The sequence below is a fragment of the Salvelinus alpinus genome, chromosome 15, assembly GCF_045679555.1.
Source record: "Salvelinus alpinus chromosome 15, SLU_Salpinus.1, whole genome shotgun sequence".
NCBI lineage: Eukaryota > Metazoa > Chordata > Actinopteri > Salmoniformes > Salmonidae > Salvelinus > Salvelinus alpinus.
In genome coordinates, this window is record NC_092100.1 from 15,053,898 (window position 1) to 15,169,502 (window position 115,605).

At 44.4% G+C, this 115,605-nt stretch overlaps 4 protein-coding genes, 1 long non-coding RNA gene and 1 pseudogene across 8 annotated transcripts; 4 read left to right on the top strand and 2 right to left on the bottom strand.

Moving 5' to 3' along the window:
• Window positions 1-14,991: 14,991 nt before the first annotated feature.
• Window positions 14,992-17,310, top strand: LOC139539261 (uncharacterized). Its single transcript, XR_011667899.1, has 3 exons — window positions 14,992-15,114; window positions 15,552-15,612; window positions 15,779-17,310. It is a non-coding gene; the product is annotated as an uncharacterized lncRNA (long non-coding RNA).
• Window positions 17,311-36,042: 18,732 nt separating this feature from the next.
• On the top strand, window positions 36,043-59,834 carry LOC139539536 (sterile alpha motif domain-containing protein 9). Its single transcript, XM_071342584.1, has 4 exons — window positions 36,043-36,963; window positions 48,026-48,746; window positions 48,956-49,220; window positions 50,021-59,834. The coding sequence occupies exons 2-4, from the start codon at window positions 48,042-48,044 to the stop codon at window positions 53,644-53,646; spliced, it is 4,596 nt and encodes a 1,531-aa protein (XP_071198685.1). The 5' UTR covers window positions 36,043-36,963; window positions 48,026-48,041; the 3' UTR covers window positions 53,647-59,834.
• Window positions 59,835-60,351: 517 nt separating this feature from the next.
• Window positions 60,352-63,327, bottom strand: LOC139539537 (zinc finger protein 112-like). Its single transcript, XM_071342585.1, has 4 exons — window positions 62,856-63,327; window positions 62,579-62,703; window positions 61,719-61,821; window positions 60,352-61,546 (listed from the first exon to the last, which is right to left on the bottom strand). Exons 1-4 carry the CDS (start codon window positions 63,127-63,129, stop codon window positions 60,573-60,575), a joined length of 1,476 nt encoding a protein of 491 aa, XP_071198686.1. The 5' UTR covers window positions 63,130-63,327; the 3' UTR covers window positions 60,352-60,572.
• Window positions 63,328-65,165: 1,838 nt separating this feature from the next.
• On the top strand, window positions 65,166-83,390 carry axdnd1 (axonemal dynein light chain domain containing 1). The gene is made up of 25 exons (XM_071342586.1): window positions 65,166-66,027; window positions 66,372-66,556; window positions 66,769-66,872; window positions 67,040-67,142; window positions 67,428-67,513; window positions 67,610-67,666; window positions 68,482-68,590; window positions 69,089-69,210; window positions 69,888-70,028; window positions 70,193-70,297; window positions 70,603-70,723; window positions 72,831-72,932; window positions 73,136-73,302; window positions 73,416-73,485; window positions 74,024-74,258; window positions 74,577-74,793; window positions 74,938-75,031; window positions 75,299-75,486; window positions 77,637-77,727; window positions 77,885-78,031; window positions 80,629-80,712; window positions 81,298-81,423; window positions 81,540-81,631; window positions 81,788-81,918; window positions 82,808-83,390. Exons 1-25 carry the CDS (start codon window positions 65,916-65,918, stop codon window positions 82,921-82,923), a joined length of 3,105 nt encoding a protein of 1,034 aa, XP_071198687.1. The 5' UTR covers window positions 65,166-65,915; the 3' UTR covers window positions 82,924-83,390.
• Window positions 83,391-83,503: 113 nt separating this feature from the next.
• Window positions 83,504-87,487, bottom strand: LOC139540532 (podocin-like; annotated as a pseudogene).
• A 768-nt stretch (window positions 87,488-88,255) lies between these two features.
• tdrd5 (tudor domain containing 5) lies at window positions 88,256-114,796 on the top strand. Of its 4 annotated transcripts, XM_071342589.1 has the most exons (18): window positions 88,256-88,329; window positions 88,931-89,010; window positions 89,247-89,484; window positions 90,020-90,502; window positions 90,622-90,830; window positions 91,153-91,236; window positions 91,543-91,599; window positions 91,779-91,953; window positions 92,290-92,459; window positions 92,734-92,954; window positions 93,227-93,436; window positions 95,940-96,006; window positions 96,970-97,170; window positions 97,287-97,460; window positions 106,083-106,187; window positions 106,621-106,776; window positions 110,451-110,619; window positions 114,188-114,796. In XM_071342589.1, exons 3-18 carry the CDS (start codon window positions 89,256-89,258, stop codon window positions 114,322-114,324), a joined length of 2,847 nt encoding a protein of 948 aa, XP_071198690.1. In that variant the 5' UTR covers window positions 88,256-88,329; window positions 88,931-89,010; window positions 89,247-89,255; the 3' UTR covers window positions 114,325-114,796. The 4 variants fall into 4 exon arrangements, with proteins under 4 accessions (XP_071198690.1, XP_071198691.1, XP_071198692.1 ...); XM_071342590.1 differs by lacking the exon at window positions 88,931-89,010 and having other exon boundaries at window positions 88,288-88,329; XM_071342588.1 differs by lacking the exon at window positions 88,256-88,329 and having other exon boundaries at window positions 88,498-89,010.
• The last annotated feature ends 809 nt before the right edge of the window (window positions 114,797-115,605 follow it).

Below are 115,605 nucleotides of genomic sequence, written 5' to 3' on the forward strand. Positions count from 1 at the left end.
GCTCTAGCGGCTCCTGTCTGGCTGACGGCTCTAGCGGCTCCTGTCTGGCTGACGGCTCTGTAGGCTCATGGCAGACGGGCGGCTTTGCAGGCTCATGGCAGACGGGCGGCTTTGCAGGCTCCTGGCAGACGGGCGGCTTTGCAGGCTCCTGGCAGACGGATGGCTCAGACGGCGCTGGGGAGACGGATGGCTCAGATGGCGCTGGGGAGACGGATGGCTCAGATGGCGCTGGGGAGACGGATGGCTCAGATGGCGCTGGGGAGACGGATGGCTCAGATGGCGCTGGTGAGACGGATGGCTCTAGCCGGATACGGCGCACTGTAGACCTGGTGCGTGGTGCCGGAACTGGAGGCACCGTGCTAATGATAAGCACCTCCCTACTAGTGCGGGGAGCAGGGACAGGGCACACTGGACTCTCAAAGCCCACTCTATACCTGGTGCGAGGTACCGGCACTGGTGACACCGGGCTGAGGGCAAGCACATCAGGATTAGTAGGGGGAGAAGAAACAGTGTGTACAGGGCTCTGGAGACGCACTGGTAGCTTAGTGCGTGGGGCCGGAACTGGAGGCACCGGGCTAGATACACGCACTACAGGGAGAGTGCGTGGAGGAGGAACAGGGCTCAGGATACGCACTGGTAGCCTAGTGCGTAGTGTAGACACTGTAGGTACTAGGCTGGGGCGGGGAGGTGGTGCCGGAAATACCGGACCGTGGAGGCGTACTGGCACTCTTGAGCATTGAGCTTGCCCAACCTTACCTGGTTGAATACTCCCGGTTGCCCGACCAGTGCGGGGAGGTGGAATAACCCGCACCGGGCTATGTAGGCGAACCGGGGAAACCATGCGTAAGGCAGGTGCCATGTATGCCGGCCCGAGGAGACGCACTGGAGACCAGACGCGTTGAGCCGGCCTCATGACACCTGGCTCAATACTCAATCTAGCCCTACCAGTGCGGGGAGGTGGAATAACCCGCACTGGGCTATGCACTCGTACAGGAGACACCGTGCGCTCTACTGCGTAACACGGCGCCTGCCCGTACTCCCGCTCTCCACGGTAAGCCTGGGAAGTGGGCGCAGGTCTCCTACCTGCCCTTGGCCCACTATCTCCTAGCCCCCCCCCAAGAAATTTTTGGGAATTACTCACGGGCTTTTTTGGCTTCCGTGCCAGACGCGTTCCCTCATAGCTCCGGTTCCTCTCCCAGGTAGCCTCTGCTCTCCTCAATGCCTCCACCTGTTCCCATGGCTTTTCGGGCTTCCAGCCACGTCTCCTTGCTGCCTCCTCAAACCACCGCTCCTGGGCTTTAGCTGCCTCCCTCTCTTCCTGGGAACGGCGATTTTCTCCTGCCTTAGCCCAGGGACCTTCTCCATTCATTATCTGCTCCCATGTCCAGAAATCCTTGTTTTTCTCCTGTCCCTTACTCCGTTTATTTTTCCCTTGCCGCTTGGTCTTAACGTGTTGGTGGGTGATTCTGTAACGGCGGTCCTCCTCCTCTTCTACCGAAAAGGAGGAGTAGTGAGGGAACCAAGGCGCAGCGGGTTGTGAACACATAATATTTATTAAAGACAAGACGAAAACGAACTATACTTGATAATGATACAAAATAACAAAACGAAAGTAGACAGACCTGAACGACGAACATACATAAACACGAGAACGCACGAACAGGGAAAAATAGCCTACATGAAATGAACAAACCGTAACAGTCCCGTATGGTGCGACAAACACTGACACAGGAGACAATCACCCACAAACAAACAGTGAGAATGCCCTACCTAAATATGACTCTTAATTAGAGGCAAACGCAAACCACCTGCCTCTAATCAAGAGCCATACCAGGCAAACCGAAACCAACATAGAAACAGATAACATAGAATGCCCACCCAACCTCACGTCCTGACCAACTAACACACAAAAACTAACATAAATAGGTCAGGAACGTGACACTAATGGGCTTTTGAATTCTGTACAATCAGTTAAATAAACTACAACGAATCAAATGTTCTTATAGGCAGTTAGCATCGAAATCTTATTAAATTAAGTATTCTAATTCCTAATTATAAACTGGGTGGTTCAAGCCCTGACTGCTGATTGGCTGAAAGCCGTGGTATTTCAGACCGTATACCACGGGTATGACAAAACATATATATTTTATACTTTTTACTCTCTAATTACGTTGGTTTATAATAGCAATAAGGCACCTCGGGGGTTTGTGGTATATGGCCAATATACTGTACCATGGCTAAGGGCTTTATCCAAGCACTCTGCATTATGTCATGTGCAAGAACAGCCCTTAGCCATGGTATATTGGCCATATGCCTTATTGTTTAATTCTATGGCAGCTACACTATATTCATACAATAGCAGAATTAGAACTACAGTGCATTCAGAAAGTATTCAGACCCCTTGACTTTATCCACATTTTGTTACGTTACAGCCTTATTCTAAAATGTATTAAATTGCTTTTTTCCCCCTCATCAACCTTTTCCCCTCATCAGTCTTCTTGGGTATGACGCTACAAGCTTGGCACACCTGTATTTGGGGAGTTTCTCCCATTCTTCTCTGCAGATCTTCTCAAGCTCTGTCAGGTTGGATGGGGAGCTTTGCGGCACAGCTATTTTCAGGTCTCTCCAGAGATGTTTGATTGGGTCAAAGTCCAGGCTGTGGCTGGGCCAATTAAGAACATTCAGAGACTTGTCCAAAAGCCACTCCTGCGTTGTCTTGGCTGTGTGCTGAGGGTCGTGTTCCTGTTAGAAGGTGAACCTTCACCCCAGTCTGAGGTCCTGAGCGCTCTGGAGTAGGTTTTCATCAATGATCTCTCTGTACTTTGCTCCGTTCATCTTTGTCATCATCCTGACAAGTCTCCCAGTCCCTGCCGCTGAAAAACATTCCCACAGCATGATGCTACCGCCACCATGCTTCACCGTAGGGATGGTGCCAGGTTTCCTCCAAACGTGACCCTTGGTATTCAGGCCAAAAAAGTTCAATCTTGGTTTCATCAAACCAGATAATCTTGTGTCTCGTGGTCTGAGAGTCTTTAGGTGCCTTTTGGCAAACTCCAAGCGGGCTGTCATGTGCCTTTTACTGAGGATTAGTTTCCATCTGGCTACTCTACCATAAAGACCTGATTGGTGGAGTGCTGCAGAGATGGTTGTCCTTCTGGAAGGTTCTCCCATCTTCACAGAGGAACTCTGGAGCTCTGTCAGAGTGACCAAGGGCCTTTTCTCTCGATTGCTCAGTTTACCCGGGCGGCCAGTTCTAGGAATAGTCTTGGTGGTTCCAAACTTCTTCCATTTAAGAATGATGGAGGCCACTGTGTTCTTGGGGACCTTTAATGCTGCAGACATGTTTTTGTACCATTCCCCAGATCTGTGCCTCGACACAATCCTGTTTTGGAGCTCTACGGACAATTCCTTCGACCTCATGGATTGGTTTTTGCTCTGACATGCACTGTCAACTGTGGGACCTTATATAGACAGGTGTGTGCCTTTCCAAAGCATGTCCAATCAATTGAATTTACCACAGGTGAACTCTAATCTCAAGGATGATCAATGGAAACAGGATGCACCTGAGCTCAATTTCGAGTCTCATAGTAAAGGGTCTGAATACTTATGTAAGTAAGGTTATTTCATATTTTTTTTTATACATTTGCAAAAATGTATAAAACCTGTTCGCTTTATCATTCTGAGGTATTTTGTGTAGATTGAAGATTTTGTATTGATTTAATCGATTTTAGATTAAGGCTAACATAACAACATTTTGAAAAAGTCAAGGGGTCTGAATATTTTCTGAAGGCACTGTATGGACAGAATCACAATAGAATTAAAATTCTATAGACAGAATCATCAATAGAATTCTAATGCTATGGGCAGAATCATCAATAGAATTCTAATGCTATGGGCAGAATCATCAATAGAATTCTAATGCTATGGGCAGAATCATCAATAGAATTCTAATGCTACGGGCAGAATTATCACTGCTCTTTCAGACTTTTTTCTGATTGTCAATTTCAGACAGAATAAGATAAATGTACAGTCAATGGCGTGAGCAGTTGTGGTGACATGTTAAAACATCCGTTTTAATATTCCCCCACTGATGACACACCTGAAATAATCATGAATTGCTGTTGTTGTCAGAGCACTTCAAATCAAATGTTATTGGTTACATACACATATTTAGCAGATGTTATTGCAGGTGTAGTGAAATGCTTGTGTTCCTAGCTCCAACAGTGTAGTAATATCTAACAATACACACCAATCTAAAAGTAAAATAATGGAATTAAGAAATATATAAATAATAGGACGAGCAATGTCAGAGTGGCATTGACTAAATTACAGTAGAATATAATACAGTATATACATATGATATGAGTAAAGCAGTATGTAAACATTATTAACGTGACCAGTGATTCCATGTCTATGTATATCGACCAGCAGCCTGTAAGGTACAGGGTTGAGTAACTGGGTGGTAGCTGGCTAGTGATGGCTGTTTAACAGTCTGATGGCTTAAGATAGAAGCTGTTTTTCAGTCTCTCAGTCCCAGCTTTGATGCACCTGTACTGACCTCGCCGCCTTTATGATAGTGGGGTGAACAGGCAGTGGCTCGGGTGGTTGATGTCCTTGATGATCTTTTTGGACTTCCTGTGACATCGGGTGCTGTAGGTGTCCTGGAGAGCAGGCAGTGTGCCCCCGGTGATGCGTTGGGCAGACCGCAGCACCCTCTGGAGAGCCCTGCGGGTGCGGGCGGTGAAGTTGCCGTACCAGGCGGTGATACAGCCCAACAGAATGCTCTCAATTGCGCATCTGTAAAAGTTTGTGAGGGTCTTAGGGGCCAAGACAAATTTCTTCAGCCTCCTGAGGTTGAAGAAGCACTGTTGCACCTTCTTCACCACACTGTCTGCGTGGGTTGACCATTTCAGATCGTCAGTGATGTGTACGCCAAGGAACTTGAAGCTTTCCACCTTCTCCACTGCAGTCCTGTTAATGTGGATAGGGGCGTGCTCCCTCTGCTTTTTCCTGAAGTCCACGATCAGCTCCTTCATTTTGATGAAGGAGAGGTTATTTTCCTGGCACCACTCCGCCAGGGCCCTCACCTCCTCCTTGTAGGCTGTCTTGTCATTGTTGGTAATCAGGCCTACTATGGTTGTCATCTGCAAACTTGATGATTAAGTTGGAGGTGTACGTGGCCACACAGTCATGGGTGAACTGGGAGTACAGGAGGGGGCTGAGCACGCATCCTTGTGGGGGCCCTTTGTTTTTAGGATCATTGAAGTGGAGGTGTTGTTTCCTACCTTCACCACCTGGAGGCAGACCGTCAGGAAGAGCAGGACCCAGTTGCACAGGGTGGGTTTCAGACCCAGGGCCCTGAGCTTGATGATGAGCTTGGAGGGTACTATGGTGTTGAAGGCTGAGCTATAGTCAATGAACAGCATTCTTACATAGGTATTCCTCTTGTCCAGATGGGATAGGGCAGTGTGCAGTGCAACAGACGATTGCATCATCTGTGGATCTATTGGGGCGGTAAGCAAATTGAAGTGGGTCTAGGGTGATATGATCCTTAACTAGTCTCTCAAAGCACTTCATAATGACAGAAGTGAGTGCTACGGGGCGATAGTTATTTAGTTCAGTTACCTTAGCTTTCTTGGAACAGGAACAATGATGGCCATCTTGAAGCAGGTGTGGACAGCAGACTGGGATAGGGAGAGATTGAATATGTCTATAAACATGCGCAGACCAGCTGGCTGGAGTGCTCTGAGGACATGGCGAGGGATGCCGTCTGGGCCAGCAGCCTTGCGAGGGTTGACATGTCTTACTCATGTCGGCCACGGAGAAGGAGAGCCCACAGTCCTTGGGAGCAGGCCGCGTCGATGGCACTGTGTTATCCTAATAGTGGGTGAAGGTGTTTTAGGGCCACTCCACACTGCCCTATCCCACCTGGACAAAAGGAACACCTATGTGAAAATTGCTATTCATTGACTACAGGTCAGCATTCAACACCATAGTGCCCTCAAAGCTCATCACTAAGCTAAGGTCCCTGGGACTGAACACCTCCCTTTGCAACTGTATCCTGGACTTCCTGACGGGCCGCCCCCAGGTGGTAAGAGTAGGTAACAACACATCTACTACGCTGATCCTCAACACGGGGTGCCCCTCAGGGGTGTGTGCTCAGTCCCCTCCTGTACCCCCTGTTCACCCATGACTGCATGGCCAAGCACGACTCCAACACCATCATTAAGTTTGCCGACTACGACACAGTGGTAAGCCTGATCACCGACAACGATGAGACAGCCTATAGGGAGGAGGTCAGAGACCTGGCAGTGTGGTGCCAGGATAACAACCTCTCCCTCAACGTGATCAAGACAAAAGGAGATGATTGTGGACTACAGGAAAAGGAGGACCGATCACTCCTCCATTCTCATCGACGGGGCTGTAGTGGAGCAGGTTGAGAGCTTCAAGTTCCTTGGCGTCCACATCACCATCAAACTAACATGGTCCAAACACACCAAGACAGTCGTGAAGAGTTGTAAATATTTGGCATGGGTCCTCAAATCCTCAAAAGTTATTCAGCTGCACCATCAAGAGCATCCTGACTGGTTGCATCACCGCCTGGTATAGCATTTGCATGGCCTCTGATCGCAAGGCACTACAGAGGGTAGTGCGTATAGCCCAGTACATCACTGGGGCCAAACTTCCTGCCATCCAGGACCTCTATACCAGGCGGTGTCAGAGGAAGGCCATAAAAATTACCAAAGACTCCAGCCACGCTACTCGGACTGTTCCCTCTGCTACCGCACGGCAAGCGGTACCGGAGCGCCAAGTCTAGGTCTAAAAGGCTTCTTAACAGCTTCTACCCCCAGCCATAAGACTCCTGAACAACTAATCAAATGGCTACCCGGACTATTTGCATTTCCCCTATTTGCATTGCTCCTGCTTCTCTGTTTATTATCTATTCATAGTCACTTTACCTCTACCTACATGTGCATATTACCTCAATTACCTCGACTAACCGCACATTGACTCTGTACCGGTACCCCCTGTATATAGCCTCGCTACTGTTGTTTTACTGTTGCTCCTTAATTATTTGGTATTTTTCTGTCTTCTTATTTTTAACTTTAATTTATTTTATTTTATTTTTTTACTTCAGTTTATTTTAGTAAATACTTTAACACTTATTTTTCTTAAAACTGCATTGTCGGTTAATGGCTGTAAGGTTGTATTCGGCGCATGTGACAAATACAATTTTATTGTATTTTAGCTTCCCCGGGAGCAAGACGTCGATGTCCGCGACCTGGCTGGTTTTCCCTTTGTAATCAGTGATTGTCTGTAGACTCTGCCACATACGTCTCGTGTCTGAGCCGTTGAATTGCGACTCCACTTTGTCTCTGTACTCATGTTTTGCCTGTTTGATTGCCATATTGAGGGCATACCTCCACTGTTTATAATTCAACCATATTCCCAGACACATTGCGTAGTTAAATGTGGTGGTTTACGCTTTCAGTTTTGCGCGAATGCTGCCATCTATCCACGTTTTTTGGTTTGGGTAAGTATAAAATCTCCTACCTCTGTGTTAACTTCAGACATTATTTGGGGCTTTTTTTGGTTTTTATGATTATAAATTGCTCAGCTCTATTGCCATTGCTCTTAGACATTTTCAAGATCCACCATTTTAAAGTAGTCAAGTAATCAACTGGGTGGGGATTCCTATGGGTTGTAGGCTCAATGTGTCTGCCAATGCTGTCAGTCACAGATGCTATAATGGCACCGATATAAATATAAAGTCCTCTATCTCTATGGATTTTTCCCCAAAAAATGTTTTGTACCGGTCTAACGAGCGTTACCAGAGACAGAACTAGAATACCTATGTAAGAATGCTGTTCATCGACTACAGCTCAGCATTTAACACCATAGTACCCTCCAAACTCGTCATTAAGCTCGAGACCCTGGGTCTCGACCCCGCCCTGTGCAACTGGGTCCTGGACTTCCTGACGAGCCACCCCCAGGGGGTGAGGGTAGGTAACAACATCTCCACCCCGCTGACTTCAATTAATCTACTCAGTCTGCAACCCAGAGTTTGTAAGATTCTGGTTGAATGAAACAGACAAGAGTCCCAGTTTACAATAGTCCAAATGTTTATTCACGAGAGTACTCCAAAGTCCATTATACAAAGACATCCATTTTATACCTTGCTCCTTACTTACGCACATACTTTCACACTAACAGTAGATATCCTACACACGAACAGTAGGTGAGTTGTATCCTTCTCCAGAGTTCTCACCCCTGTGTATCACTACCCAGCCGACAGTTCCATTCCCCCGAGATTAGAGAAACCTTGAGAAGTACTTCCTGTCCTATCATAAGTTTCTCAGAGTTCTAAACACAGTTTAATTGTTCTCTGTATTTTCTTAGGCACACACATACAAGTTCAAATCTTAAGCTACGCCTTGCTCAGACAGTCAGTGTTTTTCTGCAACATGTTTCATAATTTTCTGCAAGCCTAACAGTTTCTCCCCTCCACGGGTGGAGACAGAATGTCCTGTAAGGAACACAGTAGTACAACTCGTCTGTCGATAGCTCCTCTTATCATTTGTTTCCCACTTGCACCCTGCTTACGTACTAAAAGTGAATAAAAGGTCCTTGTTCTAATTCTGACTAAAACTACACACATCATCAGATTACAGTTTTATGACTCTAATAAATTTCATACAATTATATGGTTTCAGGGTGGAATATTTTTTGTCATTATCTTAACATTACCTTAAACATATAAATCATTTAGTCATTATCTTACCATTACCAACTTCTTGTCAATAGGGGGGCGCTGTTTTCACTTTGGAAAAAATCGTGCCCAAATTAAACTGCCTCGTACTCTATTCTAGATCGTACAATATGCATATTATTATTACTATTGGATAGAAAACACTCTCAAGTTTCTAAAACAGTTTGAATTATATCTGTGAGTAAAACAGAACTAATTTTGCAGCAAACTTCCAGACAGGAAGTGAAAAATCTGAAAACGAGGCTCTGTTTCAGGGCCTGCCTATTCAATTGCCTAATATTTATCGATATGCATGCACTTCATACGCCTTCCACTAGATGTCAACAGGCAGTGGAAGGTGGGATGGGGTGTCTAGCTTGATCTGAGGTCGAACAAGAGCTCTTGGAATGACGTGTCCAGAATTTCCTTTCTCTACCTAGGCGCGGGAAGCACCTCCATATTGTCTTATGATAAGCGTTCGGTATACACGGCTAATATCTCCGGCTCTGATTTTATTTGATGCATGTGATAATAACATCGTAAAGCAGGTTTTTTCAACTGAGTTCTATCAGTTTATTCAACGTTTATTTGGACTTTTGGAGTTTTCCGTTCTTTGCGTCGAGAGAAACTGGGAACGTCATCAACATTGGCTAGCATTGTGGCACGAATTCGACAGGAGAAAAGGACATTCTAAAACCAAACAACGATTTATTCTCGACCTAGGACTCCTTGTACAAGATTCTGATGGAAGCTCAACAAAAGTAAGAACAATTTATGATGTTATTTCGTATTTCTGTGGAAAATGTTATTCCTATTCTCTGCCGTTTTGGCGGGCGCTGTCTCGCAATAACGAAAGCTGTTTGTTATGGTAAAGTTATTTTTAAAAATCTAACACGGCGGTTGCATTAAGAACCAGTGTATCTTTCATTTGCCATACAACAAGTATTTTTATGTAAAGTTTATGATGAGTTCTTTGGTCAGATTAGGTGAGTGTCCAAAATAGCTCCGGACATTCTGGTGAATCGATGCTACATATTCACAATGTATAACCACGGTTTGCAGCTCTAAATATGCACATTTTCGAACAAAACATAAGTGTATTGTATAACCTGATGTTGTAAGACTGTCATCTGATGAAGTTGGTCAAGGTTAGTGATTAATTTTATATCTTTTGCTGGTTTTTGCGAATGCTATCTATGCGGTGAATAAATGCGGTTGTGCGTTTGGCTATTGTGGTAAGCTAATATAATGCTATATTGTGATTTCGCTGTAAAACACTTAAAAAATCGGAAATATTGGCTGGATTCACAAGATGTTTATCTTTCATTTGCTGTACACCATGTATTTTTCATAAATGTTTTATGATGAGTATTTAGGTATTTCACGTTGCTCTCTGTAATTATTCTGGCTGCTTTGGTGATATTTTTGATGGTAGCTGCAATGTAAAACTATGATTTATACCTCAAATATGCACATTTTCGAACAAAACATAAATTTATTGTATAACATGTTATAAGACTGTCATCTGATGAAGTTGTTTCTTGGTTAGTGACTAATTATATCTCTATTTGGTCGGTTTTGTGATAGCTACCTATGCGGTAGAAACATGGTGAAAATATGCGGTTGAGTCTTTGGCTATTGTGGTTAGCTAATAGAAATACATATTGTGTTTTCGCTGTAAAACATTTTAAAAATCGGAAATGATGGCTGGATTCACAAGATGTTTATCTTTCATTTGCTGTATTGGACTTGTGATTTCATGATATTTATATGCTATTATTTACTTGTGGCGCTATGCTAGGCTATGCTAGTCAGCTTTTACTGATGAGGATGCTCCCGGATCCGGGATGGGTGTTAAGTAAAGGTTAAACATATAAATCATATGAATTTCTATCATATCGTCCACCCACACAGACAGCGTGGTGAAGAAGGCGCAGCAGCGCCTCTTCAACCTCAGGAGGCTGAAGAAATTCGGCTTGTCAGCAAAAACACTCACAAACTTTTACAGATGCACAATCGAGAGCATCCTGTCGGGCTGTATCACCGCCTGGTATGGCAACTGCTCCGCCCATAACCGTAAGGCTCTCCAGAGGGTAGTGAGGTCTGCACAACGCATCACCGGTTGCAAACTACTTGCCCTCCAGGACACCTACACCACCCGATGTCACAGGAAGGCCAAAAATATCCTCAAGGACAACAACCACCCGAGCCACTGCCTGTTCACCCCGCTATCATCCAGTAGGCGAGGTCAGTACAGGTGCATCAAAGCAGGGACCGAGAGACTGAAAAACAGCTTTTATCTCAAGGCCATCAGACTGTTAAACAGCCATCACTAACATTGAGTGGCTGCTGCCAACATACTGACTCAACTCTAGCCACTTTAATAATGGAAAAATGTATGTAATCAATTTATCACTAGCCACTTTATATAATGCTTACATACCCTACATTACTCATCTCATATGTATATACTGTACGCTATACCATCTACTGCATCTTACCATCTTAGTGTAATTAAATGTAGCACTAGCCACTTTAAACAATGCCACTTTATATAATGTTTTCATACCCTACATTACTCATCTCATATGTATATACTGTACTCTTTACCGTCTACTGCATCTTGCCTATGCCGTTCGGGCATCACTCATTCATATATTTTTATGTACATATTCGTATTCATTCCTTTACACTTGTGTGTATAAGGTAGTTGTTGTGAAATTGTTAGGTTATATTACTTATTACTGCATGGTTGGAACTAGAAGTGTAGTAGAGTTAAAATGGTTATTCCATCAAACTTCTAATTATTGGAATAGTACACAACGCAGAACAGAACAACCAGGTTGAGGGTCAGTGGCCAAAGCCCGCGAACAGGAATATTCCAAGTTCAGACAGAAGGGGGGAGTCAGATCGCTATGATCGCCAGGAACTTTACTTTTGGTGTCTATTTTTAATTGTTGCACTACTGGTGCTGCCTGTTGGTGTTAGGTAGGAAGCTACAGTAGCTGAATGATGTTAACATCTTCGGGTTTTGTTTCATTAAATGTATTTTATTTCATCTGGGTGCTTGTGTCACCTACTAACACCCTGGTACTACCGTAGCTCCCGTTCTCCTCAGTCCGAGAAAACACCGAGAGAGAAAGGTATGTGTTGCAGATTACTCCTTTGTAGATGTCCATAACGTGAAATAAATAAAACATCCCAAGGTTAAGGCTGTAGTTATTGTTATAAGGGAGTGTGAGACTATTGAAACATGTAACTTTCAGAGTTATATTGTTATTAATATAGTTTACAGAGTGCTAAAAGTGCTGCTGTTGCTAGCTAGCATGCCTTTCTGTGATGCAGACGGTTAGCTGAGCTGCCGACTGGTTGTGGCGTTGCATTATTACATTTACATTACATTTAAGTCATTTAGCAGACGCTCTTATCCAGAGCGACTTACAAATTGGTGCATTCACCTTATGATATCCAGTGGAACAACCACTTTACAATAGTGCATCTAACTCTTTTAAGGGGGGGGGGTTAGAAGGATTACTTTATCCTATCCTAGGTATTCCTTAAAGAGGTGGGGTTTCAGGTGTTTCCGGAAGGTGGTGATTGACTCCGCTGACCTGGCGTCGTGAGGGAGTTTGTTCCACCATTGGGGTGCCAGAGCAGCGAACAGTTTTGAGTGGGCTGAGCGGGAACTGTACTTCCTCAGAGGTAGGGAGGCGAGCAGGCCAGAGGTGGATGAACGCAGTGCCCTTGTTTGGGTGTAGGGCCTGATCAGAGCCTGAAGGTACGGAGGTGCCGTTCCCCTCACAGCTCCGTAGGCAAGCACCATGGTCTTGTAGCGGATGCGAGCTTCAACTGGAAGCCAGTGGAGAGAGCGGAGGAGCGGGGTGACGTGAGAGAACTTGGGAAAGTTGAACACCAGACGGGCTGCGGCGTTCTGGATGAGTTGTAGGGGTTTAATGGCACAGGCAGGGAGCCCAGCCAACAGCGAGTTGCAGTAATCCAGACGGGAGATGACAAGTGCCTGGATTAGGACCTGCGCCGCTTCCTGCGTGAGGCAGGGTCGTACTCTGCGAATGTTGTAGAGCATGAACCTACAGGAACGGGTCACCGCCTTGATGTTAGTTGAGAACGACAGGGTGTTGTCCAGGATCACGCCAAGGTTCTTAGCACTCTGGGAGGAGGACACAATGGAGTTGTCAACCGTGATGGCGAGATCATGGAACGGGCAGTCCTTCCCCGGGAGGAAGAGCAGCTCCGTCTTGCCGAGGTTCATTATTATCATTATGGGAGATGTAGTTTGGTCCTCTACGGTCCGAATGGAATAGAGGCGATTTCACGTTGTAACTTGTTTATGTTGCAGTGTTTTTGTACATGAGTTGATGTATTTTGGTACTGTCAACACTGAAAGCACCTAGCAATGTATTGGGGATGTGAGACAGGATATGTGTTTTACCTTTCTTCATGCTCCTGTGTAGAACAACTTGTCAGATGGTGCATTGGAGACTGATGTGTTCCTGTCCTGTCTTTTCACAATACTATTGCAGGTATGGTTCTATTGTCTAAGAATTAAGATTATACATTCTTTGTATTAAGGACTGGTTATTATTTTATAGTATACATTATGGCTTTATGTATGAGTGTGATTGTGTGAGTCTGAGAAAACACTGAGAGGGAAAGAACAACTTGTCAGATGGTGCATTGGAGACTGATGTGTTCCTGTCCTGTCTTTTCACAATACTATTGCAGATCAACATAAAAGCCTAAAAGACAGCCGTGGTGTCGCTCTTCATTTCTTGGTTCTCCTGTGGTACATAAGAAACCCGCTACAGAAGCACAAGCATTTCGCTACACTCGCATTAACATCTGCTAACCATGTTATGAACAGAGAGGACAAAGTTTTGTAGACTTTACCCTTTGTCAATTAAAAAAATAAGTTCTTTAGAAGGAGTGCAAGGGCAAATTGAGTTACTGCACACACGCACTTCACAGAGTAGGAATCTCTAACGAAAATATGCAAATACATGCCTTGAACGCGCCAATAGGATCCCGCTAGCTCGTTCTTGGCTCTGCCCACCACCTTGCTTGTTCTGCCCACTATGATTCTGCACCCATTGGAAACGACAGGCTATGGTCTGTCTAGGGTTAGTTATAAAAAGCTTTGGCGTTAATCTATGTCGTGAAAAAAAATCTGTTTGAGGCAATCTGATTCTCCGTTGTTGCTATGTCCATTGCTCCCAGCGAATTATATCGCGGCTTCCACAAAATTGTCTAGTGTGATAGCTAGGTTGTCGAGACTACAGCTTTCATCATTTAGAAATAAGGTGAGTAGCTAGCAAAATGTACAAATTCTGTACAATAATAGCCAATATTTGATTTGTTTATGGTATTGTTTTACATGTTCGTCACTGAACAGTTTTGTATTCTGAAAGCGACGATTGAATGGCAGGTTGGAATTACTAAACCGTTAATGCTGGCGCCCGCTGCATGCAACTTTGTTCTCTCTACTGTCACAGTTCCCTTCTGATTCTCTAATCAAATGGACCCACCTGCCCCTACCTGTAGATCTGAAAAGATTGGATAGGTGTAGGCAATGTTGCGGAAGTTCAATCCAGCCTCTCATAAGGCAAGGTGATGTAATTACCATATCAGTTAAATCTATCAGATCCTTTCAGATTTCCATGAGTGGGTGTGGTGCAGGAGCTAAGGGTTTATTTGGAATGCTTGCTCAATTTCACACATTCTTGACTCTGTATGCTGTGCTCTCTGAGGGTTTGCTGTGCGAAACCTGTAACCCCCCTGAGAGAATGCCTCAGACGAATAAAGCGAATAGTTCTGCAGCAGGCGGCCCTAGGCAGATGCCAGCACCGGACCATGGTGAACTGCCGCCACCTCAAGCCGAGCCCACGGACCTGGCCGCGGGGGACGGAGGAGAGGAAGACCAGGGAGACCTCCAGACAAGTCACCCAGCGATCCCAAGAAGTACAGGTACGGTGTAAGTTCAACTTAAAATGAAAATTTTATACATTTGAATATATAGCTGCATAAGTCTCACCGAGTAGAGATGGGATCATTCCTAATTTATCTGGAATGGCTAATTTCCTGACACTATTTGTACAATTGGTTGGCCCTAAAATGTTAGGTTGCGCCACAGTAACATATTGGCAGAACAATATCCAATACTAAAGCCTGTACTGCAACTGTAATGCACCAAGGCAACTGTATACTTTGTGTGTGTCCTCTACAGGTGATCTCCTCAGCCCTGGCCCTGCTCACCCCACAGAGGGCCAGACTGCTTCTGCTGTCTCCAGAGCACGAGGGCCACTGTTCCCTGGAGGAGAAGTGGTTCAGCACCAACTACAGCACGGAGGGTAAGAGCAGGGTTGTGTTGGACATTATATTCAGCCACCTTCAGAAGGATGTTGGATAATTTTTTTTAATAGTATCTCATTCTGTAATGACCATTTACCATGTCATTTTCATGGAAATACGTGGTAATGTATATACTTTAAAAGAAAGTGCTGCCCTAGTTTTTTTTGTAAACTTATCCTTGAAGCCCAGTTACAGGGATTGACTGAAATTAGGCCCACAGTCATTGTTATCAATATCTCGTTCCAGAATATGTTAATTCCATAGATCACTCCACATACTCAGTGACATGATCGTGTGTGTGATGTTAATATGGTGTGTTTGGCCTGGACTGTGTCTGTGACTGAGCCCTATGGGCCCTGATCAGAAGCTGTGCACTGGATAGTAAATGGGGTGCTTTGGGATGTAACTCGAGTGTCCTGTTCCTTTGTCCTGGCAGACCTCACTGAGGAGTGGCCTCAACCCTGACCTCCACCTGCCTACTGAAAACAAGTTCATTGGTCAGTACAGATGATGGACATTGTTGTGTACCAATCACATCCACTCTACAACATTCACTTTTTGGTCTATTGATATTGTTATACATGCTTTGCCATATTCATATTGCTATCCCGGTTTTTGTTTCCATAACAATGGATTTCACCCCGAAACCGTCGGACTGTCCAGACACAGATGTCCCGGTGCGGATAGTGAACAACGAGAGAGGCTGTCTCTGGTTCAAGGTGTGGTGGTATGTGTTTTTGTTAACTGGTAATGACTCTTGTTAGCTTGGGCTACTTAGGTAGTGTTTATAACGTCTACTTAGGTAGTGTGTATATAACTCCTACTTAGGTAGTGTGTACATAACTTAAGGGAATAGCAGTGACACCTGGGATTTACTATTTTTCAATATGTTTAAGACAGAAATGTTAGTAGGCTGACACATTTCAAATTATATCCTGTTTAAGTTTATTTAATACTGTCCCTAATTTTCAGAAATCTCCAGAGAAGTTAGTATTTTATCTGAAAACAAACCCCTTACTTAGTGGTTGTGGATGTTGACATTTTTTCTTTCAAAATCACTCTAAATGTGTATGTCTTGGGGCCCTGTAGCCTGGTGCTGTTTGACATCCTTGTAAACATCTTGGCCCACAACCTGGCAGAGCTGGCCTACGAGGCTGACATGGCCCAGCTGGAGTACAAACTGATCGCCGGGGATCATGGCCTGGTTTCAGGGTCAAGGGCTTCAACCACAAGCTGCCTGGTCATCAGGGTCAAGGGTTTTAACGACAAGCTGCCTGGTCATCAGGGTCAAGGGCTTCAACCACAAGCTGCCTGGTCATCAGGGTCAAGGGCTTCAACCACAAGCTACCTGGTCATCAGGGTCAAGGGCTTCAACCATAAGCTGCCTGGTCATCAGGGTCAAGGGTTTTAACGACAAGCTGCCTGGTCATCAGGGTCAAGGGCTTCAACCAGAAGCTGCCTGGTCATCAGGGTCAAGGGCTTCAACCACAAGCTGCCTGGTCATCAGGGTCAAGGGCTTCAACCACAAGCCCCCTGTGAGTCTCACACATGCACAATACGTACAGAGCCACGCAGTATGAACACACATAATGTTAGTGATGGCGGGGGGATCGATAAAGTTACATATTGCAATATTATTTTGGATGATATTGTATTGATACTTTGAGACTAACCTGTACCCCCGCACATTGACTCAGTACAGGTACCGCCAGTATACAGCCTCTGTATTGTTATTTTGTGTTACTTTTTTATTTATTTTTCTAACTTAAATTTTAAAATAAAAAAAATGTTTTTTATTTTCTCTGAGCTACGGATCCCTTTTACGGGATCACTTTCCTAAACAACCGCTAGAATTGCAGGGCGCCAAATGCATAAATATTACTAAAAATATTTATAATCATGCAATCACAAGTGAAATATACCAAAACACAGCTTAGCTTGTTGTTAATCCACCTATCGTGTCAGATTTTGAAAATCAATTTTACAGCGAAAGAAATCCAAGCTTTTGTGAGTGTAGCTTTCAATGCTACAACAGCTAGCCCCAAATTAGCATGGTCACGAAAGTCAGAAAAGCAATAAAATTAATCGCTTACCTTTGATAATCTTCGGATGTTTCCACTCACGAGACTTCCAGTTACACAACAAATGTTATTTTTGTTAGATAAATATTACTTTTATCACAAAAAAAACGCCATTTGGGTTGCGCATTATGTTGAGAAAACAAAAGCCGTGTTCCGTTCGACAAATTCCAAAAAGTATCCGTAATGGTCGTAGAAACATGTCAAATGACTTTTATAATCAATCCTCAGGTTGTTTTTAACAAACATAATCGATAATATTTCAAACGGACCATAACCTATTCTTTAAGAGAGAAACGGAAAATGGGGAGCCCCTCTGTCGCGCGCAGGATATATTCAGAGGACACCTGACTACTTTTGAAAAATGTCGCTCATTTTTCAAAATAAAAGCCTGAACCTATGTCTAAAGCCTGGTCACAGCCTGAGGAAGCCATTGGAAAATAAATCTGGTTGATACCTCTTTAAATGGAGGTTAGACGGGCCAGGGAACACAGATTAAAAAATTATTATAATAATATCACTTCCGGGTTACATTTTCTCAGGTTTTCGCTTGCAGAATAAGTATTGTTATAGTCACAGACAATATTTTGACAGTTTTGGAAACTGGAGTGTTTTCTATCCTAATCTGTAAATTATATGCATATTCTACGATCTGGGCCAGAGAAAATGTCCCTTTACGTTGGGCACGTTATTTAAAATAAATAAATAAATTAAATCTGACCCCTAGCGCTAAGAAGTTAATGCATTGTTGGTTAAGAGCTTGTCAATAAGCATTTTTTATTTTTTATGCATTGTTTGTTAAGGGCTTGTCAATAAGCATTTCACTGTAAGATACAGACTTCAACTGTAGGTGCCGATACGATACAACATCAGTCATGGAGATAAAAGTTCTGGAAACATGTTGGCTCACTATTTAAAAAGATGGAGAACAAGCTATAGGATCAATAATACCAGAGTTTTGGTGGAGGTATAGCCGACTATCGCTAGCGTATGCTTCCTAGCAATATTTTTAACAGATCGATAAATGTTATTTGTCACATGCGCCAAATACAACAGGTATAAAACAGCCACATGTAGTCTCTCAATACACAGACACCCACACTCTCTAGAGAAAGCGATTGATGATTCAATATAGGCAATTAATCAATCAATCGCTCTAGAGAGAGGGCTACTACACTTTTCCCAAATACCTGTTGTATTTGGCGCATGTGACAAATAACATTTATCGATCTGTTAAAAATATTGCTAGGAAGCATAAGCTAGCGCTAGTCGGCTGTACCTCCACCAAAACTCTGGTATTATTGATCCTATAGCTTGTTCTCCATCTTTTAAAATAGTGAGCCAACATGTTTCCAGAATTTTTATCTCCATGACTGATGTTGTATTGGCACCTACAGTTGAAGTCTGAAGTTTACATACACCTTAGCCAAACACATTTAAACTCAGTTTTTCACAATTGCTGACATTTAATCCTAGTAAAAATTCCCTGTTTTAGGTCAGTTAGGATCACCACTTTAATGTGAAATGTCAGAATAATAGTAGAGAGAATGATTTATTTCAGCTTTTATTTCTTTCATCACATTCCCAATGGGTCAGAATTTTACATACACTCAATTAGTATTTGGTAGCATTGCCTTAAAATTGTTTAACTTGGGTCAAACGTTTCGGGTAGCCTTCCACAAGCTTCCCACAATAAGTTGGGTGAATTTTGGTACATTCTTCCTGACAGAGCTGGTGTAACTGAGTCAGGTTTGTAGGCCTCCTTGCTTGCACACGCTTTTTCAGTTCTGCCCACAAATTCTCTATAGGATTGAGGTCAGGGCTTTGTGATGGCCACTCCAATACCTTGACTTTGTTGTTCTTAAGCCATTTTGCCACAACTTTGGAAGTATGCTTGGGGTCATTGTCCATTTGGAAGACCCATTTGCGACCAAGCTTTAACTTCCTGACTGATGTCTTGAAATGTTGCTTCAATATATCCACATAATTTTCCTCCCTCATGAAGCCATCTATTTTGTGTAGTGCACCAGTCCCTCCTGCAGCAAAGCACCCCCACAACATGATGCTGCCACCCCCGTTCTTCACGGTTGGGATGGTGTTCTTCGGCTTGCAAGCCTCCCCCTTTTTCCTCCAAACATAACGATGGTCATTATGGCCAAACAGTTCATTTTTATTTCATCAGACTAGAGGACATTTGTCCTAAAAGTACAATCTTTGTCACCATGTCCAGTTGCAAACCGTAGTCTGGCTTTTTTATGGCGGTTTTGGAGCAGTGGCTTCTTCCTTGCTGAGCGGCCTTTCAGGTTATGTCAATATAGAACTAATTTCACTGTGGATATAGATACTTTTGTACCTGTTTCCTCCAGCATCTTCACAAGGTCCCTGCTGTTGTTCTTGGATTGATTTGCACTTTTCGCCCCAAAGTACATTCATCTCTAGGAAACAGAACGCGTCTGCTTCCTGAGTGGTATGACGGCTGCGTGGTCCAATGGTGTTTATACTTGCGTACTATTGTTTGTACAGATGAACGCGGTACCTTCGGGGGTTTGGAAATGGCTCCCAAGGATGAACCAGACTTGTGGAAGTCTACAATTTTTTTTTCTGAAGTCTTGGCTGATTTTCCCATGATGTCAAGCAAAGAGGCAGTGAGTTTGAAGGTAGGCTTGAAATACATCCACAGGTACACCTCCAATTGACTCAAATTATGTAATTTAGCCTATCCGAAGCTTCTAAAGCCATGACATAATTTTCGGGAATTTTCCAAGCTGTTTAAAGTCAACATAGTGTATGTAAACTTCCGACTTCAACTGTAAGTATCATGATAATATTGTATCGTGACGTCCCTGGCAATTCCCAGCCCTAGTAGACGCACAGTATATATACACACACACAAACACCTCTCCTGCACTCATACTCATTCTGCCCATTCATACAACCCAGTGGAGGCTACTGAGGGGAGGGTGGAATGGAGTGAATGGAATGGTGTCAAGCACGTTTTTTTTTCTCGTGTGTTTGATACCATTCCTTTCACTCCATTCCAGTCATTATTATGAGCCGTCCTCCCCTCAGCAGCCACCACTGATACAACCCCAATCTATAAACCCATTCTATACTCAACAAATGTGCCCTAACTTCAGCCAACCCTAAAGCTGACCTGCCAACTCAACCTCCCTGCCTCTGTCCCTGTTGAACCTGATGGTGAATTACCTGCCAGACTTCACAGCTGAGCCTGGCGTGTTCACCATCCTCATCAAGCCAGAGAGGCTGGGAAAGTGAGTCCCGCCCTATGGGACTCCCAATCACGGCCGGATGTGATTCAGCCTGGATTCGAACCAGGGACTGTGGTGTCGCCTCTGGCACTGAGATGCAGTGCCTTAAACCGCTGCACCACTCGAGAGCCCTCATGATAAGGTAGAACAGAAAACCTCGTAGAGTAAGAGTTGAATACCCCTGCTCTAGTCTACAGTATGTGACTGCTCAACTGGCTGTCTCTTTCTCGCTATCTTTCTCGCTCTGAAATTCTAATTCTGTATGCTTTAATGGCATGAATGACAAAGTCGATGATGTTGCCAAAGCGAAGTGATACATGTAAAAATAATGAAAACAACAGTAAGAATAGTAGCTATAACACTAAAGATACAGGTAACCGCCCAAAAAAAGTTAGCGCCAACGTAAAGTGTCTTGATGGCGTTGGGCCGCCATGAACAGCTTCAATGCGCCTTGGCAGAGATTCTACAAGTGTAGGAGGTGGAGAGGAGCAAAACGGCCAGGCAGGTCAGATCAGCTGCAGCCCCAACCCTTTAGAGGAGGAAGAGAACCAAAGCCAGGCCCCTAAGACCTCCACCTCCTACGGAAAAGTGTCCAAGCTAGCCACAACGCAGTGCAGTGGTGTCTTCAGAAGAGAAACTGATCTCTCTCTGTGTCTCTCTCTGTGTCTCTGTCTCTGTGTGTCTCTCGCTCTGTCTCTCGATGTCTGTCCTGTCTGTCTGTCTCTGTCTGTCTCTCGCGGTCTCTCTCTGTCAATTCAATTAAATTTGCTTTATTGGCATGACGTAACAATGTACATATTGCCAAAGCTTACTTTGGATATTTACAATATGAAAATAATAAGAATCAAAATTGTCAACAGGACAACAATAACCAAGGGTCCAAATAACCATACATTGAAGAATAACAATAAGCATACAGTAGAGGACATGTGCAGGTTGATTGGTCTGTCAGACACTGTTCCTCATCTTATGGCAGGCAGCAATGTAGTGCGCTGACAGCCCACAGCTCTCTGCGTCCTCCCCCAACAGGACGAGTAGCCTACTCTCATCAGAGATGTCTTTGAAACTTTGAATAAGGCTTTCAAATTTGGGGAAATGACACTAATTGTTTTATATTTTTGACATTTTGTCAGGAAATGCAGCTCTGTCTCAGGTTCTGCTGTTGTGCAGTGGTTGCACAGCCTTTCCTATACAGGAAGCCAGGTTTTCCTGTGTCTACCCTTCTCAATGGCAAGGCTGTGCTCACTGAGCCTGTACTTTGTCAAGGTTTTTCTAAGGTTTTGATCAGTAACCATGGTCAAATAGTTAGCCACGGGGTACTGTCGATTTATGGCCAGATAGCACTACATTTTGCTTTGTGCTTGTGTTTCCCAATAATCAATGCAGTTTTGTTTTGACTGTTGTAATTTGGTTTATCCTGATTGATTGGATGTTCTGGTCCTGAAGCTTCAATGTGTTAGTAGAACAGGTTTGTGAACTCAGCCCCAGGACCAGCTGGATAAGGGGACTATTTTCTTTGCTCAGCTCTTTGCATTGCAGGGCTTGGTAGTGATATGAGAGGGGGTCACTGTATTTTAGATGTTTCCAAAACTTAATTGCTCTTTTTTGTTTTTATTATTAGTGGATATTGGCCTAATTCTGCCCTGCATGCATTGTTTGTAGTTTTCCTCTGGACATGTAGGATAATCTTACAGAACTCTGCATGCAGGGTTTCAATGGGGTGTTTGTTCCATTTGATGAAATCTTGTTTTGCAAGTGGACCCCACACCTCGCTGCCATAAAGTGCATTTGGTTCAATGACATATTCAATTAGTTTTAGCCTAATTTTAATAGGTATTTCAATTTTAATTAGTTTTTTAATGGTGTAGAATGCCCTGCGTGCTTTCTCTCTCAGTTCATTCAGTTCTCAATTTGTACCAATTTAGAACTTTGGTCTATTTCCCTGAGATCTGGATCTTCTCTGGAAAATCATTATTTTAGTCTTTTTGGGGTTTACTGCCAGGGCCCATGTCTGGCAGTACTGCTCTAGCAGGTCCAGGCTCTGCTGTAGGCCATGTGCTGTGGGTGACAGCAGGCATAGGTCATCTGCGAAGAGTAGGCATTTCACCTCTGAATTGTGGAGACTAACACCAGGGGCTGAGGATTTTTCTAGAATAGTGGCCAATTCGTTGATGTAAATATTGAAGAGTGCAGGGCTCAGATTGCAACCCTGGCGAAGGCCTCGCCCCTGGTTAAAGAATTCTGTTATTTTCTTGCCAATTTTAATGTTGCACGTATTGCCAGTATACATTGATGTAATTATGTCATATGTTTTACCCCCTACACCACTTTCAATAACTTTGTAGAACAGTCATGTATGCCAAATAGAATCAAATGCTTTTTGGAAGTCGATAAAGCAAGCGTATATTATGGTATTATTTTGGTGGACATGTTTATCTGTCAGGGTGTGTAGGGTATAAATATGATCGGTCGTGCAATGTTTTGGTATAAATCCACTTTGGCTTTTACTCAAAACATTTAGCTTATTAAGGAAGTTTAGAACTCTTACATTTATAATACTACAGAAAACCTTACCCATGTTATTGTTCACACAAATGCTTCTGTAATTGTTAGTCAAATTTGTCACCGTTCTTAAAGATTGGGGTTATGAATCTTTGATTCCAGATGTCAGGGAAACAACCTACACTCAGGATCAAATTAAACAGTTTTAATATAGCCAATTTGACATTTTGCACTAGTGAGTTTGAGCATCTCATTTAGGATGCCATCAGGTCAGCATGCTTTTAAATTTGAGGGCCTGAAGTTTCTTATAGAGCTCCAGGTCAGAAATTGAAGAGTCCAATGGATTTTGATTGTCCTTTATAGCTTTTTCTAATCCTTTCAACTTCTCATGAATTTGGCTTTGTCCTGCGTTTGTGTCAATTTGAACGGTGTTGTAGAGTGTTTTAAAATGGGTTGTCCACATGTCACCATTTTGTATCGCTAATTCCTCTTGTTTTGATTTTTGTAGTTTTTTCCAATTTTGCCAGAAGTTGTTTGTGTTTATGGACTCCTCAATTAGTGTCAGCTGCTTGCGGTTGTACTGTGCTTTTTTAGTTCTGAGTGTACGTTTATAGAGTTTTAGTCTCACAGTAATGAAGGCGTAATTCACCATTATTTGGGTCTCTGTGCTTTTGGTTGGATAGTGTTCTAAGTTTTTTTCTTATTTTACAATCTGCCTCAAACCAGTTGTCATCTGTGATCTTTTTTGTTTTGTTTTTTATCAATTTCAATTGTGCTTCTTATGCCATTTGCCTGAATATATAGTTGATGTTTTGTACTGCTAGATTGATGCCTTCTTTACTGTGAATGAATGTGGTATTCAGAAAGTTATCTAAGAGTGTTAGGATATTTTGGTTACAGGTTGCTTTCTGGTATTCTTCTGTGCTGTTTTGGGCCCATCTGTATGAATTTCTGAAGTTGTACAGCTTACTGGGCTGTGAATGTCTGGTTATTTCCATGTCTGTTCTTTTGAGGAACAACGTAATTTGGCTGTGATCAGACAAGAGGTGTTAGTGGCTTGACAGTGAATGAGCTGAGAGAGAAAGGGTCAATGTCTGTGCTGTGGCCAAGAGGTGAGCAGTAGGTGAATCTCCCCAAAGAGTCCCCCCATAACCTACCATTGACAGAGTACAGAGCCAGGCTTCTACAGAGCTGCAACAGATCCCTTCCGTTTTTGTTGACGGTGCTGTCACTGTTGTTTCTATGGGGGAGATGAAGACAGTTAGAAACAGTATGGCCTGTAATAAAGCTGTCCCCTCATGTGGTCGTTAGATCAGGTAGTGTTCCTATGCGCATTTGTGTCCCCACAGATGAGCACATTTCCCTGGGCCGCACTTCTGAAGAACCTCACCTGCGGTCTGCTACTTGTCTGTCTGTTCTATTAACTGAGTTTGAGCTTTCTGATGTGTGGAGAGTAAGGAATGCAAAAGTTAGGCAGTACACATGGTTAAAAGTTAATGAAGGTGGTGTCAGTACAGCAAGTTTAGACAGGTTGTATGTATCTGAGCAATACTGTAGAAGGGTTGGAAGGTGTGACATTACTTCTGTGGGTTTCTCTGATCACCATAATGTGTCTGTTGATATTCACTTGTCCTGTCCACGAAGGTCATCACCTTATTGGTACTTTAATGTTACATGATGTCATGTTTTGTGAAAAGGTTTTGTTGTTTTGGGGAAAATGGAGGGTCACAAAAGGGAATTTTGAGTCCTTGAGACAATGGTGGGAGGTTGGGAAGGCCCAAATACAATTGTTTTGTCAACAGTATACTGCTCTGTCTCATATTGAAGTTAAAGAGACTATCTGGGCCCTTGAACAGGACATAAAATCTATTGAATTGAAGTTGCTCACTCAGAATGACCCCAGACTAGTCATGAACTTACAGGACAAGAGAAATGAACTGAAGTCATTTCTACATGAGAGTGAAGGGTGCCATGATTAGGTCTCGCTTTGCTACCCTCAAGGATATTGATGCTCCTGGTGCTTTAAAGAAAAACCTAGGGCAGTCTTCATTGCAACGTAAACAGATGGTCTGCCTTCGTCTCCCTAGTGGGAAGGTGACCACGGATGACAGTGAAATGCGCCAACATGCCGTGGATTTCTACTCTGCCCTCTATAAGGCGGAGTATTGTGATTCTCTGTGTACTGAACAGTTGTTACATGGACTTCCTCAATTGGGCCCTGAGCAGAGAGTTGCTTTGAACTCTGACATTACTCTGCATGAGCTGTCCACAGCAGTTATGCAGCTCTCATCAGGCCGAGCCCCTGGCATCGATGGTTTACCATCTGAGTTCTATAAGCAGTTTTGGGGGGATTTTTATGAAGTGGTGTATGAATCTTTTGATGAGGGTTCTCTTCCTGTATCCTGTCAACGTGCTGTGCTTTCATTGTTGCCAAAAAAGGGGAATTTGGCTCTTCTAAAAAAATTGCTGACCTGTTGCATTGCTGTGTGCAGAATATAAAATTGCATCTGAATGTCTTTTAAACAGGGTGAAAGAGTATCTGGGGCTGTTGGTCCACAAGGACCAGTCTTACTGTGTACCTGACCGCTCTATCGTTGATAACTTGTTTCTAATAAGAGATGTTTTAGACATTTGTAAACTGTCTGATGTGAATGTGGGTTTACTTTCTTTGGATCAGGAGAAGCCTTTGACCGTGTGGACCACCAGTACTTGTTCAAAACAATGAAAGCCTTTGGGTTTGGGGGTGTTTTTTGTCTTGGATGAGTTTACTGTATGCTGGGGCCTCATGTATGGTGAAGGTGGGAGGTGGTTTGAGCTTCCCTATCCCCGTCAAAAGGGGTATTAGGCAGGGATGCCCAATTTCAGGACCGTTATATTGTCTGGCAATTGAACCAATGCTTTGTTTTTTAAGAGTGAGGCTTACTGGTTTCTCTGTGCCAGGGGTATTGAAGGGTTCCACGATAGCACTGTCTGCATATGCAGATGATGTGACAGTTTTTATTACAGGGGGTGAGGATGTGATTCTCTTTGCTACCCTCAAGGTTCTCTCAAACGCTCTGAAGGTGTATGAGGTGGCCTCCTCAGCTAAAGTCAATTGTGAAAAGAGTGAATCGCTGTGGGCAGGTCAGCTTCAGAAGGGGTCCGCGCCACGGTTACCAGGGGGTCTTCAGTGGCGGCTCCGATGTCTTTCAGAAAAATAACTGGGAGAGTGCAGTGGAGAAAGTGTGTGCCAGATTGTCAAGGTGGAAATGGGTGATACCCAGCTGTCTTATAGAGGAAGGGTGCTGGTAGCCAATAGTCTACAGTAGCTGCCTCTACCCTGTGGCACAGACTAATGATTTTATAGCCACCGGGGGTCTGATACAAGAGCTTCAGAGGACCCGTGTCAATGTATTCTGGTCTGGACAACATTGGATTAAAGCTGCAGCCTTGTACCTGCCACTGCATGAGGGTGGGCAAGGTCTGGTAGACATTTCTTCCAGGATCATGGCTTTCTGGCTTCAAGCAGCCCAGAGACTGTTGTACAGTGATGGTTCTAGCTGGGTCGACACAGCCTACACATTGATGAGGAGAGCGGGCTGTTTGGGCTTAGACAAGCATCTTTTCCTCTTAAAGCTAGAGGGGGGTGATTTTGTCTGGCTTGACTCCATTTTATGAGAATGTTATGCAGGCTTGGAGAGTTTTTGTCAAGTCCCGTAAGGCCGGCACACCACCAAGGATGTGGCTTTTTGAAGAGCCTCTTTTTTACAACACTGCCATCCAGTCCCGTGCTCTGGGTTCAGCCAGCCTACGTTCATGTTTTTTAGGTGTGGGGTGTACCAAGCTGGGTCATCTGATGCAGAGCAGGAGCAGATCGTTGGAGGAGCTGGGAGAAAGAGCAGGGATCCGATGATCTCGCCTACTGAGGAAGGTCGTAGCTGAGGACTGTAATTCCTTGCCTGTACTTCATCGGCAGTATGTGACTGACACTTCCAATTCTGATCGGTGGACGGAGGGTCTGGATTATGTGTTCCCTGCGCTGAATGTTAGTGCTGCGGCCGGGGCATTCGAGGAGGACGTGGGGATGCTGCTTTCCTTGGATACCTGCTGAGGGAGTTCAAGGCGGTGGAAAAGAAGGCCATGTACAAAATCTGTGGAAAAGTGTCCCGTGCTTCTTCCCTGGAAGGGGTCAAATCGACGAGGTGGGCGGGTGTGTTTGGTCCAGGTGCCTCCCCAAAAGGCTGTTGGGGGTCTTTATACAAACTGCCTATTGAAAAGAGGACAGCTGACCTCCAACGGAGGATAATACATGGAGCCATAGCCACCAATATGCATCTGGTACACCTGGATCCTACTGTTGGGGAAGGGTGTCCATTCTGTGCTGAGTCTGAGACTCTGGCACATCTGTTTTTACAGTGTTCCAGGTTGGTTGGGATGATTGACCTGATCACTAGCTGGTTCTCAGCTCTGGGAGAGGTTTTCTCTTCCCAACAGTTTATATTTGGGCCAAAGTGCAGGTTTAGTCGAAGGGGTGTAGTTCTCTTGCTTAACTTTGTGTCAAGGGGCAGCTACATTAGCAATATGGAAGACATGAAAGAACAGTATTGGGGGACAGGGGTCTGTGGATGTGGTGGGAATGCTAGAGGGATGTTGGCAGCGAGACTGAGTTGAGTTTGCCTATTACATTTAAGTCATTTAGCAGACGCTCTTATCCAGAGCGACTTACAAGTTGGTATTACAAAATGGTTAACAATATTGATCTGTTTATGAGTATTTAGGGTATTCAGAGGCTATTGTGTTTAGTTACTGTGGAGGAAGATTTGATGTTGTGTTTTTAATTGATGTGTAACCATGGTTTTGTATGAGTGTTTATCGTGTTGTGGGTTCCCAGACCCAGTAAAGGTTATTTAAAACTCAAACTCTCTCTCTGTCTCTCTTTGTCTGTCTGTCTGGCTGTCTCTCTCTCTCTCTCTCTGGCTGTCTCCCTCTATCTCAATTCAAGGGGCTTTATTGACATGGGAAACATGTTAACATTGCCAAAGCAAGTGAGGTAGATAATATACAAAAGTGAAATAAACAATACAAATTAACAGTAAACATTTCAAAACAATAAAGACATTACAAATGTCATATTATGTATATTTACAGTGTTGTGTACTTTAACCATTTGTACATTGTTACAAGGGAAAATAAAGCATAAATATGGGTTGTATTTACAATGGTGTTTGTTCTTCACTGGTTGCCCTTTTCTTGTGGCAACAGGTCACAAATCTTGCTGCTGTGATGTCACACTGTGGTATTTCACCCAGTAGATATGGGTGTTTATCAAAATTGGATTTGTTTTGGAATTCTTTGTGGATCTGTGTAATCTGAGGGAAATATGTCTCTCTAATATGGTCATACATTGGGCAGGAGGTTAGGAAGTGCAGCTCAGTTTCCACCTCATTTTGTGGGCAGTGTGCACATAGCCTGTCTTCTCTTGAGAGCCATGTCTGCCTACGGCGGCCTTTCTCAATAGCAAGGCTATGCTCACTGTACATAGTCAAAGCTTTCCTTAAGTTTGGGTCAGTCACAGTGGTCAGGTATTCTGCCACTGTGTACTCTCTGTTTAGGGCCAAATAGCATTCTAGTTTGCTCAGTTTTTTTGTTAATTCTTTCCAATGTGTCAAGTAATTATCTTTTTGTTTTCTCATGATTTGCTTGGGTCTAATTGTGCTGCTGTCCTGGGGCTTTGTGGGGTGTGTTTGTGTTTGTGAACAGAGCCCCAGGACCAGCTTGCTTAGGGGACTCTTCTCCATGTTCATCTCTCTGTAGGTGATGGCTTTGTTATGGAAGGTTTGGGAATCGCTTCCTTTTAGGTGGTTGTAGAATTAACGGCTCATTTCTGGATTTTGATAATTAGTGGGTATTGGCCTAATTCTGCTCTGCATGCATTATTCTGTGTTCTACGTTGTACACGGAGGATATTTTTACAGAATTCTGCATGCAGTCTCAATTTGGTGTTCGTCCCATTTTGTGAAATCTTGGTTGGTGAGCGGACCCCAGACCTCACAACCATAAAGGGCAATGGGTTCTATGACTGATTCAAGTATTTTTAGCCAGATCCTTATTGGTATGTTGAATTTTATGTTCCTTTTGATGGCATAGAATGCCCTTCTTGACTTGTCTCTCAGATCGTTCACAGCTTTGTGGAAGTTACCTGTGGCACTGACGTTTAGGCCAAGGTATGTATAGTTTTTTTTGTGTGCTCTAGGGCAATGGTGTCTAGATGGAATTTGTATTTGTGGTCCTGGCGATTGGACCTTTTTTGGAACACCATTATTTTTGGTCTTACTGAGATTTACTGTCAGGGCCCAGGTCTGGCAGAATCTGTGCAGAATAGTTGCTGCTGTAGGCCCTCCTTGGCTGGTGACAGAAGCACCAGATCATCAGCAAACAGTAGACATTTGACTTCAGATTCTAGTAGGGTGAGGCCGGGTGCTGCAGACTTCTCTAGTGCCCGCGCCAATTCGTTGATATATATGTTGAAGAGAGTGGGACTTAAGCTGCATCCCTGTCTCACCCTGTCTCTCATCAAGGCCCTGTGGGAAGAAATGTGTGTGTTCTTTTGCCTATTTTAACCGCACACTTGTTGTTTGTGTACATGGATTTTATAATGTTGTATGTTTTACCCCCAACACCACTTTCCATCAATTTTGAAATCAACAAAGCATGAGAAGACTTTTCCTTTTTTTGGTTTGTTTGGTTGTCAATTCGGGTGTGCAGGGTGAATATGTTATGCTGGTGAATGAGGACCCAAAAGCGACGTAATAGAAACAGAGTCTTTATTCCAGTATTAAACAAATAATGATTCTCCTGGATATATCGATGGTAAATCCAAAACAGGAAACTGAAATCCTCTCGTCAGTAGAGAGGAACGACTGGAAACGCGACCACAGACTGCAGGTCGCTTCAGGAAGGCACAGGCCGTAGCTGACATAGACACCTGCTCACACGCAGCATCTGAAGAAGGCAAAAACACGACAGGGCGGAACAAGGACAGAACAGCAAACATCAAACGAGAATCCGACAAGGACAGGAGCGGAAAACAGAGGGAGAAATAGGGACTCTAATCAGAGGGCAAAATAGGGGACAGGTGTGAAAGAGTAAATGAGGTCGTAGGGAGAATGAGAAACAGCTGGGAGCAGGAACGGAACGATAGAGAGAGAGAAAGAGAAAGAACCTAATAAGACCAGCAGAGGGAAGCACAGGGACAAGACATGATAATCAATGACAAAACATGACAGTACCCCCCCACTCACCAAGCGCCTCCTGGCGCACTCGAGGAGGAACCCTGGCGGCGACGAAGGAAATCATCAATCAACGAACGGTCCAGCACGTCCCGAGAAGGAACCCAACTCCTCTCCTCAGGACCGTACCCCTCCCAATCCACTAAGTACTGGTGACCACGTCCCTGAGAACGCATGTCCATGATCCTCCGTTCCTTGTAAATAGGAGCGCCCTCGACAAGGACGGGAGGGGGGGAGGGAAGACGAACGGGGGCGCGAAGAAAAGGCTTGACACAAGAGACATGGAAGACAGGGTGGACGCGACGAAGATGTCGCGGAAGAAGCAGTCGCACAGCGACAGGATTAACGACCTGAGAGACACGGAACGGACCAATGAACCGCGGAGTCCACTTGCGAGAAGCTGTCGTAAGGGAAAGGTTACGAGTGGAAAGCCACACTCTCTGACCGCGACAATACCTAGGACTCTTAATCCTACGTTTATTGGCGGCTCTCACAGTCCTCCCCGCAGACGAAGGCAGATCGGTAATAAAGTCTAAGGCGATCTGAGACCATGGTCGAGAAGGAATGGGAAGCGGTCTAAGACGACCGGCAGGAGGAGAGTTACCTGACTTAGTCTGCGCGCAGTCCGAACAAGCAGCCACGAAACGGCGCGTGTCCCGCTCCTGAGTAGGCCACCAAAACCGCTGGCGAATAGAAGCAAGCGTACCCCGAACACCGGGGTGACCAGCTAACTTGGCAGAATGAGCCCACTGAAGAACAGCCAGACGAATAGAGACAGGAGCGAACAGAAGGTTACTAGGACAAGCGCGCGGCGACGCAGTGTGAGTGAGTGCTTGCTTTACCTGTCTCTCAATTTCACAGACAGTCAACCCGACAACACGCCCTTCAGGGAGAATCCCCTCGGGTTCCGATGACGACAATCGATGAGAAAAGTAAGCGCAAGGATGGACCTTATCGTCAGACTGGAAGCGCTGGGACAGAATGGCTCCCACGCCCACCTCTGAAGCGTCAACCTCGACAATGAATTGTTTAGTGACGTCAGGAGTAACAAGGATAGGGGCGGATGTAAAATGCTTCTTGAGGAGATCAAAAGCTCCCTGGGCGGTACCAGACCACTTAAAACAAGACTTGACAGAAGTCAGAGCTGTGAGAGGGGCAGCCACTTGACCGAAATTACGAATGAAACGCCGATAGAAATTAGCGAAACCGAGAAAGCGCTGTAACTCGACACGTGACTTAGGAACAGGCCAATCGCTGACATCCTGGACCTTAGCGGGATCCATCTGAATGCCTTCAGCAGACAGATAATCATCGAGAGCCTTACGTTCGGGAGCCGACAGAGAGAATAATCTACCCCGAAGAGAAGTGGTCCCCGGATGGAGATCAACACAACAATCATACGACCGGTGAGGAGGAAGAGAGTTGGCTCTGGACCGACTGAAGACCGTGCGTAGATCATGATATTCCTCCGGCACTTCTGTCTCATCACCAGGCTCCTCCTGAGTAGAGGGGACAGAAGAAACAGGAGGGATAGCAGACATTAAACACTTCACATGACAAGAAACGTTCCAGGAAAGGATAGAATTACTAGCCCAATTAATAGAAGGATTATGACATACTAGCCAGGGATAACCCAAAACAACAGGTGTAACAGGTGAACAAAAAATCAAAAAAGAAATGGTCTCACTGTGGTTACCAGATACAGTGAGGGTTAAAGGTAGTGTCTCATATCTGATACTGGGGAGAGGACTACCATCTAAGGCGAACATGGGTGTGATCCTCCCTAACTCTCTGAGAGGAATGTCATGTTTCCGAGCCCATGCTTCGTCCATAAAACAACCCTCAGCCCCAGAGTCTATCAAGGCACTGCAGGAAGCAGCCGACCCGGTCCAGCGTAGATGGACCGACAAGGTAGTACAGGATCTTGATGGAGAGACCTGAGTAGTAGCGCTCACCCGTAGCCCTCCGCTTACTGATGAGCTCTGGCCTTTAACTGGACATGACATGACAAAATGTCCAGCAGAACCGCAATAGAAGCAAAGGCGGTTGGTGATTCTCCGTTCCCTCTCCTTAGTCGAGATGTGAACACCTCCCAGCTGCATGGGCTCAGTCTCTGAACCGATGGAAGGAGATGGTCGAGATGCGGAGAAGGGAAACCCCGTTAACGCGAGCTCTCTTCCACGAGCTCGGTGACGAAGATCTACCCGTCGTTCTATGCGGATGGCGAGTGCAATCAAAGAGTCCACGCTGGAAGGAACCTCCCGGGAGAGAATCTCATCCTTAACCTCAGCGTGGAGTCCCTCCAGAAAACGGGCGAGCAACGCCGGCTCGTTCCAGTCACTGGATGCAGCAAGAGTACGAAACTCTATAGAGTAATCCGTTATGGATCGATCACCTTGACATAGGGAAGCCAGACCCCTGGAAGCCTCCTTCCCAAAAACTGAACGATCAAAGACCCGTATCATCTCCTCCTTAAAGTTCTGATAAACGTCAGAACACTCAGCCCTTGCCTCCCAGATAGCTGTGCCCCACTCCCGAGCCCGCCCAGTAAGGAGTGATATGACGTAGGCGATCCGAGCTCTCTCTCCAGAGTATGTGTTGGGCTGGAGAGAGAACACAATATCACACTGGGTGAGAAAGGAGCGACACTCAGTGGGCTGTCCAGAGTAACATGGTGGATTATTAACCCTGGGTTCCGGAGACTCGGAAGACCAGGAAGTAGCTTGTGGTACGAGACGAAGACTCTGAAACTGTCCTGAGAGATCGGAGACCTGAGCGGCCAGGGTCTCAACGGCATGACGAGCAGCAGACAATTCCTGCTCGTGTCTGCCGAGCATTGCTCCCTGGAACTTGACGGTAGTGTTGAGAGAATCCATAGTCGCTGGGTCCATTCTTGGTCGGATTCTTCTGTTATGCTGGTGAATGAGGACCCAAAAGCGACGTAATAGAAACAGAGTCTTTATTCCAGTATTAAACAAATAATGATTCTCCTGGATATATCGATGGTAAATCCAAAACAGGAAACTGAAATCCTCTCGTCAGTAGAGAGGAACGACTGGAAACGCGACCACAGACTGCAGGTCGCTTCAGGAAGGCACAGGCCGTAGCTGACATAGACACCTGCTCACACGCAGCATCTGAAGAAGGCAAAAACACGACAGGGCGGAACAAGGACAGAACAGCAAACATCAAACGAGAATCCGACAAGGACAGGAGCGGAAAACAGAGGGAGAAATAGGGACTCTAATCAGAGGGCAAAATAGGGGACAGGTGTGAAAGAGTAAATGAGGTCGTAGGGAGAATGAGAAACAGCTGGGAGCAGGAACGGAACGATAGAGAGAGAGAAAGAGAAAGAACCTAATAAGACCAGCAGAGGGAAGCACAGGGACAAGACATGATAATCAATGACAAAACATGACAGAATACGTGTGTTGTACGGTAATTTGGTAAAAAGCCAATTTGACATTTGCTCAGTACATTGTTTTCATTGAGGAAATGTACGAGTCTGCTGTTGATGATAATGCAGAGGATTTCCCCAAGGTTGCTGTTGAAGCATATCCCACGGTAGTTATTGGGGTCAAATTTGTCTCCACTTTTGTGGATTAGGGGGATCAGTCCTTGGTTCCAAATATTGGGAAGATGCCAGAGCTAAGGATGATGTTAAAGAGTTTTAGTATAGCCAATTGGAATTTGTTGTCTGTATATTTGATAATTTCATTAAGGATACTATCAACACCAAAGGCCTTTTTCGGTTTTTATTTTTTCCTGTAATTCATTCAAGGTAATTGGAGAATCCAGTGGGTTCTGGTAGTCTTTAACCTCTCTGGGATATGTGGGACGCTAGCGTGGCCAACATCCTGTGAAAATGCAGAGCGCCAAATTCAAATAAATTACTATAAAAATTAAACTTTCATGAAATCACACATGCAAATTAAAGCTACACTTGTTGTGAATCCAGGGAACGTGTCAGATTTCAAAAAGGCTTTACGACGAAAGCACACCAAACGATTATGTTAGGTCAGTACATAGCCACAGAGCCATTTTTCACAAAAAGCACAAAAAGCATAAATAGAGATAAAATTAATCACCAACCTTTGATGATCTTCATCAGATGACACTCATAGGACTTCATGTTACACAATACATGTATGTTTTGTTCGATAAAGTTCATATTTATATCCAAAAATCACAGTTTACATTGACGCGTTACGTTCAGTAATGTTTTGCTTCCAAAACATCCAGTGATTTTGCAGAGCCACATCAATTTACAGATATACTCATTATAAATGTTGATGAAAATATGTGTTATGCAAGGAACTTTAGATAAACTTCTCCTTAATGCAACCGCTGTGTCAGATTTAAAAAAAGCTTTACTGAAAAAGCACACCATGCAATAATCGTAGTACAGCGCTCAGAGCCCAGCAAGCCAAAGAGATATCCGCCATGTTGTGGAGTCAACAAAGTCAGAAATAGCATTATAAATATTCACTTATCTTTGATGATCTTCATCAGAATGCACTCCCAGGAATCCCAGTTCCACAATAAATGTTTGATTTGTTCGATAAAGTTCATCATTTATGTCCAAACACCTCCTTTTGTTTGTGTGTTTAGTACACAATCCAAACTGACGACGCGCTGGCAGGTCCAGGTGAAAGTTCAAACGAAAAGTCATATTACAGTCCGTAGAAACATTTCAAACTAAGTATAGAATCAATCTTTAGGATGTTTTTATCATAAATCTTCAATAATGTTCCAACCGGAGAATTCCTTTGTCTTCAGAAATGCGATGGAACGCAAGCTACCTCTCATGTGAATGCGCGTGACCAGGTCGTGGCACTCTGCCAGACCTCTGACTCAATCCCCTCTCATTCCCCCCTCCTTTATAGTAGAAGCATCAAACGAGGTTATATTGACATCTAGTGGAAGCCTTAGGAAGTGCAACATGACCCCATTTCCACTGTATCTTGGATAGTCAAAGAGTTGAAACACTACAAACCTCAAATTTCCCACTTCCTGGTTGGATTTTTTCTCAGGCTTTTGCCTGCCATATGAGTCTGTTATACTATGAGTTCTGTTATACTCACAGACATCATTCAAACAGTTTTAGAAACTTCAGTGTTTTCTATTCAAATCTACTACTTATATGCATATTCTAGCTTTTAGGACAGAGTAGCAGGCAGTATACTCTGGGCACCTTTTTATCCAAGCTACTCAATACTGCCCCCCTGTCCCAAAGATGTTAATACTTTATTCTAAGATTTGTATTTGATCCTGTATATGATCCTGTATAAAACTCTCTCTCTCTCTGTGCCTGTGTCTCTCTGTCTGCTCTGCCTCTCTGGGTGTGGGTGTGGGTGTGTGTGTGTGTGTGTCAAATATCAATGGCAGTAGCAGGCACTAGTACTAATAATTGCATTCACTCCTAGTCAGCTACACCAAAGCACTGTTAAAGAAACGAAATTGGTCGAGAGCTCATCAATTTGTCCTTTTGTTCTCCCCATTCCCTAATTGATTTAATATTAGGAACCATCTTTGCTGTGAATGGTAGTATTAAAGACTCAGGGTTTGGCTGGCAGGAGGTCGGACAGAGAGGGTGGAAAAGAGGACAGAGATTCAATCATGTCATATCTTCATTATTTTTATTTTGAGTTTTTCATATCACAGACACACCTCATCGCTAACATGGGAAAAGGATTGTGTGTATTTTAACAATGGACATCAGGGTTAACATTTCACATGTTCATACTGTCAGATTTGGTTGATTATAAAAATTAAGTGTTTGTCATAATGGTAAGATGAGGAGCCTGATACATGGTCAGTTTGTTATCATAATGGTAAGATGAGGAGCCTGATATATGGTCAGTATGTTGTCATAATGGTAAGATGAGGAGCCTGATACATGGTCAGTTTGTTGTCATAATGGTAAGATGAGGAGCCTGATACATGGTCAGTATGTTGTCATAATGGTAAGATGAGGAGCTTGATACATGGTCAGTATGTGACAGTTTCTGATTTGTTTCCAAGGTATTGTTTCAACTTTGATTCTGTTGTAGAGAGGCTAAAGGGAAAACTGTAGGCTTAACATTTAATAACTTCCTTTTAAAACTACTGGACGACTGGGATGTTTCCATCTCTAGCCTGTTGTTATCTTAAATGTCATTATTATAATACATTGTTGAAGACCTATTTTAAATACCCATTTACAAAATTTTAATTTTAGCACACACAAAACGTGTGCTAAAACATTGTTGGTAGATGAGGTTAGTTATCCAGGTCAAGAGCTTTGAGATCTTGTGAAAAGAACTACAATTGTAATGCATTATTATTATCAGTTTATTTGGGCCGTTGCACCTTGGGGAGAATGCTTTAAGTAATCACAGCTATTTCAATTATTGCTTAACACATAATGGAAGAATGTATGCTAGGGCATACTTGCCATGTACTGTGCGTGAAATAGGCCTACCTGTAAATCACTAGGATTCATACCAATGTACCACACCCTAGTTTGTGACATGCTTTTCATGTTGTCGATGTTACGAGCTGACTCATCTCAAACGTCTGCCTCCTATGAGGATTATGTATGCCCAAGTATGGGAAGCAATCATTTGATTGGTTCAGTGATCAAACGCTGACCTAGACACAAGAAAACACCTTGTTTTAAAGGAAGTAGCCTACAGACATGAAAAGTAGAGGGGCAATGATGTGACGGAATCTCTATGCAGCTGGAATGGGTAAGTCCTATTCATTGCTGTAGATCAGTGCTGGACTTGGACTAAAATAGGTGCCGTTAGTCATTTTGGGTGCTTGTACTGTTTATATTTAAGTGCAGGAGCTCAAACAGTAGAACATCGGAGGTGCCGGTCTTGTGCCGAAAATCTCCCCCTGCCAGAATTCTCTCCCCCTTCTCACTCATGACTTGCTTGCTAGTTGAGATTTCTGCTCTTCACTCCTCCGTTGTCAGTTTAGCGTACATTTCACTGATCTTAGTAGCAGAAAGATTTCTTTGTGTCCTTCGAGGTAGCTGTCAATGATCACGTTAGGCTGTGTTTTATTTTTTTTATGGTGGTTTGATCGTGGGGAAGGCACTAGTAATGTCTGCAGTTTTCAGTTTGGCTATTTGTTTCAAGTGTATTCGTCTATAAATAAACGTGAAGTTTGTTCTATAGAAAGTATTTGACTCTAGTGACAAAATTAAGGAAATTAGAAGAGGTGAGGATTTCGGCAGGGCCATTTTCTTGCCCCCGAAATTCTCCCCCCCTTCTAATTTCCTTAATTTTGTCACTAGAGTCAAATACTTTCTGTGACACACATCAGAGTCAAATACTTTCTACAGAACAAACTTCACGTCAGGATCGGCTACCATAATGAATAATTAATGTATGTGTGTTATATTAAACAGAAGAGGGAGTAAAATGTAGACAAGCAATAAACATTTCAGAACAACTACTAGTCGAATAAGACATGGGAGAGATTATGAATTTTGTCAAAGATATTTATTTATAGACTAATACACTTGAAACAAATAGCAAAACTGAAAACTGCAGACAGTAGGGGAGAGCGAGGTACGTTGTTGTCAAACAGTTCATACCACCGACACTATCTCAACTATCTCACTAGGCGCTATTGTTACACCCCTGAAAAAGGGTAGAAAGAATCACGATAGTGATACGGAATGTTTACTCATTGAACGTTTAGTGCAATCATTTTACATAAATAACACATTTTACAGAACAACAGATCTACAGGAACGATAGGTTTTGTAGGGTACAAGGCTTATTCAAATCATAACAGTATACACTGTACATCACTGAAACAAATACTGTTTTCAATATAACTGTCAAGCAAAGCTTTAACTCAGTAAACCATAACACAATTCATCAACAGGCAACAAAGTGTTTGAAAAACAACCACACAAATAACGCCGCAAAACATCTTACCAACAGCGCACACGTTCATTCACAATCGACATAAAATGGCAGCTACGTAGCAGTACGAAGCTAGCTGCAACCGAGCACGGCTCACATTACTCTCTGCAAACCCAACCAACTTCCTCAACATGTTACTAAACAAACCTTAAACACTCTTGACATGTTATCAAGTTATTACATTTAAATTACTCTTTTTAATCATCAATAATGTACCTGAAAAAGGGTAGAAAGAATCACGATAGTGATACGGAATGTTTACTCATTGAACGTTTAGTGCAATGAGAAAAAGACCGCGAATTCTCCGTGAACTTGAGTGGAGACCAGAGCAATCGATCTCAGGCTCATAGATTAAGAGCATTTAGTAGATCACAGATTAGCACTTTTATCCACGACAACATAAAGGAATCAACATAACGTTTACACATTCCTCTCACAATTCGTACCCTTTGTATGCTTGACGGATTTTAACAGAATTATATAAATGTTATCAATCTATCAACTAATACTGACTGCATGATCTTCTTAACCTTAGATGTTTTAAGATCCTCACATACTATGAATTTACTAATACTTTTTAATGTATAACAGGCTATTAGTATTTCCTTTAACCTGTCACACTATCTCAAAAATCAAATATCTACTTTGCGTGACTACGTGTTCTATGGTCAACTTGGTCAAGGTCACTCTAATCTGAGGTGAGCACAAGTTTTTTTATTTTTCCCCTTCAAAAAATTGGCACTTTACATTCATGCAATAAAACTTTGTTAGGTGTGAATGTTCAAAATTATAATTTTACACTGATTAGAGGAGACAATGTGTCTTTTGAGACTTTAGCTGCAGTCCTATGTTGAGCTAACCTTGAGATTTAACCAACATTAGCACACATGTCAGTTTGGGGCAAGTCTTCACATGTGACAACTTGCCCCAGTATACATAGACACACAGAACAATAATAGTATTAAATGTTACTGTAAATGTATTATTATATATACGTATAGTTTAGAGTAGCAGACACATCCCTGGACTACACAAGACAGGTTCTGGTGTGTGTGTGTCTACTAACACACTAAATGCCTACTGTATGAGACAGTATATTCACAGACACACTACTTCATACAGTGTCATGAATTTAGTGTGGTGTTATGAATTGCATTGTGGCAACAAGGATAGTAGACAGGTAGGTGGGCGTAATAAGCCTGTAATGAATATGTAATTGCGATGAGTAAATGTGTTGTTGAAGGAGGGAAGGAAAGAAAGATGGTTAGAAATTATAAAAGAAAGACAGAGAATGTCAGTACACCACCTGGCATAATGTTAAAGGCAGCGAGGCAGGTGACGTTGCAGAACAAATCAATCGGGAGTACAGCGAAGGACTTTGACATGAATTACTGTGCTCTGACTCGGTATTGTCAAAAGGTTACCAGAGAAGAAGTTGAGCCAGACAGCCATGCCAACCACAGTGGTTGGCTATACAAAGCCACGGCAGGTTTTTTCACCTGATTTGGAGATGCAGCTTGTTCAGTATATTAATAGGTCAGCTGACATTTATTTACATGCTTCTTAAAGCGGCACCCAACGCTGTCGCTGAGAAAGCCAGAGGCAACTAGCCTTGCCAGGGCAAGTAGCTTCAACAGAGAAAATTTTAATGTTTTCTTCGACAGTGTAGCAGAGGTGCTACAGAGATATCAATTTGGACCAGGAGACACATGTAAAGTCAATGAAACTGGGGTGAACACTGTACATAACCTGACAAGCATTTTGCTACACTCGCATTAACATCTGCTAACCATGTGTATGTGACAAATACAATTTAATTTGATCTGACAAAGTGGTGGGCAGACATGGATTCAAACAAGTATGGTTCGGCCAGCACCATTTCAGCCCTGCCAGGTCTCAGCACCATTCCAGCCCTGCCTAGCACGAGCTCAGACACAGACCTGCCCAGTTCTTATGCTAGCACGAGCTTGCCATTGCTGACAGCGGACTACCACCTCCAGAGGACATCCGGCCATATCCAAAAGCTGGCCCCCGAAAACCAGCTTGCAAAGGAAGAAAACGGTGCAAAACAGCAATTCTAACTGACACACCAGTGAAATGGGCACTAGAAATGGAAAAGAATAAGACACAATCTAGCAAAAGGCTGTTTCTGAAGAAAGGGAAGCAAGGGGGAATCAAAATCTGGATCTGAAAAGAACAAGGCAGCTAAAAAAAGAAAAATCGTAGAATAGTCATCATCAGATGAAAAGTGCTTCTGCCTCGTCTGTGTGGAGCCATTTTCAAACCGCATTCCAAAGGAGACTTGGGTGAAGTGTGTGAGATGCAACAAATGGGCCCATGATGCTTGCACCTCAGGCCAGGTAATTTATGTGTTCCAAAACTGTGACTCTGAAGATGAGTCAGATATGAATGTACGTCATATAGGCTGTTACAAAACTGTTCATTAGCGTGTTTAAACACCACGTCTGTTTTGTTAAGACGTTAAACATTTAAGCAAGTTATCTGCAGCATCCCATTCTGATTCAAACAAATACCGTGGATCTATGTGCACGCCAGAGAACGTTCGATTTCAAAGTAAAGTGGTCGTGCCACTTAATTAAATGTGTGCTTTGCCAGCATTATTGTTTTGATTGAAAGGCATGATTTGCCAGATTCTGTAAGCATGATTGTTTTGATTTGGAGTTCTTTAATGAAGGGCAGGGGGGAGATTTTCGGCACAACACCTGTACTCCGCTCCGTTGAGCTCCTGCTCAAATAAGCACTGCTATGGATTTAATTGTATATTTTCTTATTGTACAATTTGGAGTGGGCACATGAATGCAATAATATTAATAATAATAGTGATATCGTAAATGAGAATGAAAGTTATACATTATTTTATGTGTTAGAATAAACCATGGATATAGAACCGGAATAAACATTCTACCAACACCATAAAATGATTCAACCATCTATTTATTCTACACCCTATGATGAGCTACTTTAATTAGTTATTGTGGGTATGCTCAAGTTGACTAAAGCATCATACTGTCACGCAATCTATGCGTAGTGGGTGCGGAGTCGGGCGTAGGAAGCAGAGGGTAAAGAACAATGTTTTATTGCGGCGCAGGGAAAATGGTCACGCCAAAACACCAGGCGCAAATAACAAGACTGGCCCAAAACCAGGACCCAACCAGTCCGGAGGAAAACAAAGGAACTCGCACAAACATGAACAGAGGAAAAATAAGCCCGTACAAAGAGCAGGCGGGCATACCGGTTCAAATAGCCCAACTAAAACCTAAACAAGAAACAGGTGTAACCAATAAGACAAAACCAACAGAAAAGGGAAAAGGGATCGGTGGCAGCCAGTAGACCGGTGACGACGACCGCCGAGCGCCGCCCGAACAGGAAGATGAGCCACCTTCGGTGGGAGTCGTGACACATACGGCCATCCTGATCTCGTAAGCTTACATTTTGTTTCGTTACATGAATTCAGTGAAACGAAACTTAAGGCAGCAATCAAATAGATGGCCTATAGATAGGATCAGGCTACACATTTAAAAGGTGACATAACAAATAAATTACATTTTGAGACAGTTCTGAATAAGTTAATTATAGCATTCTGAAATGGCTTCGATTAGTAAAAAAAAAAGAAAAAAAACTTAAATAAATGTAAATCCTGAAAATAAAGTAATGTATAGAATGCATTTCCAATGAGCAACTATCGTGAGATAACGCTCGTCCAATTTTTTCAAATTTCAGTGTTCGTTATTTCAACTGATGTACAAAAATGGATGGACATTCTCTTCCTGTTTTTGAAGTACTGTCAGCATATTTTGACAAGCATGTTTTATATACATTTTGGTTGAATCATTTCAATGAGTCACTTCAGCAGTGGCGTGTATTCATGGATGCCAAGGGAAGCCAGGCTTCCCCAAAAAAAGAACCAAGAAAAAAAAAACATAATTTATCTTTCTTCTCTCTTGTGTTTCATAATTTTCCGGCTGAAGTATCTCACCATAAGAAAGCATCCGACAGAGCGAAACAGCGCCCGCTGTCTTTGTATGTATAGGCCATCTATTTGATGCTGTCTGGTCAAAAAGAGTATGACATTGTTGCCGCTGTAGGATTGAATGCAAGGGAAGCCAGTGAGCATTTGGCCTCCCTTGATAAAAAAACAAAGTATTAAATAATAGCCAATCATTGTTGAGCTAAACTGAGTGAACTCAACTGTGAATGGTCCTGGCGTGCCAAAAAAAGTGTCAAGGGAAGGCCGTTTGGATTAGGCTTCACTCCAATCACATCGAGAGCAATACTTCATTGACAGAAACTACTTGAATTGTTGCATCTCGTTGTTGTTGTCGTCCTCCGGTGGCTAGCTAGATAAAATTGTCCCTTTTCTAAATGAGCCATTAATGGAGATAGGGATTTGAACTTGTGGTTTTACTTCATTCTCAATACTGGCCAATGATTATGACAGCGATTTTGATTCAATGATCATTGTGCCCCTGGCCTTCTGTTTTCTTTGCGACTTGCGTAAAATAAGGCAACGGCTTATGGAGCAGACAAAGACTCCAATTGTCAGAGTCCGTCTGAGCCTGGCGCCGTTGTGATGGGCACACAACGGTCAATTCACTCAGATCCCAGACATAACTGAGGGAATTGCTGCAATAAAATAAAGGATTTTGTTGTGTAGCCCTTTACACTCGTACCCAGCAACTTTAGCAAATGTTTTGTTGTACGAATGAGGGAAATGCTGTAAATTTAGGAGGACTGTATTTTGAAAGATGAGACATTAAGGATTAATGTTACCGCTTTGATGTCATACAAACAAGGCAAACACCCATGAGTCCAAATGTGCACATCACATTTCCATATCATAAAACTCATGTCATATACAGTGTCCACATTTATGATCTCTGTGTTAGATGTACAGTTACAAGATGACATGTCGTCATACCCTGGGTTGTTCTGAACAGAATGAGACTGTTCAGCGTGGCACACACCTGAATGCACTCACAATGACTCTATTCGAAGCGCACCAAAATGATCTGTTTTCCTGAATTGCATTGTGAAAGCCTAATATCGTATTTTATAACTTAGCTAGTAATGGTAAAAATAGAATGCGTAAAAACAGTAATTGTGTGATGGCGAGGATGCAGGGTTTCAAAACAACTATACGTGTGCCTAGTCCCGTGTAGCTCAGTTTCAGCACCAGGGTTGTGGGTTCGATTCCCACAGGGGACCAGTATGAAAAAGTATTACAATGTATGCACTCACAACTGTAAATTGCTCTGGATAAGAGCGCCTGCTAAATGACTAAAATGTAAAAAATGTGCTTGCACTAGTTCCTCAACAGCACAGCTAGGAGAGCTCAAAAAAGCTCCTTTATAGTTGAAGACTTTTCTTTGAGTCATAAAAGTGCATTGAAATTACTTAGAAATTGTACACACTTTGGGGAGGTGTGGCCACTTGGAGACACCAGTTAGTCCTCTCACTCAAACCCTTGTAATTTGATGTGGCACCTACCCCATATTTTCCAGGAATATTCTTATGTCACTGACTGTATCCAGAGTATATTCTGATTCCCTTCATATTTCTGCCTCAGCTGTTGTGTCCTCACCTTTTGTAGTTTAATAATTTTCCCATAATCTCCAAACAATTGCAAACATAGTTATGCATATGCTTTTCATATTTCTTCTGTAAGAAACATTTCAATTTAGCCTATCCATATAGGCCAATTCCCAGGAATGTAAAGGGTTAATATACCACGATTTCCTATGTTTTGGAAATGATGTATAGAGAGGGTTGAGGTACGTCAGCAAGTCCAGACCCTCTGACCCGATGCCTTGGAGGGAGCCCTTTGAGTCATACACTCTGATCTGATTGGACACACCATATGGAACCTTATTTCTCAACCCCAAAAATGTACACATTTGTTTCCATCCCAGTTCGTGAACATTTCTCCTTTGCCAAGATAATCCATCCACCTGACAGGTGTGGCATATCAAGAAGCTGATTGAATAGTATGATCATTACACAGGTGCAACTTGTTCTGGGGACAATAAAAGGCCACTCTAAAATGTGCAGTTTTGTCTCAAAACACAATGCCCCATATATTTTATGGAGCGTGCATTTGGCATGCTGACTGCAGAAATATCCACCAGAGCTGTTGCCAGATAATTTAATGTAAATATCTCTACCACAAGCTGCCTTCAACATATTTTTAGAGAATTTGGCAGCACGTCCAACTGGTCTCATAACCGCAGACCACGTGTAACCAAGCCAGCCCAGGTCCTCCACATCCGGCTTCTTCACCTGCGGGATCGTCTGAGACCAGTCACCCGGACAACTGATAAAACTGTGGGTTTGCACAACCGCAGAATTTCTGCACAAACTGTCAGAAACCGTCTCAGGAAAGCTCATCTGTGTGCTCATCGTCCTCACCAGTCTTGACACTATGGGCACATGCTTACCTTCAATGGCCACTGGCACCCTGAAGAAGTGTGCTCTTCACCAATGAATCTCGGGTTTAAACTTTACCGGACAGGTGGCAGTATGGGGTCGTGTGGTTGAGCAGTTTGCTGATGGTTGAGTGTGGTTGAGCAGTGCTCCATGGTGACGGTGGGGTTATGGTACAGGCAGGCATAAGTGACGGACAACGAACACAATTGCATTTTATCGATGGCAATTTGAATGCACAGAGATACCGGGATGAGATCCTGAGGCCCACTGTCGTGCCATTCATTATCCGCCATCCCCTCATGTTTCAGCATAATGCTGAAATGGACAGCCCTATGTCGCAAGGATCTGTACACAATTTCTGGAAGCTGAAAATGTCCCAGTTCTTCCATGGCCTGCATACTCACCAGACATGTCACCCATTGAGCATGTTTTGGATGTTCTGGATCGATGTGTACGACAGCGTGTTCCAGTTCCCAATAATATCCAGCAACTTCAAACAGCCATTGAAGAGGAGTGGAACAACATTCTACAGGCCACAATCAACAGCCTGATCAACTCTATGTGAAGGAGATGCATGAGGCAAATGGGGGTCACACCAGATGCTGACTGGATTTTTGATCCACACCCCTACTTTTTTTTAAAGGTGTCTGACCAACTGATGCATATCTGTATTCCCAGTCATGTGAAATCCATAATTAATTTATTTCAATTGACTGATTTCATTATATAAACTAACTCAGTAAAGTCGTTGAAATTGTTGCATTTTATATTTTTATTGAGTGTAGTTTCTCTACTGAAAAACGATAAAATGTACCTCTTATTATTGTCAGCCATCATTCTCGTCCCCTTTCAGCTCTTTGGTCAAAATTCCAATTCGAGAGCGGTCAAGCCGTGATTGGTCCACAAACCGTCAGTAGACTGGTACAGGCTATGTTAATTTGTTAGAATTTCCCCCGCTATAAAAGTATTGTAAGCATTTGCGAGTGCAAGATGGTCATTGGGGAGCAAACTGGAAACTTGGTGTGAGGGAGAGAAGACATCCCTGTTGGTAGTCGGGACGTGGCGTTTTTGTGAGAGCGCAGTAATTTCTGAGTGTTGACGTATAGTAAGTATTTCTTCAGGCGAACCAAAATCTCAGCTCTCGAATTAATTGACTGCGTGTGGAAATGCATTTCTGCTCGCTCGAAGTCACACTAGCAAGCTCTCAAGTTTAATTTGCGCGCTGGCTCGACCACATCTTCTCTCAAGACTATGGAAGGCCAAGAGTTTCAAGTCGTCTTGATTTGAACGCTTTTTATGGGCATTTTTACACGCGTTTATTACACAACATGTTCAGTGTGCATTTACATGCGATTAGAACGTTTTGAATATTGTACTTTAACATGCTGACCAGCCATGTTATTCAGTTAAAAAGCCATGTTATTCAGTTATTGCACCCACACTGCTCGTGCGCGCCAACGAGCGTCTGCTTCCTATTTCTTACGCAGATCGCGCTGAAAGTCCTGCCTCTCCCATCACCTCGTTGGTTTATAGAAGCAGGTACCCACGTGCCATCTCCTCATTGGTTATACCCACGTGGGTGATTGAAAGACGAACTGTTTTACCGGTAGTCGTGGTAATACTATGAAAGTTTAGATGCGATCACCATATAAATTCAACGACAAAAAAGACTGTAAGGAGGAGAGATGACTAGAAACGATTCGGTTGGCCGTTTTATGTGTGGATTAATTTGTCAGAGTAGAGGACCTTGTGCAGTTCTGTTAAAATAACAACTCAATGTTTATATCCCAGGACAAATTAGCTAGCAACAGCAAGCTAGCTAAATAGGACAAATTAGCTAGGAGGTGCAAGCTAACTAGCTAAATTGCCATACATGTTTAATGCTTTTCGACCTGTCCCCAAATGAATGTCATTGGTTCAGAGTTTGTTTTGATATTTTAACCTGCGTGTTGTGTTTGGTGTAGGGGGACAAAATACATTTATGCACGATAGCGCACGATGGCGCACGCGCGCTGTTGGTTTGGGTTCCGTGTTAAACGCATGAAATTGTGTCACTGCATACGTATTGAACGCCCGGTACATTTCATGCGTCTGAAAGTACCACATTGTAGCCCCTCCCACCTCAATTTCCGTGAGTTTGACTTCTAGCCTGTTGCGATGAATCGCTCAGGGGGGGAGATGTTAATAAATGTGGATCAAATTGTTACAATTAGTCAATTACATTTACAGAATGTTAACGCTACAGCACCCTGGTCTTCCTCCGCTGCCTCAACAGTTTATAAATACCTTTTTAGAAAACATTTTAATTCAGCCTTTGTGGTTTGGAAAGTATAGTGACTATTGCTTTTAATTGATCAAACAAATGGGGTTTTGGAAAAGTAGTAGGTACTTTTCTCTTAACAGTCCCATCTGGTGGATGGAAAGTATTTTATTTTTTATTTTTTCCAAATGGACTTAGAGCTTGATACTTCAGACAATAAAAAAATATGGATAGCTAATTAAAATAAGAAAATACCTTTATGAATTATGAAGCCTTTATGTGCTTTTTTTCAATACATGAATGCTTTAAAAAATTCACAATGTGACGTTAGCTGCCAAAAGTTTTCTGCAATTATCCAAAAACATTGTTATGGTCATTTTTACATGCGTTCATTACACCTGTTCAGCCTATTGGGTAAGGAATTGGCTTTTTGGAGTTGTTTTTGGATAATTGCCGAAAACAACTTATTTGGCAGCTAACATCACATTTTGTCATTTAAAAAAAAGTATATATTGATTTCTTAATTTATGGATAGCCAGGGGCACACTCAGACATAATTTACAAACTAAGCATTTGTGTTTAGTGAGTCTGCCAGATCTGAGGCAGTAGGGATGACCAGGGATATTCTCTTGATAAATGTGTGAATTAGACAATTTAATGTAGTGGAGTAAAACATATAAAAAGTAAAGTACAGATACTCCCCCAAAAACGACTTTAGTAGTTTTAAATAATTTTTTACTTAAGTACTTTACATCACTGAGAGACTTACCCAGAAAGACTCACAGGTGTAATTAAAGCCAAAGGTTATTCTAACATGTATTTATTCAGGTGTGTGAATACTTATGTAAATTAGATTTCTGTATTTTATTGTCAAAACATTTGCAACAATTCCCCCTTTTTTTCTTCCAATTTTCATTTTGGGATATTGTGTGTAGATGGGCGAGAAATAAATGTAATGCATTTTGAATTCAGGCTGTAACACAACAGCATATGTTCAATGGGTATGAATACTTTCTGAAGGCACTATATATTTTAAATATAGGCTACCTTAAATATCAAGGTTTTAATGAATTTGATTATATATTAAAGTATAGGCAAAAAAAATCCAAAGGAAGCTTACAGCTAAAACTCAACAATATGGTTTGTCTCTCTTCTCTATTTCAGTAATATTTGATTCACAATGAGCCATTCAATGGAGTCTGCAACTCAGATCAAAAAGTGGACGAAGGAAGAAGTTCATCAGTGGTTGACGACGCAGGTTAAAATTAACCACATATATGCAGACAAGTTGCTAGAAGAGGAGGTATCAGGTGAAGACCTAGAATACTTCCAAAAGAAGGATCTTCTGGATCTGAACATAAAACATGGTCCGGCTGTGAAAATTGTGTCAATGCTTGAGGAATTGAAGAGTGGATTACAGCATAAATCACAATTTCCTGCATACATCAAGAAATGGACACAAGAACAAGTTTGTCAGTGGTTAAGGGAAGAGGCGAAGGTATACCACCAATATCTAGAGCGGATCGTGGAAGAGGAAGTGTCAGGCAGTTGCCTGTTTTGCTTCAAAAAGAATGATCTTGTGGAACTAGGCATAAAACATGGTCCTGCTGTTAAAATAATTGGCATGCTAGAAAAGTTAAACAATGGACCAGAGCCTATATTACAACCCCCCACACACATCAACGTTGACCAAGAAAATCTACAGAAACCACCTGAGAAGCAAGTAGAACTATGTCAAGCTCTACCAGTTCATACTGTATCCCCGATGAAGAGAGAACCAAACACAGAAGAGCTCAAAATAGTGGAACCATCAGGGAAAACGGTTACACGAAAGAAAGAAGAACCAAAACCACAGGCCATGGGTGCAGAAAAGTTACCGTCCAAGGTAGGGGTTGTGTAGCATCTTGGTTATTTAATGAGGTACGCTTCTCTCTCACACACACACAACATACAGTAAGTCCTTGCTTAGTAAAGCAGGTGATATAAGTCAATTAAACACAACAATACGTGTGTGGTAGTAAATACAATTGCAATTTTGATTGTCTTCTAGGCCTAAATAAAATATTTAAATCTAACCCTATTTAATTCCCACAGATGCCAAGTTCACTTACCTTGCTCCAGAATACCCTCGATGACTTACAGCAGGACGAGTTTAAACGGTTTAAGTCTTGTCTGAAAGACTTCAAACTGAAAGGATGTAGATCGATTGCACGGTGTCACTTGGAAGACAACAAGAGCCGCACAGACGTAGCGGACTCAATGACAAAGCACTATGAGGAAGAGACATTAAATATCACACTTCAGATTCTTGAGAGAATCAGACACAATGAACTTGCTGGCCAACTGAAAAGTGATATGGGTAAGTGAAACAATATTTATTTTATAGATTAACTTTATTTGTCAGGGACAATGTACAACAACTTCAGTCTCAGAATTTGAGAAGTGATGCGTTGCACCATATTTAGCTGACAGCTACCTCTCGGGTGGTGCAGTGGTCTAAGGCACTGCATCACAGTGTTAGCTGTGCCACTAGAGATCCTGGTTTGAGTCCAGGCTCTGTTGCAGCCGGCGTGACCGGGAGACCCATGGGGCTGCGCACAATTGTCCCAACGCTGTCCAGGTTTGGATGGCAGGGATATTCTTGTCCCATCGCACTCCTGTGGCGGGCCGGTTGCACTGCACGCTGACAGTGTAGTGTTTTCTCCGACACATTGGTGCGGCTGGCTTCCGGGTTAAGCGGGCATTGTGTCAAGAAACAGTGCGGCTTGGCTGGGTTGTGTTTCGGAGGACGCACGGCTCTCGACCTTCGCCTCTCCCGAGTCCGTACGGGAGTTGCAGCGATGAGACAAGACTGTAACTACCAATTGGATACCACAAAATTGGGGAGAAAATGGGCTAAAATTTAAAATATGTTAAAGATTTAGCTGACAGCTAATTTACATCTGCTGTACCCGGGCAGGTGAATATACAGTATAAACATGAAAAGATTATATACAAACATTTTGATTTCGGTCACATTATTCTATGAATCTCAAGTCACAACCAATGTAACTGCATTGTTTTTAAAAGTCATAATTATCAAATTGTCACAAACAAGATCACCAGCAATATTTGTTTGGATCACCAGTAATTGATTTAGTTTTGCAATTATTTCTTCAGGTCTACAAATGATGACAGCACAAGACGGCAAAAACTATTTGAGGAGAGAGACCAATCAGGGTAGTAAATTGAAGTACTTGTTAACTTGTGGCGGAAATATGATGGACTACTATGATCGATTCGTTATTGTTATGAACAAGAGTCACACTGAGCAACTAGAATATCTTCCTTTTCTGAGCAAGTTGAAATTGTTCTGTGTCCTGGACTTTGATCCTGACTCTGCAGCTCCTGGTGGCGTATGCAGTTCATACAGAGAATCAAGAGTGGCAAATCTCCATCTCCCAGCCCAATTCCAACCCGACCCAAGTGTTGTGATAAAAAATCTCAACCTGTATAAGCAGACCAGCTGGGTTTTTTGTAATGGGAGGCATGACCTTGAAAGTGAATCTGGTAGACAGCTGGACTACAAAGTCTGGTTCAAGGAGAAACGCAAAGAGATCGAGCATATGGTTTCATTCATTTGCAAACCTGAAGTTCTTCCAAATGGAAGAACTCTTGTCATATTTCTTCTACTGTCACCTGTAACTGATAGAGATCCTGTCTTTGATACTTTCCTGGCATTCTACTCACATGTTGAGGAAAGCATTGTGAGTATTTGTGAATCTAGGAGCACATTTGAGAAATGGAAAGACTTGATACAGGATAAATGTGAGTCTGACATCAGCACGCAATCAATATATGAGTTGACACTCAGTGAAGTCAATGGTACTATAATGTCACTTGGACCACACAATCAGCCATCAGGAAGACTCCTTCCATCTTCTGACTCCAGCACTGTTGTTCTCCAACAAAAGGATGAAGACCGATTGACGGCTCTAGATATTTTGTGTCAGAATGAATGTGAGAAAGTCTATGAAGAAAATAGCACAGAGTTTCAAGACTTCAAAATCAAAGTAGAAAAGGAATTCTACAGAGGGGGTAAAGTCAACTGGTGGAACTTCTATTTTTGTGAGAAACCCAAAGCAAAACCTTTCATTAGAAGAGACAAATATGACAATCTCATGAAAATTGTGAAATGTCAGACAAAAGATCCCAAAACCACATGTGTTTTGCTGAATTTGTTCCACCACCCAGGTTGCGGAGGCACCACCTTAGCCATGCATGTGATGTGGGATTTACGCAGAGAATTCAGATGTGCTGTGTTGAAGGACAATACATTACCAAAAGCTGAAGTGGCTGTTCAAGTCAAAAAGCTGATGAGGCTTGGGAAAAGTGACAAATCTCAGAATACACCAGTTCTGTTGTTAGTAGATGATTCAAAGGAAGCAGAAAACACACAAACTCTGCAGACCTGCATACGCAAAACTGTTGAAGAGGACTACACAGGCAGAACTGTGGAAGATTCATCAAATTCACAAGTCATCATCCTGAGTTGTGTTCGATCCCATAACCCCAAGGTCCAGTACAAACACTGTGCAACAGAAAGTCAGTACATCACAGCTATACTAACGAAAAAGGAACAAGATGATTTTGAGGAAAAACTTCAAGAACTTAAAGAAAGTCATGAAAAACCGGAAAACTTCTACAGCTTCATGATCATGAAGAGCAACTTTGACAAGAAATACATCGCTGATGTTGTCAGCCACACTCTGAAGGACTTAGACATGAGCACACAAAAAGCTCAACTACTTTTCTACTTTGCACTGTTGAACTCATACGTGGCTGAATCAGACATATCTGTGTCTCTCTGTGAGGACTTTTTTGGAATGAAAATGGCTTACTGGGGAGAAGACAATGTACTTGAACGAATGGAACCTTATTCAAATTTGCTGAAAATAGTTCAAGTCGATGAACGTGGAGGATACAAAGCAATTAGCATCCTTCATCGTGATATAGCTTCTGCATGTCTGGAAGAATTGCACAAAAGCCACGGGATTAACGAGAGTGAAATAACCATCAACATGCTACACTGTGATTTGTTTTTCAAAATTGGTGTAGTAAAAGACGCCCTGATGCTATCAATAGAACGCATGCTGATTAAAAGGCAGCGCAGGAAAGATGGAGATGAAAAAGATACTCAGTTCTCTCCCTTGATAGAGAAAATTCACCTTCAAGAGGGGAGACACAAAATCCAAGACATCTTTGTGAAAGCATCATCCCGTTTTTTTACAAGTGCATCCATTCCTCAAGCCCTTGCTAGGTATCTCTACCTCAATCAGCGTGATTTTCCGCAGGCATTGAATTGGGCAGAAAATGCCAAGAGAATCACAGAAAACCCATACACTGTTGATACGATTGGACAAGTTTACAAAAGTTATCTTAAACATAACATCCAGAATGAAAAGAAAAAAACACCACGCAATCCAGGGGATTTGGATACAAACCTAAAGCTAGCAAAAAATGCTATAAAGGCTTTTCAAAGAGCTCAAGAACTGGCCATGAATGAGGATCAACCTGATGAGGAAGCTGATGACAATCTGTCAAAATCATCATACAACATCTTTGGGTATGTGGGGGAAATTGAGACGGTACTGACAGTCTTTGAAATTCTAAGCAAGCTGCCATTCTTTGAAGAAGCTGATCCAGTAACACAGAAGTACATGCAGAGCTTTCTGAATGGAAAAATGCCCATCAACAGCGTACCCAAGAACGATAATGAAATCAACAGAAAATATGTTGACATTATCCAAGAACACAAGTCTTTTCTCCTTAATTTGAAAACCCAAGTCAAAAAAGTTTTTGAATTCTTAAACGATTACTACACTTACATGAAAGGAAACGATGCAGGAGACTTCGAGACAAGAAATCGGACAAAAATATCAGAACACTTCAAGACATATATAACACTTGTTTGCTCTTCACCAGAGGAAATATCGAGAGAACAAACGAGCAAGCCGAAGCTTAGACTAAACATGGACATCGAAAAGTGTAGGAAGTTACTTGAAGAGAAGAACGCAGACACATTTGCAGGGGTACTTCATCATCTCGACAAGACTGCAGAGGAAATGGAGGAAATCATTGAGTGCTACAAATTTTTACGGCAACATTGTGAGCAAATTACAAAAGAAAAAAACAAAGACAAAAACAATTTCATTTTGGCAAATATAATTCTCAGCATACTAAAGCCAAATTCGAAACATGTGAAGAGTCACAAGGAACTCACTGATCTTCTCATGCTAACATTGCAAGATATAGGAGTGCAACATCCCTTCCCAGAGCCATACTATCTGGCTTTGTTGTTGCTTTGGCCAAGTTCAAACGCAGAAGATACAGATATTAGAACATATGTGAACTCACTTCGGAACTCATTCAGACGGAAACTGTCAAAGTTTATGAGGATGAGGAACACCATTGCCCACTTCTACTTGGGCCAGAGAAAAGGATTAGAAAGACTTGTTCCTAAAGCCAAACTTGATGAGTGTTTTGCACACGTGGCACGCACTAATTTGGCCCAACTTTGGCGGAGTGGAGACATTTTTAAGGAAAAGAAAATAATTGACCGTCTCTGTAGGGTCAATGGAACCATAGAGGAAGGAGAACTTTATGCTAATTATGGCAAACTTAAAATCCCAGTACGCCCGGCATATCTTGGTGGAATAAGCAGTGGTTTCAGCACTGAAAAGGTGTCGTTCTTCGTAGGATTTGCCATAGATGGACCACTTGCATACGATATCAAGTATGAATAGGCTATGAGAAGCCCATGTTATAAAGGCCTCGATGAACTGCATGCTTTGGTCCAAGAGTGTGGACAATGGAGGAAGTATGGATTAACCACAACCTGACAATCGAAAACAAGACAACAATCTACAAAGCACATGCTCTTAATGGAGGCATGGATAATCAATGCTATGAAAGGAAACAAACATCTTCAACCTGGTTACCTTTTGACTTGACGTTAAAACAACATTTTAGGAGACAAAACACCCTTACTTGTTGTAGTGAGGTCTGATCTATCTAGAATGTATTAGTTATGCACAGCATCATTAACTGGACATTACTAACTAACAGTAAAAGCTAACATGACAAACCTAGCAATGAGTACTAGCAGAGTTCTGTGGACTGCATGTTAAGGTACCAATCTAATGAGTTATTAAAAATAACTAAACTGGATCACTGCCTGCCTGGTCTCCATCATGACATGGTGTCAGTATTAAAACATTCCCAAAACGGAAGATTGGTGAGGAAAAATGTCCCACCCAAATTCAACCCAGCAGAGCCATTCGATTGGCTGATGGCCATGGCTGATCTGGAGACAATGTTTTGGCATCAAAACTGGACAAGGAGAGCAGTGTGGTGCGGATAAATTCAGTACTTTATGCAATTGGAAGAAATGCAGAGATAATCAACAATGACCTTCACCTTTGACTACAATCAATGATGAGTTCGACTTTGATGTGGTGACTGAAAAGCTGAATGGACATTTTGTGCCACGGCACAATGTGATTCACGATTGAACCATAAACAGATTCAGAAAGGGGGAGAGACAAATTTTAAACTTTGAGGAATCTAGCTGAACACTGAGCACTACAAAGGATGAACAAATACGGGATAGGATTGTAATTATTATTACAACTAGAGCATATCAACAATAATTGGGATAACCACGCTAGCTTTGCACTCATCTGGGTCCTAGCAAACATACTAGGTATCAACAGCTAATCCAGTAGGAGCTGGAAGCTATAGTGAGATTAGATTCGTCAAACATGACATGATATCGCAGAGAATTTGCATAAAGTTCAAGTTTCCCCAACTTGGGTCCCGCCCTGTTCACGCTCCCTCACCCATGCTCGCATTGCCCAACGTCCCGTCCCCCCCACCCACTTCGCTTCTCTTCATTATTTTCAGGGTCAGTTACAAAGCAGTCTAATTCTGATGACGAGTGGCATGTTGAGCTCCCAGTGAATAGCACACATTTAAGATTGACACTGGTGCAGATATCACAGTGATGTCTCAGAGCACTTAGCAGAGCTTGCGACAGTGTCCCCATCTGGTCAAAACTGCAACTATTGTTCGCGTCCCAAGTGGCAGGATTGATTGCATGGGTACATTCCTAGCCACATGTGAGTGAAAAAGGAGAAAAGTACAAATTCTGGACCACATGCAAATGTCCTAGTTAGTAGAACTGTTGCATGCAAGATGGGTTTGGTTCTCAAAGCAGACGAGATTAGTATTGATGTGTTTGGAGAGAGGGCTACTGAACTGTGAACCAGTCAAGATTGAGCTTAAGCCCGACACAGTCCCCTACTCTGGCTACGCCACACAGAATCCCTTTTACACTCCTCCATAAAGCAGAAAAATAACTGATCAGAATGGAAACAGATGACATCGTTGAGGAAGTCATTGAGCGTAATGACTGGTGTGCTCCCATGGTGCTGGTGATGAAGAAAAATGGCAAAGTGCGAACGTGGATCATGGACTTAAAACATCTCAAATGAAGCAGGTTCATCTTGCCCACCTTGGAGGATATAGCGTCACAGCTATCCGGGGCGAGAGTAATTTACACACTCAACTCGTCTAGCGGTTTTTGGCAGATACCGCTTGGCCCCAGCAACAGAACTGACGACTTGTAGGAAGGTAACTTACTCCTGTAGGAAGATTCTGCTTCAAGCACCTACCTTTGGGAATAACAAGCGCGCCAGAGATCTTCCAGAGGGAGATGAGCAAGCTCCTGAGCGGACACGAGGGCACAGTCATTCTGATGGATGACATACTGTTCTACAGTGCAAACAAGAAAGAACATGACAGGAATCTGAGCAAAGTGCTACAAACCTTTTAAAGAGTCGGGAATAAAGCAGAACAAAAACAACTGCCATGTTGGGAAGTCCGAGATCCAGTACTTTGGTCATGTGATTGGAGCCGATGGGATAAACCCAGATAACAGCAAAGTGACAGACGTCCAGTCCAACAAATGCTGGGACTGCTGAACTACTTGGGCAAGTTCTTGCCCAGCCTGTCATTGGTGCTCCACCATATCAGTGATGTAGGGAGACCTCCAGGAGCAGGCCTTCCGCAAGGTCAAGGCTATGTTAGTTTCAACACAGGCATTAGCATACAACAATGGCAGAAAACCAACCGTGGTCAGTGCGGACATGAGCAGCTACGGTCTTGGAGCTACACTCCTACAGGAACAAGAAGGGGGTGCATTTTGTTCACGCACACTATCAAAGAATGGCATTATCTTGGGTATGTGAACAATTTCCCTCTACCTGCACGGCATGGACAGCATTATTCTACAGACAGACCATAAGCCACTCGTTCCAATGATTAACACGTACAACCTGGACAAAGCACCACTCTGGCGTCAGCGACTGCTCATGCACTTCAACGTGAAAGCTGTGGATGTTCCTGGAAAACAGTAAGTGGTGGCTGACACACTGTAGAGAAACCCGCTGAAAGAAAACACATCAGACTCAGAAAAAGAAATCCAAGCATATGGTGGAAAGCAGACCCGTGTCTACAGTCTACACACAGGCTGGATGACATCAGAGAGGTGACATGCAACGACGAGACCTCCAAATGGTTATCAGCCACATCCGAAAAGGCTGTCCTGAGAGAATAGCGCAGCTACCCTACTCGCTACAGGGATACCACACAGCGAGAGCTGGATGGACTAGTGCTGTATCAAGACGGGATCGTCATCCCAGCTTCACAGGAAGAAGATGTTCTACAACCGATACACAAAGGTCACATGGGGCTGACAAAGTGCCTGAGAAAGACGCAAGATATCAATGTGGTTGCCGGGCATCAGCGCCTACAAAGCAAGAAAAGTGACATCATGCAAGTTCTGCACAGAGAAAAAAACAACTCGACTTGTCACAATACCTTTATTTAAAGGGTCTGTGGCAGAAGATCACGGTTGACCTGTGTGAGCTCGAAGGCAATAAATACCTTGTAGCGGTGGACTACTTCTCCAGAGACATAGACCATCTACCAACTACCACAAGCCTCAAAAGCATGGTTGTGTGATGGGGGATTCCAACCAAGCTCGTTAGCAACAACACTACCCAGTTTGTCTGTACTGAGTTAGACGAGTTATATACCACCTCCAGCCTCTATTACCCGCAGGAAAACAATTGCAGAAAAAGTTGTTCAAACAGCTAAACTAATTCTCAAACATCCAAATCCACATATTGCCCTGATGTGCTACTGAGCCACGCCTATCTGTGGAACCGGAGAACTCGCAACTCATGACAAGACGTCAAATCCGGACAGCTGTCCTCACACTGGAAAAACTACAACCAAACACATCAGCCACGATAGTGTGAAACATAAGTACCAGAAAGTCAAACAAGCGTACCAGTTCTTCTACAACAGGAGGCATTCAGTGCGCCCCTTACCTGAACTATACCCTTGACAGAGTCTAAAAGTCAAGCTGGACGGAGAGAAGGGATGGAAAACACAAGCAGTGGTCATCAGCAAATCTCCAGAGCTGAGATCCTACGTTGTTGAAACTGAACATGGCACCGTCGCTCATAGAAACAGGCGAAACCTTCAGGCTGTACCAGAGTCACCTACTCCAGACAGACAGAACCAGAACAACAAAGGAGTCTACCAGTGAGGACATCGCACAGGCCCTGCCTGTGAGCCATCCATCTCCTACACCCTCACTCAGACCACCAACAAGTCAGCCTCACCACAACCGGTGAGAATGACCTCCAAAGGTTGAGAGGTAAAACTACCCCTGAGGTTTAGAGACACTTGAGAAAACAACAATATTGAGACAAAATACTCTTTTGGTTCCGAAAAGAGCAGGAAAATACTTTTGATTAAAAAACTAAAAAGATAAGAGACAGCAGCTGTTGCAGGGCAGAATAATCCCTTTGTGGCTGCGGACAAACGGCTGTCTACCGCAATGACCTAGTGGACACAGTTATGAGAATTGTTCATGTGAAGAACAAAACAAGGGGGAAAAAATGTGCTTCTCTGAAATACAAATTGTTTGTACTGAAACAGTCCACAATCATGAGTATTTGTACTAGGAAAGGAGAATGTTATTGACTTTTGATTTATCTCAGAAACCGTAGTGATGTCTGATCTATCTGGGATTTATTAGTTAGGCACAGCATCATTAACTGGGTGTTACTAACTAACAGTGTATGCTAATATGACAAACCTAGCCATGAGTACTAGCAGGTAGTAGCTCTGGGGACTGCATTTTAAGTTTCCTGCCTTCTGAGTTATTAAACCTAACTAAACTGGATTGCTGCCTGCATGGTCTCCATTAGGACACTTGTAGTATAGGCTACTTTCTTCTGTTAAACAGCCCCCAGACTACCATGAAGGCAGATGTTTTACTCCAATCCTCTGGGTTGTATTTGGTAGACACTGTGATTTAGTAATACTGTTACTCTCTCTTACTCATTGACACAAGAATGAGAATGATGTGTTTTACTAAGTGTGCATAGGCGCCAGCACCAAACAACAAGTTTTCTTACTGGGGAGAGTGACGACTAATGAGGTTACTGCCAGTGTTCGACCTCAGAACTGTATATACTTTGAGTCTCTAGTGTTTGGAGAAACATCCAGTGAGATTGGAAATGCTGATGCAATGAGAAGATTAAATGCTGATGCAATGAGGAGATTAAATAATATATATATATAGTCCTTTCAATCTGGATATTCAAGAATGTAAAATATCTGTGAAGTTTACGTTCTGCCATCCTGGGAGAAACCAGGGAAGTAACTGCTGGAATGACGAAAGACTGTCAAGACAAGACAATCTAAGTGCTCCTGGATGCAATGTCCAGAAATGCAGGAAAATGCATGTGACGTCGAATAAGTAGATTTGAGAATGGAGAATAATGAAGCATTGTGTGTGCATTGATATTTTTGGCATATCAAGCCGAAAAAATGAATATGAAACGTTTTGTATCAAGGTGACACTTATCTTTATGTTGCAGCAGGACTGTGAATACACATATCTATTGTAAATATCTCAATTTCACAGATATTGTACATGTTGTAAAATTGTGGTAATCAATGTAAATAACTGTAGGACCAACTGTACAATTATGTAATGAGCATATTGTATTATGAGAGAAACTCATACGAACAACAAGTACAGTTGTACAGGTATAGATATTCTGCAGATACGAAGGCCTGAAAAATGAAATGTATTATACTGTATGTGTTATTCTTTAATATTGTTGAGTTACTTGTTTATTTTGATGGATTATAACAATTTCAATTTCAGTTATCCAATACATTCTCTAACTTAATGAAATAGGCCTGCTGATATTTCACATGCAGTAAAACCCATAAAAGTCAAATGTTTGTCCCATTGACAATGCTTATTTTTAACTGTGCAAGCTCTGTATAATATTTATAATTACTTAAGTATTGAGTACAATAAATTCAGAGGTATTTACAAATGATATATTGATAGTTCTATCACAGAGTTAGTCTGGCTGACACCAGCTCCGAAGTCCAACTGACTTTTGTGTCCAATAGGAAAAACTACAGCATTTAAGATGATTGGCCACTCTTTAAGGGCTGCAAAATGACCAGCGACACTCCTCTGGGTGTAAACTCTGTGGTTTTGGAAACTAGAATTGCTCCTGAGTAGAATGGACTCCCTTTTGCTGCGACACAACGTACAGGCAATTATGTACTGTGCAATGCATGTTCCAAAATAAAAAATGTAGTGGACATCGTGCAATACAAATGGGCTAAATAACAATGTGTTTAAAATGGGTTTTCTAAAGTTTATAATTATATTATTAATAATATTGTTATTACTATTAAGAGTAGCATTATGTTTTATTGGTATTACTGTTATTACCATAATCACGATCTAGTAATCACTACTTTTAATCCTGTTAACAATATTGTCAGTGCTATAATATGATTTGTGCTATTAAAGGGGCAATCAGCAGTTGTTACATTTATTTTTGGACTTATAAAAAATATGTATTCATTGATTCTTGAAGAATTTAACTTATAAATGCCTCATGAACTTTGTTCAACTGTCGTACCCCATCAGAACCCAAAATATAAGCTTGTTTTACTCCAATGTTTGTAAACATAGAACATGTGACCAATATAGCCTCAAAACATGGTTCAAACTATAATTTTGATATCATGGATGGTCAGTCAACCATAGTTCTGTCTATGAATTTGAGAGTGGTTACATATCATCCCTCAGGTTTTTACTGAATCAAGGAAAGTCCGCTTTGTTATCGTTTCTACTGCTGATGGCCGCTTTTTAAATTTTTTTATATTGTTAAACAAAATTATAAGTCTTACAAATTTCGACCATTTGTAAAAAAAAATATATATTTTTTTTTTATAATTACCGTCTTCATTTGCAGGACTTTTATTTGCAGGGAAATCGCAGAAGTCACGGCCTTATTCTTCAAATTGTTTACTTCACAAAAACATACATTTTCAGGTGCAATTCTGAAAAAAGTTTATTGCACCTTTCATATATTGCTTGCAGCACTTTTGAAATATGAATATTAATGGAGGCACACATTAAAAATATTTTTTTTATAATTCCATTCATTTTGTTACAAAACTAGTCCTCAACTGTAAATGTCAAATAGCCCACTACAGACAAAACGAGTATCAGTCAAAAATGTTAAAATGCTGAATTATTCATGACTAATCGTGTTCATGGTATACTCGGTGACATCACATCTTCAGCACTTGAGCAACCAGAATGGTTTCTCTCTAGGTGAATTCTAAGGTTGTCTTTCGCAGCAAACCTCTCCCCACACTGTATGCAGATGAAGGGTCTTTCTCCTGTGTGAACACTCTTGTGTCTGATAAGATTACTAGAGTCCGCAAACCGCTTTCCACACAGTGGGCAAACAAATGGTTTCTCTCCCGTGTGGACGTTCTGATGTTTCTTCAGATAACCAGCTTGGCCAAACCTCTTCCCACACTGAGAGCAGCTGAAGGGTTTCTCTCCTGTGTGAACCCGCTGGTGAGACTGAAGATACTTTGGACAAGTGAAACTTTTTCTGCAGAAGCCACAAACAAACCGTTTTTCTCGCTTGCCAACCCTGTGCTGAATTGTATGTCCTGCCATGTAGCGTTGGACTATGCCCACCTTTGACCTTGCTGTGTTCTCTCTCATATTTTCTTGACTGTTAGAGAAAATATTTCCAAAGTTTTCACTAGCCTCGGAAGAGATGCTGTTTTGTGGATGCAAATCATTACTGCTATCATTATCATAATAATTATCATTACTGCTAGATTGATATTTTTCTTCATAGGGTCCAGAATCAAGCATTGCAGCCTCTGGTTTCACATTGTGAGATTCAACAGCGAACAAAGTTTCCTCAGCTACGGAATTCTGTCGTTGTTGCTTTGTGTGAGCTGTGACACGAGTGGGGCTCATTTCTGCAGCATAAGAGCAAGCTGGATCCTCAGAATCTGTTTCAGTGCTTCTTGGTGTCCACAAGCCTGAGTATCCCTGCCTCTGTACGTGGTGTGCAACATTCGTATGCTGAAGCTTCTGGAACGTGCTCTCGCTTTCTTGGTCTGCATTGATGTGAGAATCATAGTCCTCAAAGAGACTGTCGATCTGAGTGTGCCCAATCACATCTCTTTTGTCTTCATCAGCACCTGATTCAACACTGCCTATAGAGAGGAAAGAATGTATTAAATATAACTGAACAGTGAATCGTAGTGTATAATTGCCTTTCCTTGACTTTTGGAGAAATCATTCTAAGATGTGGTTGGTATTTTCTAGTTTAGATAATTCCATATGACTGGCATTTTACATTTTATTATAGGCTTCCATTGCACTTACTCTCCCCTTTTATCATTGGGTAATTATGTAGGCTTATGGTGCCCTCCAGTCTTTCCTCTTTGATTTGGATGCACCCAGGCTTACGCATCTCCTTCACCATAGACTGTAAGGGAACCAGATTCATCCTTTCTTAAAAGTTTTCAATAATATGACATCTCAGAGATCATTATGTAAGTATGGTCTGTATTGTTGTATGTATTGAATATGCACTTTTTTATGACCAATGCAGGTAAAAGAAAATGTCAATAACATATCAAGAAGAGCATGTCACTCCAATTATGTAAAGAAAGTAATAATATAATAGTCCATTGAGAAGAACTCCTAGACCCCCCCATACTCAACTGGCGGACTGCGGACCGGATCCGGACCCAGAACGCGGTCAATTCGGATTGCAGGTTCCCGAAAAAATTTAATACAATGTTGGGGCTTTTTTACTCGGTCGGGGCTTCGACCCCTGGTATCATATAAACACACATAAGACATGGGAGAATGCGTAGAATTGCAGGAAATTCGCTTTAAAACAATAACAAAAAAATCTCTGCCCCATGCAAAATGTGTAGAATTGCGTTAAATCTGCTTTAAAAAATGATACATTTTCTCTCAGCAAACATGAGGGTGTGAACAGTTTGGTGTTGCATGGGTTGCGAGGTGTGGGTTTGTTACTACGCCGATAAATTACATTATCCAATCGGATCTTAACCAACTAGGAAATCTGTGTGACCGGACCTTCTCAAATAGTACTTGACTAACCCTGTCCTAGACTATCATACCAGTACTGCATTTTTAACTAGGGTGCCTGAAACCGTAGTTAACATTTTCTAGTAAGAGATATTTTACATTTTATCACATTAGTCATCTACCTTCATAACAGCACAAGACTGTTTTACAGAATCTTCATTTTCTTTGCTTGGATGCTCCTCATCGCTGCAAAGGTGGTTCAACTCTTTCCCCATGGGACTCCCGTTATATCGATTTTCACCAGTCTCTAAATACACAAAAATAAGTTAAATACGGACCTGGCACAACAGAAATTAGGAGAAAACCCACGAAAAGTATATAATTGACTACGGTGGCTAGTAAAATAGTGGTGATATCAAAAACATTGGTTAAATCCCTACAATTGTAAACAAAAGTTACCCAAGTTGAGGACTGGTTTCACTGGGAGGTGATTTCTGATGGAGTGCTCGTGAGCTAGGCCTACTGACTTCTTTCCATGTCCATGCGCATTACGCGTCTCCATTATATGTAATCTCTCCTTCAAAACGTCATTTTCTTTTTGACTTCGAGATATTTCCAAGTGTAAAACGGCGTATCCATCGTCCACAAGTTCGCATATTTCTGACACGGCCGCGTTCATCAAGACCTCCATAATGGAGGTGAGCTGTGTGTGAAAAGGAACGGAAGACGACATTGTGTCCCACAAATGGACTGACAATCTTGTTATAGCAAGGTACCTCAAATTATTTTGTACCCTAATCTACACAGACACACGGCATTTGTCTATGAGTCAGTTGATGTTGTTAGAGGGTTTACAACGTTACAGTTGTAACAGAGACTCCAACCTACTGTAAACGAAGAAGCATTCCGCACTACAAGACTGCGTGAGAGTACTACGCCAATCACGTTTCCAAATTCTTAGCCAATGGAGTTGCTTGTTGGAAATCATTGCACACAATGCGCACGCGCCTGTCCAGCATGGACTACAGACATAAACCAGAGATGAAGGCGGTTATTCGAATCTTTACATAATCCATTTAGAAACCAATTAAAAATATAGTACATTTAGTCCGTACAATTGTCGGATATGTCTGAGTGTCATTAGAAATGTGAGAATAGAGGATATAGAGATATAGATAGAGGACACAGATACGAAGACAATTAACACTGTGTTACAATTATTATTATTTTTTAAGTCAATAGAGAAACATTACAATACTGTTCTATATATAATTATGTGGATGGACCTACACATAAACATAGCATAGGCCTTTGAATCATTTTAACATGTTTTAAAACTCAAAACCAAAGTACCCAATTTTCATATTTGAGTAAAAGTAAAGATACCTTAAAATAAAATGACAAAAGTAAAAGTCACCCAGTAAAATACTACTTGAGTAAAAATCTAAAAGTATTTGGTTTTAAATGTACTTAAGCATAAAAAATAAAAGTATAAATAATTTACAATGTCTTATATTAAGCAAACCAGACAACACGATTTTCTTGTTTTTTAAATTTACGGATAGCCAGGGTCACAGTTCAGCACGCAGACTTCATTTACAAACGAAGCATTTGTGTTTAGTGAGTCGAAGCATTTGTGTTTAGTGAGTCTGCCAGATCAGCGGCAGTAGGGATGACCAGGGATGTTCGCTTGATAAGTGCGCGAATTAGACCATTTTCCTGTCCTGCTAAGCATTCAAAATGTAACGAGTACTTTTGGGTGTCAGGGAAAATGTAAGGAGTAACAAGTACATTATTTTCTTTAGGAATGTAGTGGAGTAAAAGTTGTTAAAAATATAAATAGTAAAGTGAAGTACAGATACCCCAAAAAACTATTTAAGTAGTACTTAAAAGTATTTTTACTTAGGTACTTTACACCACTGCTCAAAACGTTACAAATTTTGCTTAAACCTAAGATCGGTGTGGCTAAATGTGCAAAACAACACTAAAGTGATAACAAGCATTGACACTCCCCAGGAAACATTCCCATGCCTTGCCACCTGATTAACTATTGTCTACTAACATTGATTTACTTGTTATTGTGATTAGTAGCATGTTTTTTTAAATTCATAAATTGTTTGTATTTGATTATACAGCAAATAGTTAGAATAGTCAGCATTAGACAATAACAATTTCATTGTCAGCGCACGTCCAACACATTTGTACATACACTGAGTGTACAAAACATTAGGAACACCTGCTCTTTCCATGACATAGACTGACTAGGTGAATCCAGGTGAAAACTATGATCCCTTATTGATGTCACTTGTTTTAATCCACTTCAATATAACGTGAATGTCTAGCTACCCAAAGGTTGCAGTTCAAATTTTAGCTAATTAGCAACTTTTCAACTACTTACAACTTGTTTAGCTAACCCTTCCCCTAATCCTTTTAGCTAACCCTCTCATCGCCTAACCCTAACATTAACTATTTTAGCTAACCCTTTCCCCAACCTTTTAACTTAACTCCTAAAAGTAACCATAACCATAACCTTAGCCCTAAACCCTATCTTAGCTAACGTTAACCAGCTAGAATTCGTAAGATATCATGTTTTGCAAAATCGTAACATATAGTAGGTTTTGCAAATTCGTAACATATTTTACGTTTTGCAAATTCGTAACATTTAATACGATTTGTAGTTCGTAACATATCATGGTCGCTGATTTACATATAATATAACACGAAATGCTCTGAGACCAATGCATTTAAAAAAAGAATAGTCCGGGTGGCCATTTGATTAATTGTTCAGCAGTCTTATGGCTTGGGGGTAGAAGCTGTTAAGGAGCCTTTTGGTTCTAGACTTGGCGCTCCGGTACCGCTTGCCGTGCGGTAGCAGAGAGAACAGTCTATGACTTAGGTGACTGGAGTCTGTGACATTTTTTGCGGCTGTCATCTGACACCTCCTAGTATATAGGTCCTGGATGGCTGGAAGCCACTGGGCCATACGCACTACCCTCTGTAGCTTCTTACGGTCAGATGCCGAGCAGTTGCCATACCAGGCTGTGATGCAACCGGTCAGGATGCTCTCGATGTATTTGATACCATTCCAGCCATTACCACGAGCTGGTCCTCCCCAATTAAGGTGCCACCAACCTCCTGGGACTGGGTTTATGAAATTTGGACTCTCCATGGGAACGAGGGATTTTCTCCGACCCTCCTAGTCTACAGACACGCCCATCTGTTGCAGTTGAGCGTCCATAGCAACAACTCCATGGGGGGAAGTGTCTGACAGGAGTTTTGAAATAATTCCAGTGACACTAAAGTTCTTCAGTAAGGTTTTAGCTAGGTACTTTGCTCTCTCATGGACGCTAATATTTATAACAACGCTATGCAGAACAAAGTTGCTTGGAAGTGGCGAGTTATCGACTACATGCGAACATGCTAACGTTAATTGGGCTATTTTTGGCTAACGTTAGATAGCTCGCTATAATTAGTATTATTGTTTACATTTTCTAGCTAGCTAGCTAACGTTAGTTGAGGATGTCTGCATCCATAAAATCAAGCCCGTCACCTCCTGTCTTACCGAAACCAGAGGGCCGAAGGATAAAGTCAAGTCATTCTCTTGTATCGCCTGTGGAAGATCATGATAGAGGTAAACTATGGACAGACAGGTGTATGCGTGGTGTTTCTATCCTGCTTGTGAAGCTAGCTAGCTAGCTACTAGCTACACGGTGTGTGCTATGCGGGATCCTTCAGACGTCCCTGAAGGTGACATTTAAAATGGTTAAGATAGCACTGACCCTAGTTACACATAGCTTGCAACAGTAGCTGTGGCATAACATGTGCTCTCTCTCTATCATGTACCTATGAATTCCAATATTTCAGCTTTCAGACATTTTCCCTTACAATACAATACTTTGCAGAACACCTTTATAAATACATTTGATTGATTGACTTAATTGAGCATTATTTTGTATGTCTGTGTACTGTCTTCAGCCCTTTCAGAACTCCCTGAGCTGAAAGAGAAACAGGTGCCAGTGACAGATCGATCAAAGATGCAGCTTGTCCCGATGCAGAATGACTTGATCCCAGATGAGCTCCTGGCCACCCTCACCTCAACCATCTGTCCCCATGATAGGCTGGGACCCCCAAAGCTAACCAAGACCCCCAAAGACTTCAAGGTATGGTTTATGTATGGTAACTCTGGTCCAGGTCTTTAGTGCGGTTTGGTCCAGCATAGATGTCAAATGCCAGAGTCAAGTCTAACCAGATTCCTGCCACATTCTCAATGCGTGGTCCCAGGAAGTCAATACAGTGTTACTACATTGTTTGTAAGTAAATCGTTTTTTGTTTGTTTATGGTTGTTTATTGTTGGTTTAACTGCCTCCCTTAGGTCTATGGAATACGACACACGGACGCGGTTTGGCATCACCCAGTCGGACGCAAGAAATACAAATACTTTCTCGATCAACCAACGTCATTGACAGGAGCGGGCAGGTTTGACCAAAAATAATCCTTGTTGAGAATTTGCAATGCAAAAGCCATGGGGGACGGGGAGGGGGGACATGAGCTGCCATATCAGTGTATCTACATGTTTATAGAAAAATACATTACTAATTTTCTGTCTGTGATTGTTTTGTGTTGTGTACCGTGTGTTGGCTCAGGGACATCTCCTTTTTGTGTGATTCCATGGCCTCTCAGAGGGAGAGGATTCCCCTGCCACCCATGGCTGACAGGGGCACCACCCACACACAGGGCATTCAAAAGGCAAGTAGAGCCCGGACATACATGTAAAAACACAAATGGGCGCTTATATTTTGCATAGTCCGGTGCACCAGATTGGCGGAGGCTGCACATTTTAGACCATTCCATTGGTTCTAAAGTGAAATCTCTACGCACCGGGGCACCGGGAGATGCAAATGAGTGCACCCAAATGCCATTGCCTTTAAATGTGTGGCCATCGTCAATGAATTGATCTGATTCCAGACACAGTCATTACCAGACACAGTCTGTTCTGTGTGGTTTAACAGGCCCTTGTGTTGTTCTCCCCAGGACATGAGCCTTATGGAGAGCCTCATCCCAGAGGAATATCACATTGTGAAAAACAAAGGGGTTCAAGGACTGGAGTGCTATGACGAGTGAGTGAGGAGGATTCTACTGTGTGTTGTATTTTCCCCCTCTGCTTAATGATAATGTCCTCACCTTCTGACTTCTATTCCTCTCTCCCGTTTTAGTAAATTCACAGTACTGTTGGAGGACGACGAAAGGATGCTCAAAGTCTTTCCATCAATGTGAGTGAAAAAGTGATCATGTCAACATGCAGTGTTCTGAATGACAATGGATCATGATGGGTGTAACAACATGGCAAATGTCTATAGCCGTAATCAGAGTTACAGGAAGTGCAGACTTTTGTTCTATCCCAGCACTAACACCTAATTCAGCTGATCAGGTTCTTTTTTAATTTTTTAATTTTACCCCTTTTTTTCTCCCTAATTTCGTCGTATCCAATTAGTTACAGTCTTGTCTCATCGCTGCAACTCCCGTACAGACTCGGGAGGCGAAGGCCGAGAGCCATGCGTCCTCCGAAACACAACCCAACCAAGCCGCACTGCTTCTTGACACAACGCACATCCAACCCAGAAGCCAGCCGCACCAATGTGTCGGAGGAAACACTGTACACCTGGCGACCTGGTCAGCGTGCACTGCACCTGGCCCGCCACAGGAGTCGCTAGTGCGCAATGAGACAAGGATATCCCTGCCGGCCAAACCCTCCCTAACCCGGACGATGCTGGGCCAATTGTGCGTCGCCCCATGGACCTCCCGGTCGTGGCCGGCCTGATCAGGTTCTTGATCTGTACACACACTGTAGCTCTCACGACCAGGGTTGGTGACCACTGTTATGTATGTGTTTCTGTGCGTGTGTGTTTCTGTGCGTGTGTGTTTCTGTGCGTGTGTGTTTGTACATGTGTGTTTGTGCGTGCGTGTGTGTTTGTGGGTGTGTGTTTGTACGTGCGTGTGTGTTTGTACGTGCGTGTGTGTGTGTCTGTGCATGTGTTTGTGTGTTTGTACGTGTGTGTATACGTGTATCTGTGTGTTAATGCCACAGGAGGCCCAGCGGGCGGCTGGAGGCAGTGCAGCTGATGAAGGTGATGGATGAGATGTTGGACAGAGCAGGGGTCAACCAGGAGTACAGAGCGCTGACTGGACTGTCACAGGTAAACCAGGACACAGAGTCAATCCCAAATAGCACCCTATTCCCTAGGTAGTGCACTACTTTTGACCAGGGCCTATAAATAATGCACTATATAGGGAATAGGGTGCCATTTGGGATGCAAACAGTATCATGTTTATTCTATAGCTTTCTGTCTCTGACATTTTATCACATTTGTTGTCATGTTTATGACAACATGTAATGACGTACAGTTCAAATCAAGTGTGACAGAATTGGCATAGGTAACATATGTACGTTTCCTGAAGTGACATAATGTAGGTAATTGAACTGGATTGGACAGGACATTACCTTTGACTTAATTCAACCATTTTAGCTCATTTTGTTCTCTGTGCCTTGTTTGATGATATCGTTTGCGTTCCAAATGGCACCCTATTCCCTATAGTGTACACAGAGCCCTATGGGTCCCGGGTCAAAGTATTACCCTATGTAGTGAATAGTGTGCCATTTGAGACACACATCATCTCTGTGACCCCCTACCCAGATGCAAGGCCTTCTAGAGCTGGTGCGTGTGGAACAGAACATCTACAACATAGTGTTCCATGAGCTGATCAGACAGGTCAGTGTGGAGTGTGCTGAGAGAGGACAGCTCCTGGCTAAGCTCAGGTAAGTACAGGGGGGAGGGGACTCCATTAACCTTTTTCTCCAGTGTGCCCTTATGAATGCGATCCAGGATCCAGTTCATACACTGAGTGTACAAAACATTAAGAACACCTGCTCTTTCCTTGACATAGACTGACCAGGTGAATCCAGGTGAAAGCTATGATCCCTTATTGATGTCACTTGTTAAATCCACTTCAATCAGTGTAGATGAAGGGGAGGAGACGGGTTAAAGAAGGATTTTGAAGCCTTCAGAAAATTGAGACATGGATTGTGTATGTGTGCCATTCAGAGGGTGAATGGGCAAGACAAAATATTTAAGTGCCTTTGAACGGAGTACGGCAGTAGGTGTCAGGCGCACCGGTTTGTGTCAAGAACTGCAACAAACACTGCTGGGTTTTTCACACTCAACAGTTTCCCGTGTGTATTAAAAATGGTCCACCACCCAAAGGACATCAAGCCAACTTGACAAAACTGTGGGAAGCATTAGAGTCAACATGGGTCAGCATCCCTGTGGAACACTTTCAACACCTTGTAGAGTCCATGCCCCGACAAATTGAGGCTGTTCTGAGTGTAAAAAGGAAGGGAGGGGGTGTAACTCAATATTAGGAAGGTATTCCTAATGTTTGGTATACTCAGTGTAGGTCTAACTGTGTCCCTCCTTGTGTGCTCCTGTGGTCCAGACAGAGGTATGTGGCTCTGTTGGACCGTATCCCCAGGCAGCTGAAGGGTCTCCATACAGAGACACTGGCCCAGAGAGCTCTGGACCGCAGGCTCACAGAGGAGATCATCTGCTTCAGGAGCTCCATCTCTAAGCTCAACACGTGAGCCTGGGACTGTGTGTGTGTTGGGTGGAGGGGGGGTGTTTGTGTGTGTCTGCAATTACAGAATCTATATTGATATATACAGTACATAATTTATACTATTTTTTTTCCCTTAGCTATGTATATGATTTTTGTCTGTGTATTCTTGTGCGTTTGCACTTCAGAGAGCTGTGTAAGATGAAGGAGCATGACGAGTATGTGTCCAAGCAGGCTGAGAAAGCACAGGAGGAGCTGGCCAAGGCTCTGGAACAATCACAGAAGAACTCTGAGTAAGTGACTGATTGGGCATCATCATACCTGCTGCTGTGCATACTGTACACAGACGCTGTTTACTAAGTTTAATGTTTTTAGCTTTGCTTCTTGTCTTCTATCCCCTATCTGAACATGCTTTATGTCTCCTATCCTTCTACCCCTTATCTAAATTGTGCAAAGACGAAATCTCTGAAAATAATCTGGGATAATATGTACATAATATGTACACAAACGGCTAAATATGAAAAAGTAGGAACAACTCTTATCTACTGTACTGTAAACTGAACTTGGATGTATGACCTCTATGTACCTGTGTCCTCAGTGTGGTGGGAGAGTACCATGGCCTGTATGAGATGCAGAGGAGGAGATTGGAGGGACAGGTGGCCAGACTGACGAACGAGAGGGACCTGTGGAGCAGAGTCACTTACAACTTGGCCCTCAAGGTCGGTCTCTGTCTGTCTGTACGCCCGTCCGTTCCTCTGTCCTTCTCTCTTTGGTCCTCTGTCTGTCTGTCTCTGTCAGTCTGTCCGCCCGTCCGTTCCTACCACCTACAACCTGTCACTCAAGGTCTGTCTGTCTGTCTGTCTGTCTGTCTGTCTGTCTGTCTGTCTGTCTGTCTTGTCTTGTCTGTCGGCCTGCTGTCCTTCTGTCAGTATTTCTGTTTGTCTGTCTTTCCATCTATCTTGTCCGTCCGTCAGTCCTTGTCAGCCATTTTGTCGTAGCATTAGCAACATTAGGACATGTTGAAATACAATAGTATTTCTATTGTATTTCAACATGTCCTAATGTTGCTAATGCTACGACAAAATGGCTGACAAGGACTGACGGACGGACAAGATAGATAGCTAGGTTAGGACATACAGTACGAGTCAAAAGTTTAGACATACCTACTCATTCAAGGGTTTGTTTTAATTTTTACTCAAATAATATTGAATACATCAAAACTATAAAATAACACATATGGAATCATGTAGTAACTGAAAAAGTGTTAAACAAATCAAAATATATTTTAGATTCTTCAAAGTAGTCACCCTTTGCCTTGATGACAGCTTTGCACACTCTTGGCATTCTCTCAACCAGCTTCATGAGGAATACTTTTCCAACAGTCTTGAAAGAGTTCCCACATATGCTGAGCACTTGTTGGCTGCTTTTCCTTCACTATGCGGTCCAACTCATCCCAAACCATCTCAATTGGGTTGAGGTCGGGTGGTTGTGGAGGCCAGGTCATCTGATGCAGCACTCCATCACTCTCCTTCTTGGTCAAATAGCCCTTACACAGCCTGGAGGTGTGTTTTGGGTCATTGTCCTGTTGGAAAAAAATGATAGTCCGACTAAGTGCAAACCAGATGGCATGGCGTATCGCTGCAGAATGCTGTGGTAGCCATGCTGGTTAAGTGTGCCTTGAATTCTAAATAAATCACTGACAGTGTCACCAGCAAAGCACCATCACACCTCCTCCTCCATGCTTCACGGTGGGAACCACACTTGCGGAGTTCATCCATTCACCTACTCTACGTCTCACAAAAACACGGCGGTTGGAACCAAAAATCTCAAATCTGATCGGACCAAAGGACAGATTTCCACCGGTCTAATGTCCATTGCTTGTGTTTCTTGGCCCAAGCAAGTCTCTTCTTTTTATTGTGTCCTTTAGTAGTGGTTTCTTTGCAGCAATTTGACCATAAAGGACCTGATTGACGCAATCTCCTCTGAACAGTTGATGTTGAGATGTATCTGTTACTTGAACTATGTGAAGCCTTTATTTGGGCTGCAATCTGAGGTGCTCTAATGAACTTATCCTCTGCAGCAGTTCTTCAAATTTTCCGCATTGACTGACCTTCGTGTCTTAAAGTAATGATGGACTGTCGTTTCTCTTTGCTTATTTGAACAGTTCTTGCCATAATATGTACTTGGTATTTTACCAAATAGGACTGTCTTCTGTATACCACCCCTACCTTGTCACAACACAACTGATTGGCTCAAACGCATTAAGAAGGAAATAAATTCCCCAAATTAACTTTTAAGAAGGCACACCTGTTAATTGAAATGCATTCCAGGTGACTACCTCATGCAGCTGGTTGAGAGAATGCCAAGAGTGTGCAAAGCTGTCATCAAGGCAAAGGGTGGCTACTGTGTAGAATTTAAAATCTAAAATATATTTTTATTTGTTTAACACTTTTTTTTTAGTAACTACATGATTCCATATGTGTAATTTCATAGTTTTGATGTCTTCACTATTATTCTACAATGTAGAAAATAGTAAAAATAAAGAAAAACCCTTGAATGAGTAGGTGTGTCCAAACTTTTGACTGGTACTGTATAGATCTCAAAGTGAAGGGGAGGAGAGAAGGGAGCAGAACCGCAGACTTCTCTCGTCCTGATCCTAGTGTTAACTGGGGTTTATTCTTTTGGCACCAAACGGAAGAAACAGGGAGGAGCTACCAGGACATTTAAGTTTTCTGTTGCAAAATGTTTTGCTACGAAGTACCGTTATGAATACAACCCTATTTGCATATGTATCAGAGTTGTTGATATTGATTTGTTTCCTCCCAGGTGATCAAGTTGAACAACCTCCAGCTGGCCAGCAGGCTTCACGTCAGTGAGCAGACCTGGACCAAGACTGCTGAGCACTTTACACTCTTCCTGACCTCCAAGGTAAACTCCACACTGTCACAGGCCATTCACCGGGATGGGAATTCCTGCTTTTCTGAAATCCTTTATTATTGATACAGTATCCTATTTTTCTATGTTGTTCTGGTCTCATCCCTCATATACTGCCAAATTGACTGAATTGGAATAAAACAACTTCATACTGATGAAAATAATAATGATACATAAACAAACCTTGTATCTCGTAGGACACAGAAGACCTGAACCATATCATGCAGCTGACAGAGCAGTGGAAGGAGCAGCTGACGTCCTTCGTGCAGAGTCTGAGAGAGGCTGAGCATGGCCACTGTGAGGGGATAAGTAGCATACAGGCTGACATCGTCAAATGGCACACGTCCGTTGGCGCCAACATCAGGTAGCGTAGACATGCCCACTGGCACCTACTCATAGAGATGACTGTCAGCCTGTCACGGGAGCAGTTGTCATTGTTTTGTCTTCATATCATTGCGATGTTTGTTTGTTTTGTAGGAGCCCGGATCCGAAATTTGAGAAAGTTTCAGAAGAACAGCTTTATTCAGATTTGAAACAGTGGTCAAATGTAAGAATTTTTTTCTGTTCCTGTTATAATGTTGAGGTTTTTAACGCTTTCATATGTGTATCACCGGATATATTTTAGTACTAGACTGGAACAAAACCCTGCACACTCTGTGAGTCCTCAGGACCAGGATTGAAGAATACTGCTCCACTGTATGTCACTAGTGTAGCACCACTATAATACCCTTTTCACACTACTGAGTCAAACCGTGCTGCGCCAAGCTTAGCTGTACTGAGCTGGCCTGTTTATTTTATTGAACCTTTATTTAACTAGGCAAGTCAGTTAAGAACAGATATTTACAATGACGGCCTACCCAGGCCAAACCCAAACACGGACCATGCTAGGCCAATTGTGCGTTGCTCTATGGGACTCCCAATCACGGCCGGTTGTGATACAGCCTGGAATCGCACCAGAGTCTGTAGTGACGCCTCTAGCACTGAGATGCAGTCCCTTAGCCGCTGCGCCACTCGGGAGCTGCTGCTGTGAGTCAGGTATAACAGACAGTCCCACTGACATCTCCATCCTCTCCCCCATCCTCCAGGCGTTGACCATTCAGTGTGAGCGCTATGGGGGCGAAGACCTCCTCTCCTGCCAGGAGACCCTCAACATGCTGGGCCAGCTGCAGGAGGCCTGGGAGGAGGTGGGCCTCCGGCTCTTCAGGAGACACCCGGCCCCAGACGGCGAGCCCCCCAGGGGCCAGGAGGCCATGAGGGAGCTGGGCCTTGCTGTGTCGGAGCTTCACAAGCAGCTGGGCACACGCATCAACGGCGAGAGTGGTGAGCTTAGAAATGGAATGACCCATCGTCACAGAAAAGTTGATTCGAATTGGGATGCATGTTCTATAGATTGCATTTCTATGGCGGTGAGAGAGTGTGAGAGACGGACGCAGTCTGGAGGGAATATACAGCAGAACCCAGGAAACCGGAGCACGAGGGTAGAATTCTGGAGAACTATGTACTGGGTGTGCAGGGTTTTCTTCATCCCATCATGAACCCCCCCGGATTCAACAAATGTTGGTCCATACTGAAGAACCCTGATAATCCCATACATACCTGAATGTATCCCTTACCAACTGGTCTGTGTGGCCCTTTCAGGAATCCACAAGCAACTGATGTGTCTGGTTAGGGTGATGGAATTCTGGGCCACCCGACTGAAGGCCCTTGTTGGCCGCCCCGAGAAGCTGCCCCACTGTGATTGGCTGAAGCTGGAGAAGGCCCTGGGTAGCTGGATGTTGCTGGCGGAGGAGTCCTTGAAGCACGTCCACAGCACCCAGCCTGAGAATGAGAGGGTCAAGCACAAACCACACATCCAGTGAGTTCTCCTGGCCCCTCTTTGTACTCTATATGTTTGTCCCAATTTGCACAATATTCCCTGTATAGTAAACTACTTTTGACCAGAGCCCGTTTGTTGCGAAGCTTCTTTTTTTTTTTGTCAAACAATTTGTGTCTATTCCAGGATCGAGATCAATGATGTCTTCAACACTCTCCGGGAGTTCATCTTGACCCAAGCCAACTTCTTTGACTGTGAGAACCGAAGGCTATGTGAGGAGGTACTGGAGACGGGCATAGCTGTCCCTGGATAGCAATTCCTTTACCTGCTATTGGAATGTGTGTACGTTTGATTTTATGGATGCATTCCAAATTGCACTCTATTCCCTTTATAGTGCACTGGTTTTGACCAGAGACCTTCTGGGAAGATATTGGATGCGTCCCAAATGACACCCTATTCCCTATATAGTGCACTACTGTTAGTGCACTATCAAGAGAATAGGGTCACTATAAAAGGAATACGTATTGTCTCTGGCCTGTGTTTCCAGGTGAACTCCATCCACACGGCTCTGACTCGCTGGATGGTGGACATGCTCCTCCAGATGGTCCCAGACCACTGTGACGTCCTGCCGGGGCTCAACACCACCGCCATCATGGAGGTCTCCCTGGAGCAACTAGAGGAAGACGCCAAGAACCTCTCAGAGAAACTGGACTACTTCTCCAAATATATCACCAGGTAAATATCAAATCAAACTTTATTTGTCACATGCTCCGAATAAGTGTAGACCTTACCGTGAAATGCTTACTTACCAGCCCTTAACCAACAGCGGAGTTCAAGAAGAGTTAAGAAAATATTTACCAAATAAACTAAAGTAAAAAATAAATAATAATAATACATTTAAAAATAATAATAATAATAACAAAAAGTAACACAATAACATAACAATAACGAGGCTATATACAGGGGGTACTGGTACTGAGTCAGTGTGCAGGGGTACAGGTTAGTTGAGGTAATATGTACATGTAGGTAGGAGTGAAGTGACTATGCATAGATAATAAACAGCAAGTCGTAGCAGTGTACAAACAAATGGAGGGGGTACCGGTGGCCATTTGTTTAATTGTTCAGCAGTCTAATGGCTTGGGGGTAGAAGCTGTTAAGGTGCCTTTTGGTCCTAGACTTCGCGCTCTGGTACCGTTTGCCGTGCGGTAGCAGAGAAAACAGTCTAACTTGGATGACTGGAGTCGCTGACAATTTTATGGGCTTTCCTCTGACACCGCCTGTTTATATATGTCCTGGGTGGCAAGAAGCTTGGCCCCAGTGATGTACTGGGCCGTATGCACTACCATCTGTAGCACCTTACCGTCAGATGCCGAGCAGTTGCCATACCAGGCGGTGATGCAACCGATCAGGATGCTCTCGATGGTGCAGCTGTAGAACATTTTGAGGATCTGAGAACCCATGCCAAATCTTTTCAGTCTCCTGAGAGGGAAAAGGTTTTGTCGTGCCCTCTTCACGACTGTCTTGGTGTGTTTGGACCATGATAGTTCGTTGGTGATTTGGACACCAAGGAACTTGAAAATCTCCACCCGCTCCACAACAGCCCCGTTGATGTTATTAATGGGGGCCTGTTCGGCCTGCCTTTTCCTGTAGTCCACGATCAGCTCCTTTGTCTAGCTCACATTGAGGGAGAGGAGAGGTTGTTGTCCTGGCACCACACTGCCAGTTCTCTGACCTCCTCCCTATAGGCGTCTCATCGTTGTCGGTGATCAGGCCTACCACTGTTGTGTCGTCAGCAAACTTAATGATGGTGTTGGTGTCGTGTTTGGCCACACAGTCGTGGGTGAACAGGGAGTACAGGAGGGGACTAAGTACACACCCCTGAGGGGCCCCAGTGTTGAAGATCAGCGTGGCAGACGTGTTGTTGCCTACCCTTACCAACTGGGGGCGGCCCGTCAGGAATTCCAGGATCCAGTTGCAGAGGGAGGTGTTTAGTCTCATGGTCCTTAGCTTAGTGATGAGCTTTGTGGGCACTATGGTGTTGAACGCTTTTTTTTCCTTTCACATGTGTTCCTTTTGTCCAGGTGGGAAAGGGCAGTGTTGCGTGCGATTGAGTGCGATATCTGTGGATCTGTTGGGGCGGTATGCGAATTGGAATGGGTCTAGGGTATCCGGGAGGATGCTGTTGAGGTGAGCCATGACCAGCCTTTCAAAGTACTTCATGGCTACCGACGTGAGTGCTATGGGGCGGTAATCATTTAGGCAGGTTACCTTCGCTCCCTTGGGCGCAGGGACTATGGTGGTCTGCCTTAAACATGTAGGTATTACATACTCTGTCAGGGAGAGGTTGAAAATGTCAGTGAAGACACTTGCCAGTTGGTCCAGACATGCTTTGAGGACACGTCCGGGTAATCCATCTGGCCCGCGGCTTTGTGAATGTTGACCTGTTTAAAGGTCTTGCTCCCATCGGCTACCGAGAGCGTTATTACATAGTCATCCAGAACAGCTGGTGCTCTCATGCATGCTTTAGTGTTGCTTGCCTCGAAGCGAGCATAAAAGGCATTTAGCTCATCTGGTAGGCTCTCGCCTGGGTTTCCCTTATTGATGAAGCCGATGACTGAGGTGGTATACTCCTCAATGCCATTTAGCAGAAGCTTTTATCTGACTTACAGTAGACTGACTTACAGTGCGTGTATACATTTTCGTGTGGGTGGCCCCAGAGGGAATCGAACTCACAATCCTGACATTGCAAGCGCCATGCTCTACCAACTGAGCCACACTGGATTGTAAAGTCTGAAAACCTAGCGATGAGTGGATCATGGGGATTTCGGGTATAAGAAGATGGTTCACACTAACTCAGAGCTTTTTTTCTCTCTCTCTCTGTGCAGCTCTTGCCGGGCCATTGTGGAGGAGGAGATTCAGAGGAGCATGGCTCGGGATGACTCAGAGAATGAGCTTTCTGAGCTCAACAAACTGCAGGTACTCACTGACCCACACAAAGGCTTGCTGTGTAGAGCCTGCTAACATTCTCAATGTTTTGGAATCAAGGATGTGAATGCTAAACTTTGTGTGTTTGTGCGTGTGTGTGCATGCGTTTATGTGTGTGTGTGTATGTGTGCGCGTTCACGCTGCTCAGAGGGAATGTGGCGAGTGGATGGAGTCCTGTCGAATCCTGCTGTCCGACAAGAAGGGCAGTCCCGTGGAGCTGCGCGTCACACTGAATTTGGTCCACCGTTCTTTTACGGAACTCCTTCCCTCTGCGATGCCCAGCATGGAATCTCTGGTGAGCCTGTCATAATCCTTTACTGTGATCCCTCCCTACCTTGCAGTTAGCCACCTGATGTGTGAATACCATCCCACTGGGCACTGACGTCAGTTTAATGTCTAGTTTTGATTTAAATTTGATTGAAATGTCAACTAACGTAAATTCAAAGTGAATGAATTTTTTTTAGCCATATCATTGTAGGTTGAATATATAGAGGTAGGTAAACAGTTGTGTAAAAAAAAAATAATCCCAAATTCCTTCACGTTGATGACTTCTTTGAAACCCAATCAGTTTTCCGTTTTCATTCGGGATCATCAGTAGGAAAAATATAGCCTAAATTGTTGTTGTTGAAATGACGTGGAAACAACGTTGATTCAACTAGCTTGATGGCTGGTGGGATGTCATTTAAAAAAATAAAAAAAGTAAAGTGCTTTGTTTATGTGATATAAACTCAGCAAAAAAAGAAATGTCCTCTTACTGTCAACTGCGTTTATTTTCAACAAACTTAACATGTGTAAAAATATGTCTGAACATAACAAGATTCAACAACTGAGACATAAATTGAACAAGTTCCACAGACATGTGACTAACGGAAATGGAATAATGTGTCCCTGAACGAAGGGGGGGTCAAAATCAAAAGTAACAGTCAGTATCTGGTGTGGCCACCAGCTGCATTAAGTACTGCAGTGAATCTCCTCCTCATGGACTGCACCAGATTTGCCAGTTCTTGCTGTGAGATGTTACCCCACTCTTCTACCAAGGCACCTGCAAGTTCCCGGACATTTCTGGGGGGAATGGCCCTAGCCCTCACCCTCTGATCCAACAGGTCCCAGACGTGCTTAATGGGATTGAGATCCGGGCTCTTCGCTGGCCATGGCAGAACACTGACATTCCTGTCTTGCAGGAAATCACGCACAGAACGAGCAGTATGGCTGGTGGCATTGTCATGCTGGAGAGTCATGTCAGGATGAGCCTGCAGGAAGGGTATCACATGAGTGAGGAGGATGTCTTCCCTGTAACGCACAGCGTTGAGATTGCCTGCAATGACAACAAGCTCAGTCCGATGATGCTGTGACACACCGTCCCAGACCATGATGGACCCTCCACCTCCAAATCGATCCCGCTCCAGAGTACAGGCCTCGGTGTAACGCTCATTCCTTCGACGATAAACGCGAATCCGACCATCACCCCTGGTGAGAGAAAACCGCGACTTGTCAGTAAAGAGCACTTTTTGCCAGTCCTGTCTGGTCCAGCGATGGTGGGTTTGTGCCCATAGGCGACGTTGTTGCCGGTGATGTCTGGTGAGGACCTGCCTTACAACAGGCTTACAAGCCCTCAGTCCAGCCTCTCTCAGCCTATTGCGCACAGTCTGAGCACTGATGGAGGAATTGTGCATTCCTGGTGTAACTCGGGCAGTTGTTGTTGCCATTCTGTACCTGTCCCGCAGGTGTGATGTTTGGATATACCGATCCTGTGCAGGTGTTGTTACACGTGGTCTGCCACTGCGAGGACGATCAGCTGTCCGTCCTGTCTCCCTGTAGCGCTGTCTTAGGCGTTTTACAGTACGGACATTGCAATTTATTGCCCTGGCCACATTTGCAGTCCTCATGCCTCCTTGCAGCAGGCCTAAGACGGAACTCAAACTGGCTGTGTGCGTGCGCCATCGTGCATAAATGTATTTTGTCCCCCCACACCAAACGCGATCACGACACGCAGGTTAAAATATCAAAACAAACCAATTATTTTAATTTGGGTACAGGTCGAAAAGCATTAAACATTTATGGCAATTTAGCTAGGTAGCTTGCAATTGCTAGCTAATTTGTCCTGGGATATAAACATTGAGTTGCTATTTTACCTGAAATGCACAAGGTCCTCTACTCCACCAATTAATGCACACATAAAACGGTCAACCGAATCATTTCTAGTCATCTCTCATCCTTCCAGGCTTTTTCTTCTCTTGACTTTATATTGCGATTGGCAACTTTCATAAATTAAGTGCACTGACCTTGTTCGTCTTCAGTCACTCACGTGGGTATAACCAATGAGGAGATGGCACGTGGGTACCTGCTTCTATAAACCAATGAGGAGATGGGAGAGGTAGGACTTGCAGCGTGATCTGCGTCAGAAATAGAACTGACTTCTATTTTAGCCCTTGGTAACGCAGACGCTCGTTGGTGCGCGCGAGCAGTGTGGGTGCAAAAATTGAATAATATAGATTTCTAATTTATTTTGCAATGCTCGTGCACGCGACACAGCGGTGTAGTCAGCCTGTAAGGCACGTTCACGCAGATGAGCAGGGACCCTGGGCATCTTTCTTTTGGTGTTTGTCAGAGTCAGTAGAAAGGCCTCTTTTTAGTGTCCTAAGTTTTCATAACTGTGACCTTAATTGCCTACCGTCTGTAAGCTGTTAGTGTTTTAACAACCGTTCCACAGGTGCGTGTTCATACATTGTTCATGGTTCATTGAACAAGCATGAGAAACAGTGTTTCAACCCTTTACAATGAAGATCTGTGAAGTTATTTGGATTTTTACGTATTATCTTTGAAAGACAGGGTCCTGAAAAAGGCAGTTTATTTTATTGCTGCGTTTATAATTACATCACCTACTTTCCTTAGATGAACCTACCGGCAGTTGATCCACTAGAAGCTTTGGATGAAGAAGAGGAGCCGAACAAGAAGAGTCCAATGGAATTCATTGAGGTCGTACACATGATGAGCTAACACCTGCAGTAGCTACACCAAAAAATACTACTAAAACACATTTTGAAACAAAACTGGCCATGTCCTATTCCAGTACCTGAGAGGTGTTCAACAAGTAATCCTAATCATTGAAATTACCTGACTCGGTACCAGTACCCCCTGTATATAGCCTCGTTATTGTTATTTTATTGTGTTACTTAATTTTTTTTTACTTTAGTTTATTTAGTAAATATTTTCTTAACTTTATTTCTTGAACTGCATTGTTGGTTAAGGGCTTATAAGTATGCATTTCACGGTAAGGTCTACACCTGTTATATTTGGCTATGTGACAAATAACATTTGATTTGATTTGCAAGTGATTTGTTTTTATACAGCTCCGGAGTGAGATCTAGAATGAGCTTCCCATCCCCCAATCCTAATCTTTACCATTAATGGGGAAATGCTAAATGGACCCTAGTTCTATTAGCAACTTCACCCTTCACATATTTTCACTCACGATTTAATATTGTCCAGAGAGCCAGAGGTTAGATGTCTCATCGACTGCAGTTTTGGAATTGTTCTGCAATACCTATTTTTGACCTGCAGGTGGAGACAGAGTACCCAGAAGAGGCCATGGAGTGCTCACTGGCCGGCTCTATTATGAAGCTGATAGGCCATGATGGTAACATCATTGAGCGAACCCTGGGGGAGGATACTATTCAGCTGGATGGGGTCAGTACATGGTGCTGTGTGTTTTACCAGTATATAATTTCATTATGAAAACATTGTTGTAGAAAGACAGACATTCATATCCAATGTCCAAATCTTCTTTGTTTGGCCCTCGGCAGACTGAAGACATGGTTGCCCGTCCACACACACCTAACGGTCAGAGAGCCTTTGATGCCCTGGCCACAGTAGGGGTTCTGCAGCACGAGTTACTGTAAGTTATTTGTCATTCACACTATCTAAAGTGCTTCACTTTATTTTTCTGTCCTACAAGGGCCATCTTGCCTGTGTGCTTTTTTGATTTTGTGTGCCTGTTTGTCTCTGTCTGTACCTGCCTGTCTGTCTGTGTCTGTCTGTGCCTGTCTGTCAGTGGGGTTGAGGCTCGTGTCCAGCGAGCAGAGGAGCGGGCCCTAAAGGCAGAGGAGGCCCTCCAGGCTGCGCTGGAGAAGATCCAAGATCTGGAGAGACAGCTACAGGGCAGGCCCAGTCTGGAGGCCAAAGGTAGGTCAACACCGTAACACACCTCTGTGATAGATCAACACCGTAACACACCTCTGTGATAGATCAACACCGTAACACACCTCTGTGATAGATCAACACCGTAACACACCTCTGTGATAGGTCAACACCGTAACACACCTCTGTGATAGATCAACACCGTAACACACCTCTGTGATAGGTCAACACCGTAACACACCTCTGTGATAGGTCAACAGCGTAACACACCGCTGTGATAGGTCAACAGCGTAACACACCTCTGTGATAGATCAACACCGTAACACACCTCTGTGATAGGTCAACACCGTAACACACCTCTGTGATAGATCAACACCATAACACACCTCTGTGATAGGTCAACACCGTAACACACCTCTGTGATAGATCAACACCGTAACACACCTCTGTGATAGGTCAACACCGTAACACACCTCTGTGATAGATCAACACCGTAACACACCTCTGTGATAGGTCAACACCGTAACACACCGCTGTGATAGGTCAACAGCGTAACACACCGCTGTGATAGGTCAACAGCGTAACACACCGCTGTGATAGGTCAACACCGTAACACACCTCTGTGTTAGGTCAACAGCGTAACACACCTCTGTGATAGGTCAACAGCGTAACACCGCTGTGATAGGTCAACACTGTAACACACCTCTGTGTTAGGTCAACAGCGTAACACACCTCTGTGAAAGGTCAACACCATAACACACCTCTGTGACAGGTCAACACACTGCTGTGATAGGACAACAACGTAACACCGCTGTGATAGGTCAACAGCGTAACGCACCTCAGTGATAGGTCATCACCATAACACCCCTTCAGTGATAGGTCAAAACTGTTGGATTTGGGTTTTGGACACTCATCCATACAATTTGCATTACAGTGAGCAAGCAGTCTGTGGCAGTGTCTCCCAAGTCAAAGGTGTCCAGCCCTGAACCCAAACCAGTGAGTCAGAAGCCTGAGCCTAGCCCCAGACAAACCAAGCCCAAGAAACGCTGAACCCTGAAAACAGTACTGTAGCTTCAGATGGAATGTGAAACTCTGCTCCTCTGAAGATCCAACCACTTTGTATTTGACAAACGAATAAACGCAACGTGATGTATTGTATGACTCGGCGTTCAACAGTGTTTAATCAGTTGCCTTTTTTGGGGGTTGTTCTGTAATTTACATGCTATTTGTTAAGCAATCATGTCCTTACAACAAGGTTATGTGACATATGGTTCCCTCTATAGTCATGTTCATACTATATGGTTCCCTCTAGTCATGTTCATACTATATGGTTCCCTCTAGTCATGTTCATACTATATGGTTCCCTCTAGTCATGTTTATACTATATGGTTCCTTTTTAATAATAATATTATCATTTATTTATTATGGACCCTATTTACCCTCATATTACCCTGTCTGACTTCGCTGGTTTGCAGTGTGTCATCAGTATGTTGAATGAATCATACAATAAAAACATATTTCTACTGATTTATATTTATTTACAGAGAACCCCCCCCCAAAACAGTTATATTTTCACACTTCTTCAAACTGATATGAAGGGTGTATCTCAATCTTAAATGGTGTCCTCTCCTTGCTTCCTTCCCTTCATCAGCACTGATATGAAACAACGAGTGGCAAAATCAGGTTCCCTGGGACCAACCACGCAGCTCTTGCATCTGAATTAAGACGCTTCCCTTTGTCTGTCTACTTACTACATCATGGGCCATCTGTCTTTCTCTTTGGTCTCTCCTGTCAGAATGGGATTGGCTGGAGCTGGGGTGGTTAAGCATCAGGGGGCAGGTCAGAGGGGATGGTGAGGGTGTGTAGCAGGAGGTGGATGGTGGCGGTGGTGGGGGGAAACAGAGAGGGAGTCCAGGGAAGACTTCAGTCTCACAGGCTGCCTTCTCTCCCGCTGCAACAATCACCTACAGGACAGGGAGGAGGGGAGGCAAGGCCTGCAAGTTGGCAATGCTTGCTGTTTGGCTTTTTATGTTTATCATTCTGACATACGTTGATGTCTGGACACACACCTCTTTTATTACGTACTTTTATTTGGGCTGGTCTCAGCCTCTACAGCTAGACTATGCTGCAGCTCAATGGGGAGACAAAGGTCCTCTCTGAAATGAACACGGTGTAGCGGTGGGGGGCTGGCCAGCAAGTGACTAGAGTGTGAAGTAACACAAGCGTAGACCAAAATTGACCTTTCTCCTGGAAAACGCCACAGTGCCGGATAACAATAAAACCAAAACCTAGCTCTTCCTTGAGCCTTTCTACACGGGTCTTCCGGTCCCTCTCTGCTACCAGACAGCTAAGCTGTTTACTGGCGTATCCAACAAAAGAAAACAGAAATTCAACAGGCTTAAACCTTACTGGGGTCAGGTCTAGGGCCAAATAACATCTGGGTTCGAGATCCCTCCCAGCGTTGAAGGGCTTTGTATGTCAGCTCTTGCTGCTCCAGACCAAAAATAGATCTGGCTAAAGCCAGGTAAAAAATAAATAAAAAACACCACCCAACTTCCAAGCTAATTATATTCAGGTGTGTGTAATTAGGCTCTTACCCTTCCGGGCCTACCTCTCTTCTGGCCAGCAGATGTCGCCAACGAGCAGGAATAGACCGGTCTTCACACACCCACCCTTTCAGTCCATCACAATGGTGAAATGCGCACACAGTGGACACACACGTTTTTGGAAATTCCAACATGTACCTGCTCCATTCACAGAATGTTTTACGACACCAGCCTTTGGAAATGAAATGAGTCGTTGCGTTGTTTTGTTCAGGAAATGTTACAAATGCCCGTTTGTAATCTGTCATTGATGATGAGTCTTACATTTCTGCTCTGTCCATCTTGATCCCACATTGGCAAGCTACAGAATCAAAAGCCACATGTAGATATAAAAGGCAGCATGATTCACTCTAGTGTTGAGAATATATACCACCACCCATTCACTCAAGTTCTTGGACACTCCATGTGATTCACACATCAGTGAGCCTGCTCACTACCAAATTCCATGAACAACCAAGGTCAATATCAAATGTCAATATCACACATAGGTTTAAATACTATTTGAAATCATTTAAAATACATTATCTGTGCATGATTTAGCTTGCCTGGCTTAATGGACCAACTGAATAGTTCAAACTGTAAACCCCACCTATCTGGCACTCTAGTTAGGTTACACTGAGCAAACAGTATTTGAACAATTTTAAATAGTATCTGATCCCAGGTCTGGAAAATATACAGACCCGTATCAAAGAGTGAACTGTAGGTTAGGTACCTGGATCTCCTGGGCGAGCCTCTTCCTGCCCAGAAGGATGTGGGTGAAGTTGTGGTGGGCTAGAATGGGGCAGCACTCACACTTGACAGGGCAGTACAGCATAGAACCATGTTCTCTATTCAGTAATTATAAGATTCCGTGCTCACCAGATCCTTGGTTACCACCTGGAAAAGATTCATGCTCAGAGAAAATTATATTTGAATATTTGATGTAGTTTGTGTTTCTCTGTAGAGCTGTCAGAGGAGTTACCGTACTGTGACCAATTGGATAACAATTGAGCATTTTTGGACGGATGTCCACTTTCTAAAAAACATAGAGGAGTGGGAGGTAGAAAAGTAGGCCTTGGTCCCGGATGCAGTAGATAGAGATTGTAGAGGTACTGACATACTGTGTAGTGTACAGTATAATGAACATATGGACAATGGAGGTTGTTCACAAGACTTGTGCTGTGGTAAATCTTACCAGTTGCCTTTTCAAATCCATTTTAAACTTATTTGAGAAATTCAGAGATATTTGTTTGATGCATGTCTCATCTAGCCTAAGACAATCTTCCATGTTTGAAAAAAAATGTGTCATTGCGTTTTCCTGTGTCACCATTTTACGAGTAGCCCGCAAGGTGTGTCCCTAAGACAATCCAATTATTCGTAGAAACTATGAATGACTCGTTCAATGAGTCATCAAATAATATTATAATAACAAGTCCCCTGGGTCTCCCTTGCAGTAAGTGACCCTATCTGAAGATCACAGCTCTCTCATGCTCCCTCACAACCTGTCAATCAACACAGTGGCTAGCTGTCAATCAATACTTGCCGTATCGGAATGACACACAGAGAAAGACAGCCCACTGTGTTTGTCAATGTAATATACAAAGAACCAAACACCTTCTTACTCCAAAGTTTATATTATTCTTTAAAAATACATGGGGTTCTGAATCCTTGTAAATGTAGTCATTCACAAAATATTACATTTCAATGATACAATACAATTATATACTTACAAAGTACAATAAGGAAATCTACTAATTGATGAGTGCTGTTCAACACAATGTGGAAAATAGTCAAACCCGGAAATATTTTAAGCTGAACTATTGCCTGAAACATTTTTATACAGTCAACGTCAAGGTTTGTACTGTACTGTACATCCTGTGTGTAATAAGTGTTGTTTGTCTACAGTAAGGGAAGGTGGAAAATGCTTACCTTCACACAGAACCAGTTGGAGATGACATCATGAAATAGCGACTCACACACTCCAAGACTCCACGACTTCAAGCCTGGTGGCGACAAATAACATTCAGACTTACAGTACATTGACTTACTGCACAGAATATTCAGACCTACTGCACAGTACATTCAGACCTACTGCACAGTACATTCAGACCTACTGCACAGTACATTCAGACCTACTGCACAGTACATTCAGACCTACTGCACAGTACATTCAGACTTACTACGCAGTACATTCAGACATACTGCACAGTACATTCAGATTTACTGCACAAAACATTCAGACATACTGCACAGTACATTCAGATTTACTTCACAGTACATTGACTTACAGTACACTGCATTCAGACGTACTGTACAGTAACAGTAAACTAAGGTCCTTTCAAATAAATTATAATTTAAAATAAAAAAAATAGGGCCCTTATTCACAAAGTGTCTCAGAGTAGGAGTGCTCATTTAGGATCAGCTCCTCCCTCTTATTCATTATGATTTCTAAACTGATCCTAGTCAGTACTCTCACTCTGGCACACTTTGTGAATAAGTGCCCAGTATATTTAAGCAATAAGGCCTAAGTGTATGGCCAATATACCACGGCTAAGGGCTGTTCCTATGTGCCTGGATACACCACAAACCCCTGAGGTGCCTAATTGTTATTATAAACTGGTTACCAACATAATTAGAGCAGTATAAATACATATTTTGTCATACCCGTAGTATACGGTCTGATATACCATGGCTGTCAGCCAATCAGTATTCAGCACTCGAACCAACCAGTTTATAATGACATTTAAGATATTGATAACATGTCTCACCTTCCTCCTCCTGCCATTCACTCTCTATTAAGGCCATAAACTCTTTGTTCTCCTCTCCGCTCACGTTCTCTCACGCTATGCCGTCCACAACAGTTGAGGTGGACTTGACTGGTCTGTCTTCTATCTCTTCCTCTCCCTTGGTCTCCTGGGTAATCCCTCTTTGGCACTACTTTCCTCATGTTCCTCAGGGAGCCTCACTGTCTTGGTGCCCCTGTGACGGCGGCCCCTGAAAGTCGGGGACCCAGAATGTTCTCTCTTCGCCATCTTCCATGCCCGCGGCAAGGGGAAGCTGACTCCAGGTGTTTCTCCATCCCTCTTGGCATGTCTGTGGCTGGTGAGAAGTGTGCAACCCAAAGCTTGTTGCTAGTTGGTTTGCTGTTTGAGTGGCTGTCTTGATTTCAACGGCCCTCCCATCCTCAGTTGCGATCAACTATAGGACAGGGAGGAAGCCTTTGTCAAGGGCTGCTAGTTTGAAATATAAGTTGTAATTTTTGTTTTGTTTACATGATCATACCCAGTCATGTGAGGAATATCTTTGGAGAAAGGGTTACTTTGCAGATCTTTGTGCTTGGGTCGGGGAGTCACTGTTGGGAATGTGCAGACTCAGATGTTTGTCTTTTCCAAAAAGGTGTTGGTTTTTAGTACAGGAAAGACACACATCCTCCCAGACACAATTTAATTAAACTGTAAATTAAGTATTTGACCTACATTTCCCCTGCTGTAATGAATTCTCATCAAGGCCCTCACCTAGGCCAAGAAACAAAGTATTTTAGTTTATTAGAAATTATTAGATTTGATGAACAAATTATTGAATAGTCTGTCATTCATATGTCTTATTATTGTTCATTAATATTAGGTTATTAATTATGGCTCCGTTGTTTCAGCTTTTGAAATAATTAAGTGTTTTAATATAATAATTGTATTGTATTCATAGTTGTAGTAACTTTTGTAGATGTATGTAATCATTTTTGATAACGTTAATTAAGCAACTTGCCATGGCAATAACCAGGTTAATCATGATTTTGGAAGTGATTTTGTCTGTATTTGCTCGCCATACATGCACGTACACACTCACTCGTTGCCTGATTCCAGAAAATGTGTCTTCAGTGAGTAACCATTCAATTTTCCTATATATTGCACAGCTTTGGAAGAAAACATGTGTTCTGAGACTACTAGATGTGAATAAGCCAAATGCATTTTTAAAAATCTAAATACATCTTTAAGTAGTTATCTTCTAACTGTATGGCTCGTGACGTGCACCGATTTTGTCTCGCTAGTGTGGTGGAATGTATCTCTGGGTCAGCACGTTACTAACGCCCTGCACCAGAGCTAAGTGGAATGTATCTCTGGTCCAGCACGTTACTAACGCCCTGCACCAGAGCTAAGTGGAATGTATCTCTGGTCCAGCACGTTACTAACGCCCTGCACCAGAGCTAAGTGGAATGTATCTCTGGTCCAGCACGTTACTAACGCCTTGCACCAGAGCTAAGTGGAATGTATCTCTGGTCCAGCACGTTACTAACGCCCTGCACCAGAGCTAAGTGGAATGTATCTCTGGTCCAGCACGTTACTAACGCCCTGCACGAGAGCTAAGTGGAATGGAACACCGCTAACCACCTGTTTCAGCTGTGCTAATTGATGCTATGTGGACAGTGTTGGCTACATGCTGTTAACGAATTGAATCCATTCATTTATCTGCACCTGCAGACTTCAGACGAGTACCGTGGAATAAATTGACAGACTGATTGACCTCCTGTAGGAAAGATTGGTCTTCACGAGTTGCTAGTGTAAGTTAGCTAAAATATGGAAACTGAATGCTTGTTGAAATAGGCTAGCCAGTCTATCTTTTTTTGTGAGCGACCTACAGTAGTTAACGTTAGTACTTTGATGAAATACGTTTCACATTGTGACCAGTCGTTAGCCTAATTAGCTAGTTGGTCCAATGGGGGGTGGATTCTTTGCACATTTCAGTGTTTATTGTAAAGAAAATGCATTAGTTAGCTCAACTGTAGCCTCTGTCAAGTCTCGCAGAATGACCCAGGAGCAGTTGCTCTCGAGCCTGAAGAAGGATGTGCGCTCCCTGCTCATCTCAGCCAAGCAGGGCCTGACCCCAGATCAGCTGAAGAGAGACTACATCAACATGCTGGGCCACCCCATGCCCCTGAGGATCCTTGGCTTCCGCAACGTGCTGGACATGATCCGCGAGATGCCCGACGTGGTGTATGTCCTCTATCTGGGAGATGGCAGCATAGTGTTGAAGGGTAAGTACTGCGTACTAGTCCCACTGTTGATTTGCTGACTGTTGTGTCAAAGCAAGTTTGTTTTGTCTTTAACACGTGACATTATAGGCAGAATTGTTTTGGCACATAGCATGCTATCGTTTTCATATTTGTTGACGAGTTACATTTTGCCTCATGCTTGAGTATAGTATGCACAGTAACAGGAGAGGAAGAATATACCAGAACACAGATATCAATTAAACTCCAGCATATCAACCCATCTCTCCAGTGGCATACCGCAGTTTCACGGAGCCCCGCAAGGTCTGAGCAAGGCCTTTTTGCAATGAGGCTGAGCGAAAATATTTTACAGCAAATGTTCTGTAATTCTCAACATTTTTGCCATGGCTTATGACCTGTTCATATGCTATCTGGGAAGGGGGGGTGACCTCCAGGGGGCCCCCAACCCAACATTATTTGTTGATATTTTGGGGGGGTCCCCAGAGCCTGTGGTCCCTCCTGCCTTGCGGGGGGGGGGGTGTCGTACACCAGTGCATCTTTTTTCCCCCCCATTCTGCAGCCGTGGCTGATGACGCCACCAGAGGCATCGTGGAGTTGGTGGCCAAGCAGCGCAGTGCCAGGAAGGCCCCTGCTCAGCGTGGCGGTGTGGGCTTCTTCTCCCCACGCTACCAGCACCACAACCCCATGGTCCTGCCGCGGCGTGGCCACGCACCCCCGGCCCTGCCGGCTCAGCTCCGGGCCCAGCTCCACCAGCTGCTCTCCCATGGGGCCGTGGGTCTATCGGAGCTGGAGACAGCCTTCGCCCGCCGCTTCGGCTTCCCTTTACGTGTCAACAACTACGGCTTCTATTCCATCGCCGAGATGCTGGCGGCGGCCGCCGACCTGGTGGCAGTCACACAAAGCAGGATGGGCTCCCAGCTGTCCCTCAGGAGGGCAGTGGTGGCATCACGGATGAGGACCGGACCAATAAAGCCGTTATTCCCATTGAAGCAGACCTTCAAAACTGTTCCTATCGTAAGGCAGATGACCCAGACAAACTCAGGTTGGTTGGTCCCACAGTGAAACCTATAACTCTATTTCAAGCAGATAATGTTGAATTTAATTGATTGCTGCTCATGTACAGTAAACATTGAAAAAAGAATATCGGTTTTATATATCCAGTCCCAGTAGAAAGACACACCACGGAGTCCAGTACTCCGAATCCAGTGTCCAGTACCCAGAATCTTGTGGTACCAGCGCCCCTCCCTGAGGCTGCAGTCCTTAACAGCCCAGAGGGGGACCAGGGCTCTCTGCCAATGGATTACACAACACCACAGCCTGAACCTGAACCCACGCAGGACGGACAACTGTTTCAGAAGTGTGTCATCAAGGTGTGTATACTGCTGTCGTTCCTGCTGTCTTTACCTCTGTGCTGTGTGTTCAGCCACGTAAAAATAGTTTCCCACGTGATCTTGTTTTTGATTGTGTGCAAAGCCTGCCAACGTAACATTCAGATCTGCCAACATCAGGCTTACAACCAAGTTACTGTGCTGTATCTTGGGTCTGTGCTTGTGAAGCTTTAGAGGGCAAAAGTCCTGATTTTTAGAGAAGGGAATCGAATGTGCTTCTGAATAGCAGTAGTGAAAAGTAGAACAAATGCCTTGTAGCCCCTCCCCCTTGTCATGTTTTGCTTGTGTTGATTGGCATCTGCAGCTGGAGGAGGAGCTTAGGCAGCGTATTCTGGAGAACGGGCAAGCGGGCACTGTCAGTCCAGAACTTAAGGCCAAGCTTCGCCAGGTCAGTCTACTGTCTGCATCCCAATGAGCACCCTATTCCCTTTATAGTACACTACTATTGACCAGGGCCCATTTTACCAGGGCTCATATAGTACACTACTATTGACCAGGGCCCATTTTACCAGGGCTCATATAGTACACTACTATTGACCAGGGCCCATTTTACCAGGGCTCATATAGTACACTACTATTGACCAGGGCACTATATAAGGACTAAGGTGCCATTTGGGACACATGCTGTCTCCACCCAAATACCAAATCCATCTAATGACAGTAGAGATTCTAACACGACGAACCTTCCATATAGGTTGTAGCCCAAAACAGTGAGGGACTATCCGTCCACGATCTCCCTGCAGAATTCAAGGTAATTTATAATTTATACTGACAAATCAAATGCATTCCCTTTGGAATGCCTACATACTAACCAATGCCTAATGAAGCCTAATCATTTTGAGTTTTTTTAATCACAAAGTATTACTTCTTGTTAGTGTCTTGTATGTTGCGCTGACCTTTGTTGCCCTTATGACCCACGGTTGACCCCAGAGGGTGTTTGGGGAGGAGCTGCCGGTGGTCCAGAGTGGCTTCATGAGTACCACGGAGATGGTGGGCGCCCTGAGCGACACGCTCTACCTGCAGCGCATGGCGGGCAACGAGGGCAACCAATGGGTGGTCATGGACATCCAGAATGCCCCTGGACACACAACGCCTCAACAACCAGGTCTGCTACGCTCCTCTGGCTTTAACCTAGGATCAGATTACACCACTACCAATCCTCAAATGAACCATCAGGTGGGTAAACAAATATCTGACCTTAGATCAGTGGTTAGGGGGCAATCTCTGGCTCACACACAACACCTATCCACTTTATTCCTAGCCATATGTTAGTTCAGGACAATCACATTTTGATTGATTACTAACTCATTGTTATAACCAAAAAGTATAACTTTTGTTGCCCATTTAAGTTTCAACAAAACAGGTATTTTGGGTCTAAGTGTGTCATGACTGATCTCATTCAATATGTCACTTTGGTATTATTTGTGTGGTGCTGTGGTAGGAACGGCGGAGCCCGAAGGCCCCATTGAGGGTGTCAAGGCTCTGAACCCGTCAGGTACGGGCTACTACTTCAGCTGTGGGGAGTCTCCCTGGGAGGGAGAGGGAGGCGAGACCAAGCCCAACCTGGAGGAAGACATGGAGCTCCGCATCACCACCAAGACCTTCTACCAGGTGAGCTGGAGCCTGGGGAAAGGCATCTGCCTTGGCTTGAGACAAAGGGCCGCCAGCTCCACTCCTGGAGGGACACAACGCTCAAAGTGCTGATAAAATACATGAAGTGTGTACGTGCTGGGCACAAATGAAAGCCTGCACCCAAAGCCTGCAGTTTTGCAGACAGGAGAATCTGTGTCACTATGGTCCATATCTGTGTAGAATGTGCTTATGTATACTTGTTCACATGCATAAGAGTGTACACACATATTCTGTTTATGGCTGCTTCCCTCAGAAGGTGGATATGTACGGCTCGTTGCCGGTGCGTTGTCGGCGTGGGGCGGTGATTCCCCCGGACGCCATGCGGTGCCAGAGGCTGAGGGCCCCTACGTGCAGGGGCCCTCGGGAGCTGGTGGCCGTGCTGGTGGAGCACGTGGAGTCACCCTCGAACTTCTACATCCGCTTTGATGAGAGCCAGGAGGCCCGCGCCCTGGAGAACATGATGATTGAGATGAGGTGAACAACAGCCCTCTGCTGGACTGGAGGGATAGGGAGGAGAGGCTTCCCTGCCTCAGTGGCTGGGATTTGACATGTAGTCCAATTGGCTTGTTTGGTATGAATGTGCAGTAACTGTTCATATCTAGTAGTCGTCCACTGTGTTACCCTCAACTATCTAGTGTGTTTTTAGGTCAATGCACATGAAGGAGAGGAGACTAGGGGTGTAAGAAACTGAATGCTATGTTTTGGTGCTCTCTCGTCCTCCCTCTCATTCCCCTCCCTCCCTCCAGGAGCTGCTACACCTGTCCCGAGGTGTCGGAGCGTTACCGTCTGCTGGAGCGCTACGTGCGTACGGGCCAGGTGTGCTGCGTGGCGCCCCAGGGCATCTGGTTCTACCGCGTGGTGGTTCACCGTGTCCTCAACGACACCCATGCAGAGGTCTACTACGTGGACTTTGGAGACCTCACCACTGTCCAGAGGAGCAGCCTCAACTTCCTCAAGTAGGACCACGACTGTGACCAAATGACACCATATTTCCTATATACAGGGTTTGTAAGGTCATGAAAATCCTGGAAAAGTCATACAATTTTTAAATGATGTTTTCCAGGCCTGGGAAAGTTTTGGGAATTGATCAAATCTGAAAAGTTTTGGAAAAGTAATGGTAATTAATTTCAAAATGTCTGTTAATGTAATTTATTTAGGCACATTATCATATCAGCCAGGATTATGTGGCTTCAAAACTATTTTTGTAGATACTTCCAGTTGATTTGGACATCCAATGTAGGGGACATTGCAACTCAATAGATGCTTGTCAGCCTGCAAAGTAAACACTTCTAAGGTAGCTAAGATGCATAGCGAAGTTACATTTCCTCAAGTCCATTTTTGGTCTGGTTGAATATAAAGATTTGTAGCCTACCATAGCCATTTAATCTTTGATATATTGAATCAGCGAATTATTTCAAAAGGCATAATACGTATTTGGTTGCAATGTTATACATGAAGAGTGGTCAACCATCCTCCAGGAGAGCTAATGGTGCCCAGGCTTTTATTCCCCCCTCTAACAAACCTCATTTTTAGAAAATTAGCATCTCAACTGGACCTTGATAAACTGTGTTTGAGCAGGGCTTGATCAAACGCCTGCACACCCAGTAGCTCTCCAGACTGAGGGTTGACCACATGTTTCATACAGTTGTCAAACAGGTATTCTACTTTGGGGGGGTTAAGGGCCTTGCACGACGACAGAAGATGGTTCATGGGATCAGAGAGCAGCCTCCCAGTGTCGAGACGACATTACACTTCATTTTTTATATATACACTACCGTTCAAAAGTTTGGGGTCACTTGTTTATGAAAGAAAAGCACGTTTTTTTTATTTATAAAAAAAAAAAAATGTTTTTTTTAGTCCGTTAAAATAACATCAAATTACAGAGGCCCATTATCAGCAACCGTCACTACTGTGTTCCAATGGCTGAGTATCTGGAGCATCGGCATTTGTGGATTCAGTTACAGGCTCAAAATGGTCAGAAACAAAGACCTTTCTTCTGAAACTCATCAGTCTATTCTTGTTCTGAGAAATGAAGGCTATTCCATGCGAGAAATTGCAAGGAAACTGAAGATCTCGTACAACGCTGTGTACTACTCCCTTCACAGAACAGCGCGGGAGTGGGAGGCCCAGGTGCACAACCTGAGCAAGAGGACAAGTACATTAGTGTCTAGTTTGAGAAACAGACGCCTCACAAGTCCTCAACTAGCAGCTTCATTAAATAGTACCTGCAAAACACCAGTCTCAACGTCAACAGTGAAGAGGCGACTCCGGGATGCTGGCCTTCCTAGGCAGAGTTGCAAAGAAAAAGCCACATCTCTGACTGGCTAATAAAAATAAAATATTATGAGAAAAAGAACAGACACTGGACAGAGGAACTCTGCCTAGAAGACCAGCATCCCGGAGTCGCCTCTTCACTGTTGACGTTGAGACTGGTGTTTTGCAGGTACTATTTAATGAAGCAGCCAGTTGAGGCTACCCAGCGTTGTACGAGATCTTCAGTTTCTTGGCAATTTCTCACATGGAATAGCCTTAATTTCTCTGAACAAGAATAGACTGACAAGTTTCAGAAGAAAGGTCTTTGTTTCTAGCCATTTTGAGCCTGTAATCGAACCCACAAATACTGATGCTCCTTTATCTGAAGCTTCTTTAATCAACAGTTTTCAGCTGTGCTAACATAATTGCAAAAGGGTTTTCTAATGATCAATTAGCCTTTTAAAATGATAAACTTGGATTAGCTAACACAACGTGCCATTGGAACACTGGAGTGATGGTTGTTGATAATGGGCCTCTACGCCTCTGTAGATATTCCATTAAAAAACAAAATTAGCCGTTTCCAGCTACAATAGCCATTTACAACATTAACAATTTCTACACTGTATTTCTGATACATTTTATGTTATTTTAATGGACAAAACATGTGCTTTTCTAAGTGACCCCAAACTTTTGAATGGTAGTGTACATAGACGCGGCGCCAATTGTTGGTCATGGAAATTTGGTTAAAAGTCATGAAATTCCATCTGTCAAAATGTGTATGAACCCTGTATATCGTACACTACTATTGACCAGCCATTTGGGACAAATCCCCTATCCACAACCAACCCTTTTCCCCTTGCCCGTGGCATAGATCTGAAAGGACTGGATAGGTAGTGTACTTAAAAGGGAATAGTGTGTAATTTGGGACGTAGCCTGTGGTCATGTCCAGAACCCTAGACCCCTACTCCTTAGGCAATTGTCTAGATGGGGGACTGGATAGGTAGTGCACTGAAAAGGCAATAGGGTGTCATTTGGGATGAAGACAATGTTTTCCTTTCTTTTGCCCACTAATCATCAGCTGTAGAATTGAGAAGGAAAGGTATTGGAAGTGACTGTTTGTATCCCTAGTATCTGATGTCACCATGTGTTGATTGATGCGTTGCTCTGTGCAAGGTGGTAACAGAAAGAGTTGTCTATCCCCCTCAGGTCTTGTTACTCAGAGCTCCCAGCACAAGCAGTCCCGTCATCGCTGGCTGGAATCAAGCCTTTCGGTGTAAGACCTTCTACGCTACTGTTTACACAATCTACCTTCCGTGGACCCAGATTCATGAATTAATAAAGTGTCTTTAGTATCGCTGGCTGGATTTAGGATCAGATCCCCCACCCTGCTGTCCATATAATATCAAACAAATCCTATATCAGTACTACTTCTCTGAGACGCTTAATACATACAGTCTCTGATCTGAGAAGAACTGAAACCCACCCTCTTAATATATACAGTCTCTGTTCTGCGAAGAACTGAAACCCACCCTCTTAATACATACAGTCTCTGATCTGAGAAGAACTGAAACCCACCCTCTTAATACATACAGTCTCTGGTCTGAGAAGAACTGAAACCCACCCTCTTAATACATACAGTCTCTGGTCTGAGAAGAACTGAAACCCACCCTCTTAATACATATAGTCTCTGGTCTGAGAAGAACTGAAACCCACCCTCTTAATACATACAGTCTCTGTTCTGAGAAGAACTGAAACCCACCCTCTTAATACATACAGTCTCTGGTCTGAGAAGAACTGAAACCCACCCTCTTAATACATATAGTCTCTGGTCTGAGAAGAACTGAAACCCACCCTATTAATACATACAGTCTCTGATCTGAGAAGAACTGAAACCCACCCTCTTAATACACAGTCTCTGGTCTGAGAAGAACTGAAACCCACCCTCTTAATACATACAGTCTCTGGTCTGAGAAGAACTGAAACCCACCCTCTTAATACATACAGTCTCTGATCTGAGAAGAACTGAAACCCACCCTCTTAATACATACAGTCTCTGATCTGAGAAGAACTGAAACCCACCCTCTTAATACATACAGTCTCTGATCTGAGAAGAACTGAAACCCACCCTCTTAATACATACAGTCTCTGATCTGAGAAGAACTGAAACCCACCCTCTTAATACATATAGTCTCTGGTCTGAGAAGAACTGAAACCCACCGTGTTTCTCTCCTCCCAGGGCAGCTGGAGTGCCAACGCCAAGACCTCCTTTCAGAAGCTATGTTGTGACCGTACCCTGGTGGCAGCCCTGCATGGCTACCACGCCGACTTCCTGCAGCTCTTTCTGTGCGACACGCACACCGAGGAAGACGTGTACATCCACAGCGCCCTGCAGGCCCAGGGCCATGGGCTCTGCTGCGCCCCCGCCGTCAGCGCAGCGGTCAGTCACGTGCTGACATTACAAACCTATCAAATGTCAAGGCATTTCCCATTTAGTTATTCAATGATCCAATGCAATCTCCCATAACCTTCTCTTCATCCCATCTGTCCTCTCAGTTGTGTAACCAATTCAACCCAGTGAGCCTCTATCTGGGCGAAGGCGTGTTCGGCGAGGGAATGGAAATAGAGGACGAGGACCCCACCCTGGAGCCTTGCCACGAAGCCACCACCATCACTTTCCAGCACACCACCCAACCCCTGCCCAAGAGCTCCCTTTGCCCCACTCACACGGTACAGAATACCCTCTCACATGCACGCATATTTCACACACACACACACACACACACACACACACACACACACACACACACACACACACACACACACACACACACACACACACACAGAGACGACACCCTGTCTCTCTTACTATAGCATTCTCTCCTCCACTAACACTGTCCACATAACAGCCCTTATCAGACTACAGAAGAACTGGCAGAGCAGTCCCAGCGTTAGTAGTAGTAGCAGTCCCAGCGTTAGTAGTAGTAGCAGTCCCAGCGTTAGTAGTTAGTAGCAGTAGTAGTAGCAGCCCCAGCGTTAGTAGTTAGTAGCAGTAGTAGAAGCAGCCCCAGCGTTTGTAGTGGCGGCCCCAGTGTTAGTAGCGGCGGGCCCAGCGTTAGTAGTCAGTAGCGGCGGCCCCAGCGTTAGTAGTCAGTAGCGGCGGGCCCAGCGTTAGTAGTTAGTAGCGGCGGCCCCAGCGTTAGTAGCGGCGGGCCCAGCGCTAGTAGTCAGTAGCGGCGGCCCCAGCGTTAGTAGTCAGTAGTGGCGGCCCCAGCGTTAGTAGTCATTAGCGGCGGCCCCAGCTTTAGGAGAGGGAGGGAGAGGGGGAGAGAGAGAGAACCAAGGAGGCCCTTGAATCAGTTATAGAACCCATTGCCCTTTATGGTTGTCACCAACCAAGAATACACAAAATGGGACAAACACCAAATTGAGATTCTGCAAAAATATCCTCTGTGTACAACGTAAAACACCAAATAATGCATGCAGAGCAGAATTAGGACGATACCCGCTAATTATCAAAATCCAGAAAAGAGACGTTAAATTCTACAACCACCTAAAAGGAAGCGATTCCCAAACCTTCCATAACAAAGCCATCACCTACAGAGAAATGAACCTGGAGAAGAGTCCCCTAAGCAAGCTGGTCCTGGGGCTCTTTTCACAAACGCAAACAGAACACACAGAGCCCAGGACAGCAACACAATTAGACCCAACCAAATCATGAGAAAACAAAAAGAAAATTATTTCCAATGTGTCAAGTAATTAACAAAAAAAACAGAGCAAACTAGAATGCTATTTGGCCCTAAACAGAGAGTACACAGTGGCAGAATACCTGACCACTGACTGAGCCAAACTTAAGGAAAGCTTTGACTATGTGCAGACTCAGTGAGCATAGCCTTGCTATTGTGAAAGGCCGCCGTAGGCAGACCTGGCTCTGAAGAGAAGACAGGCTGTGTGCACATTGCCCACAAAATGAGGTGGAAACTGAGCTGCAGTTCCTAACCTTCTGCCAAAAGAATGACCATATTGGAGACACACATTTCCCTCAGATTACACAGACTGTAATGCGTCTGTGTGTAGCTGGTGAGATGAGTCAGGCGCAGTACAGCAGATATGAGTAATGAAAACAATTTTACTAAAATATATCACAATACACATCGTATAAATACAAGGCCACAAATACGGACCGCAATACAATAAACAATTACTCACAAACAAACATGGGGGAACAGGGGGTTAAATAATGAACAAGTAATTGGGGGATTGAAACCAGGTGTGTAAGACAAAACAAATGGAAAATGAAAAGTGGATCGGCGATGGCTAGAAGGTCGATGACGTTGAACGCCGCCCGAACAAGGAGAGGGACCGACTTCGGGCGGAAGTCGTGACAGTATCCCCCCTTGACGCGCAGCTCCAGCAGCGCGCCGACACAGACCTCGGGGACGACCCGAAGGACGAGGCGCAGGGCGATCCGGATGAAGAAGGTTGAACTCCCGCAGCAACGAAGGGTCCAAGACGTCCTCCACCGGCACCCAGCATCTCTCCTCCGGACCGTACCCCTTCACGAGGTACTGAAGGCCCCTCGCCCGACGCCTCGCGTCCAGGATGGCTCGAACAGCATAAGCCGGGGCCTCCTCAATGTCCAGAGGGGGCGGAGGAACCTCCCACACCTCAGACTCCTGGAGTTAACCAGCCACCACCGGCCTGAGGAGAGACACATGGAGCAAGGGATTAATACGGTAATCTGGGGGAAGCTGTAACATGTAGCATACCTCGTTCAGTCTCCTCAGGACTTTGAATGGCCCCACAAACCGCGGACCCAGCTTCCTGCAGGGCAGGCGGAGGGGCAGGTTTCGGGTCGAGAGCCAGACCCTCACTGCAGTTGGCGCTCGCCTTCTGCCGCCTCGCGGCCCGTTGCAGGTGCACATGGGCGGCATACCAGGTCTCCTCCGAGCGCTTAAACCATTCGTCCACCACTGGATCTTCGATCTGGCTCTGATGCCAAGGTACCAGAACCGACTGATACCCCAGTACGCCCTGGAAGGGAGAGAGGTTAGTGGAGGAGTGGCGGAGTGAGTTTTGGGCCATCTCTGCCCAGGGGATGAACGCCGCCCACTCCCCCGGCTGGTCCTGGCAATATGACCGCAGAAACCTACCCACATCCTGGTTTACTCTCTCCACCTGCCCGTTACTCTCGGGGTGAAAACCTGAGGTGCGGCTGACCGAGACCCCCAGACGTTCCATGAACGCTCTCCAGACCCTGGACGTGAACTGGGGACCCCGATCAGAGACTATGTCCTCAGGCACCCCGTAGTGCCGGAAGACGTGAGTGAACAGGGCCTCCGCAGTCTGTAGGGCCGTAGGGAGATCAGGCAAAGGGAGGAGACGGCAGGACTTAGAAAACCGATCCACAACGACCAGGATCGTGGTGTTGCCCTGTGAGGGAGGAAGGTCCATCAAGAAGTCCACCAACAGGTGTGACAATGGCCGTTGTGGAACGTGTAGGGGTTGTAACTTCCCTCTGGGCAGGTGCCTGGGAGCCTTGCACTGGGAGCACACCAAGCAGGAGGAAACATAAACCCTCACGTCCTTGGCCAAGGTGGACCACCAGTACTTCCCACTAAGGCAACGCACCGTCCGACCGATGCCAGGATGACCAGAGGAGGGTGACATGTGGGCCCAATAGATCAAACGGTCGCGGACAGCAGACGGAATGTACAGGCGCCCTGCTGGACACTGCGGGGGGAGTGTGCTCTGTGCGTAACGCCCGCTCGATTTCCGCGTCCAGCTCCCACACCACCGGTGCCACCAGGCAAGAGGCCGGAAGTATGGGAGTGTGATCCATGGACCGCTCCTCTGTGTCATACATCCGGGACAGTGCGTCTGCCTTAGCGTTCTGGGATCCTGGTCTGTAGGACAGGACAGAGTGAAAATAAAATGGGTAAAGAACATGGCCCACCTTGCCTGGCGAGGGTTCCGTCTCCTCGCCGCCCGGATGTACTCCAGATTGCGGTGGTCAGTCCAGATGAGGAAAGGGTGTTTAGCCCCCTCAAGCCAATGTCTCCACACCTTCAGAGCCTTGACAACAGCCAACAGCTCCCGGTGCCCCACATCATAGTTTCGCTCTGCCGGGCTGAGCTTCTTCGAAAAGAAAGCACAGAGGCGGAGCTTTGGTGGCGTGCCCGAGCACTGAGAGAGCACGGCTCCTATCCCAGCCTCGGACGCGTCCACCTCCACTATAAATGCCAAAGAGGGATCCGGATGAGTCAGCACGGGAGCCGAGGTAAACAGAGCCTTCAGGTGACCCAAAGCCCTGTCCGCCTCAGCCAACCACTGCAGTCGCACCGGTCTCCCCTTCAGCAATGAGGTAATGGGAGCCGCTACCTGACCTAAACCTCCGGTAGTAGTTGGCAAACCCTAGAAACCGCTGCATTTCCTCTACCGTGGTGGGAGTCGGCCAATTACGCACGGCTGAAATGCGGTCACTCTCCATCTCCACCCCTGAGGTGGAAATGCGGTACCCTAGGAAGGAGACGGACTGTTGGAAGAACAGACATTTCTCAGCCTTGACGTACAGGTCATGCTCCAACAGTCGACCAAGCACCCTGCGCACCAGGGACACATGCTCGGCGTGTGTAGCGGAGTATATCAGAATGTCGTCGATATACACCACTACACCCTGCCCGTGCAGGTCCTGGAAAATCTCGTCTACAAAGGATTGGAAGACTGATGGAGCATTCATCAACCCGTACGGCATGACGAGGTACTCATAGTGCCCTGAGGTGGTACTAAATGCCGTCTTCCACTCGTTTCCCTCCCGGATACGCACCAGGTTGTAAGCGCTCCTGAGATCCAATTTTGTGAAGAAGCGCACCCCGTGCATTGACTCAATCGCACTGGCGATGAGAGGCAGCGGGTAGCTGTACCTCACTGTGATCTGACTGATACCCCGATAGTCAATACACGGGCGCAGACCTCCATCCTTATTCTTCACAATAAAGAAACTCGAAGAGGCAGGTGAAGTGGAGGGCCGATTGTATCCCTGCCCCAGAGATTCGGAGACATATGTTTCCATATCCGCCGTCTCCTCTTGTGACAGAGGATACACTTGACTCCTGGGAAGTGCTGCGTCTACCATGAGATTTATCGCACATTCCCCCCGTCGATGGCGTGGTAATTGAGTCGCCTTCTTCTTACAGAAGGCGAGAGCCAAATCGGCATATTCTGAGGGGATGCGCACGGTGGAGACCTGGTCTGGACTTTCCACCGTAGTCGCACCGATGGAAACTCCTACACACCTCCCTGAGCACTCTCATGACCACCCCTTGAGAGCCCTCTGTTGCCACGAAATAGTGGGGTCATGACAGGCCAACCAAGGTAGGCCCAGCACCACGGGAAACGCAGGAGAATCAATAAGGAAGAGACTGATTCTCTCTTTGTGACCCTCCTGCGTAACCATGCTTAGTGGAGCGGTTGCCTCCCTAATCAGCCCTGACCCTAATGGTCGACTATCTAGGGCGTGCACAGGGAAGGGCATATCCACAGGACCAAGGGGGATCTCTAAACTATGAGCAAATGAACGGTCAATAAAATTCCCAGCTGCGCCTGAATCTACAAGCGTCTTATGCTGGGAATGCGGGGAAAACTCAGGATATTTAATAAACACATATATGTGAACAACAGGGGGCTCTGGGTGAGCCTGGTGCCGATTCACCTGGGGTGACACGATAGTGCCCTGCCTGCTGCCTCGACTCCCTGAGGAACCTCCCCAGCACCGACCAGCAGTGTGCCCTCTGCGGCCACAGATGGTGCAGGGAATGGCCCCTACTCCGGTCGCCCTAAGCGCAGCACCTCCCAGCTTCATGGGCGTCGGAGCGTAGGTGCTGGGGGATGGAACTGACAGGCCCCGATTCGGACATCCTCAGGCAGCCAGCAGGTTGTCCAGCTGGATAGACAGATCCAACAGCTGGTCCAACGTGAGGGTGGTGTCTCGGCAGGCCAACTCCCGACGAACGTCCTCGCGCAAACTGCACCTGTAGTGATCGATCAGAGCCCTGTCGTTCCATCCCGCGCTGGCGGCCAGGGTCCGGAAGTTCAAAGTGAAATCCTGCGCGCTCCTTGTCCCCTGCCTCAGGTGGAACAGACAGTCATCCGCCGCTCGACCCTCAGGCGGGTGGTCGAAAACTGCCCGAAAGCGGCGGGTGAACTCAGCGTAATTGTCCACTCCAGGGCTTTGCCTGAGAGGCAGGAGACGAGGGCGGACACTTTCTCACGTCCCGAAGGAGCCGGGTGGACGGTCGCCAGGTAGAGCTCCAGCTGGAGTAGAAACCCCTGGCATCCGGCAGCCGTCCCATCATACTCCCTCGGGAGAGCGAGCCGAATCCCGCTGGGACCGGGTGAAGGAGGGGTGGACAGTGGGGCCTGCTGTAGTGGGGCTGTAGTGGGACCGGGTGAAGGAGGGGTGGACAGTGGGGCCTGCTGTAGTGGGGCTGTAGTGGGACCGGGTGAAGGAGGGGTGGACAGTGGGGCCTGCTGTAGTGGGGCTGTAGTGGGACCGGGTGAAGGAGGGGTGGACAGTGGGGCCTGCTGTAGTGGGGCTGTAGTGGGACCGGGTGAAGGAGGGGTGGACAGTGGGGCCTGCTGTAGTGGGGCTGTAGTGGGACCGGGTGAAGGAGGGGTGGACAGTGGGGCCTGCTGTAGTGGGGCTGTAGTGGGACCGGGTGAAGGAGGGGTGGACAGTGGGGCCTGCTGTAGTGGGGCTGTAGTGGGACCGGTTGAAAGAGGGGTGGACAGTGGGGCCTGCTGTAGTTGGGCTGGTGGAGGCGCTGGACGACCTCCTCTCTCCCAACGATCCATCGTCTGCAGCCTGCGATCCATGGCGGTGCCCAGACGTTGCAACATGGTCGCGTGCTGCTGGATGCGCTCCTCTACCACCACTGGTCCTGCTGACTCCATTCGGTGGTGAATAATTCTGTAATGCGTCTGTGTGTAGCTGGTGAGATGAGTCAGGCGCAGGACAGCAGATATGAGTAATATCTACTGGGTGAAATTCCAGTGTGACATCACAGCAGCAAGATTTGTGACCTGTTGCCACAAGAAAAGGTCAACCAGTGAAGAACAAACAACATTGTAAATACAACCCATATTTGTTTTTATTTTCCGGTTTGTACTTTAACCATTTGCACATCGTAACAACACTGTATATATACATATATGACATTTCAAATGTCTTTCTTCTTTTGGAACTTCTGTGAGTGTAATGTTTATTTTTGTTTATTTCACTTTTGTTTATCTACTTCACTTGCTTTGGCAATGTTAACATGTGTTTCCCATGCCAATAAAGCCCCTTGAATTGATTGAGAGGGGGAGGCAGAGAGAGCGAGAGAGAGGGGGGGGGCAGTTAAAGTAGTTCTGCTGAAACGGGAAAGAGATAAATTGCAGTGTTCCGTCAGGACTGTGTTATGTGGGGATGCAAGAGCATCATCCACCCGTTATGGAAACTACTGTGGAGGTCTGAGGCCTGGCTGGAGGCTTCTTAACAGCCTTGTGCTGTGTGGAGGTCTGAGGCCTGGCTGGAGGCTTCTTAACAGCCTTGTGCTGTGTGGAGGTCTGAGGCCTGGCTGGAGGCTTCTTAACAGCCTTGTGCTGTGTGGAGGTCTGAGGCCTGGCTGGAGGCTTCTTAACAGCCTTGTGCTGTGTGGAGGTCTGAGGCCTGGCTGGAGGCTTCTTAACAGCCTTGTGCTGTGTGGAGGTCTGAGGCCTGGCTGGAGGCTTCTTAACAGCCTTGTGCTGTGTGGAGGTCTGAGGCCTGGCTGGAGGCTTCTTAACAGCCTTGTGCTGTGTGGAGGTCTGAGGCCTGGCTGGAGGCTTCTTAACAGCCTTGTGCTGTGTGGAGGTCTGAGGCCTGGCTGGAGGCTTCTTAACAGCCTTGTGCTGTGTGGAGGTCTGAGGCCTGGCTGGAGGCTTCTTAACAGCCTTGTGCTGTGTGGAGGTCTGAGGCCTGGCTGGAGGCTTCTTAACAGCCTTGTGCTGTGTGGAGGTCTGAGGCCTGGCTGGATGCTTCTTAACAGCCTTGTGCTGTGTGGAGGTCTGAGGCCTGGCTGGAGGCTTCTTAACAGCCTTGTGCTGTGTGGCGGTCTGAGGCCTGGCTGGTTAACACCCATGCACTGTGTCGAGGTCTGGCTGGAGTCTGGTAGACAGCCATGGATTTTGTCACACATTACTGTTTTCCATTCAAGTCATAGGGAGGCGTTTTCAGCTTCAGACCTGTTAGATTTTTCTCATTCATGGAGATGGTCTTGTCCTGGTGCATTTAGAAGAATGAATAGTGTTGAGTCCACAGCCTCACGCCGTGCAGGGAGAGAATGATTCAACACTGATGTGGTAGAAGTAAGCAACCATTTTTAAATACTATATAATGCATCCTTCCTCTTTTCCTTGAACAGATCACTGATCTGACACAACAGGGTTCAGCAAAAGCCTTTTAATAGAATCCTTGTTTATACTGAGTGTACCAAACATTAGAAATACCTTCCTAATATTCAGTTACACCCCCTCCCTTCCTTTTTGCACTCAGAACAGCCTCAATGTATCAGAGCATGGACTCTACAAGGTGTCAAAAGCGTTCCACAAGGATGCTGTTCCTTGTGGACTACAATGCTTCCCACAGTTGTGTCAAGTTGGCTTTGAGTGATGTCCTTTGGGTGATGGACCATTCTTGATGCACACGGGAAACTGTTGAGTGTGAAAAACCCAGCAGCGTTGCAGTTCTTGACACAAACCGGTGCGCCTGGCACCTACTACCATAACCCGTTCAAAGGCACTTAAATATTTTGTCTTGCACATTCACCAGCTTTATGGCACACATACACAATCCATGTCTCAATTGTCTCAAGGCTTAGAAATCCTTCTTTAACCTGTCTCCTCCCCTTCATCTACACTGATTTGAAGTGGATTTAACAAGTGACATCAATAAGGGATCATAGCTTTCACCTCGATTCACCTAGTCGGTCTATGTCGTGGAAAGAGCAGGTGTTCTTAATGTTTTGTGCACTGTGTCTCTATATCCCATCGTGTTATATCTCTCTGTATATATCCCAATGTTATATCTCTCTCTCTCTCTATATCCCATTGTTATATCGCTCTCTGTGTGTGTGTATATATATCTCTCTTTCTCTATATCCCAACGTGTTATCTCTCTCCCTGTATATATCCCATTGTGTTATATCTCTGTGTGTGTGTGTGTGTATATATATTTCTCTATATCCCATCATGTTGTAGTGACTTCTTCAAGGATAGGAGGGAAGAAGGATGCATTGTAAAGTGCAGTAGTTAAGTAATGGATGTGTGTTTTAGACCCCTAACCTCGTGGGCGGGAACAAAACCAACGAAGAGGAAGTTCTGCCTGACCTCCCGGCACTGGAGTTCATCGAGGTCACAGAAGTCAACTCCACAGCCCAAGTATGACCTTTGACCCCACAATTATCAGAACATAATTTTAGCATAGCCGAAAAAGAAAGCGAGACACCCCACTTGCTGTTTTTTTTCCTGGTTCAATGAACTAAGTAGACCAGACCCAGCTGCTATCTCATTGATGACTATTGGAGACCCACCCAGTTAAGTAGACCGGAACTGACCATTTTTTTCTCAATGTAAATGGCCTGAGTGAACTATCTTCATTTATCCGCTATCTTTGGTTCTAGAATATGGTGACGTTATAAGACCTTGTTATAATGTGTGCAATTAGACTGGTCCTATATATGTGTGCTGTCTCTCCAACTCCTATGGTCAATGGTGATGAGACTGCTCAAACAGACCTGGAACGAGGCTAATGTAGAATGGAACTGGGATTACAAAAGGAATGATCTAAGGTTGTGTGTTTGTGTTTCTCCAGGGGGGCCTAAATGCCAACCCGTTTGCAGCTCTGCAGAGTAAGGACCCGCTGCTGCTGTGCTGTAGTGACTGGGACCAGGGCTGGACACCCAACGCCCCTGCCCTAGAGGTGGTACAGCCCAAGGCAGACCTGGGTAACCATGGAGACACAGCTAAGGTAAGGACAGAGGTCAGACTTTTGGCCTCAGAAAATACTGCATACTTTGTTTTAGGTTGTCAGACTGAAAGAACAGTCCCAACTAGACTGTTTTATATTCTACATGAGGTCCAGTTGTTTGCGTCATTATCTGGCAACCTGCCTAACACCACTAAGCAGCTGGTAAGAACTAATTTCATTGGAAAGCAATTGCAGTCTGCAGTCTGACCTCCTGTTGTCGTGTTTGTTAGGCATTAGACCTCTGCCCCTGCACATCCTCCCCGGACGCACTGCTGCAATGCATATTTAATTGTTTGTTAATTGGAAGAAAATGAGAACAATTCCTCTCCCCCGATGTTCTCATTTCTGAATTCATTAACTAAAATAAAAAGCCTGTTTGTGCCAAATTCCTGTATGAGGAACAAAATAAAACACAAATGAAGAACTTTGAAAGAGGGCCGGGCGATATCGAGTTTTTTTTCGATATATTCAAGTTTGTTTTAGTGCGATGTGGAAAATGCCTGTATGGCAAGAATGGAGGTTCTGTTATAATGTTGTAATTTTTTACAAACACAGCATCTCACGGTCTCTTCTGTCAGCCCAACACGTGCACAGAGGTTATCCACCAATCACAACCCTAGACAGCCTTTCACGAATTGTAACCCAGCCGGAGAAGTGTAGCAGCGGTAAGAGTTCCACCAACATGGAACGTGAGGGGGCCAACTCAGCCTCTCAACATGGAACGTGAGGGGGCCAACTCAGCCTCTCAACATGGAACGTGAGGGGGCCAACTCAGCCTCTCAACATGGAACGTGAGGGGGCCAACTCAGCCTCTCAACATGGAACGTGAGGGGGCCAACTCAGCCTCTCAACATGGAACGTGAGGGGGCCAACTCAGCCTCTCAACATGGAACGTGAGGGGGCCAACTCAGCCTCTCGTGAGGATGAAATCATCCCCAAAAAGGGCTGCAATGTTTTTTCAGTAATATGGAAGTGGTTCGGGTTGAAGAGGTCTGATGTTCAGCAAACGAATGTCCTGTGCAAAATGTGTCAAAGACAATTGCTACGAAAAGCAGCAGCACAACCAACCTCTTCCATCACCTGCAACACGCGGTGGAATGGGAGGAACGCGTGAGACTACGCAACGCCGATTCCAGTCGCCCCATTCCCAAAACGTCTGCTGAAAGACAAACTACCATACCCGCATCCTTTACAAACGGGATCCCTTATGACAAGAGAAGTTTGAGGTGGAAGGAGGTAACGGATGCAGTGACCTATTACATAGTGAAGGATATGGTTCTAGTCTTTACAGTAGAAAAGCCAGGCTTTAAAAAGCTGCTAGGTACAGTTGACCACAAATATCAGCTGCCAAGCCGCAAGTATTTCACGGAAGAGGCCCTGCCGTGATTATACACTGCTACCCGCAAAAGAATGGCAGAGAAGCTAGCTAGTGTTTGTCATTTTTCCACCACAGCCGATCTGTGGTCGAGCAGAACGTCAGAGCCATACCTAAGTTTGACAGTCCACTACATAAATCAAGACTGGAAATTGCAAAATGTCTGCCTCCAGACGTCTTACTTCCCTGATGATCATACGGGGGAAGTAATAACCCATGGTTTCAAGGCCTGTGGCATCGTGGAAGATGAGCGAAGACCGACAGGTGTGCATGACAACTGACAGCAGGAGCAACATGATAAAAGCATTGCGCTTGAACAACTGGACCTGCAGTGCTTTGGGAACCGGCTTCACCTCGCCATCGGTAAGTGTGACGTTGGATGATTAAAGTCCATTCAAAACAGTGATGTTCAGGCCAGCTGTAGGCTAATATGTTAGTAGTTGTGTCATTCTGCCAATCCAATAGCAAATAACCACAGGCTGTTTTAATTATATCAATAAATGAACTAAATTCATACATTTTCAATCAAAATGATTATATGAATGAGATCTTGAAATAGCTAGTGGTCAAACATTCGTAAACAATAGAATAGACGTGTGGGGGTGTGTTTATTTGTGGTGGTCATTTGTTTTGCACAAATAGGCCTTGAGGCCTCGTATTTTTTTTAATAAAGAAAATTCAGTTAAGAATTATGTCTTGGCCTTTTTTAATTTGTTTAGAGAAAAACAGGAAATGGAGAGATATATCATCCAAACCTCTGGAAAAAAGTGATATTACTACTAGCCTGTATCCCCCCAGCTCCTTCCTGTATCCCCCAACTCTAGCCTGTATCACCCAACTCTAGCCTGTATCACCCAACTCTAGCCTGTATCACCCAACTCTAGCCTGTATCACCCAACTCTAGCCTGTATCACCCAGCTCTAGCCTGTATCACCCAGCTCTAGCCTGTATTCACCCAGCTCTAGCCTGTATTCACCCAGCTCTAGCCTGTATTCACCCAGCTCTAGCCTGTATTCACCCAGCTCTAGCCTGTATCCCCCAGCTCTAGCCTGTATCCCCCAGCTCTAGCCTGTATCCCCCAGCTCTAGCCTGTATTCACCCAGCTCTAGCCTGTATTCACCCAGCTCTAGCCTGTATTCACCCAGCTCTAGCCTGTATTCACCCAGCTCTAGCCTGTATTCACCCAGCTCTAGCCTGTATCCCCCAGCTCTAGCCTGTATTCACCCAGCTCTAGCCTGTATTCACCCAGCTCTAGCCTGTATTCACCCAGCTCTAGCCTGTATCCCCCCAGCTCTAGCCTGTATCCACCCAGCTCTAGCCTGTATTCACCCAGCTCTAGCCTGTATTCACCCAGCTCTAGCCTGTATCCCCCCAGCTCTAGCCTGTATCCCCCCAGCTCTAGCCTGTATTCACCTAGCTCTAGCCTGTATTCACCTAGCTCTAGCCTGTATCCCCCAGCTCTAGCCTGTATCCACCCAGCTCTAGCCTGTATTCACCCAGCTCTAGCCTGTATTCACCCAGCTCTAGCCTGTATTCACCCAGCTCTAGCCTGTATTCACCCAGCTCTAGCCTGTATTCACCCAGCTCTAGCCTGTATTCACCCAGCTCTAGCCTGTATTCACCCAGCTCTAGCCTGTATCCCCCCAGCTCTAGCCTGTATCCCCCCAGCTCTAGCCTGTATCCCCCCAGCTCTAGCCTGTATCCCCCCAGCTCTAGCCTGTATTCACCCAGCTCTAGCCTGTATTCACCCAGCTCTAGCCTGTATCCCCCCAGCTCTAGCCTGTATCCCCCCAGCTCTAGCCTGTATCCCCCCAGCTCTAGCCTGTATCCCCCCAGCTCTAGCCTGTATTCACCCAGCTCTAGCCTGTATCCCCCCAGCTCTAGCCTGTATCCCCCCAGCTCTAGCCTGTATCCCCCCAGCTCTAGCCTGTATCCCCCCAGCTCTAGCCTGTATTCACCCAGCTCTAGCCTGTATCCCCCCAGCTCTAGCCTGTATCCCCCCAGCTCTAGCCTGTATCCCCCCAGCTCTAGCCTGTATCCCCCCAGCTCTAGCCTGTATCCCCCCAGCTCTAGCCTGTATCCCCCCAGCTCTAGCCTGTATCCCCCCAGCTCTACTTTGAGATGGGTTTTGTTTTCACATTCTTCTAAATGACGTGTTATTAATGCTGAATGCTGTGTGAATGTATTGCTGGTTCCCTAAATATGCATTTGTTTTATCCGGTTGTGTTTCTATGATTTGGTGCTTTCCCGAAGTCCCAGTCAATGCATAATCTTCCTTACTACCCACTCTGTCCCCCAGGTGTTTCAGCCCCCTCCTCCTTCACCTAGTGCCGGTGAGCTGAAGCAGCCATGCTATGTAAATGGAGGGGTGGTGTCCCTCATACCTGCTGTGCCCCCCCAGCCCTCCACTCTGAAAACCCTGAGCCTCCATACCCCCGGATTGACGCAGACCCAGAGTGCCCCATACGGTACGGTTAACAAATACACACACGGTAAACAAACCATTATACACACACACACACACACACACACACACACACACACACAGTAAACAAACCATTACACACACACACACACACACACACACGGTAAACAGACCATTACACACACACACACACACACACGGTAAACAGACCATTACACACACACACACACACACACACGGTAAACAGACCATTACACACACACACACACACACACACACACACGTAAACAAACCATTACACACACACACACACACACACACGGTAAACAAACCATTACACACACACACAAACGGTAAACAAACCATTACACACACACACACACACACGGTAAACAAAACATTACACACACACACGGTAAACAAACCATTACACACACACACACGGTAAACAGACCATTACACACACACACACACACACACACGGTAAACAAACCATTACACACACACACACACACACACATACCGGGAAACAAACCATTACACACACACACATACACACACATAACGGGAAACAAACCATTACACACACACACACACACACACACACATACATAACGGGAAACAAACCATTACACACACACACACACACACACACACACACGGTAAACAAACCATTACACACACACACAGTAAACACACCATTACACACACACACACACGATGCAGAAAACATTTTACATACACACACATGGGTTAGCCTGAGCACTAATTATGCTAGAGAAACACAATGAAATTCCCCACTAGTGAATGGCCCTGCACAGAGAAACTGACACTGATCCTATTAGACCTGTTACCATAGCTATTTGACCAAATTGTGTTACCTAATTGCATAAGCCTTGATATTGATACACTGTTACAGTGCAGTGGTTTTGGTTAAGCTGTGAACAAAAGACCCACACAGCCCATGGAAATACAACATGCAGGCTGAGCTTTACCCAGCATCTAATGTTGTTCAGCAGCAGTGTTGCAGCTATATGAATCAAATTGTATTTGTCACATGCGCCAAATACAACAGCAACCTTACAGTGAAATGCATACTAACAAGCCCTTAACCAACAATACAGTTTTAATAAAAATACCAACAACAAAACAAAGATAAGAGTAACAAATAATTAAAGAGCAGCAGAAAAATAACAATAGCGAGGCTGTATACAGGGGGTACCGGTACAGAGTCAATGTGGAGGCTATATACAGGGGTACCGGTACAGAGTCAATGTGGAGGCTATATACAGGGGGTACCGGTACAGAGTCAATGTGGAGGCTATATACAGGGGGTACCAGTACAGAGTCAATGTGGAGGCTATATACAGGGGGTACCGGTACAGAGTCAATGTGGAGGCTATATACAGGGGTTACCGGTACAGAGTCAATGTGGAGGCTATATACAGGGGGTACCGGTACAGAGTCAATGTGGAGGCTATATACAGGGGGTACTGTTACAGAGTCAATGTGGAGGCTATATACAGGGGGTACCGTTACAGAGTCAATGTGGAGGCTATATACAGGGTGTTATGGTACAGAGTCAATGTGGAGGCTATATACAGGGGGTACCGGTACAGAATCAATGTGGAGGCTATATACAGAGGGTACCGGTACAGAGTCAATGTGGAGGCTATATACAGGGTGTTATGGTACAGAGTCAATGTGGAGGCTATATACAGGGGGTACCGGTACAGAGTCAATGTGGAGGCTATATACAGGAGGTACCGGTACAGAGTCAATGTGGAGGCTATATACAGGAGGTACCGGTACAGAGTCAATGTGGATGCTATATACAGGGGGTACCGGTACAGAGTCAATGTGGAGGCTATATACAGGGGGTACCGGTACAGAGTCAATGTGGAGGCTATATACAGGGGGTACCGGTACAGAGTCAATGTGGAGGCTATATACAGGGTGTTATGGTACAGAGTCAATGTGGAGGCTATATACAGGGGGTACCGGTACAGAGTCAATGTGGAGGCTATATACAGGGGGTACCGGTACAGAGTCAATGTGGAGGCTATATACAGGGGCTACCAGTACAGAGTCAATGTGGAGGCTATATACAGGGGGTACCGGTACAGAGTCAATGTGGAGACTGTACCGGTACCCCCTGTATATAGAGTCAATGTGAGGCTGTATACAGGGGGTACCGGTACAGAGTCAATGTGGAGGCTATATACAGGAGGTACCGGTACAGAGTCAATGTGGAGGCTATATACAGGGGGTACCGGTACAGAGTCAATGTGGAGGCTATATACAGGGGGTACCGGTACAGAGTCAATGTGGAGGCTATATACAGGGGGTACCGGTACAGAGTCAATGTGGAGGCTATATACAGGGGGTACCGGTACAGAGTCAATGTGGAGGCTATATACAGGGTGTTATGGTACAGAGTCAATGTGGAGGCTATATACAGGGGGTACCGTTACAGAGTCAATGTGGAGGCTATATACAGGGTGTTATGGTACAGAGTCAATGTGGAGGCTATATACAGGGGGTACCGGTACAGAGTCAATGTGGAGGCTATATACAGGGGGTACCGTTACAGAGTCAATGTGGAGGCTATATACAGGGGGTACCGTTACAGAGTCAATGTGGAGGCTATATACAGGGTGTTATGGTACAGAGTCAATGTGGAGGCTATATACAGGGGGTACCGGTACAGAGTCAATGTGGAGGCTATATACAGGGGGTACCGTTACAGAGTCAATGTGGAGGCTATATACAGGGGGTACCGTTACAGAGTCAATGTGGAGGCTATATACAGGGTGTTATGGTACAGAGTCAATGTGGAGGCTATATACAGGGGGTACCGGTACAGAATCAATGTGGAGGCTATATACAGGGGGTACCGGTACAGAGTCAATGTGGAGGCTATATACAGGGTGTTATGGTACAGAGTCAATGTGGAGGCTATATACAGGGTGTTATGGTACAGAGTCAATGTGGAGGCTATATACAGGGGGTACCGTTACAGAGTCAATGTGGAGGCTATATACAGGGTGTTATGGTACAGAGTCAATGTGGAGGCTATATACAGGGGGTACCGGTACAGAGTCAATGTGGAGGCTATATACAGGGGGTACCGGTACAGAGTCAATGTGGAGGCTATATACAGGGGGTACCGGTACAGAGTCAATGTGGAGGCTATATACAGGGGGTACCGGTACAGAGTCAATGTGGAGACTGTACCGGTACCCCCTGTATATAGAGTCAATGTGAGGCTGTATACAGGGGGTACCGGTACAGAGTCAATGTGGAGGCTATATACAGGAGGTACCGGTACAGAGTCAATGTGGAGGCTATATACAGGGGTACCGGTACAGAGTCAATGTGGAGGCTATATACAGGGGGTACCGGTACAGAGTCAATGTGGAGGCTATATACAGGGGGTACCGGTACAGAGTCAATGTGCGGGGGCACCGGAAAAGTCGTGCATACGAAAATTGTGCATTGATGTCTGTTGGCGACTAATGCAAAGATGCTGTTTTTATCTTATGTTAGGATTCTGACTCTGCTACCATGGAAGATGTCTACATTAATGAGGTGTTTCCTGTGTTGTCTAGGTACATCCGTGTTCCCTCTGTTTGGGACGGGGGACATGCTGCGTGTGACCTCGCCCTTTGCCCTGGGCCCAGCCGCCCGTCTGGCTACCGGCACTGGTTCCCACCTCCTCAACTGGTACCCTCACAAAATGGCCTGAACACACACACTTCCTCAATGCACAGCTGGTCAAACCAGCATCATCCTACTATGTGCAGACATGATCCTTACGTGTTAGAATGTTAGCTACCTACAGTCAGTCCTCTTTTTTTGATTTGATATTGATGTCATGTAGACGTCTCCCATGTTTTCTCTAACACTACAAGGAATGTGTGCAGAGTCGATCGCTCCTTCGAAATAGAAAATAATCCTAAAGCTTGTTTTGTAGAACTTTGAGTTGGGTTTTTACCAGTTAAGTTTTATTTTCTGCCTTTAGGTACGCTTTGATACGTTTTATGTGTTTCATATTGTAATGCCCAGGTTAGTTTCCTCCTTTTCTACCTGTTGCCTGTTTAACTGCTCAGCAGGTTAGTTTCCTTAGAGGACGAGGGACTTTTCAAATGACACTGTTATGAAACAGAAAGAAACAATGTCATTTTATTTTTTTGAAAATAAACCAAATTGAAAACTTGTGGAGATGTTGAATTTGATTTCACGTTCACACAGAGTAGGAACAGTACAGTGACAATGTCCAAAGTAGAACAAGAAGGTCAAATAAAGGTAAGAATTATAATGCAAATGCTTAAAATCTTGTCCCATCAGATACGCCCACACATCGGGGTCAAGTGGCACACAAATGACAGAAAAGCTTTTGAAACGGAGGAAGTACTGTGGACAGCACTACCCAAACCTGTCGCAAAAGATCGGTCTTTTTTGTTTACCATTTCAAAACTTGTTCATCTGTTTGTGCCAAATGAACGGTGACCCCAGGTAGTTATGAGTGTGAAGAGGTGGTCAGCATCTAAGAAAAGAGAGGAGAAAGCAGCCTGTCATCCTCCATCGCCCCGTACCCCTCGCTGTCCTGCCCTCCGGCCGGCCAAGGCTGCCCCCACCCATCACCTCCCTGTGCATCCATCACATGTGACGGAACCTAACCCTCCCACCCCAACCACCAATCCACTGATTCATCCTTTTACTCATTCGCTCCTCATTTTATTCATGCTCTGCTTTTTCTGCAGCACGTCACTTCAAATAAGACGTTACATCAGGCCTACAGCGTGTTGAGGTGTACTCGGAGAGAGGACGAAGAATCCTGGGACATGATGGAAAAACAATAAATAAAATAACTCGTCTGCATCAGACCATGAGTGATCTGAGTTGACGACTTGTTTCCCTATGACTAAACTACTATCTGCCTCATCAGGAAACACCACCCACTCACCCCTGTGTACAGCTGTATCTAAAAATGTTCCCCCTGTCAAAACGATCAATGTCAGAGGAC

Bases quoted from the DNA above. Each gene is read 5' to 3' on its own strand.
- LOC139539536 (XM_071342584.1), top strand. From the start codon at position 48,042: ATGAGCCATTCAATGGAGTCTGCAACTCAGATCAAAAAGTGGACGAAG. The intron at 48,747-48,955 runs GTAGGGGTTGTG...TAATTCCCACAG, and splicing joins CAGAAAAGTTACCGTCCAAG to ATGCCAAGTTCACTTACCTT. The intron at 49,221-50,020 runs GTAAGTGAAACA...TTATTTCTTCAG, and splicing joins CCAACTGAAAAGTGATATGG to GTCTACAAATGATGACAGCA.
- LOC139539537 (XM_071342585.1), bottom strand. From the start codon at position 63,129: ATGTCGTCTTCCGTTCCTTTTCACACACAGCTCACCTCCATTATGGAG. The intron at 62,704-62,855 runs GTAACTTTTGTT...TTGTGTATTTAG, and splicing joins GAAACCAGTCCTCAACTTGG to AGACTGGTGAAAATCGATAT. The intron at 61,822-62,578 runs GTAGATGACTAA...GTTCCCTTACAG, and splicing joins AGTCTTGTGCTGTTATGAAG to TCTATGGTGAAGGAGATGCG.
- axdnd1 (XM_071342586.1), top strand. From the start codon at position 65,916: ATGTCTGCATCCATAAAATCAAGCCCGTCACCTCCTGTCTTACCGAAA. The intron at 67,514-67,609 runs GTGAGTGAGGAG...CTCCCGTTTTAG, and splicing joins GGACTGGAGTGCTATGACGA to TAAATTCACAGTACTGTTGG. The intron at 69,211-69,887 runs GTAAGTACAGGG...CCTGTGGTCCAG, and splicing joins CAGCTCCTGGCTAAGCTCAG to ACAGAGGTATGTGGCTCTGT.
- tdrd5 (XM_071342589.1), top strand. From the start codon at position 89,256: ATGACCCAGGAGCAGTTGCTCTCGAGCCTGAAGAAGGATGTGCGCTCC. The intron at 90,831-91,152 runs GTGTGTATACTG...TGGCATCTGCAG, and splicing joins TTCAGAAGTGTGTCATCAAG to CTGGAGGAGGAGCTTAGGCA. The intron at 106,777-110,450 runs GTAAGGACAGAG...TCTGTCCCCCAG, and splicing joins ACCATGGAGACACAGCTAAG to GTGTTTCAGCCCCCTCCTCC.